General features: G+C 37.1%; 11 protein-coding genes across 15 annotated transcripts; 4 read left to right on the top strand and 7 right to left on the bottom strand.

The window, feature by feature from the left end:
- Nucleotides 1-279: 279 nt before the first annotated feature.
- Nucleotides 280-10,136, bottom strand: plk4 (polo-like kinase 4). Its single transcript, XM_084393816.1, has 16 exons — nucleotides 9,926-10,136; nucleotides 8,232-8,327; nucleotides 8,032-8,127; nucleotides 6,962-7,076; nucleotides 5,852-6,836; nucleotides 5,678-5,763; nucleotides 4,823-5,178; nucleotides 4,488-4,592; nucleotides 3,564-3,666; nucleotides 3,328-3,477; nucleotides 3,115-3,248; nucleotides 2,883-2,977; nucleotides 1,925-2,051; nucleotides 1,664-1,807; nucleotides 837-943; nucleotides 280-646 (listed from the first exon to the last, which is right to left on the bottom strand). Exons 1-16 carry the CDS (start codon nucleotides 9,953-9,955, stop codon nucleotides 547-549), a joined length of 2,829 nt encoding a protein of 942 aa, XP_084249942.1. The 5' UTR covers nucleotides 9,956-10,136; the 3' UTR covers nucleotides 280-546.
- Nucleotides 10,137-11,435: 1,299 nt separating this feature from the next.
- On the bottom strand, nucleotides 11,436-33,377 carry hspa4l (heat shock protein 4 like). The gene is made up of 19 exons (XM_084393817.1): nucleotides 33,041-33,377; nucleotides 29,642-29,699; nucleotides 29,386-29,526; nucleotides 29,063-29,185; nucleotides 28,874-28,973; nucleotides 26,014-26,147; nucleotides 25,679-25,923; nucleotides 25,294-25,370; nucleotides 25,044-25,195; nucleotides 24,282-24,388; nucleotides 23,689-23,822; nucleotides 21,337-21,533; nucleotides 19,717-19,794; nucleotides 17,630-17,764; nucleotides 15,957-16,082; nucleotides 15,635-15,742; nucleotides 15,317-15,436; nucleotides 13,077-13,238; nucleotides 11,436-11,925 (listed from the first exon to the last, which is right to left on the bottom strand). Exons 1-19 carry the CDS (start codon nucleotides 33,145-33,147, stop codon nucleotides 11,749-11,751), a joined length of 2,481 nt encoding a protein of 826 aa, XP_084249943.1. The 5' UTR covers nucleotides 33,148-33,377; the 3' UTR covers nucleotides 11,436-11,748.
- A 1,573-nt stretch (nucleotides 33,378-34,950) lies between these two features.
- Nucleotides 34,951-39,559, top strand: chmp3 (charged multivesicular body protein 3). The gene is made up of 6 exons (XM_084393830.1): nucleotides 34,951-35,108; nucleotides 35,397-35,457; nucleotides 35,603-35,782; nucleotides 36,852-36,973; nucleotides 37,055-37,169; nucleotides 38,006-39,559. The coding sequence occupies exons 1-6, from the start codon at nucleotides 35,064-35,066 to the stop codon at nucleotides 38,152-38,154; spliced, it is 672 nt and encodes a 223-aa protein (XP_084249956.1). The 5' UTR covers nucleotides 34,951-35,063; the 3' UTR covers nucleotides 38,155-39,559.
- A 1,311-nt stretch (nucleotides 39,560-40,870) lies between these two features.
- On the top strand, nucleotides 40,871-53,785 carry reep1 (receptor accessory protein 1). 2 transcript variants are annotated; one of them, XM_084393827.1, is made up of 8 exons: nucleotides 40,871-40,966; nucleotides 44,251-44,323; nucleotides 44,438-44,514; nucleotides 44,671-44,791; nucleotides 45,296-45,409; nucleotides 46,752-46,923; nucleotides 48,698-48,951; nucleotides 52,072-53,785. In XM_084393827.1, the coding sequence occupies exons 1-8, from the start codon at nucleotides 40,935-40,937 to the stop codon at nucleotides 52,147-52,149; spliced, it is 921 nt and encodes a 306-aa protein (XP_084249953.1). In that variant the 5' UTR covers nucleotides 40,871-40,934; the 3' UTR covers nucleotides 52,150-53,785. The 2 variants fall into 2 exon arrangements, with proteins under 2 accessions (XP_084249953.1, XP_084249954.1); XM_084393828.1 differs by lacking the exon at nucleotides 48,698-48,951 and having other exon boundaries at nucleotides 52,072-53,782.
- Nucleotides 53,786-57,645: 3,860 nt separating this feature from the next.
- On the bottom strand, nucleotides 57,646-60,288 carry mrpl35 (mitochondrial ribosomal protein L35). 2 transcript variants are annotated; one of them, XM_084393832.1, is made up of 4 exons: nucleotides 60,155-60,288; nucleotides 59,365-59,524; nucleotides 58,033-58,177; nucleotides 57,646-57,893 (listed from the first exon to the last, which is right to left on the bottom strand). In XM_084393832.1, the coding sequence occupies exons 1-4, from the start codon at nucleotides 60,183-60,185 to the stop codon at nucleotides 57,705-57,707; spliced, it is 525 nt and encodes a 174-aa protein (XP_084249958.1). In that variant the 5' UTR covers nucleotides 60,186-60,288; the 3' UTR covers nucleotides 57,646-57,704. The 2 variants fall into 2 exon arrangements, with proteins under 2 accessions (XP_084249958.1, XP_084249959.1); XM_084393833.1 differs by having other exon boundaries at nucleotides 60,164-60,242.
- Nucleotides 60,289-60,989: 701 nt separating this feature from the next.
- Nucleotides 60,990-69,495, bottom strand: LOC311281118 (uncharacterized protein). The gene is made up of 9 exons (XM_084393826.1): nucleotides 69,067-69,495; nucleotides 66,445-66,588; nucleotides 66,223-66,361; nucleotides 66,056-66,144; nucleotides 64,619-64,682; nucleotides 63,465-63,553; nucleotides 63,148-63,260; nucleotides 62,790-62,946; nucleotides 60,990-61,653 (listed from the first exon to the last, which is right to left on the bottom strand). The coding sequence occupies exons 1-9, from the start codon at nucleotides 69,113-69,115 to the stop codon at nucleotides 61,496-61,498; spliced, it is 1,002 nt and encodes a 333-aa protein (XP_084249952.1). The 5' UTR covers nucleotides 69,116-69,495; the 3' UTR covers nucleotides 60,990-61,495.
- A 296-nt stretch (nucleotides 69,496-69,791) lies between these two features.
- On the bottom strand, nucleotides 69,792-76,402 carry nt5c1ab (5'-nucleotidase, cytosolic IAb). 2 transcript variants are annotated; one of them, XM_084393823.1, is made up of 7 exons: nucleotides 76,301-76,402; nucleotides 76,075-76,197; nucleotides 74,587-74,754; nucleotides 74,319-74,448; nucleotides 73,004-73,126; nucleotides 72,729-72,913; nucleotides 69,792-71,248 (listed from the first exon to the last, which is right to left on the bottom strand). In XM_084393823.1, the coding sequence occupies exons 2-7, from the start codon at nucleotides 76,156-76,158 to the stop codon at nucleotides 70,868-70,870; spliced, it is 1,071 nt and encodes a 356-aa protein (XP_084249949.1). In that variant the 5' UTR covers nucleotides 76,159-76,197; nucleotides 76,301-76,402; the 3' UTR covers nucleotides 69,792-70,867. The 2 variants fall into 2 exon arrangements, with proteins under 2 accessions (XP_084249949.1, XP_084249950.1); XM_084393824.1 differs by lacking the exons at nucleotides 76,075-76,197; nucleotides 76,301-76,402 and adding an exon at nucleotides 75,757-75,940.
- Nucleotides 76,403-80,455: 4,053 nt separating this feature from the next.
- On the bottom strand, nucleotides 80,456-96,917 carry zfyve28 (zinc finger, FYVE domain containing 28). 2 transcript variants are annotated; one of them, XM_084393814.1, is made up of 14 exons: nucleotides 96,567-96,917; nucleotides 93,267-93,407; nucleotides 91,616-91,753; nucleotides 91,225-91,427; nucleotides 90,877-90,966; nucleotides 90,589-90,678; nucleotides 90,321-90,422; nucleotides 86,841-88,280; nucleotides 86,574-86,669; nucleotides 85,010-85,173; nucleotides 84,778-84,894; nucleotides 84,570-84,671; nucleotides 82,301-82,404; nucleotides 80,456-81,264 (listed from the first exon to the last, which is right to left on the bottom strand). In XM_084393814.1, the coding sequence occupies exons 1-14, from the start codon at nucleotides 96,603-96,605 to the stop codon at nucleotides 81,133-81,135; spliced, it is 2,958 nt and encodes a 985-aa protein (XP_084249940.1). In that variant the 5' UTR covers nucleotides 96,606-96,917; the 3' UTR covers nucleotides 80,456-81,132. The 2 variants fall into 2 exon arrangements, with proteins under 2 accessions (XP_084249940.1, XP_084249941.1); XM_084393815.1 differs by having other exon boundaries at nucleotides 86,574-86,666.
- Nucleotides 96,918-97,256: 339 nt separating this feature from the next.
- On the top strand, nucleotides 97,257-104,188 carry cfap99 (cilia and flagella associated protein 99). The gene is made up of 17 exons (XM_084393818.1): nucleotides 97,257-97,277; nucleotides 97,366-97,543; nucleotides 97,652-97,796; nucleotides 97,984-98,078; nucleotides 98,252-98,364; nucleotides 98,767-98,944; nucleotides 99,503-99,583; nucleotides 99,690-99,758; nucleotides 99,865-99,951; nucleotides 100,055-100,143; nucleotides 101,194-101,398; nucleotides 101,487-101,628; nucleotides 101,714-101,865; nucleotides 102,012-102,217; nucleotides 103,388-103,571; nucleotides 103,657-103,766; nucleotides 104,097-104,188. The coding sequence occupies exons 2-17, from the start codon at nucleotides 97,433-97,435 to the stop codon at nucleotides 104,107-104,109; spliced, it is 1,980 nt and encodes a 659-aa protein (XP_084249944.1). The 5' UTR covers nucleotides 97,257-97,277; nucleotides 97,366-97,432; the 3' UTR covers nucleotides 104,110-104,188.
- Nucleotides 104,189-105,602: 1,414 nt separating this feature from the next.
- rtkn2 (rhotekin 2) lies at nucleotides 105,603-112,531 on the bottom strand. The gene is made up of 12 exons (XM_084393819.1): nucleotides 112,328-112,531; nucleotides 110,782-110,969; nucleotides 110,624-110,676; nucleotides 110,464-110,517; nucleotides 109,105-109,222; nucleotides 108,776-108,976; nucleotides 108,568-108,662; nucleotides 108,383-108,489; nucleotides 108,155-108,286; nucleotides 107,172-107,334; nucleotides 106,974-107,081; nucleotides 105,603-106,827 (listed from the first exon to the last, which is right to left on the bottom strand). Exons 1-12 carry the CDS (start codon nucleotides 112,457-112,459, stop codon nucleotides 106,244-106,246), a joined length of 1,935 nt encoding a protein of 644 aa, XP_084249945.1. The 5' UTR covers nucleotides 112,460-112,531; the 3' UTR covers nucleotides 105,603-106,243.
- Nucleotides 112,532-112,785: 254 nt separating this feature from the next.
- Nucleotides 112,786-119,071, top strand: znf365 (zinc finger protein 365). Its single transcript, XM_084393825.1, has 5 exons — nucleotides 112,786-113,148; nucleotides 114,425-115,146; nucleotides 116,231-116,402; nucleotides 116,872-116,918; nucleotides 118,763-119,071. The coding sequence occupies exons 2-5, from the start codon at nucleotides 114,437-114,439 to the stop codon at nucleotides 118,902-118,904; spliced, it is 1,071 nt and encodes a 356-aa protein (XP_084249951.1). The 5' UTR covers nucleotides 112,786-113,148; nucleotides 114,425-114,436; the 3' UTR covers nucleotides 118,905-119,071.
- Nucleotides 119,072-121,896: the final 2,825 nt, after the last annotated feature.

Raw genomic sequence — 121,896 nt, 5'->3', positions numbered from 1 at the left:
TAAAGGTAAATGGTGTATAAAAGACATGTATGTTTGTGTAAGTAATGTAAACGTTAAAAAAAAAGTAACATTTTAGCTTTGGATTTTTTGCATTGCACCAAGCAACTGATTCTGTATGAAAATATTATGGAGTGAAATATGACTGAATTGACAGTTTTTGTGGGATTCATCCATTTATACTTTAATTTGCATTTTGTCATTATCAGTAACCCGCTGAATAGTTCAGTAAATCCTGCTCACACGTGCTTTAAATAAACAGAAGAGAGAAAAGAGCAATAATACACCAGGCAGCAGATGTTTAATGCTTGTATGTTTGTACAGCTAACATTTCATTGAAGCACTGAGTTGAACTGGTAGACAAAAATAAAGGCACCACAAGACAAACACAGAAAAACCCATTATGTACAACATAAAAAATATATAACTTCCATAATCTTTGGGACTATATGTACAAAGGTTTAAAAATATATATTTACAAACACAAAGCATATTCATGAGAATTTGAGAATAAAAAAACAGAAGTGCACAGGTCACATGAACACAGGTTCAGCGTCTGACGGCAGGGCTGGCGAGGAGACCCAGGATGGTGGACAGACAGTGGAGTTTCTCTTTGACCAGCTCTGGTAACTTCTCATTCTCTTTATACCTGAGAGGACACACAGACAGCGTGACAATTCAGAACATGAGCACTACCTAACATGCAAACAACAACAGACCTCATTTCATGGTTTTAAGAAATGTCCCTGGCCTTACTATGCAATTATGAAAGTTATTTACATTGCAAATATAGTCATTGTTCTTAAATTTCTTTTGATTTGTGCCATGACAAGCTTTACCTGGTGATTCGTCCATCAGGGGAAGTGAAAGTGATGCAAGAGACGCCAACTTGGACCATCAGCTGGGATCCGTCATTAAACTGAACCCATACCTCACCACTTGTAAGCTAAAAAACAAAAATACATTCATAAATAAACTGAGTTCAATGCTAATACTATAAATATAGAAGCAATATTTATAGTTTATGTTTGTAGATATATCATTTCTAAATATGTCGTTTATATAGTATTATTTATATGCATAGTGATAGATTTATAATACGTATAATACAGGGTTATTATCGTTAAACTCAAACCATAAAAAAAACATTTTCATTACTTAAATAAAATAAATATTAACTGAGATCAAATAAAATATAAAAAATTGTTTCTAAGTATTAAAATAACTAAAATGGAATAAGCTAAAACTTAATCAAAACTACATAGACATAATATAGACCAAAAAAATGAAAATGGCAAAAACTTTAATGTTAAAATGAAAACAGAAAATATAAAAAAATAAATCTAATTCAAAATATTAACAAAAACTATAGCAGTATATCAATGATAATAAATTACACTATAATGACAAGGATAATAAATAAATAAAAAGTAAATAAATAAATAATTATTAATAATAATGATGCATGGAACAAATAAATAAATACAGTACAAAATATATATAAATACACTCAAAAGGTTGCAGACAGTATGAAAATTGATACTTTTTGAAAGCAAAGAACTGTGTATGCATATGTATATATATTCATTTAACAATAATAATAATAAAAAAGTCAAAGTTTTAAATGGATCTTTATATCGCTAAATTATCCAGTCAAACACTTTACCTGAGAGGCCCAGCCAATGTTCGGCACAAAAATGGACTTGAGCACCTTCCCTGTGTTAATGGTGCGCTCATCTTTGCCTGACTGAGGTGAGCTGCCTTTAGCCACACTTGCTGTGGTGAAGTCTGATCCCGTGTAGGAGATCATCTAGGCATGAAGAAGACAAATGAGTGACTGTTAGTGGAAAATTTCATTTCAGAGGGGGGATTTCAGTACTCTGAAATAAATAGATGTGCTTGGAGATGATATGCATGCGTGACTTACTGACGGTGTGATGTGTGGTGGCTGTGGCGGACTCACACACACCTGAGCCACCTCTGCAGGAGCCGCTGTGCCGGAGCCAGAGGAACACTGAGGCTGAGGGGCTGGGGAAGCTGGATTGGTGGGTCTCCTGGTGGAGCATAAGACAACCAGTGTGAGACATCTCATGTATGACATTTAGGGTGTTTTCAGACCTGTATATTGTCTGCTTTGTACTAAAACAAGGACTTCACTGCATTTGCCTGGTTCAGTTCACTTTCACAAGGCAGCATTTCAAAGTGTACCAATCAATGCAAGTCACATGTGAGTAAAGCTGGCCTCTTATTGGTCAGAGTTGTGTCATCCATGAAGATGGATTGAAAAGTTCACTCTGTGAGTGTATTGTGTGGTTTTTGTGGTTATCTGGCCAATCAGAGCAAAGAGGGATTTAGAGAGACTGCATCTTCGGACGAGTCGTTTGAATGAATGGATCAATAAGGAACCTTCAGAATAGCATAATATGGGCACTTTAAAATGTATATAAATGCAGTTAAAGAGGGAATCAAGGCAATTACACAACATTTTAAGATGAAGAGGCACTTTTCAACTGTGATAACTAATGTGCTCATTCACAGAATCAGACACTGCTGCTTTTTATAGAACACATTTCCTGTTATGAATTATGATACCGCTTGATTCGTTGGTCTGTTGGGTCGGATTGCTTTCCGAACTCAACCGAACCGCCCCAGAGTTAGGTATCAATCGATCAGGCGCTCTTGTAGCGATTGTTTTGGTGCGGATCCGAGCGCGACTGCCGTGTTCATATATGCCTAAACGAACCGAACTAAGGGAGAAAACGCGTTAGGTTCCGAGGCAAATGCTCCAAACGAGCCAGTTGTGAAAACGCCCATAATCTCAACCAATAGCATGGGTTTAGCTTTAGTTAGCTGGTGAAGGTTGACGGTATAAACACAAGCCTCACCTGCCGATAGTGATGGGAAAGAATTGAGTGTTTTTAGCGCTGCGCTGCTCCTCAGCAATAATCGCCGCTTCCAAAGACAGACACATTCGATGCCCCTAAGAAAAACACAAACCATCTTGGTCAGCATATAACTGTAGCAAGCAGCACGACCAGACATCTGAGAGTCCTAACATAAATATGAAAGCTGAATTTCACACTTAAACATGCAACCGCAGATGAAGTAATGCATTACCTCCTCAGAGAGCTCCATGTAGACTCTGCACTCAGGACTCAGTCCACTCAGCCCAACATCACCCTTCATTGTATACGATTTCCCGCTCTTCTCCACCAAACGCACCTGTTCACTTGTCTTGTGGGTTTTTGCACCTAATGGCGGAAAAAAAGAATGCTTAAGCCTAAAATCGGACACACCGTTCACTCCGCTGAGATGATCTGTGCCGCTCACCATCGTAGAAGCACACCTCCAGGTCTGCATTAGGAGTGTTCTCCATCAACATGCACTTGGCAAACTTTGTGTACAATGTGACTTTGGGGGTCTTCGATTTCACCAACAGCACAAACTTTGTGGCATACTGATACTTCTTCCAGTATTTTTCTGCAGGGAAGAGTCAAATAACTATGAATATTACAAACACATCTTGCTTTCAAAAGCTGTCTCAAGTCTTGAATAAGTCATTGTACCTGGTAAATCGTCATAGCTGCAGATGAGAATGTCTTCAGGTGGTGAGGGCGGGTGGTCCCGCACAGGGAAACCTTTACCTTCATTGGGCTGGTACACTGTAACCTAAAAACACAGCAAAAAATACATGGGCATGGAGATTAGAGAGATTGACAGATGTTGATAATGGACCCTTTTCACACTTCCGGGCTTCTCAGAAGCAGTTGTTATAGTTGGGTAAACTTAGTGGTGAACAGGAGATAATAACAGCAAGTATAATTTTTGTATTTCTATTTGCCTCAATAGCAAAAGGAAAAAATGTGATAGTTTCCAAAAGAGGGAAAAAATATAGAGCGTTTAATTACGTTGGTCAGAAGAGAGAGAGAGATGTCAAATTTGCAGTCACTCCCTCAGCCTTTGTATTAGAAACACCCTCGCAGCAACATTAGTTTTTGTCATTTACTGACACAATATATAGCGTTATAAATCTGTATTACATTTAAAAAAAAAATATATATATGAAATATGAAAAACTTTACTAGATGTTTTCTTGCAATTTTGATAACTGTGGAAACACGTCATCAGTCTGTAAAATGGGCCATTGTTTCCCAATCAATAGAGGTAAACTAAATCACACTACTGACACTAAATAATCGTTTGATTAAAAAAAGAAAACGTGCATTAGAGCTGCACGATTCTGGATAAATTGAGAATTATGTGGTTTTTTTTGGAATAGAAATCATGATTCTCCCACGATTCTCAACACATAATTTGCTGGAGGTTCTGACAAAACTGGAATTCCTGCAGTTAATTTTAAATGTTTTAAACAAGATCAGTCCATCTCTAATGTTAATCTCCTTTCTGAAAATGTTTGATACATCCTGTAACTTCCACATATTAATTAATTACACTATATTACATTAATTAATGATTTTCTAGTCCCTCACCATGGATCCGTCACAGGATATCCTAAGTACTTCTTTGACTCTCTCCTGAGATCCTTGTCCTTTCAGCAGCTCCATACACACCTCTCCAGACTCCAGGACACTAACCTAAAGAAATACACATTGTTGTCACATTATGTTGTTTTAAATGACCAATTCTAACTTATAAGGTCTCTCCAGTGCTCCAACTCAAAGTAAACTGGACACACACACACACACATGTATGTACATAAACACAAACAAAAGCTGCTTTGAAACTGTGTGTATTGTGAAATGAGCTATACTGATAAATTTGACTTGAGCTGTACCCATTATAGGAGAGAAATGGCTTAGCTCACCACAGCATTTTTGGTCTTTTGTCTGATGGGTTTGAGTCTGGCAGCACAGAGCGGAGGGAAGCTCTTCGTAGGACACAACTTCTCTTTCTTCTCTGTGTTTGCTTTGCCTTTGGAAAGGGGTGGACCCAGAAACTGCAGATCTGAGTAGCCCTGAGGTTCTGACACGTGTCCTGATCCAAACCCATCTTCCCTGCAGGGCCCTGGATTGTTGTGGGAGAAAACGTTGGGTTGCTGCTGGGAATGAAGGCCGCTGGGTTTGTCGCTGCAGGAGGTTTGTGTCCCGATGGGCCCTCGTCCAGAGTGAAAACTCCCACTGCTGCTGTGACTGCTTAGGTCTGCTGGCCTCTTGAACAGTCCTAAAAGTGAAAATGTTTCAAACGTCTCAATATGCAAAGCTATTAAAATAAGTCATATTAAAGTGATAATTCACACAATATGAAAAAATTATAGCATTATTTACTTTTTTCGCTGCTTTTTTCCCCATACAATCATTAAAGCAATCCACATGTCTTATGCATTACATTCAAGTCTTGAAGCTAAATTATAGCTTTGATTGAATGCACCTCAAACTACTAATTTCTCATTAAAAATCTATTATATGGCTTTAGAAAACTTGGAATAGTTGCATAGACTACTTTAATAGTGCTTTTATCCTTTCTGAAAAATGTGGCAGTGTAAATAACCATACATTCTCATTGTGGTAAATGAGAAGCTTGGACATACTACAGAATATTTCAAAACCTTTTTTTTTTTTTCATATATGTCGTGTGTAGGGTAAACGATTACAGAATTGTAACTTTTTGCTGAAATATTTCTTCCAAAAATATAAATACAGAATTCAGCTGGGAATGATACCATCATTGCTGAACCAGGCCTGTGTTTGAGAATCAGGCATCTGTGGTCTCACTGAATGGGTGGATGTAGAAAAAGATGATCCCGAACTGAGGAAAGAGGGGAACAAAAAGCAGTAATTATAAAATAGATAGTGCAATAATGCTGAAATGCAAACATGCTTTGCACGCCTCTTACTTTGCAGGCTGTTTTACGGGTGGAGAGGGAAGGCGCCCATGCTCAGAGTAGCCATGGTGAACGTTTCTGTAACCGGAGGTTGGTGGAAATGACCGTCCGGACCCTGGAAGCATCTCTTCTGAGTGGCATCTCTCTAGCTCCGCCTCCTGTGGAGTGTGGCTAAACCCAGCACCGGATCGATCTGATGAATGAGCCCGTCTCAAGTAGCGAGAATGAGGCCTTCTGCTGTCAGCACCCAGGGGAACTCTCTCAATACCCATCCTGGATAAATCATCTTGAAAATCTGGCTGCCAATCTTGTCCACTCTTAAAACTGGAGCTGGTGGAGTGATGGGAGTGGCTGGGGATCGGCGCCATGCGATTGGGTAAGGGCTGTCCAATCATCTTCCTTGTTCTCCTCTGTAGCCGGCTACTGCTGCCGCTGCTATTAGTGGCGTTGGAGGCTGTGGAAATAGTGGCTATACCACTGTCTATGGACCCTCCGTCACTGCTCCCAGAGTCTTTGCTTGCGGTGGGCCCGGTTTGAGTCATAAAAGGGTGATCCAGCACCGCGGAGAGACTGGGCCTGATTGCGGGGTTCTTCTGCAACAGCTGCTGAATCAGGTCCTGCGCTTCTGCTGATATGTGAGAGGGCATCTGATATTCTCCCAGAACCACCTTATTGAGGGTGTGTTTCACAGTGTCCGTGTCAAAGGGAGGTCTGCCCGTGAGAAAGGCGTAGAACATGCAGCCCAGAGACCAAACGTCGGACTCCAGGCCGTGAGCGCTGCGTGTAGCCACCTCAGGAGAAATGTAGTTCGGTGTGCCACACATGGTGAAGTGCTTCTCGCTGGGAAGTTTGAGTTGCGTTGCCAAACCAAAGTCTGCGATTTTAATGTTCATGCTGGTGGTGAGCAGGAGATTAGATAAGGTCAGATCCCTGTGCATGATCCCATGAGTGTGGAGGTACAGCATTCCTTTTACGGTCTGATGCATGAAGTGCCTCGCTGTTGATAACACAAACAAAAACCCACATAAAGACTGAAAACACAGTGTTGATTTTAAAACGGAATTACACGCAGAAAAGATTTTTAACATTAAACCCTGTAGTGCATTAATGTGAAGAACTAACCCTCCTCCTCTGTAAACGGTTGTTTCCTCTCCTTCAGGTAGCGGCTCATCTCCCCATTGTGACACATCTCCAGAACCAGGTACACATAATTACTGTCCTCAAAGTAATTGTACAGCTTGGGAGAGGGAAATAAAAGGACTGATCAATACATACTTTTTGAATACAAGCCACTCAGGATAACAGTTTCCTTCAAGTAACATTGCAAATGCACAATAATATCATTTTACACAAATTAAGCTCCATCATTCATGCACTTGCTGAGTATAGTTCTTTCCTCAGTATCAATACATCACATTGCTGCTAGAAACAAACTTAAATGTAAATATCTGTATTATACTCATTACTCCATAATCTTCCATTATCAACTATTCAGTTTGTCTTCTCGTGTCTATTAATGCAGACTGACTTGTCCATGACCTTCACAATTATTTTTATTAACTAGGTGAGAAAATGTTATTATCAGTGTGCAAATGTCTCCAATAAGACCCTGACAAAAACATCTCTCTCTTTAACCTACACTTGTTCTCAATGCATTAATAAGGTATCAGGTATTTCTTTTTATTCAACCCCTTTTTTTGTTCCCAAACGTCTTGAAAAACCTACATGAGTTTTGAAAGTGTGATTTCTAGACCTGGAAAAATAATGTAAATTAATAAAATCGTATAACTGCATTGTCATTTTTTATTATGAATATAAATTGTTCTAGTCATGCCTAGAGCTCTAAAATATTTTATTGGCAAAAAATCTTCAGTGAAACACAAATGACTGCAATATAAATTTATGGTTAAAACGAGTGGGAACCTTGAAGAACATTCAGCTCTTAAAACTTCAGCAATCCTGAAATTGAAATACCATTCAAACCCTTCGAATAATATTGTGGCCAATGAAACACCCTAAGCAAAACAAAACCTTTATTTCCACTATTATTCAGTGGCATTTTAGGATTTTAATGACCAGTATAAAGTATGCAAATCTTTTTCTCCATTTGAAAGTACAATATTAATTCTAATCGAACATGAGCATCAGTTGATCTGCATCAGTGAGGTCTGTGATGAGGGTTTGGGACTCACCTCAAGCACTGACGGATGCTTTAACCGACACTGAATCTCCACCTCATTAATGACTCTCTGCACCATGCCAGCTTTGTGCATGGCTTTCTTGTCAATCTGCAAGTGCACATGGGAGACAGTGAACGGTTTTGAACAGATGCTGCACAACCAACTCCCCTGGGTGCCACTATGAGCAATTAAACAGAAAAGCATGTTCTTACCATTTTGATTGCCACTTCCAAACCTGTGTTTACAGATTTTGCTCTGTAGACACATGCAAAAGAGCCTTTACCCAACAAGGTGAGAACCTTGAAGTCCTGAAGCATAAAACAAGGAATTGTTTGAGTTAGATGGGAGAATAACACAAATATAGAATGAGATCATTTCAAGAGGCCGTCCCATGAGATCGATCTCGTCCCTTTGAGACTTTCTGTGTCCCTAAAACTCCGAATGACATCCCTATGAAAGCTTGGTTCCAGCACAGAATAAAAAATATATAATAATTGTTTGCTTTTTATCAGACAATTTTGACTTTTTTATCAAAACTGCAAAAATATCTCTCAGTTTGGACTTTTTACAAGTTTACATCTCGTACTTTTTCCGGAATTTTGAGTGCCCATCACACAATTCTTTTTTCTTTTTTTTTACCACAGAATATCAAAATAAAAATATATAATTTGCATATAACAATTCAGACTTATTTTCTCAAGTTTACGTCTCACAATTAAGATTTGGGGGGGGGGGGGGGGGGGGGGGGATTTTGCTTATACAGTATCTAGCAATGTTTAGTTTTTTTTCTCAGAATTTTAAGTTTACATCTCTCTTTTTCTAAGAATTTTGAGTTTACATCTCACAATTCAGTTTTTTTTTTTTTACAACAGAATAGCAAAATAAAATAGGAAATTTTTATCTCACAATTCAGGCTTTTTCTTCACAACTGTGAGAAAAATTGCGAGTTTACATCTCATAATTCTGACTTTTTTCCTCAGAATTCTGAATTCACATCAAGCAATTATGAATTTTGGGGAATTTTGAGTGCACATCTCACAATTTTGACTTTTTTTTTCTCAGAATTTTAAGGTTTAACGTTACATCTCTTATTTTGAGTTTACATCTCACAAATCTGTTTTTTTCCCACCACAGAATAGCAAAATAAATAAATAAAAACTTAATTTTGAGTGTAAGTTACATCTCACAATTCAGACTTTATTGCAAGTTAACATCTATTATGACTTTTTCTCAGAATCGTGAGTTTATATCTCCCAATTCTGAAGCTTCCATAAAAATCTCCTAACGTTACCTCGATTCCAAGATCCACAGATGATGCCAAAATTCTGTCCTCATGTGGATCTTTTCCTTTAGTAGTCAAATTAAACAGGAATGAATGAATCACTTCCAACATGTTTCATAAAGTGTTTCGACCACGGATCAAGCTGAAGACACGAAAGCAGCCCGTTGCGCTGTGTGTGTGTGATTATCGTTGACGCGTCACTAGTTACCTGCATCTGACAGTGACATCTGTTCATCACTCTCGCGCTCTCCTCCCGCGACTCTACCTGACACTGACGCCACCGCACGTCGCCTAGCAACAGTCTCCATGCTCATAATTCCCAAAACACCTTTGTTGCACTAAAAATGAACCGCAGATAGATGAACAGAAGGCGCGATCCAGACGGTAGTATAACCGTTTCAGGATAAATCAGAATGTTTGACCGCAAATGTTATGAATTGAAGTTTTACCACTGTTTATTTAACATAGCGCTTTGCCAAATTAGAAAGAACAAAAGCGCGAGAAAAAAACAAACAAGGTAAAAACAAACAAAGGGATAATTTTAGCTGGTTTTGGGAGCTTAAAATGTACACACAACCTCAGTGGTCTGTCGGGATGAATGGCTCTCGCGACCGCGCTACTTACCTCAATTTTATCTCCGATTGAGACACTCATTTTCAGTTCATAATCTCTTCAAACCGACGATTCGGTGATCGTATCCAAAATATCCTTATTTTCCCGTGAATATGATGTGTTTTGACTTGAGCATGACGTATAAAAATGCATTTAATCGATATATTTGTATTCCCCTCCAAAATGTTTGCCTTTCCTCCATTTTGAAAAGTCCGCCCGTTAGAGCGCGTAATGACGTGTCCACGTCGCTGTGCAAATTGACCAATAGGTGATCAGGTTACAAGCACAACACAGAACTACCATATAGACTGTCAAAATAAAAGTCCTACATTACTACGTTGACGATTTAAAGTTTTTAGTACCTGGACATATTTAAGGATTTCATAGAATAATTCCATTTAATGGTAGTTTGGTATTGTTTGTGATCGAAACACTTGCTTTTCTATACTTAATAACATAAATATAACATTGACTCTTTTTGGATAGGTCGTGTTTAGTCAGGGATTCTCAAACTTTTTTGTCAGTTGAAACCCCCTTTGACCTAAAATATTTACAATAAGATAAGTTAAAACATTTCAATAATTTAATAATGCATTTCCAGTTAAACAAATATATTAAAATCGTTTTACTGTATTTTGTTTATATTTTTATTTTAAAATTATGTATTTAATTATTACCTTTTCATTAACTCAAGAACCCCAGTTTATGTTAAGTTATTGTGCATCCAATAAATATATTTTGTGACTCATTAATTACTCCAATGAGTAATACAAATTGAGCAAACATCTCTTGGGTAAAAAAAAAAAAATTCTCCAGTTTAAATAAGACTGAACGTTTGTAAATGAGGAAAACAATTTGTATATCTTTTGATACTTATTTAAATTAAAATTAAACTTATTTAAATTTAAATGAATACAATGCATTTTTTGCCTGTATGTTTTGCAAAAAATAAAACTTCTATACGTGCTTCTAACACTTACAAACCCTCCTGTTCTTGTCCAGATTTTATGACTATAGAATTACATTTTAAATTTCTCATATAAACTGGCACAATAATTTAGATGGCAACAAACACATTCAGTCATAAAGGCATGTTTTATTATTTGTGATCATCAAACCTCAAGACTTGATATGGGACTGCATGAAAACTGGGAAAGAAGGTAATGACCGGCTCAGTACATTCTACTTTCATATGACACTACGGAGCTGAAAGCTATGCAATGTCAACAACAGGAGTGTGCCTCTATCTAAGCACCCATAAATTCAAATTACTAAAATAATATTTACAGGCTCTAAACAACACATCCTTTGGAAATTTATATTTTAAATACAAATATAAACCATATATTTATATGTATTGCATACATATTTGCTTGTTTTACCTCAATCTTAACGATTGATTGAACAGTATTTTGATTCATGTTCCCATAACAAGTTACCGTGTGATATGATTCAGCTCAAAAAATGCCTTTGGCTCTCCCAAAATGCAAGTATCACATTGTTTTAGGGATAACTTTTTGTTAAGAGTGGCAGCATCGTTTCAGCTATTGAACTACATCTATTCTATATGCTCCCTATCATGGATGTCCAATCCCGGATTGAGTTTCGAATACAGCTGCAACATTCAAAGGACAGCCTGACCCGATCCCTTAATAGATACAAGAGAAAAAACCAACAGAGGAGCAGACTTCAACAAACAAATGCACAAATACAGCCAACTGAGTGGTGGACACAAAGAGAATGGTTCCAGCTATTGGTTCAGTGTGAGTTGAAAAGGTTTAATAGTAGCTTAAGTGAGAATGGCAGCAGAATCGGATGGTTGAGTGTGGAAGAGCTCAGTCCACCTCCATCTCTCCAGACGGAGGCTTCGTCTGCTGATTGCCTTTGCTGTCAGCACCTTGTTGCGCCGCGGGGCCGTTATGGGCCCCGTTGTTTCTGTCTCCCTCCTCTACGGGCTCCTCGGCCTTGGGTTTGGGTCGGTTGACGACAGGATTGCAAACGTCCTCTAGCTCCTGCAATTCAACACAGAGCAGATAGATTCAATTTATTGAATTATGCATTAGGTTAGACTATTGTCAGCCAGTGCCAGAATATAAGGATTCTTTATGGGGGAACTGGACACAACCTGCCAATAACAAGTTGAGGCAATATTTTGTCTCATTATTTAAAAAGAATATAAAAAATTAAAATTTATCAGACTATTTTAATTATCAATTTTGCATTTCAACAAATTTTCATTACCGAACTATAAAACAATCTAATTCTCTTTATTCTAATGAAAAAAAAAAAAAAATACAATATTTCATTATAGTAGAACAGAGAACTAGACAGTCTGTCAAAATAAAAGTCCTATATTACTACATCGATACCATTTGTATATTTTTCAGGATACTACAAAATTTTATTCAATTGTTAAAGTATTTATACATCATGGTAGTATTTGTTTAGATGTCATTCATTTATGCAAATTAAAAGTAAAAAAATAAAAATCCCCACAAACATTTTTCATTACTACGTGAAAAATCTCATTATTATTACTTAAATGCAAAATATATACAGTAAATATTTAAATTAATTAAATGTTTTAAGTATTTATACACTACTGTAGTATTTGTTCTACTGCCTTAAATTTGTGCAAATTTAAAGTACATTTACATTTACATTTACATTTAGTCATTTAGCAGACGCTTTTATCCAAAGCGACTTACAAATCAGGACTAAATTAAGCGAGTCATCATGAAGAGGCAAAAGACAACAACAACGCAAGAAGTGTTCAGAATACGAAGTTCATGCATTATTCAGAGTAGCATAAGCATAAGTGGGATTTTAAGGGAAAGGTTTTTTATTTTTTTTTTATTTTTTTTTATGAGTTTAGGTAAACTCATAAAAAAGTAAAATTAAATTAATACATTTTTAACTTACACAGTTTTTATCATAATGTAGAATAACAGCAATTAGGAAAAATGCATTATCAAACGTCATTGCCGTAAAGGATTTTTTTGCATGCAATTGTATCATGAAATAATATCCCAATGAAATTGCTTTCAAACATGCTTCATTTTCTTTATGTCACATGGCAATGATTTCATGAGATATACTCTCACTGATGTGACCATTCTAATGACAGTGAATTTTTTTTTACTGGAAAAGTGCACAAACAAACCTGAATCTTCTGAATGATCTCTGCTACTTTGACTGCTGGGTCTTGAGCAATGGTGAGTTTGCTTTGGGCGTTCATCTTCGCATTTATCCAGCCTAAAGCTTCATTCACACTCTTCTCAACAACACCCATCTCCTCAGCGCTCAAGTGCTGGTAGCGCTCGTCCTGTTGGTCAAATAGCAGACATGTCCACAGCATTTATGGAAATGTAAAAGACATTAATGTTAAATGATTTTAAGAATAATTGATCCAATCTGAACAATGCAAAAGATTATGATGCAGTCATAAGTCTGACAAATATATCACTATGTAATGATATACATGACTAAAACAACTGATATAAAGACAGTCACTGAGACATACAGAGACTTCTGTAAGATTAAAGAAGTAGAAGAATTAGAAAGTGAATATGTTTCCTAGAGCTTAGGCATTTAACATCCTTCTGCGTACCTCCTCTCTTCCACTTAGACTGCAGTCACACCTTTTCCATTATTTGCCCCCTTAAACTGATTTTTTACCTTTAAAGACAACGTTTTTCTAACCCTATTAAATGTATGTGTCCTGTTTTATGTCAAATTCCAAAAATTCCATTAATTTAATTATTACTATAATAATTAAAGCGATAAAGTAAACTAAATCAATCATTTCAGTCAAATGAAATCAGTATCAACAAAGTGGCACAAGCTGCTTCTAGATGTATTTACATTGTTTAACGCAACTGGCTTGAATGCAAATACAAAAGCACAAATAATCTTATTATGAGATGTTTTAAACAAAAAAAAAGTTCAACAGAGGAATATGAAATGATGGTAAAAACAAAGTGATACTATAAAATATTAACCTAAATTCACAAGTAGGGGGCGGCAAGTGTTTCTTAATGAGTGAGTCATCGAGTCATTCATTCATTCGGTAATGAAGCAAGTGGCTGTATTTATGAACGGGTCATTGAATCATCGACTCTCCCGATTCATTCGAAGCCGCAGATTCGTTCACTAATGAAACACCGCTGTGTGTGTTGCTTGGAGACTCAGAACAGTTCTGCTGTGGCTTTTGTTGGGACTATTATTTTGTTGCAAAATAGAGTGAACATTACTGACAATACTGTGTTCGAACTTTATGTCACTTAATATTCCTGTTATTCCTGTTATGTCATTGTCACATTTGCAATAGTGTGGATATTCGGGAAAATTGCATTCTTGCTTCTATAGCTTGTGTCTATATTTGTTCTTCATGCTAGTAAGTGCTAAAACCCCACTTTTATTTTTACTTTTACCCGCACGATGGCAGCAGACTCTGCAAGCAGCCTGTCATGTGCTTGTGTGGATGCAATCAGTTGCGGACGCAAAAGATGAGGCCTTTTACAGCACTACTATTGTCCTGTTTTTACACTAGATTTTAAGTTTTAAAGGTTCAAAGTTCACCCAAAAATTAAAATTATCCCAAAATGTACTCACTCAAGCCATCCTAGGTGTATATGACTTTCTTCTTTCAGCCAGACTCAATCAGAGTTATATTTAAAAATATCCTGGCTCTTCCAAGCTTTATAATGGTGTTGAATGGTACCTTAGATTTTGAAGCCCAAAAAAGCGCATCCATCCATCATAAAAGTGCTCCACAGGGGGTTAATAAAGACCTTCTGAAGAGAAGCGATGTGTTTTTGTGAGATTAAAATATTCATATTAATAACTTTATAAACTATAATCACTGGCTTCCGGTAACGGCTGTTCGCGAGTCGAGATCCGGCGACTGGTACCAATGGGAAGAGCCATGATATTTTTGAATAATACTCCGATTGTGTTTGGCTGAAAGAAGAAAGTCACCTGGCTTGAGGGTGAGTAAATTATGGGATAATTCTTGGGTGAACTATCCCTTTAAAGGTGGGATACAATTAAATGAACTGCAAAACTCAGCATTTTGTTCGCCTCCCCCCTCTGTCACCTCACGTACCCCCAGGATACCCCAGTTTGGGAACCACTGCCCTATAGAATAGTGGGAGACATGGCAAGGTACATTATATAGCTTGTAGATGATGAAAAAATGTAAGCTACGGGAGTAATTAGGCCAGTAGATATCCCAAATAAAACCCATTAATGCCTGTAAAAAAAAAAAAAAAAGGTTTGACATCACCCTAATGCTGCTAAAAACACAACAGGCACGAACTGCTTTATAGATACAAAAACTTTTCTAAATCATTTTCTATCAACATAACTACACTGATGGAAACTGATGGAATTACAGCTTACCTTCTGTCTATACACGTCCACCGCCTTCATAAAAAGCTGAATTTTCTTGCCCAGCTCATCAAACGCTCTGGGTCGCCCCTCATGCTCCCTGTACCGCTCTTCAATGGGCTCACCAAACCTCTGCAAAACACAAAGACACTTTTAACAAACATTTTCACTTCAGGTTTTTCTTTGAAAGAACTGACCCTTGTGAAAAAGACGTACACTTAGGAATTAAGAGGTAAATCATGCTAGAAGAAGGAAAAATATACACGTATAAACAGTTAGAAATAATGCTAAATGTTATAACGTGCATGATCTGAACACTAAAACACCTACTTTGAGTTCAGACAGTTTGTCCTGATAGATTTCTTTCTCCTGGTCCTCTCCTTCTTCATACAGCCAGTTCTCTGTGTCTTCAAGCATTATGGTGAGCTGGTTACTTTCCTGCAAAATATAACGTCAACACGCATACATGATAAGTCTGACATGTGATTCGTTTTGGTAGCTACGTATTTGTAATGCTCTGTTCGATTTACAAAATGATGAGAGATTCTCTGAATTGCAGAAGTGAGGTAGATTATACTGAAAATAAAACATAAGCTCCCTAGTCTGTTGTCTGAGAACAACAGCTCCAGATATACAGAGATCATGTGCTCACATTCTGAGTGACATATTTCTCATAGATGCCACATAGTTTGTCCCGCAGGTCGTAAACATATTCCTCCACACCATTTTTAGCATCATTCCTCTCCTTTTCCAGCTTGTCCTGGATGATCATTTTTTTCTGGAAGACAGAATGCAATGAATACATTTACAAACATTGTAACTTTTCACCCTGTTCAGTCACACAAAGATTCTCAAACACTGTAATTATCCACATGGGACAGTAAACATAGCCTTGTGAAAAAGAAGTGTGCTTAATTGTATTGAATGTGCATTTGTAGTGTACTTAAAATCTTAAAAGTATATATATATATATATATTTTAATTACTTGCAGATAATATAATAATTAAATAAAAGGCCACTTATGTGCACTAAAAGAGACATACTTCAAGGGTTAGTTCAGCCAAAAATGAAAACACTTTTACACTTTTAAAAAGAGCACTTTGTAATAATGTCAAACTACAAGTAATTTTAAATCATTATGTTGTAGTTATCATTTTATGTGTTTTAAAGAAGTGCACTTATTTTGCTATCTCATGTACTTATTTTTCACAAGGTTATATTTAGACAAAATAAATATTATTGTAATAATGTCAAACTACAAGTAATTTGAAATCATTATGTTGTAGTTATCATTTGCTGTGTTTTAAAGAAGTGCATCTCATGTACTTATTTTTCACAAGGTTATATTTAGACAAAATAAATATTATTGTAATATTATTGAATTGAAACAAAAAAGTACAGCCAGACATGTAATATTTTCTAATTTAAAGGGATATTTTAAAGACATCATGGTAAGTGATTGATGACGAAATTGTATTTTTAGGTCAACTATATCTTTTAAGTAACAACACAAAACAACATTCAGCACTTACATTCATCAACTGAAACCGAATACTCAAGAGAAAAAAGAGGCTTGATTTCATCCACTCATCCATCTGCCGTTTCCTACATTAACAATTGCTTTTGTCAAGTTGATCAAAATATATTATACTGTTTCTCTGTCGAACAGTCTTACCACCAATACATCTACCAATGTGGAAAATTTTAATAATATTGAAAAAGACAAAAACAAACTGCTCAAAATGAATTGAAAACCAGGAACTTGCATTAAGAAATATTGTCGATTCATGCTTTTTTTGTTGACTAACAAAAATACAATTGCATAAAGCTATGATGCCAATGTTCAGCCTTGATTAGAGCTATATAGTGTGAGATTACACACTACATAAAAGACTAATTGAGTATTTGTTTTTTAATGATAAACGATGAAACAGTAAGTGTAGGACATAAGTCAAATGCCTAGAGCTATGCTTTCGCTTCACTGACGTAATGATCTATAAATATCTTTTCCCTGTGGTGTGAATCGAGCTCTGTCATGGATATTTAAATCAAGCAATTTTAGCAACATGCAGAGTACAAGATGCAGTCAGTTCTGCTGGCAGGTGTTATGAGCAGGAGCTACTTAGAGACAAATATAATGAGTACATATAATAAAACTGAATGCTGCCTAAAAGTGCAGAAAATGGAGCTCTGAATCAAAAATGCACAGGGCGAATGTTTCTAAAGACGACTGCTTTGAACTGAGATGATTTAAATTAATCGCAGCACTCCACATGTTCTCCAGGGAAATGAGGCTGACTGAAAGTGAATGGAAAAGCACTTGCCTCGTATTCAACAAAGTTGTTGAGCACATCTCGATCCAGCTGTCGGGTGGTGTTGGCCAAAATGGGCAGATCAACACTCTTCACCTTTGACTTGGCTTTGCTACTGCTTGCACCTTGATCTTGTTTATCACCATCCTTTGAGAAAATAAGAAAATTGAAAAGATATAAGCGAAATTTTTTATTTTATTAATACACAATTATCAGGAAGCACACTGCCTTTAACGGGGTCATATCAGTATCAGAGAAATCAAATTGTTTTACCATTACTTTCAGAAACCACAACTTCTAAGCTACCCAAACGGACAGACAGACAGACAGACGGATAGATAGATAGACAGACGGTAGAACGATAGATAGATAGATAGATAGATAGATAGATAGATAGATAGATAGATAGATAGATAGATAGATAGATGGTAGAACGATAGAACAATAGATAGACAGACAGACAGACGGTAGAACGATAGATGATAGATAGATAGATGGTAGAACGATAGAACAATAGATAGACAGACAGACAGACGATAGAATAATAGATAGATAGATAGATAGATAGACAAACAGACGGACAGACAGACGGTAGAACGATAGAACGATAGAACGATAGAACGATAGATAGATAGATAGATAGATAGATAGATAGATAGATAGATAGATAGATAGATGGTAGAACGATAGACAGACAGACAGACAGACAGACGGTAGAACAATAGATAGTAGAGTGATTGACAGATTGATAGATAGACAGACGGTAGAACGATAGATAGATAGATAGATAGATAGATAGATAGATAGATAGATAGATAGATAGATAGATAGATAGATAGATAGATAGATAGATAGATAGATAGATAGATGGTAGAACGATAGAACAATAGATAGACAGACAGACAGACGGTAGAACGATAGATGATAGATAGATAGACAGACAGACAGACAGACGATAGAATAATAGATAGATAGATAGATAGATAGACAAACAGACAGACAGACAGACGGTAGAACGATAGAACGATAGAACGATAGATAGATAGACAGACAGACAGACGGTAGAATAATAGATAGATAGATAGATAGATAGATAGACAGATAGATAGATAGATAGATAGATAGATAGATAGACGGACAGACGGACAGACAGATGGTAGAATGATAGATAGATAGATAGATAGATAGATAGATAGATAGATAGATAGATAGATAGATAGATAGATAGATAGATAGATAGATAGATAGATAGATAGATAGATAGATAGATAGATAGATAGATAGATAGACGGTAGAATAATAGATAGATAGATAGACAGACAGACAGACGGTAGAATAATAGATAGATAGATAGATAGATAGACAGACAGACGGACAGACAGATGGTAGAACGATAGATAGATAGATAGATAGACAGACAGACGGACAGACAGATGGTAGAACGATAGATAGATAGATAGATAGACAGACAGACAGACGGTAGAATAATAGATAGATAGATAGATAGATAGATAGATAGATAGATAGATAGATAGATAGATAGATAGATAGATAGATAGATGGTAGAACGATAGAATAGATAGACAGACAGACAGACGGTAGAACGATAGATAGATTGATAGATAGACAGACAGACGGACAGACAGACGGTAGAACGATAGATAGATAGACAGACAGACAGACGGACAGACAAACGGTAGAACGACAGACAGACAGACAGACAGACAGACAGATAGACGGTAGAATAATAGATAGATAGATAGATAGACAGACAGACAGACGGTAGAACGATAGATAGATAGATAGATAGATAGATAGATAGATAGATAGATAGATAGATAGATAGATAGATAGATAGATAGATAGATAGATAGATAGATAGATAGATAGATAGATAGATGGTAGAACGATAGAACAATAGATAGACAGACAGACAGACGGTAGAACGATAGATAGATAGAATGTTGCAAAAAAGCTAAAATCTTAAACTAAAATGATAAGAGGAACACAGGGGAAAAGTTAAATTATGCATGATATGACCACTTTATTAAAGTAACAATAAACAGCATGCGGGATCTATTCTTCAAGATAAACTGTACCTTGCTGCCAGAGTTATTCAGTCTTTCCTCTTCAGTGGGCTGTTCTCCTTGGCCTTCCTGGTCCACCTGCATTTTATTCTTTTAACAAACGTGTAGACACAGCATCAGTGATCTGACCCTGCAGCTTTACTGTCCACTAATTCATTTAAAAAAGCTCACAGCGCTTGAAATATTTGCTTGCTTTGAATATTCTTCATAAACGGAGGACCATTGAATAGCTGAGGCTGAGAGCCATAGAAATCAGTACAATACAGACTTCCTCCTCTCACACTCACAAGACAAATGAAACAAAAGCAATGCCATTAATGAAAAAAAATAAACGAAAAGCCATGTAACTGACATAAACTGAACTGAGCAATTCTACTTCAAAATATTTTTCTTTTGGCTATTGATGCTGAAAATTTAGCTTTGCCATCATAAATGATGTACTTTATTTAAAACACTATTTAAAATTGTAAGAATATTTTACAGTATTACTGTTTTTGCTGTATTTTGGATTTAAAAAAAATGCATCCTTGATGAGCATAATAGACTTCTTTCAAAAACATAAAGTAATCTTACCGACCCCAAACAATGGTAGTGTATTTGATTTTTTATAAATACATACAGAAACTTTTGGACTAACTAATTTTACATTTCTCATCATGTAAAAAAGACTTTTGCTCAAAATACTTGATACTATTTTTCAGACAAATATAAGTACAGTGCATAGTATATGTACTGATTGATTGAATGAGGTCATAATTATGCCCCCCGCCAACTTTTGCCCTAGTTTAAAGCAACACCAAAGCACTTTTCCTCTGCAGTCCCCCTACAGGTTGGAAGCGGAATTGTCCATTACCGCTGTCGTAAATCATTTAGCCTACCGCAGCCTACCGTCGCACGCACGCTATTTGTTTATCCAGCACCGGCTTTGGAGATAACGATGTCCACAGACAAGGTAGAGTATGTTGCATGATTTTACGAAAGTATGATGTATTGCGACATCAGAAACGGCTATTTTTTATATAGGCTCCACCTATCGGCTATAGTAACGCTTGCCGTAAAGCAAGTCAAATTTGTAGTTTCTTATGTCTCATTCGAACTACAGATCCGCTACCCGATCTGGCAAACTTGCATAGTGCGGTTATAGCCGATAGAGGGTCGCAAAGCGAATGCAGAAGTGCCGAAGTTCACCCTGTTATGACTTGATGAACCACTGAAAGGATTTTGGAAACATTATTTTAAGGTACAAAATCATCTTTGGTGTTGCTTTAAAAAAAAAACGTTGTGCCAAATTACAGCTGTTGATAGGATGTCAGAACCGTGGTAAGCTAATTAAAGTAATACCCAACACAAGACCGACAATCCTCCTCCTCCAGGACAGAGGTGTCACTTTCAGTGCTGAGTGCAAAATTAGTGACAAAGAGCAGAAAGAATGCTAATGTTGTGCCTGTGTGTGTATATAATCCTTTTCCACAGAAGAAAGAAAGTCATACTGGATTGGAACAACATGAAGATGACAGAATTAGCATTTAGATATTTCTCTCTAGAAATTGTCAACAGTCACAAAACTAGAATTAGGTTCATTTGTTTTCACATTAATTTACCTAAAGACTGAATGTGGTCAGTGTCTCCTACCTGTTCCTCCGGCCTGCCCTCATTCTGTACAGTCGGCTCGGTGTCCATGTGCACATCCTCTGACTCTCCTTTCTGCTTCTCTATCAGAGAGGCACTGGACACGCTGAAGATCCCGTGCACATTCACACGCACTTTCACCTTGACCTTTGAACTGTCCCCATCAGGCTGCGGCACAACATTCTGGACGGTGAAGCGGCCTGACCACAACAGAACAACATGGTAATCAGAACTAGAATTAGACAATAATAGTATTAGTATGGCAGGGTCAGAAACTAACGGTGCTTTGGGGCTAAAAAGAAAGTCACTAAAATGAAAAATATGGCTAAATTCAAAATAAGGGGGTAAAAAAATGCATAATTAAACTAAATCTATTACGGCTGTCACGGTAAAATATGAAAATGGATGAAAAGTGTTGATTGAGGAATTACATTTACATGTGATCGGATCGCGTCAGATTCCTTTTTACATGTTTTTTGCAGGGTTGAGCATTTTAACCAATCACACACTTTTTTGTTGAGCTTATGAATGCAAGGAGCAATCAGAGGCGTTTAGATCAGTCACCGCTGAATATGCCGGAGTGACGTTCAGTGCATGCATTCGCTCAAAATAAAACAAAGTGCAGATACGATGCAAGTAAGAGATTCATTTTGCAGCATCGAGAGCTTCGGTGATTATAACGGTTGTTTTTGCAAGAGTGCAAAACTCTCGCTAGACTGACGTCACGGACAGCTTCAGCGAAAGGGAACGTTATAAATTCTTTGCTCACTTTCTGTATATAGTTTTAATAACTAAAATAACCAATAACACTTTACAATGAGGTCTCATTTGTTAACATTAGTTTATGCATTAACTGTCATTGTTTGATGTGTCTTGGTTTCGTTTTCAAGGACTTTTAGTTTGTTTATCTTTGCTTCCTGTTTCCTCGTTCCGTTTATTATCAGTTTCCTTGGTTTTTTCCATTATCATTAATTAGCACACACCTGTCAGTACTTTAGCTTGTTATCCTGTGTATGTATGCCATCTGTTTCAGTTCCTCTTTGTCTGGTGTTGCGTGTGTATCATGCACATTCTATTTTGAACTACAGCTTCGCTCATCTTCCTCCTCTTTGACTATCCGTGACACTAACAGTGAACAATGTATTTTTAAAGCATTTATTAGCCTTTGTTAAAGTTAGTTGATGAAAATATTTATTTTCATGTTAGTTCACAGTGCATTAACTAATGTTAACAGATACAACTTTTGATTAAATGTATTAGTAAATGTTGAGATTAACATTAGCTATGATTAATAAATGCTGTAGAAAGGTTGTTCATTGTTAGCAATATTAAGTAATGTAGTTAATTAATGACCAATGTGAAATCATGATTTTCTAATGTGTAAAAAGCAATAAACTAATTAATAAAGAATATGACATGGCTTTTCCCCAAACACAAAACATTTATATGTATTCTATTAATTCCACTATTAATAATTTTTACAATATCAAGATCAATAATGGACAATAATGACTTTTATCATAATATTGCAGCCCTACCGAGAAATTTTTATTTTATTTTATAATTTATATGCTCATGTAGGCTATTTACATCACGCAATTGTTGTGTAAATACGTCTATACCACCCTTGAGCAGCATTAAACAGTTTGTGTAAATACTAGGCATGTGACGGTATCAAATTTTCACATCACAATAATTTTAATCACGTTTTACAGTATTATCACGGTATTGAATCAAAAGTATTGTCTTCCTAACATGTGTAATACTTTTTTTCTAATACTTTTTTTTTTTTAAATACAATAAAATGCTAAACAAATACAAAAACAATACATACATCGTATTAGCGTACGTGGAAATCAATCCCAGCGCGCAAATAAAAGTTATTTTCTGACCCTGCCATTTGGGAAGTGCATTAGGCCCACACACACTCAACAGACATACACTCAGTACTGAGAGAGTTCACAGTGCATATGATGTGATGGGAGTTAGAGCTTAAGGGACGTCATGTCTCAGTCCTAATTACCTGGCATGTAAGTGTATTTTGACACATCTGTGACCCTAACCCACTTCAGTTAATGTGTTGAAGATATAACAGGTGCTCGGACACAATGAATCACAATGCTGAGGGCAATCTTAATCAAATGAGGACATGAACGACTATTTAAGGGTCCCGTGGGCTTCACACCAGAGTAATTGGTCTCATTTTGGTCGTAAATTAGGCTAGAGAAATCTGACTAAAACTCAAAGTGAATCATTTCATACTGATTGCTATAGATGTTTAAGTAAAGTCTGGTTTAAGAATTCCATTACAGAATGTAATCATGAGGATGAAACACAACACACAGTAATACACACCTATTCTGCTATCTGGATAGGGCAGCTCATGTGGAGAACTATAGAATGCTTCCAGGTCAAACGGTTCCTTCTTGTGAAAGGTGATGACCTTGGAGAAAGGTGCTGCATGGTTTTTATTGTACACCTCACATTCCCTGAAGACGGAAAAACAACAGTTAGAAAACAGGTCGTCGTCGCTATTGCATGTTGCTGCTACAGTGATTTATAACACATTATTGTGCATTTGCTAGGATGATATGGAGGGTTAAGCTTGTGTTCGTTGGTGTGTATTACATTCTCACGCCTAGATGGCTTGGGTCCCTTCTGCCATGTAGGTCTTTTTTATGGCCCACCAGGTGCAAATGAAAGTGTGATTGCCGAGAAATGTAATATCACGCCTCTCTCCAATAAGCCGCATGATTTGAGGTATCATTCATTGGAACCAGTTATATGTTGATGTTTAATTCTTGGGGCTGGTGGTTTGTTCATATGAGCAGAAGCAATAGTGATGCTTGCCTTAGTGAGCATTACAAATAAATAATGACATGTAAAACTAGGACACAATGTGCTTAATTCAGATATGTGCACTTGATTCAAACAGAGAAGGCTCTTACCCAACACTTTCATCTGTCTGAGACTTCCAGCGAAGAGTAATCGGGAAGGGAACTGCGTCTGTAATGGAGAACTCTCGGACTTTGAAGGCTGGAGACAGGATTGCACACTTACCACACACACACACACACACAGAGAAAACAAACATTTATGTATATACAAGCAAATGCAGTTACATAAGCTGTCTAAATAGGGTGTTAGTGTAAGGAATCAGAGACAGCGTTGCATGGTAATCCATGCATGCATCACACAGATTTCATCTGGTTTCTACACCTCTCCCACAGACTCCACAGACTCCCCAGGGAACTGGCACAAGTATTGTTCAACTGTTCTGTATCACAGCCTCACACTGCTCACACATTTTCTGTGTCTGTGCTGACATGCCTGTTATCAAGGCCATTTTAAGTGCTATCGACAGATCTGGGTAACACTTTATTTTGATGGTCCCTTTCTGTTGATTATAAGTAACTTTGCAACTACATGTCACCTAACTCTCATTAGAGTATTAGTAGACTGTCTGCTTAATATCTGCTAACTCTTTATTGTGATGCTCCTCAACAGACATTCAACTGACTATAAGTAACTTTGCAACTACATTTGCAACTTATTCTAACCCTAACCCTACCAGTCTACTAATACTCTACTAACACTCTTATGAGAGTTAGTAGACATGTAGGTGCAACACACTTATAGTCAACAGAATGTGTTTTTTAACCTTTTATGGCTTTAAGAATCATGGCACACAACAGAGAGGTGTTTTTTACCTGTAATGCACATCCGCGAGCTACAGCCTCGTCTGCGTTCAGTGTGGTGCTGATATCTTTACAGAAGAACTTTGAGATTCTCTCCTTTATGGCTGGGGTTCTGGTAGCTCCTCCCACCACCTCAATGGCATAGATCTCGTCTCTGCTGAGCTCTGTACCAGAACAAATACATACATATTAGGAATGGGTTTAAATTTCACATCTGTGGTGATTGATTCTTTGGTGAACTGGGTCGTCTGCTGCTGCTTACTTGATTGTTCCATGACTGATTTCAATGGCGCCTCCACTCTCATCAAGAGCTGAGTGCACATCTCTTCAAACTGAGCCCTGTGTCCAATCACAATAACATGTTTTTGCTCAAACCATCAATCCAACTCCAAAAGAACAATTACCATTTTGCATTAAGCCTGAGATGCTTCATTTGCATATTTCATTTAACAACACTTTGCATCTACTTGCAACAGTCAATAACAACTCTGTTATTTACAAGCAGCAATGCGATGTAAAAGTACATTGTTCCAAAAAAATACATTATTTTGACGTAAATACATAGTAGTTAAAGAAACCTAATATAAAGTGGGACCATAATAATAATAAAAGATGATATATTTAGTGTACATGTGAACAGGAATTACCTGTTCATTTTCCCATGGACATCGATGTCATTCATGAAGCACTCGATGTTGAGAGGGAGATCGGAAGAGTTTGCACTCATGAGTTTCTTCAGTTTCTCACACTCCTGGTTGAGCCTCAGAAGGGCTCTCGGGTTGTCTTTAACATTTAGTTTGAATCGGTTTTTGAAGTCTTCGCAGAAATACTCCACCAGTATTTCATCAAAGTTGCGTCCGCCCAAATATGGGTCAAATGCTGTAGCCAACACCTGAAACAGATTAGATCATATCTTTGAGGCTTTGTGAAGGATTAAACATAATATTTTGAAGCAAACATAAATGATATGAATAACATAGACCTTCAATTTCCCCTTGTTAAAGGAAGTGATGGAGACTTGATAAGATGAGTGCCCAATGTCAACAAACACAACATTACGGGGTTTCTCCTCTGGGTTTGGCAAGTCCTGCTTATAGATGCCGTAAGCCAAGGCCACTGCAACAAGAATCAAATGACATTTTGTGAAAAGGTCTTGTGGACTGTAAAACTAGACAGAGGTGAGAATAATTCTTCTAAATGTGGTTCATCCAAACATCCAATTAACATTATAACCAACTATTTTGTCTAATATATTACACAATTATCTATTTTACCATTAATATACATGGAATCCAAATTAATAATTTCACACATAATAGTGTTTTTATGAAAGTAATATTAGTTTTTCTGGCCATTTTTAAGCAAAGATACAGTAAGTAGTATACTGTGCGTCCATCCAAATGTCATACAGACACAAGATATGTAGCTTAAGCCAAGAAATATTTCATTATGATCGGTCAATTGTAGCATTCTGTGGGCATTCAGTATATTGTGGTATAATGAGGTTTAAACTGTATAATGCATGTACTACTAAGCTGTCCCAGTTTCATGCGTCTCTCATATCATTTATTTGGTAAAGAGCAGTGTATAAAGTGGGATATTACATAGTCAGATGTGCCACAAATTAAGAATCTGCTATCACAACTTACTAATTCTTCCTTATGTTCTATATTTATGTGCTATACCGGTAGCACGTTATTTTACAGTCCTGTTCTCCATGTACATACTATGTACTTATTAAAGTAATTGCAATAACTGGGTATTAACAAGGTATTAACTCTGAACCTCCCCTAAACCTAACCTTAACCCATGTAGTTACCTTACATTACCAGTACTTTTTTAGGTAGGTACACTGTAAGTACAAGTGCACCTACTGTAAAATAAAGTGCAACCACTATACCTTATGTAATTATGTACTATAGACATGATTTAAAGGTGCAGTAAGCGATTCCTGAGAAACACTGTTGATATCTGAAATCAACCCAAACAAACACACCCCTGCCGTCATTGCCCTGCCCCTCAAATGCACAAACACGTGCCTCTTTATCATAGCTGAAGAACAAAAAATTAACATACAGTACATAAGAGTAAATACAAGCAAGAGTTAGTCACCAGCAGCTCCAGACAAACAATGACACTTAAAACTGTGCTGTTACTAGAGCTAACATTACAACAACAGTATATCTCGGTTCTGTGAAACAGCAAAACCAATGTTACTCACGTATGGAGCAGAAACAACACAACCTCACATCCGTTTTCAGGCCTTCCCGCTTAGGTCTCTCCAGCACTGTAAAGCTTTTCTAATATTAACGCGGGTCCTAAAGCTCTTGCCTGATCATAACCCTTCTTTTTCCAGTGAAATTCCTCTGAGCTTTTCTCTTTTGTAATGTCTCTCAGCCATCTCTCTTTCTACAGTCTTTCTTCAAATCTCACTCTCTCTTTCCTCCCCCTTCATGAGAGGACACACCCCCTACTTCTGATTGGCTACAAGTGTGTTGTGCTGCTCGGTCCGATCCACTTTCAGCAGCTTTTCTCAGAAATAGTGTACTGCACCTTTAACTAAATTGACATGAGGTAACAAATTAGTGCAATGTGGCCACAATTTGACTGCAACAAGGGAAAGAATTAGTATAACGTAGTCACAATTTAACTAAATTAAAATGAGGGAACAAGTTAGTACAACGTAGCCACAATTTAACTAAAATATGTAACGAATTAGAACAACTTAAGATTCTTAATTTGTAATTTTGTGATAATAACCTGCTGACTGACTGTACAATATGCCTTGCTTACTTAATTGTCATTGGTGTCTGAGTTACGATTTATGTTGGCAAACCTAATGTCCTTGACATAGATAAAACCTTGCTATGAAGGAGAACTTCTCCACAGTCAATCAAACCACTTGTGCATAACACAAACAACTGTTTAGCTGCCCAACAGGAGCAGTGGCCAGCATCAGTATTCCTGCAAACAGTTACTCTGTCCAAGATGTTGAAAATAAATGACTAAGGAAACATCATTACACAAGGGAAGGAAACAGTAATCACTTGTTTCATGAATCATGTACGTGTCAATCATCCCACATTAAATATGCTTCCGCAACAACCTCACACATTCAGCTAGAGCAGGGGATCTGCAACCTTACGAGGGTTTAATCATTGTCGTGAGAGTAATAGTGAAAATAGAGAAAAATAATATGTATTCATTTTAAAGGTGCTCTAAGCGATGTTGGGTGACGTCACTTCTTGTTGACGTTCAAAGTATTGTCAAACAAAACGGAGGCTGGCTCGACCCTCCCTCCTCCTCATCCCGTCCCCCAAATATGTTTTGGCCTAAAATCGCTTAGAGCACCTTTAATTAGTCCTTTAGAAATGCTGAAGTCCCTCACGCATGTACAGTATGCCAATCTACCCTTACAGTAAATCTACATAATAGTCATGCAGCCTCTTTTAGGGTGTTCACACTTGTCGTTCGGTTCCCTTGGTTCTTTTGGTTCGGTCCAAAAGAGAAAATAAAAAATTTAGCCCTGGTTCGCTTAGAATTCACACAGAATTCACACATTCATTTTTTAACACAGAACTCACAAAGAGTTTAGAAAATGTTTACACTGTACACTGGTAACGTGCAATTGTTCCCTTTAAGTGCTATTTGTACCTTATTTAATGCATTACAAATATGTTTTGTTGGTATAAATCAATGTGTTTAGGTTGACTTAAATAATATTTTTGACTTGAATAAAACAATTTAGATGTTACCATTGTTAGGTTACTATTTTATTTTTTAGTGCAGTTAGTTAGATAACCAACATAAAAATAAAACATTTTTAGCTTAATTTTACAGACCTGCTGTTGTGTCATTAATCAGCCTCAAGCAGTTCAGCCCAGCAATCTGAGTTGCGTCCATCAGGGATCTCCTTTCTACATCCGTGAAGAAGCTGGGGACCTGGAGAGAACCCAAACATGTCAAAGAGATGACAAGCATGACAAATCACTACGGAAATATGCTAGGTTCAATTATTCAGAAGCACTCACAGATATCACACAGTCCACCACAGGCTTCTTCAAGGCATGCTCAGAAGTTTCCTTCAGCTTGGTGAGCAACATGGATGTCATCTGCTCAATGGTAAACACCTTGTCCTCATTCAGATAACGTACCTGTGACATGGGCAAATGCATGTAATCTCTAGCATATTTAACATTCTAGAAGTTGCTTTTTAAAGGGGCTATACTGTATGTAAGAATTTGTCAATTTTTTTGCTTTAAGTCCAAAACAGCCTAGCTTTTTGGGACGGTGGTCTACAATAGCAAAATAAAGTGTTTCAGAGTGATGGCAGAACACAGATACAATATTTTACCTTTATTCCAGCGTTGCCATTGTCCAGTTTGTGAAGGCTGTAAGGCAACTTGGATTTTTCCCCTTGAACAAATGGGTCATCGAACGCTCGACCGTGAAACTTCTTAAAGCCATGAACCGTGTTCTTAAAGTTAGTTATGATCTGCAGAGGGCATGTTTATTGGTTAATAGCACACTTAATCTGAGTACTTCTACAAGTAGCAAATATTTCAAAGGTTCAATAAAGTGGAAAGCATGAAATGACCAGCATTCCGTACCTGACTTTTAGCAGCATTTCCAATGGTCCGGTTTTTAGGGGCCAGAGAAATGCATGCTCTGTTGGGAAAGATGACACGTTCATAAATGTATCATGCATTTTGGTAACACCCTCCATATTTTATTTCCAAACTGATGCATTATAGAAGCTGGATGAGTAGGGTGTGGATCAGCACCTTGGACAGCGACTTAACCAGTGTTTATCACAAGCCTTTTCTGAGTCTCGACTACGTTATGATGTGGAATAAGCTTTTGAGGTTTGAAAAGGCATGCCAAGGTATATCAAGACTGCTAGTAGCTGGAGGTCCTCAAAATATTTGACTTCTGCATTTCATAGCAACCAGATTTTATGATAGTGGAACTTATGAGTGGAATTAAACGAGCTACAAACTGAAGGAAAAAAACAAACACTGTGTATTAATTAGATTCATAATCTGGTCAACATGTTCAAAACTATGTTTGGGTTTAAGTCAACAAATTTGGGTGCAACCTGCTTTCTTTTTTTTCTTTTTTTTTTCTTTTTTTTGCTAAATGTGTTTTACATGCTATCAATCAATACAATAATGTGTGAAATGTTAATTCACTTAAAGAATGAATGAAATGACACTATAAAGGATGTGTGACAAAAAAAATCACACATGTGTAAAGGTCAGTAGGCAGTTATTTATAATTACTAATATGACCTATGTAATATGAGGGAAATTTTCAAAAAATCCCTTGTGTCTTTACAAAACTGTATGACTTTCGTTTTTCTGTGGAACATAAAATATATTTGAAGAAATATTTTTGTCCATACAATGGAAGTCAATGGTTATCAAAACCATTTGGTTACCAACATTCTGTGTTCCTTTGAATAAAAGGCAGGTTTGGAATGACATGAGGGTGAGTAAATTATGACATGTATATACAAACTATCCCTTTAAGATTGAAAATAACATTGATGCTGCCTGATTTTTGTTGCTGTAAATCTCTGATATTGTTGACAAAAATCAGGAACACAGCTGTAAAACGTCATCCAATTTCCTTCTGTCAGGGCATAGTAGCAATGTTTCTTTATAATATTTCCATTTTCATAACTTCAATAGATATTAACCTGCATGAGGTATTGAGTTATGGTGTTAAGGCAGATGGTTTTTGAGATCATATTATGGCATAATAGCTTTAAAATGAAATTAAAGCTTCAAATGTGTAATGAACATCCTAGTCATCTCTGATTAACTTCAGTGCAAAAAAAAAAAAAAAAAAAACTATTGGCATGTACAGTTGTGGTATGTGTCATTGTGTCAGGGTGGCACAACTGCAAACAAGGCTATTTTATTATGAATTGACAAGGTATTAACAGTAAAGATGATAAAGCTTCATCCAGAGGAGCCCAACTGATCCTTATGGCAGAGTGAAAAGGATAGTAAATCTCTCTCAAATACTGGTGAAAAAAAAGCTAATTTCAAGTATGGTTGGTACACTTTCCATGTCAGGTGGTACAACTGCAGTATATACATAAAACTATATTTTGTACCGCCTGACGACAACAGTCAAAAAAATTATTTAAACACTTTGAAATGTCATTTAACAACTGAAACTTGTTTATTAACTGTCACCGTCCCACAGGTGGGACGTTTGCCCATATATATTTAGAACAATAATATCTTAGTAAAAACCTAAAGTAATATTGACAAACTATATATCATTTGAAAGCTTACAATCTCTAGTTTTCATATTTGGTGGCTGTTTTTTAAAATAAATTACAGAGGAGCAGTAATTTATCAATTTGCAACAAGAATATTTCATATTCATTAGGCGTGTTTAGGCCTTTATTTTGAAATAGAAATAAACATGAAAAATCATGAAAGATTGGTAGAAACCTCAGTTTGTTTTCATGCCAAGAGTTCAAAAGATTAAATGTTATGAGAAAAAAAGGTCTGAAAATGTTTAGAATATAAAGAAAAATATTATGGATTCTCGATTTGTGATGCGGCACGTAGCGGCAGCGAGCTATAATGCACATATGTGCTCTTTTTATTAGAGGTTGAAATCAAATAAAATACTGCCAAAACACCCATACTATTTCTGAATAGGATGTATACTTCATAAATTGTATGAAATTATGGAAATAAATGGTTCAGATCACTCAAAACATATATGAAAATGGAGACGCCCTTATATGGTCAGTAAGGAAGCTGGCTGTCCATCCAGTGAAAAAGTTTGGTACTGCGCCCAAATAAAATCTTACTGAAAGCTCATTTTTTGAGATATCAACCTAAAATTTGGAACACAACTTGTTTAGATTTTTGGCTTTAATTTTCTAGCAGTTTTAGAGTAAAATATATTTTGTAATATATATATTTTATATAAAATATTAATAATTATATTTTTACATTCTATATTTTCATAAACTCAAACTTATATAACTTTTTTTCTGTTTCACTTTCATAATTTATTTCACTTCTACAATAATCTGGCAAATGTCTTCTTAAAAACAAGACCAACCATATGTCTATATTCCAAAGCATTCTTGAACTACAACCATTTAAGTTTGTATAGTGATTTTTTTGTCTATGCGAAAAAAGGGGGGGTGACAGTTAAGGGGTTAAACACATTGTTCATGCCTCAAAAAGATGCATTACATCAGTTTTGAAAATACTTTATTCAACAATGACCCATAAAAAGAACCTACAGAGAACGTTTCTAGAACGTTCTTATTTGGTTCCAAAAAATAACCAAATGGGAACCATATAGGAACGTTAGGGGAACGAGTAAGCACTGCAGTGACCTCCTAACTTTGATGGATTTCCTTCATTTGTCCAAAAGCCCGTGTATGAAAATACAACAAAATATTGAGTTTTAATTTAGATTGTGTGTGCTGCCGCACCCAAACGAGTGTCGACAGACAGAACAGCCTACACGGCCTCGGTCACAGTCTCGTGGATTCACCCCATGCAGGGTGAGGTGTCAGATTATACCGTTCCCGTGAGGTGCTCGTGCACGACATGCAGGTTGAATTCGTGTGTGAAAAGCCACAAAACCGCTACTCCAATTAATTTCACTAGCGACTGAATGTGTATATGGCATGTGGGAATTGCACGCCGTGCGTGTCTTATTCACAATATCAAATAACGACAATAAGCCTTGTGATAATAAGCTAACTGGATAAATAAAAGCACAAAACAGCATACTTAAGCACTGCTCTCAGGTATAATTAAGAGGGCGTAGCAATCATTGATAAGACTCATACGGAGGTCAAACTGATCTTTTCGTGCAAAATGGAGGTTTAGCATCCTTCGGACAAAACTGACAGTCGCAGGAGCAACATACACTGGATCGGGAACATTGCCAGCTAGACAACAGCAAACGTTGCGTAACAACACAGCATCATTTTACAGAGATGGCAATGCTATACTTACGGAGTGCATCTGTCACTGTATTCATTTGCAATGGTTTCAATACCGCCGCTCCTGGCAACAGCGATGTAACAGTTCTGGAAACCCACATCAATTCCCACCACAGACATGTTCAGTCCTTATTTCTTTATTCTCAACACCTCCGGTCCAGTTTTGACAGTGCAGCTGGGTGAGAACACAACACCCCTATTCTACAGTATGTGTCTGAGTGCGCTAGAAGAATTATACGCTATTATGTAAGTCAGGCTTTTTATAGATAATTCTTCCTCTCTAATCCTATAGCAGAGAACGCTTCTACTGCATTCTTGCAGCCTCCACTGATATTGTCAACCGGCAATATGGGTAAACCTGCGCATTTGTCAAGAGCCTGGAATTCAGTTGAGCCCCGCCCACCCGCGGTTCTGATTGGCTACTGGACTCCAACCATCCGTTCGATTGGTGCAGCATCCCAGATAAGGACGAAAAATCTAGAACCTGGAGAGAGAAGCTCGCATCTTTACGTCACTGGGAATGACCGAGCAATTAAACGACCTATGGAGAATGTCAAGGGTCAATCGCTGGATGTGGTGATGGAGAGAAATAAATAATTAAAGAAAGAAAGAACACCACCATCTCTATAATCGAAAATAGGCAATATTTCAATATAACTGGAGGCAGATATTATTGAAAGGCGTTGCTGAATGGGTTTATTCATTTTTTTCTTGTCATGTAATCTACTGTTGTTCATATTCCCGGTGAAATTAATTCTGTCTGTCCTCCCAGACCTGAAAACACCCCAGCTGGATCGATTTGCTTTTCTATGTTAAAATCTAACAATTATAAAATTAGATCCCTATTTATTTTTTTAAAAGAGAATATCTCCTTTTCTTTTCTTTTTTCTTTTTTTAAAGAGAATATCTCTACCTCTGTCCTTTTCTATTGAAACATTATCTTTAATCATGTAACTTGGTCTCAAGTTTGGTCGTTGTCCCAAAAAGCATAGTCTATCTTACTAAGCAGTTTTTACAAAAATAAAAAATATTGAAACTTTCTGTGAAAGTTCGACTGAAACCATTTCTCATATGTTTTGGTCCTGCCAAGATACAAAGTGTTTCTGGAAAGATGTTAAGAGATTCATTGCTGATAGTATTTTAAATTATTTTCTCTTATCCTATAAGTATGTTGTATAAGGTTATTGTATTAAGGACCATTGCTCAAAGGATGCTGGTTTCATTATATATATATAAAAAAAATGTAAATAATTAAAAAATCTAAACAAAGAAAATCAATTAAAACAACTGCAATGTTCTTCATTTAATATTTTCATATACAAAACAAAGTATCTACTTTTATTCAACAATAAATATATATGTACTCTGTTTTCTTTCATTTTTGTCATTTCTATTGTATTGTAAAGCATTTGATATGTTCTTCTGATGTAATATGGAAGATACTCTTGTGCATGCTATTTGTTGATAATAAAGCGTTTAAAAAAGAGCCTCATTACAATTTGGGGATCATTTCAAATATGCCTGAAAGTGTTTCACTTCATATTTGCATTCGAGGTTTAAATCACTGTCCTAAAAAAAAAAAAAAAATAAATAAATAAATAGTCCTGTATGTTTGTCAGGCCCTTAACTGTTTAAAAGTGTGTTTATTTATTATTTATTATTTATTTAAATTGTCTAATTTTGTGATGCTTTAGAATTGGTTTCGTCATGTTTGTTTATGATCTAAACTTTAGATCATAAACAAACATGACGAAACCATTGATATTAATTAATAAATGTTTAATATCATCATCATAATTTTGAATCAGAAATGTATGAATCAGAAAATAAAATTGAATCATGCGGTGTGATACTGTCAGGGGGGAAAAAATGACAGCTCGAGTCGTACTTTTATTATGAAATGTAAACTGTCCTCACCATAACCGGAAATGACCTATGTTGTCATATGTCGAGAGGCTGGAATCAGGAAGTGGACTTGTAATGTACTATTTTGATTGTGCCCGTCTCTGTTCAACTATTTAATTTACAAGTTTAAAATGGGGCTTTTTGGAAAAACACAAGAGAAACCACCGAAGGACCTTGTAAGTGAAACATCGATCGTGATGGGCGACGGGAATGAACGGTTTTTAATAAATGTTCCATTGTAAATAATAGCAGGCCTATAAATAGCTCGCTTGTCACATTTGTTAGTTACATGCTGTGTTACGTCATGTCTTTATTCGTTTTTTAAACGACGCTCTTGAAAGTTACGTTTAATTGTGTGGTCCCTACGGGGATAAATTCAGTAAATCGGCTTCACACGCTTGTTGGTTAAATCCAATCACAACAGGTAGTTGATCTCAAACTGTGTCTTCATCTCTTTTCCACAGATCAATGAATGGTCTCTCAAAATCAGGAAAGAAATGAGGGTTATTGACAGACAGATCCGAGGTGAGGTCAAAATACACCGTTTATTATTATTATTTTTATTATTTTTTTATCAGTTGCAGTTTATTCTAATCATGTAAGTTAATTAAATTGTTCAATTTAGTAGCTGTACTTAACAGAAGTTGCAATTGTATATATTTTTCCGAAGATATTCAAAGAGAGGAGGAGAAGGTAAAGAGATCCATCAAAGATGCTGCAAAGAAGGGACAGAAAGATGTCTGCATCATCCTCGCCAAAGAGATGATTCACTCAAAGAAAGCCGTCAACAAACTGTACGCCTCTAAAGCCCAGATGAACTCTGTGCTGCTCAGTATGAAGAATCAGTTGTGTGAGTGTAGTTTTTATTTTGCAGACCCAACAATATGCGCTGTAAGTTGATAGAAAGAAAAAAAAAAAAACGTGCAAAGTGACCCACATTTGTTTTTTGACCAGTGAAAATGTGTACTGTTTACCAATTTACTCATGGAGCCACATCGAAGTCCTTATATCTCTGGGAAAAAAAGGCATATAGGGCCTTAAAAATATGGTTATAAAAGAAAAGTTTGTTGAAACCCAAAATATAAAAGGATATTTAAGGGTTAGTTCACCCAGATTTTTTTATTTTTTTGTAATTTGGCTCTTCAAATAACAATTATCAATGACATAATTTCACCAGTAGGTGGCGACAAGTGACTGTTAAAACATATATTTGTCATTGAATCATTCGTTCAAAAACGCTTATTCATCCAGTAATGAAACAAGCAAGTCATTGAATCATACATTCAAACCGTATTAAAAAATAATAATAATTCAAATTAATTAAATATTTTTGAAAAGTCTACAGCAATTTACATTTTGTTAAAACCTCTAGTAAATTAAATGTGATTGGGTTTAGTTGTCCCAGAATCATGGGAGAATCGTGATCTCTTTTTTTAACCAAAAAATTGTGATCCTCAATTGATCCAGAATCATGCAGCTCTAATACAAGCATGCACTGAACTGATGAAAGTAACAATGAAGACGTTTATGATGTTACACATGAATGGATTGCATTTAAAATAAATTAAAATATGTTTTTATACTTTTATATAAAAGAAAAAGAGGCCACCTGAGAATACTTCCAAATTAGACAATAGAAAAGTGAACCCTAAAGCAAAGCAAAAATTAAAAGACTTCATGTTATTTTATAAATATACTATTTTTCCATTGATAATGTACATTCGTAATGCATTATTGTTAATTTATACAGCTTGACATGTTAGAAATGTACTAATATATGCAGAAATGAATAGTAACCTAGATCAATGAATGCTGAACTAGTATTTTTTAAGTATTGTTGTTTCATGAACTAATATAACCATAAAGAACCTTATCGTAAAGTGTTGCTCAGACGTTTGTCCATTGGTTTCCCATTACAGCTTTATTAAGAGTGGCGGGTGCCTTGCAGAAGAGCACAGAGGTCATGAAGGCCATGCAAAGCCTGGTTAAAATCCCAGAGATTCAAGCCACCATGAGAGAACTCTCAAAAGAGATGATGAAGGTACTTACACAAACACTTCCTCAAAGAAACGTCTTGTGAGCACATGTAACACGTCTAACGTGGAGCACTCTTACCACACAGGCTGGCATCATAGAGGAGATGATGGAGGATACACTGGGAGGGATGGAGGATGAGGAGGAGATGGAGGAAGAAGCAGAGGCTGAGGTTGACAGGATCCTCTTTGAGGTTACGGCTGGTAAGGAACCACATGACCATCACCCAATCTCGCCTCCCCTGCCTTTTCTTATTATGAAAAATGCTTTAGCACAAAACATTTTGTCATCATTAGGGCTGGGTTGAAAATATTCATTTATCGATTTTAATCAACTCTCATTTTGATGAACCAGTATCGATTCTTAAATAGTTAGTTCACCTAAAAAAGAAAATCCTAGGTGTATATGACTTTCTTCTCTCAGCCAATCACAATCAGAGTTAGATCCTGGCTCTTCCAAGCTTTATAATGGGAGTGAATGGTACCTTAGATTTTGAAGCCCAAAAAAGTGCATCCATCCATAATATGCATCCAAGTAATCCATACGGCTCCAGGGGGGTAATAAAGGCCTTCTGAAAATATCCATATTTATAACTTATTAAAACTATAATCACTGGCTTCCGGTAATGGCCGTACGCAAGTCGAGTTCTGGCGGAAGAGTGACCTCTGACCTGAAGCATGACATAGGATGTAGGAGTAGCGTAAGCTAGACTAAACTGTTTTTGTGTGTGTGTGTGTGTGTGTGTGTGGGTGTGGGTGTGGGTGTCGGTGTCATTCACTGAAACGTCCCACCTCTTCCCACTCTGCGACCCACAGTTTGAAAACCCCTGGTTTACAGCATTAGTTGAGAGATTTTTTTTTTTTTTTTTTTTGAGAAAAATGTACATGATATATATATATGATATTGAATCGCAAGCTTGGGAATCTGAATCGAATAATGAAATTTGTGTAAATTCCCAGCCTTAGTCATTATGCACTCACATGTTATTAATGGAGGAGAACCAAAGCTGAAGGTATTGCTTCTTTTTTTTCAATAACAGGTGCACTTGGAAAAGCTCCCAGCAAAGTCACAGACGCCCTGCCTGATCCAGTGCAGACTGGGGCCATGGCAGCCTCAGAAGAGGAAGAGGAGGAGGAAGAGGAAGATATCGAGGCGATGCAGTCCAGGCTAGCGGCACTGAGGAGCTAAAAGACCCGCGTTCCTCACCTTCGAGCTCTATAGGCATAGACAACATATCTAACTTCCTCTGTAGCTTTTCTACCCATAAAGGCACTTTGGCATGGTAAATATAGGACTAAATTCGGACTTCACATAAAATAAAATAAAGGGTATATCGTAGTGGATATAGAATAGAAATAAAATGTCTATATTTCTATCAATTTCTATCTAAGAATAATGAGCAGTGAAGTCAGGTATTCAGGTCTTCTACTCATATGGTAGCAGGTGGATGGCTATTTCAAATCATTTAATTTTTACTTCAAGTCCATTTTATTGATGGATATTTGGGCTCCACTCATTTGGATCTATGCCTATAGCTAAGCAGCTTGTCCAAGGATCTGTCGTGCGGTGTCGTCATATCGGTGTTGGTCTTAGTTGTTTTGTCTCTGTTGTTGAATTTGCAGTTTTATCTCAAGCCTTACTTGGGCTAAGTGCACAGTTCTTTCATATATCTGGCCGTTTTGTTTTACTGAGTAGGACAAATTCATGGAAGCCATTACTTGTAAATCTTGTACAAATGCTGAATATAAAAATAAATCCGTTTGCATTGTTATTTTGTAAGGAAAGTAATAAGACGGGCTTTGAGAATAAAGGAACGGCTGTGCTCGATAACTGACTGGCTTACCAGGTGAACTTGAATGAGCTGATCTTATTTCTGTCTTTGTTTTTGTCGATTTCTGCTGTTTTGGGACTTTTGTTATGGTTTAAATCCATTTCTGTCTTTGTATGTTTTGTATGTTTGAGTATTTTTATTATGCCTTTGCTTTTAGATGACTGAAATGCCTGATTAACATGTAAACGGCTGACAATTTATCTTATGGTTTCATCCAGTATTTTCAGTCGAATGGTCCGCTGAATAGTCTGTTTGCTATTATTCTTACATGTCTGCATATGAAACAGTTACTCTTTGTGCATTATGGCATTATAATTAGTTTTTTAGCATGGCGTGATCTGCTTATTTGACAAGCTGAGCACTCTGGAGTTACAAGTGTGGATTTGATACAGATCCAGTCTCAATATGTTGGCTAATGAACCAAATTGATTATTTTTGCTTCATTTCATACCTTTGCTGTTGTGGAAAAACATTCACATCTGCACTAAAAATTTGTTTTGTAAATGGGAAAAATATGTTGGTAACACTAATAAAATTTTATAGGCAAAAAAAGAGTACATTTCACATCATTGATAAAACAGTGTTGAATTGTAATCTGTTAAGATCTTTTATAAGTTATAGTGCTTTACAGTAATACAATAGCCCTTGTTGACTGTTATTACGTGCTGTTTTATTCGGGATTCTCAGAGGGTTATTTTACTTACCTCAGTCTCTCTCCCTTTGACTCCCTCCCTGTCTACTCATCCAAAGCTTTGTGAAGGAAACCAGATCTTTTGAGTCTTTTCACTTTGAATCTGGGTTACTCCTCTATAGAAGGTCTGTTTATTGCACAAAGATGGACATCTAAGCTTCAACGAGGGAGTTTAGAGTATTCAAATAGCATTTTAAACCCACCCAAATACTCAGTAGTAATCAACTAAGTAGTATTACTTAATTCATATATATATATATATATATATAGTGTGTCAAAATGACATTATATGATCACGCTCTTATTCATGCGAATGCTCTAAACCATTCAAGCATGAAAAGACACAAAAGAGAAGGCGGTGCGATACTGTGGATCTCCTGTCTGTGTGTGAGACACACACGACTCAGTGCTTGAATGCCAAAATGCCAGTTTAGTCAGATCTGCGTCATGTGCGACAGGTCTTATGACAGCAGCCTAATAAACCCGCCGCTGTCATTAATGATAATCAAAGTGTTTAAGAGAAAGACTGAATAACTTTTGTTTCTTTAATAAGGATTTAATTTATAATTTATGCAGTGAAGACTGTGAAGTGTTTGATAACTTCATTCAATTTCAGTATATATCCTACCTGAAAATCTTAAAACACTGTATACAAGATTAAATGGGTCAAAACAACGAAAACAATCACTTTTTGTGCATTTTGACAGGGCAAGTAAAAATCTGAACTGGTCTGACTGGGCCAATAGAAGAAAAAATGAGCCCTGATATATTGAAGCCGCAGGCACAGCTAAATTTATTATAATGGGTTTATGTGAAGATTGTTTATTTAAGTTCGCCTAATAAATGTTAAAATGTATAACTTTCAATTATACTGTATATTCAATTATACTGTATAGCCTACTCAATTATACAGCTGAATGGCTATAATTATTAATTGCTAAAATTGAGAGAAACATCAATTTCATAAAGACATCAGCAGCAGTATTGGTATTGGTGATGCCTTCTTTCATAAAAAGATGCCATTAACAAATATTTAAAATATAGGTTACTGTCTTTGTTGTTTATTTTAATTTGGAGATTAAATGTGAAATTATTTAAAAAAATATATTAAAACTTTAATTTTAGATGCGATTATTTACAGAAAAATTACGATTAATTATTGTTTTAATCGATTGACAGCACTAATATAGCCTATATACATTATACATATATAGGCTATATATATTATACATATAAAAGCATAATTATAATAACCTTTTTCACTAATGTTACTTAATATATACCTATTTTGGGTCATATAAGTTGTTGTTATTTTTGCCCATTATCTAGAAGCCACATGTTGAGATCAGTGCGCATGCGCTGTCGCGTCTGTCTGTCAAGCGCTCAATGCCGACATCAGTCTGAAGGAAACTCCTCCCTGCTGACAGCACGCCGCTTCGCAGCGCAATGGTCTCCTGGATTATTTCTAGGCTTGTGGTGTAAGTCTTCATTCTGCTCTTTTACAGCATTTTCACTGGGATGCGTGAGAATGCTTAATCCTCATATAAATATGTTGTTTTTCAGATTTTTTGATGCGATAATGCAAGGGTTTCTAGAGCACCTCTTAATTCTAGGCAGAACTGAATCACATGTTTATGTATCAGGCCAGATTCGTCCTTATTATTAGTATTTTGATTATTTTGTTTACATGTTGGTATAGGTTATTACGAAAGGCTAACTAGCCTACTGTACACTTGCAAGCTAAGGGAAATGGATGATTCTCCTAAATGAGAATCTGACACCAGTGACACGGTGAATTATGCAGGATATAAAAACAGTTTCAGCTCAGCTATTGAAGCAATACATTGTGTTCAACACTTGATTCGATTGCATAATTCAGTGAAAATGCAAAAATGAATGTTGAATCTGTTGTTTGGAATCGAGCAGGTCTTTGATGTGTCAGTATAATGGGAAGACAATGGGATGGTCAACCAGCTGGTGGCCACTAATGTGTGGGTTTTTCACCATTTATTTTATTTTTAATCATCGCTATTATTGACTTCACATTTGAAGTGCGCGTTTCCATTTATTCCACATAAATATCTTTGTTATCGCGCTTCAGTCAACCCTCTTGCTGTGTGTGCTATCTCTAAATAGCTGTTCAATTAATTTTAGATCACAATATCCGATGACTCTGCACATATGCCAACACTTGTGTAGTAAACTAGCTGTGTGAAGAGTCTAAAAATAGACGACAAATGCAACAAACCTGTGTTTGTGCCCTAGATAGTCTACACTATTTAGTCGGGAATGTTTTGTTTTGTGGGTCAGGACAGGAGTGACTCTGGATTCGGGTTGTGGGTCGGTCATTTGATCGGGTCAGAGGCGCAGCTGTTGCTGGCCTGGTTGGTTGGGAGAAAGAGAGGACACTGGGATATTGCTAAACTCAAATGCTTAAACACAGGTGCAGGGCACTTCTTTTGGCTATCTAGCACTTTCCAAAAACCCATTTAACCTATACAGCAGTGCAAATGCTATTCGTTCCGTCCCATTGGCTTCTGATGTTTTCTTTGCGCCCTTGACGAGCATTTACTTGTCAAGTCTATTTTTATCAAGCTTGCAGAATGTAAACCTGGAATATAAACGGGGTCGAACAGATCTGTCGCCTGTTTACGCGCTTACAATGGCGCTGCAATGGGCAAGAATTGAAAGAAATGTATTCTTGGCTGATTAAAGGAGACTCCAGGCCTACCAAAGGGAGGTTATCTCAAATATCAATAATGGAAAGGGAGTGGAGCGGTTTCCTTTCAGGGAAGTGGACCTAGATGGACTTGGTCTATTGTTATGTAATTTTTAATATTGAAAATCATGCAATCGTCTTTAAATTCTCTTACAAATAAACCCTACATAAATGTAAAACCATGTTATTTCTGAAGAGATCTTAGTACATGCGCAAATGAGGTAATACAAGCAATGATGTCATTTTGACGAATTTTCTGCTAGGGGAGACTGTGGGGATAGTTGGGTAACACTTTATTTTACAGTGTCATTGCTACATATGTTACATGCAAATACTATAGTAATAACTAACAATTATGCATAATTACATGAAACTAACCCTAAACCAAACCAAATCCTAATCCTAACCCTATTTAAAGTTGCACTTAATTTAAAGCACATACACTATGGGGTAATGCTTATTGACAATAAAGCAATTTTTTTTAATTTTTGACATTTTAATCTACAATAAAATATATATATAAAAAAAATGAAAAATGTGAAAAAACAACTTAAATTGTAAATAAGATATTTAATGGCTTTGAGCAAAAAAAAATATTTTGAAACAATTGATAAAACAGGATAGAAAAGATACTATTATACATAGGCTACTATATACATTTTAAAATGTATAGAAAAATAGCAGGATCTATGCACAGCAGGCTTTATTCAATAACAAACTCAAAATAACAAAATACTTATCAGAAATCTCAAAATATGAATGGAACGACCATCAAACATAGATGAGAACGGAACAAAGAATGACTGAAAACAAGCTATCCACCTTTTTCCTGACGACCTTAATGCGTTTTGAATAATGGGTGGCACTTCCGGTTTGGGGAACTTCCATTCAAAAAGGCTGAAACAAATCATTTCAAATCATAAGGTTGCCCTACAAATAAAGCTGATCCGTCAGTTTGACTGGATGAGCTGTCAGTTTTCAATTTTCCATCATGAGTATAACGTTATACTTGGTATTTTAACGTGATATGTTATAACAACAAGAATATCTATGGCAAGAGCTCTTTTAAGGCAACATAAGTTAGCCTACATAATACAGATATACAGTGATATTTAACCAAATACTCGCACTTTTGGGGTTATTTGATCTGTTGAAAGTACCTTGTTGATGCTTTTACAATTTTAAATTAATGTTCGTTGGATGAAGGGGAGTAGATTAATGTCATCTCATTGTGACACTTTTTTAACATATTGCGATCATAGAGCGAGCGTTTCACTGATTGTTTACAGCTTAACGGAAGTTACACCCATAATTCGCGCAAAGCGTCATTGGGTGTAGGAATAAGGTGGATATCAAGGTTAACAAGGGGAGGAAACAAGAAACAGGTGAGGAGGATTAATCAAACAATGAAGAACCATAATAACTAATTCAAACAAAGGAAACAGAAAACAATGATCTTAGGGGTTTCAACACAGTTTTCAACTAAAAATGAAAAAACTTTTTATGCACTTTGGCTGTTCGTTTATCAGACAACAGCATTTTGGGGGCCTAAAAACACAGACTTTTGAAAACGGTTTCAAAGTGCGAGTTTTTGAAACCGACACCGTGTCTCCATGTAAACTACAAAAATGTAAATTTGTGAAAACTGTGACTTCATGCGCATGCGTTTTACATGTTCAGTCGTCAGTCCATAGGTTCAGTCTATAGGCGCGTAGTTTTTCTTTACAAAGTGACATCGCCATCTACTGGCCTGACAGTATAATACAGCGTTTTTAATTGTTTACGCGGATCCATGTGAACGGGGATCGTTTTGACAGTGTTGTCATCTGTAAGGGAAAAACGTTTCCGTTTTTAGCACAGTTGTTGAGTAAACCTACCCTAAAAGTCCAACTCAAACAGACATAAGACCTAATGTGACAAATGACAACTTGTCCCGTACAAATATGATGTCTTGCCTGATTAGTGAAAAATACCCATGTCCTTTTCTGTCTGTTTTCCACTTGTCTCTGTTTATCTTAAGCATGTTTGTTGCATTTTTCACAGGCTCATATTTGGTACCCTTTACCCGGCATACTCCTCATATAAAGCTGTTAAATCAAAAGATGTGAGAGAATATGTAAGTACAGCTCAGATATGTTTCCATCAGTTGAGCTTATTATTAACCTTAATTTTTTTTTTTTTTTTTTTTTTTTTTTGCCTGCTGATTCCTAAACTGCTTTATTTCAAACAGGTGAAATGGATGATGTACTGGATAATATTTGCACTTTTTACTACAGTTGAAGTGATTACTGACATCTTTCTGTGCTGGTAAGGACATGCATCATTGCTTTGATCATTTCCTATTGTTAAGACTTACTCATATTTTTATTTCTGCTGATGCAAATGGCGGTTTGATGTGGACGTTAAACACCATGACACATGAACGTATGATTGTATTTTATTGTCTTTTATTGTGTTTTGAAGGCTCCCATTCTACTATGAGCTCAAAATTGCCTTTGTCGTGTGGTTACTTTCCCCGTACACAAAGGGATCCAGTGTGCTGTATAGAAAATTTGTCCACCCTACACTGTCCTCTAAGGAGAAGGTAATGTATTTTTTTTTTGTGATGATCTATTTATTTTTACCCTGTCTAGGCTGAAAAAATATCAATAGAGCTTTCACTAATACATTACATTTTTAATACAAAAATCACTTTTTAAAGCATTTCTATTCTAAATGTTAAACAAACTAACAAGCATCATCCTTAACAGCTGTGGAGAATCTTTCTGTTTTAATGCTAAGAAAGTGAATTGTTAGAGTCGAGGAGGATGTGCACATTTGACTCTTTTTCCTGTAACCTGGTTGACTGAGGATGAGCAGTGGTACGGAAATGGTACTGTGATTTTCCACAGTCTTTCCTCTTCTCTTGAGGCAGGAAATTCGTCAGAAGGACAAACTTAAGTCCAAATAAATTTGACAAACACTAATAACAAAGATAAAGTGAAAACTGTTCTTTTGCTCATCGAAAGTTAAACATGATGCTGATCTGAATGAAACGGATCAGTTGCACACTGTCAGATGTGAAATATTCTTTATGTCTCTTTCTCAGGACATCGATGAATACCTTTGCCAAGCAAAAGATAAAAGCTATGACACCCTGGTGCATTTTGGAAGGAGAGGCCTGAATGTGGCAGCAACAGCTGCAGTAATGGCTGCCAGCAAGGTAATCTAATACTCTTATCTTGTTGTTAAAGGAAATGGCACTTCCATGAAAAGAGTACAAAGGCTTCAAGCTCTTGAAGTTTGATGTCACGAGTTCCAAATTCTGAACATAGGTTTGTGTGGTTTCATTATTGTCTAGTAATAAACAGTAAATAAACATGAATGCGTACATAAAAAATAAACAAACAAATAAATCAAATTTAGGTTACACTTTATTTGAAGGAATTACACTGTAATTATACATTTAAGTACTGAGTAATATTAAGTAACTACATGTAGTTACTATAGGGTTAGGATTAGGGTTTAGTTTGGTTTGGTTTAGTAATTATGCATAATTTATAGTTATAACTATAGTAACTGCATGTAACAATGACACTGTAAAATAAAGTTATATTTATAATTTATAACAAAGTTAAAATTGGTTGCAAATTTAGCCTAAATAAAGCTATGACTTATAGGCTAGCTTCTTTGAGACAAAATGGCTTTCAGATAATACTGTAGATATTGATAAAAAATATATATTTTTGAATAAAAATCTAATAAAAATGTTTATTTTTAACGCTGGTAGCAGGGTTGAATAAGTTGATCATGACAAATGCAGTCAACACTACAATTCTTGTAAAAGCCTGTCCAAATGATGTTATTTATTAGATGTCACAATTTTATTGAATGTTCCATTTTTTATTTCTTCATGTGAGTTTCACATCTATAATGAATTGAATATCAGTTTAAAAGATGTCAAACACTGGTTTTTGGGTTTAATACAGTTCGATACAATCGAGAGGGTCGAGACCATTTAGGTGGGACAGGTCACGTTATGTTACATAATAGTTTACCCAATAGTTCTAAGGCCAGAGAACATGGTATTTATTGCTTAAAAGTATCATCACTCTTGGGTACATTTTAACCTATAAAGATTCAACACAAAGTGTGCACATCTAACGGGCAAAAAAGCTCAATGAGGGTGTTCAACCAAAATTTTTTTTTTAAAAAGGAAGGAAAAGTTGGCACACAAAAAAAATATATATATATATTTCATGTTCTCACCACAGGTGACGTTTCGAGCCTAGTGGCTCTTCATCAGACAATACATTTTAACGTATACATCAACTGGGTGTTAGTTTAATTTTACATAATATACATTTCTTTTGAAGTGAATATTTACTATATTTATACCTTATCGTAATTTAAACAAGCTAGATAAACAAAACTTAAATACTTCAACATCATCATGCTCCTTTTCTACAAACAAAACAGATTGTTGATGACAGTCTAGTTCACAGCATGACAGTATTTAGACGTTCTTAAGGAGTTCCATCTGACTCTCCGTGTTCTCGATCCAGGGTCAGGGCGTTCTCTCCGAGCGACTCCGCAGTTTCAGCATGCAGGACCTGTCATCTTTCCAGGCAGAAGGCCAGGCTAAGAATGCGAGTTCTGTAACCACTCAACCTGCAGACACGCAGCACAGGACACGCACCATGATGCGCAGCAAATCAGAGGCCGGTTACACCAAGGGTAAGCAATGCCGAGCCAAGTGATCAGTGCTGTATTCCTCTTAACCCTTTGAAGAAGATCCTGTAGCCAATCAGATTTCTGCTAATCCTGTTTGGTCTAGCTGCTTCTCTCAATCATCCCTTACATGTAATTAATCCTTAACCCGAGTGTTGTGGCGCTGCCAGTGTCCTGGGTAAATGTTTGAAATCGAAAATTGTTTATTGTTCTCTAATCTTCATTTACTTCTATGACACATTACTGTGATTCAGTGAAAGGATCGTAAAAAAAAAAAAAAAAAGCTCTTAAAGGGATAGTTCACCCAAAAATCATTATTCAACGTCATGTTGTTTCAGACCCAAAAAGAGATACTTGACAGAATATTCCTGCTCTTTTTCATACAATTAAAGTGCATGATTAAGGTCAGTCTTTGCTCCAGATATATAAAAAAGGACCAGAAATGTACCTATACAACTTGTCTGCCACATTCCAGGTGTTGTGTAGTCATTCGATGGCTTTGTGTGAGGAACAGACTGAAATCTTCACTTCCACTGTAGCTCTTAAATCTCATCTATGCACATGTTCAGCAAATGACAAATCGGAGGCAAATTGTGGCGTCATTGATGTTAAACCACATGTTTTCTCATGTGATCTGAGAGCTAAGTTGAAAATCTCAGCAAAGAAAATGTTTGATTTCTGCCTGTTTCTCATTCAAAACCATTTCTTCAAGAAGACTTGACTGTGCTTTTTTTCATTCACTTGAGCTGAATACAAAAGAGCTGCCAGGACATTCTGCTAAAGATCTCCTTTTTCAATGAAAATATACATTGTTACATATATTTATCCATTCCACCATACTGTATCTCTCTGCCAAACCTTCATCAGCCCATAACCAAATGACACGACTTACGGCCTGTTCACAACAAGGACGATAACTTTACTGTTTTAATAATCATTTTATTTCTATGAGAATACCGTAGTCACAACTATAAGGGGCCGTGTGTTTTTTCATTCCACTGTTTTTCCATTGTTTTTCTATGTAAACATGCACTATAGACAAGCATTTATTACCATTGCACTTGCATCTTTTTCAGTGGCTCACGCAAAAAGTTCAACATTTTTAAAAAAAACGCGTCTCTTGACTTTACGTTTTTTCCATTCCAGTCTCACGTTTTTAAACACAAAAACACATCCTTTGTTAATGACCCCTAACGATAATGACAGAGATAAAAAAAAACATCATGGGAATGACTTTTTAGAACGTTTTTTTCCTGCTGATGAACGATATAAACATTGACAGCCAATCGGAATCCAGCTGGCTATAAAAGGCTTGACATGACATCATTACAGTGCACTCTTATAACAAACAGAATGTTATCGTCTGAATGGTATGTTACTAATATAATTATTGTTATAGTTATCGTGCTCTGTGTGAACGTGCCTTTAGTGTTATTTAATACGAGTGTCTAGATTTCATTTTATTCATCAGTTCTCCAAGTACAGAAAGTGATTAGCTAGTGATAAACCAGTTTCCCATTCCAGTTATAGATTGGAGATTCTTATTTCAGGAAGAGCACAATGTATAGAAATGGCTTTCGCAAGTATATTGTCAACTGCACACAGTGCCAAAACTAACTATGGTGACTCAGCAGATTGTCATTCAGCTTTACACGATTTTCGAGTCTTCCATATTGAAATGTATAATGGATTTAAAAACACTTTGACACCCCATTAACATATATATTCAGAGTTTAAATGCAGTGGTGTCACAGTCTTTGTTTTGATTGTCATGGTACAGGCCATGATTTTGACTTGACCGAATATGAGATGTTGAACGTGGAGCCTCCTGGCCCGCTGACTCCCACACCCACCCCGACCCAATCGCAGCCCGCTTTACCTCAACCTGATCCCACGACTCCACAGCTTTCCCCCCCTGAGTCCTTCGAGGATAAATCCGCACCCCCACCTGAATCCTCAGAGGAGCCCCAGGAGAAGGAGGAGTTTGCCTCATCTGCTTCACTCCAGTTCAGATTTAAGAGGCGTGCCCCTGAGGTACCCCTGCTTTCGGACTTGTGACTAACCTTCTCAATCACTCACCAAGCCTGCTGTTCACCAGCAAGAGTCTTTGAGTGAGTCTAAAGGTGATGATACACAGGGCAACTTTTTGAGCAATGCAATCTTGCCGAGCGATTGTTGCTTGGGACATTTCTATCTGGATAATTTAGATCGGTCGTGGGCCCTGTGTCTCATCTGGTTGCCCGTTGACGGCATCATTTCTCAAACAGTTGCCCTGTGTATCATCACCTTAACACTCTTAACTCAGGTCACGGTTAGCATTCGTTTGCAGTGAGTCATGAGGAAAAGACATGGCTGCTAGCTGTGTTGTGTCTAACCTGCTCAATCACTAACCAACGCTGCTGTGTTCACCACCAGCAAGAGTCAACCGATCCACGCCTTGAACAAATGACTTCTCAGTACACATACGATTAAGAACTGTTGACTTACATTGGAAGAGTTACAAAGGCATCTCTAAAATCCTTGATGTTCATCCGTTCACTGTTGCTACTCTAAGAGTGGACGTCCTGTGATAATGACTGTAAGAGCACCATAATGTCATACTGTGATTAATATCAGTATAGTTAAGATCATGCTGCTGCCTTTTACATGTGTGGAAGGACAAGAGTGGCATCTAAACAATATTGTAGTGTGCGTAAACATACACACACTACTACAATAATAAAGTGTGTAGAAGCCCTTAAAGGACTTAAAACCTGACAGTTGTGACTATTTCCTGTAGTTGTGACCGTATGATTTTATATCTCGCAATTACGACTTAATTCTTGTATTTGTGGATTTATTTCCTGTTACTGTGACTTTCCTACTATGGTGACTTTTTTTTAACATAATTTTGACTTTAATTCTTGTAATTTTGACTTGTATCCCAGACTATTTCTTGTAATTGCAATTTTATATCCCACATCTGGGACTTTATTTATTGTAATTGTGACTATTTCTTGTAATTGCGATTTTGTTTCACAGTTGCAACCTTCTTGTAATTTCGAGAATGAGAATACTTTAATTGAAGAATTTTTCCTTGTAATTGTGAATGTCTAATAACTAAAAAATTTTGTAATCTCGTAATCACACTTTTCTGAACTTTATAACTCACAACGTGACTTTGTTTGTTTTAAACTTCACAATGACCTTTTTAACTCTGACACCATGTCTACACCAGGCAGATCCATTGTCGCATGGCATCGCAGCTTGAGGCTGTCTACACTGAACATGCCAAAGATCCAAATCCATTTGTCCTGTAGTCGGAAGTAGTGCAAGCATGTGGAGTATGTCAGAAATAGATCGGAGTATCAGCTTGCTGCTGGTGTCTCGACATGTAACGCCAGGCACTGATTATAATAGATTTTAGTTGATTTTGTCGCATTACGTTCTTTGCGTTCGGTGTAGACACGGTGTGAGGCAGATATAGGCTTCCAAAGATGGATGCATTTTTTGTTTGTTTTGTTTTTGGTGCACGCGTACACTTCTATCTTTTAATCTTTAGCGTACCTTCACTTTTTCTTGCATACCACCACTTCTCACATGTTGCCGGTACTTTTCCACTCCGAGTCATAGCTTCCTGTGTCTGGGTGATTAGTGATGACATCACACTGCCCAGGGGTAGTGATAGACGCTTTAAAACACGCTTTTCATGAAGCTTCCAAACCTTTGCGAATCATTTGTTTCGAACCAGTGAATCGGAGCGCGTATCAAACTGCTAAGGTCATGTGATTTCAGTAAACGAGGCTTCGTTAAACGTCATAACAGTTTCGAAATTATTAGAAATGTATATGGTTTGCCGCTGAACCCATAAACCAGTGTCAATATATGATTTTTTACCTGATCTCGGATCAATATGATACATGTTGACAAATTTAATGAAAATAATAAGTTGTATTTAAACTCCCCCTGTGATGAAAATCAGGCTTTTAATGTTGTTTATATGTCTATGTGGTGTAATGCTAATATGCTTTAAGTCAAAGCATGTGCAAATTCATAAGTCCACACCAATGCTGAGTATTTTCTCCTTAAAACTGCAGTGAACCAAAGACAGTCTCAAAAACACAGTTTGAAATCGCTGGTGTTTCTGACGTCACAAACGACCTTGTAACCAATCAGATCAACGAGTGGATCTCTGAGCTGGTGAGAGTGAGTGGAGGCGGGGCTAATTTGCATATTCATAGAACCGTGTATACTAAAAAAGGCAAGAGTGTAGAGTTACATTCAAGCTATTTTAAGGCATGACACTTTTTTTATCTATTTTTTAAATATGCTATTTTGGTGATCAAAGATGAGTTTTAGGGGTTAAAATGATTGACTACAGGGGGACTTTAAAAGTCTCTTATCGGTCTGATGAACCAAGCCCTTCATAAAATGAACAAAACAGATGCTACAATTTAATGAAATATCACATATTACAAAGATATTTAATGGTATTAGATTATTTATTAATAGCATTTAATTGATTACACCTTCAATAAAGCATTTGCAATTGGTTTGTAAAAGGCGTTTTTATGCATGTTTGGCCTGAGTTTTTGCTGCATTTCCACTGTTCTGATCAGCAGGGATCGTCAGCATGTGGCGTTTCGAGCGCTTCGAAACGGTTAATCATTTTGTGAAGCAAGTTTCGAAAAGCTTCGCTTCTCCCATCATCACTACCCAGGGGCACTGCATGAGTTATATATCTCTCATCTCGACAAATCACATGAAAGCAAGCAGAGTCGATCTACCCTATCGGAAGTTCTTTTTTATGATGCTGATTTGCATATCCCAGCCGGTGCACAAGAGAATGCCAGCATCAAGCACTGTGTACACTTACTAAATAGTGCCAAAATGTGTGTACCAATCATTTTGTGCTTTTATGAACCAAAGCTGGTGGACCAGTCTAACTCCTGACTAAAAACCTTTGCACACAAAGCATGTTCAGTCATGCGTGCCCAAAAGATGTAGGACAGGTGTTTGTCTTTCCTTGGATTGACGCGTCACAGATGTCCTCACTCGTGTTGACCTGATCTTGTGATCATGTTTATTTTGTGAACGGCAAACATGAAGTGTGCATTGCTCTCTGAATGACTCAGTTCGCTTGACATATTCTCACAGATCTCTTCTCTCTCTCAGCCTCCTCCTAGATCCCTAAGACCTTTCACCCGATCCAGATCAAAGAACGCCCTTTCTTCAGACCCTGAAGCCATGTGACTGTGCAAATGCTCCGAGAGCGCTTTAGCTGTCTAACCTGCAACACGAGGAGACGCAACAGGAGAAGGCAGAGGAAGGGAAAAGGGAATGCAGCCAAAATGTTCAAATATTGAAAAGCAGCCTTGCTCTGTAATGAGGTAACCAAAGCGATGTGCAACCTTTCGCTTCTGATCTTTGACACTCATCCATTTAGGCAACACACCTGTGTACATACTGCTGCTCTGAGACTCTTTTAGGGTTATTGAACTTGTTTTGTACATATTTATGAAATGTTTGAGTGTAGATTATTTGTTTGATTTCTTTTGGTATGATTTTGGGAGAAACAAACACATACATGCATGTCCCACTGGTCTTATGTCTGGAGTCACCCAATCATAATTACTTATTGTTTATGAGCATACTTTATTTTTATGGGGGCTGCACTCATTTCCGCCCCAACTCAACAACTACTGGGTAGCAAAGTGTTTCCAAGCCAATCTTTCTTAGAACAAGAGTTCTTAGCAGAAATGCACTGCACTGAGATGGTTGGTGTGTTTGGCAAACATAACATTTGTTTCATGATATATGTAGCCTATAAACAAATGCATGTTCTTCTGTCGAGAGGGACTTTTTAAAACTAGCTTGTAATTGAACCAAATCAAGGTATTGACTACAATGCCTGACATGATATATGATTTAAAATAGATGGACAAAGTGCAATCGATGTGACAGGTCTGCTAAACTTTCAATAGTTAAGTTCAGCCATAAACTTTTTGTGCTATAACTATATATATATATTCAATTCAATAACCATCTTGTTAAAAATACACTCACAAAAGAAAAGCTTTTCTAGACCGAAAGAGGCAATTAAGTTGATAGTCATTTATGTACATTCTTGTTTTACGTCATTACTTTAATTATTAGGCATGTACAGTGTTTTTTTTTATCATTTAGAAACCTTTCAAAACATGGCATTTTTTAAGCCTTTAAACTGAATCTTTGTTTCTCTCTTAGTTGGCTTCTTAAACCTCTTCAGTTGCTTGATGTTGCATGTATTAACAATGACAATTTGAATGTGTCTCACATTTTTTGGCCTCCACTTTCTGAGCGTGTTCAGTATTAAAGTACCTTATCAGAGTTGAGCAGGCGTTAGTGGTGATTTGGTACAACACAAAGCGGGTCCTTCACTCCATGTAGTGGTTTTACTTTTGTAGCATTTAGGAATTTAGTCATACGTGGGAGAAACGTTTAAATGTTTAGAAACACTGTGCAATTACACTAGCATAGCTTGCATCACAGAGAAACTCACAGTTTGTCGTATCATTCCGGATCACGGTCGAGTGTACTGGAGTCACTTAGAGCTGTAAATCTCTGTATCACGGAGGGGGCAGCAGTGAATCAACTCTAAAAGAAAAGCATAGCAAACACCATTGGATCTTAGAACATGATATGTTTAGAAAGGCGTTTTATACTGTGAAAATGATGACAATCCTAATCTCTTAAACATGCTTTATCAAATTCAAGGTTTTATGTATTTGAGATCTTGTAGCTGTTCAAATGGTTATATCAAACTTCACTGAAAAAAAAAAAAAATCTGCCTCAGGAACAGTCTGTCGTTTTGTCACAATTTTAATTGTGAAGTTATCTACAGTGCAAAAAAACAAAAAAACAAAAAAAAAAAATCATTGGGGTAGTGATAATCTGGTTGGCGTTCTTTTTGTTGGCTTTGTGTTTCCAGGTTTTACAGCAAGATTTAAATGCAGCATTTGTTCCTCAATGAGATGGGTATGATTTTAAAGTGCTCTGAACCATATTTGGCCTTTTACAGCAGATTAAAACAGCTGACTGTTGCTTCTTTAAATATTCAGGTCATTAAAGGCACAAACTTTGAAATTTCATACCATGTGAAGAGCAGTGTAGTTGTTGACTTTGGGCTTCTATCATTCAGTAGGAAAACACACAGTATAGCTATTTATGAAGCATTGTTAAAGGGACAGTTCACCCAAAAAATTTTATTCTGTCATCATTTACTCTCCCTCAAGTTGTTCCAAACCTGTATGAATTTATTTTTTCTGCTGAACACAAATGAAGATATTTTGAAGAGAATGTTTGTAACAGTTGATGGGGCCCATTGACTTACTATACTATGGAAGTCAATGGGGTCCAATAACTGTTTGGTTACCCATATTCTTCAAAATGTATTTTGTGTTCAGCAGAAGAAAGAAACTCGTACAGGTTTGGAACAACTTGAGGTTGAGTAAATTATGACATAATTTTCTTTTTTGGGTGAACTATCCCTTTAATTTTGTCAACGACATTTTGTTCACTGACGAAACCGAGACGATACCTAAATAAAAACCACTTTTGAATGACAAAAACTGAGACATTTTCATCAACAAATGAAAACGAGACGAAAGTGTTGTTAGGGAGGGACGATTTGTGAAGAGATCCAGTCATACATTGTGCTGATCTACCCGGCTGGACATAAGTTGGCAAACATTTGCTGCATGTCTCATAAAACGTTAAAAAATGTAAACGTCTAGGATAAAGAGCAAAACAGACATATGGATAAATCAGCAAACGCGTGACAATGCGAAAGAGATCTCACGACTGAATTGAGTTCTCTTTCGCGCTTGTACGGACAAATACACACAAAATGATGGTTAAATTGTCGTTTTATAGCCATAAACATAGTCGGTTATGTCTTAAGTGAACGTAATATGATAATATGAACATAATATGATAATATAAAGTATGAACTTAAACCCATTTTTGTATTATGGAGCCCTTAAAGGGACATGGTAGGCCTATTGGAAAATATAAATGAGATGGGAGAAAAGAATTATATCAATGCTTTCACGCGTTCTGCCGATAATCTTTGCGTTCGCTATTCATTTTTTTTCCTCCCATCTCGTATATATTTCCATAACCATGTCCCTTTCAGGGCTCCGTACTATGTCAACAATATGGTGTTAATTAAATATGAATCTCGTCGACTACTCTCTGCATCTGCAATTTCTAATATGAAATTGAGACATTACACACGCGTGCTTAATCGTGTCAAATGAAGATATGTTTTTAAATTCAGGGACTTAAGTAGAGGCTGTGCCTTTAAAGACTATTGAAGTCCTGGCTATCTGTTAAAACCCATTTGAAGCTGAAATAATATCATGTATTTTTGAGTTGAGCGTGCCAGGTTTTTCAGAGTAGGAGTCAAAATGTAACGGCTTGCAGCAGCAGCATCTCCATATTCCACAGCTGTCATGTCTGGCAGGCCAGAATATACTGTATGTCATTGTTCAAGTCCTTTATTGAATAAATCTTGAGTGAAAAAGACAGAAGGTGATGTAAAAGAGTGAAATCTCTGTTTTAAAAACCTCAATATGTATCAGCATTCAGAAATTAAAAGGTGAATGTGAAACCCTGTGTCCTGGTTCTTATTTAATCTGCAAAATACAAGATTTACTTTTGTTTCCTTCCCTGATCCGGTGTAAATAATAACAAATAAAATATGAATCCAAAAACATTAAATATATAATCTATATGATTACGTATATAAATATGACTAATGAAACTAAATCAGCCACTCGTTCACTAGCTAAATTTTTTTGACTGAACAGACACATAAGACAACAGAACCATTTAAATCACAAAAAATAAAAATGTTAAAATATGTTAATTCTTATTAATTACGTTTCTACAGAGCCCCTAAAGGGACGTAGCAGTGGAAAAATATGATACAGGAGGAAAAAATATATTTCAATGTTTTTGCGTTCCCTCACAAACATTTTGCGTTCCCCCGACAAACTTTGCATTTGCTCTTGTGTTCTTTGCAAGTGAACCCAAAGTTTCTCAGGGGAACGCAAAATGTTTGTGAGGGAACGCAAAAGCATTGAAATATTTTTTTTCCTTCCATCTCTTTTTTTTATTTTTATCAGCTAATCAACTAACAGACCAGTTAAAAAAAAAGAAAAAAAAAATGATTGATATATATATATATATACAGACCCTTTCCAAAAAATTTGAATATCATGGAAAAGTTTATTTATTTCCATAATTCCATTCAAAACGTTAAACTTCCATAGATTATAGATTCAGGGCCCACAACTTAAACGATTTCAAGTATTTAGTTGTTTATTTGTACATAATTTGGGCTTCCAGCTCATAAAACCCACGAAAACAGGATTTAAAAAAATTAGAATATTACATGAAATCACACAGTAATTACACAGTAATACCATGGTCACTGAACCAGGTTTTGGTTCTTTTGGCAGTGTGGGCAGGCAGGTGCAAATCCTGCTGGAAAATGAAGTCAGCATCTCCATAAAGCTTGTCTGCTGAAGGAAGCATGAAGTGCTCTGAACATGTCCTGGTAGACGGCTGCGTTGAGTGGACAGCACAGTGGACCAACACCAGCCGATGACCAACACGGACTGTGGAAACTTCACACTGGACTTCAAGCATCTTGGATTGTGTGCCTCTCCATTCTTCCTCCAGACTCTGGGACCTTGGTTTCCAAATGAGATGCAAAATTTGCTCTCATCAGAAAAGAGGACTTTGGTCCACTGTGCTTTATTAAATCCAGAGTCAACGCAGCCGTCTACCAGGACATTTTCAGAGCACTTCATGCTTCCTTCATTTTCCAGCAGGATTTGCACCTGCCCACACTGCCAAAAGAACCAAAACCTGCTTCAATGACCATGGTATTACTGTGTAATACTGTGTGATTTCATGTAATATTCAAATTTTTTGAAATCCTGTTTTCGTGGGTTTTATGAGCTGGAAGCCCAAATTATGTACAAATAAACAACTAAATACTTGAAATCGTTTAAGTTGTGGGCCCTGAATCTATAATCTATGGAAGTTTAACGTTTTGAATGGAATTATGGAAATAAACTTTTCCATGATATTCTAATTTTTTGGAAAGGGTCTGTATATATATATATATTAGGGCTGTCAAAAGATTAATCGCATCCAAAATAAAAGTTTGTGTTTACATAATATATGTGTGTGTACTGTGTATAATTATTTTGTATATATCAATACCCACACATGCTTGTATATATTTAAGAAAAATGTGTAATTTATATATATAAAAAAATTATATTTATATATAATATAAATTATATATAAATATATACAGTATATGTATGCAAATATTTCTTAAATATATACATGCATGTGTGTGTATTGATATATACAAAATAATTATACACAGTACACACACATATATTATGTAAACACAAACTTTTATTTTGGATGCGATTAATCTTTTGACAGCCCTAATATATATATATATATATATATATATATATATATATATATATATATATATATATATATACAAAAACGTATCCACCCATTATACAGGATGCACATTTTTCAAATAAATAATTTTGGAAATTTACACAATAGAAATAATTTATTTAGATGCATTTACACATGATGAATCCTCAAATATTTTTCAACCGTGAATTCATACACGCGTATCAATAGAACACAACAGAAATACAGATACACGTATCATACATGTCTTTATTGGCTTGAAGATTGAAAAGAATAACGTTAGGAGGGTTTTACACCTTCAGGTTCACTCTATCATGGTACTTCTGGTACGGGTCGTTGAGGTACCAGTTTCTTCTTTTCCAAAAGGATGTTGTCATTTTGTCCAGCAATTTACTTTGAGTTTTATTACAGAACACATGTTCTCTCAGCCGCTTCTTCCGGGCTGCTGACTTTTTCCACAGCTTTTTCTTATATCCAGCCTAAAAAAAAACAACAGCATGATTTAACACAAAGAACAAGTTTCAGTTTAGATCATTTACATAACAGCCCGGGTTTCCAACACGATGCCAAAGAATTGTGTGACAGGAGAGCTCTGAACAATATGTGAGCATGCTTTACCTTTCTCCTCACCCACAGGCCACAGTGGAGCCTGAGAAACCTCTGAACCACCGACTTCACAGACTTCCTCTTGCCTTTCTTCAGACTGTAGTAAGTTAAGTTCCTGACTGGCTGGAGCATCAATGAAGGGATGAGGGGAGTTACGCTGCAGAAAACAAAACCTCATCATTACACAAACAGCAGATCTTCAGTCAAAACAGGCAGATAAAGCTTTGGTTGAACATATAGTCAAACCTTGGGGAAAATAGCTTTCACTAAATCTCTGAAGCTTGTGTGAAGTTGGTTTTATCCACCTTGTTTTTTAACGCAAGTAAGCCAATTTCATGAGAATATGAGAGACCTCCGATTCATTTGATGCTATTGGTACATAACTGGAAGTATAAATGGTGAATAGTTTCAAAATAAATGATGAAACTATTTGAGCTATATAAATATAAAAGTATAACAAATACCAGTCTGCAACATCAAGCTGCATAAAGGACTGCAATATTCCATTAAAAAATATGAATTGTCCATTTTGATTTCATGTTGACTTTAAGTAACTTACATTTTAAACAATATTGCCAATTCATTTTGTTTTGTCTTTTGCTTCAACAAAAATGGTTCCTAACGAAGTAAAAGCAGAATCAAATGTTGCGTATCCCAGAACAGAGTTGTAGAACGAATCGGTGCAGTGAACGATTCAATATGGACAGTCACTTGTCCACGTCGGAGATTCATATTTTGTAAATAAAGTGGTAAATTGTGTTTTTTGAGTCACATGGATTACTTTAATGATGTCCTTACTACCTTTCTGGGGCTTGAAAGTGGTAGTTGCGTAGCTGTCAATGGAGGGACAGAAAGCTCTCAGATTTCATCAAAAATATCTTCTTTTGTGTTCTGAAGATGAACGGAAGTCTTACGGGTTTAGGATGACATGACGGTGAGTAATTTTCACTTTAGGGTGAACTATCCCATAAACTCTAGATCAAACTCTGAGTTGACAAGGAACGTTTATACTGAGCGTCGTGAGCCCGCTGAACCTGATCTAAACCAGGTTGGTTTTGTCAACTGTAAACTTACCCTGAAACTCAGAGTTTGTTCAACTAGCTTCATGCAACAGGCCTCTGGGGGGAAATCATTCTAAAGGCCCATTCACGACAAAGGATGATAACTTTAACAATAAAGTTTTAATAATCATTTTTATTCTATGAGAATAGGACACAGCTATAACGACGACGACAGTTGAAATCACTTTTAGAAGGATTTGTTTTTCCAGCTGATAAATGATAAAAACATTGACAGCCAACAGACAGACTGACAAATGTGTAAGTTCATCAGGTAATGTCTTACCGACTCAGCAGGCCAGTGTGTTGAACGGGAGCAGTGTGAAGCCGAAGCGGTGGTCTACAGACATGTCTCTGCACTACGGCTGAGAAGCGAGCGGTCTGAGAGAGTCTGACAGCGGGGGTGAGACAGTCTCTGCCTAAAACTGACAAGGGTCTCAGCAAACCTGATCATCAGAGGAGAAACAACTGTAGTTAACAGATTACAGACACATCAATACTGGCAAAAATACCCCTTATGAAAATGACCACCACTTAAACCAAAAAAACACATAGTTAAACCACAAATTAACAATCGTTTTACTACAAAAATGTACTACAAATAAAACCAAAAAAACGTGGTTACTATAGTTATACCACGGTAACCACAAATTAACCATGGTTTTGCTACACTTACCATAGTTTAGCCATGGTATTTGTAGTAAAACTGTAGTTGTAATCAATCCGCCAAAAAACATTATATTACTGTTACTTTTACTACAATAAAAACATGGTTAGTTTTCGTAAGGGTGGGGGTTTAGTGTTGTCTAATTAAAGATTTTAAAGCAGTATGACATTCTTCACATGCTACCACAATAATATAACGACAATGAAACCAAAAATATAGCATTCACGTTGAATAATATAAAATAAGCTTTAAAAAATCAGTCCAGTGTACAAACGGTCTCTCCACACATTGTAACAGACATAGAAACCGTTAGTCCCGTATTCCGATACACAACAACTTTAAGAGTCCATAGAAACTCGTTTTCACTTTAGCAATGTATTTGTGACATTCTAATATGCACATTTCATACCCGACAGACCTCTCGTCAAGGTGGCCGCCATCTTGAACGCCGTCACTGACGCATCAACTACAGTGGACGGTTTGGACAAAAAGAACGCGCTGCGAGAATACAGTAGAAAGGTCCGACCAAAACCAACTAAAATTGATTCCTAGAATGCAAATATAACAAAAAATAAATAAATAATCGAGTTTATCACCTCTTTTAATTACGCTAAACACTAGATATGGATATAGAAAACTATGAAGCAAAGGATGCTGGCTTTGTTTAAACAAATAATTAATAATAACACTGATATTTAAAATCTAAAAATAACAAAGCAATTAAAACAACTGCAATATGCTCTTCATTTAACATTTCCATATGACAAGTATCTATTTATGCTTATTCAACAATATATAGATATGTACCCTCTCTGTTCTTTTTTTTTATCCCTTTTCTTTCTTTTTCTGTAATTTATTTTGTATTGCTAAGCATGTGATGTGTTCTTCTGACGTAATATAAAAGTTACCCTTGTATGCCATTTGTTTGAAATAAAGCATAAAAAAATAATAAAAAATAATTAAAAAAAATAATAAAAAAAAAGAGATAACTGATATTTTCAGGAAAGAAACGCCACTGAGAACAGTTAGTGTTATTAAGGTACAAGATATAGGCTACATATGATTTTCGGGAAGTAAAAAGTTGGTTAATCTAATCTATCTTTCTGAAGAGGATTTGATAATGTTTCTTTATTTTTGTCATATGACTGGTCAGATGATGAAAGTACCGGTTGGGGATGTCTGAAGGGAAGTTTCAAAAATCAACCATCAAACTTGCATAGAGACACTACACTTTTATATCAAAGTTGTGCAAAGCTGTTTATTCCAGTATACAACATTGGAAATTGCCCAAATTTTGTTTTTAAAAAGTAATCACATGTTAAATACATGAAATATAAATGTACCTCGAGGACCCCAGGTAGTCAAATGTAGTGGTACCAACAACACCAAAACAACACATGTGAACAAAACAAGCTTAATCCAACAACATAGTCCAAAATTCTTTCAGTGCCATGGCTTAACTTAATATCTGGTGCAAAATTAAACAAAAGAAAACACCCCCCCCCCCCCAAAAAAATACTGAATGGTTTACTCTTCAGACTCGAAAAGCAGTCAGAATCAAATCTATAAAGATGTACCTTCATAACATGGTCAGTAGTCAACAGGTTTAAAAATGGAATTCAGAAAAGTGCATCTCCATTCATAAATATTTAATAGTATCTTACCATTTTTAAGCTTAGACCAGTTCAATAAAAGTTCTAATAGAAATATTCAGACAAAATATGTGCAGCTGGAAAAGTACGAGCTAATGTCACCAGCCTGCATAAACAGGCTCCGCATCACAGGGGACTCCGTAGAAGCGACCGGGTGGCCTGTCTTTTCGCAAGAGGGGCGCACGGGCGAGGGACAGCTCACTGTCATTATCTCTTCTCCTCCGCAGAACCAAAACGATGATAAAGAGAAGAGCCACTGTAGAGGAGAAGAAGAATTAGAAGAGGGTGACAACAGACCTTTCTGTTAAGCACTAGAGCTGCACGATACTGGATAAATTGAGAATCACGATTTTTTTGCTTCAAATAGAGATCATGATTCTCCCATGATTCTGATCAGACAACTAAACAAAATAGCATGTCATTTACTAGAGGTTCTGACAAAATGTTAATTGCTGCAGTCTATTTAAATTGTTTAGTTAATCTGCATGAATTATTTAAAAAAAAGAGTTTGAATGATTCAATGACTCAATGCATAAATAATTCACTTGTTTCTTTACTGGATTAATCAGCGTTTTTGAACGAATCTCTTGAATGAATGATTCAATGACTAATACATGTTTTAACAGTCACTTGTCGCCACCTACTGGTGTAATGATGTAATTGACACAGTCTCTATTTGAAGCGTCAAGTTACTTTCAAAAGGTGATTGTCTGTTTTGAACGATACCAAAGTGTTTATCCAAACTATAACCTTTTATTCCAGTACTTCTGAGATCATTTGAATATTTGTAACAGACACAACCAAACTGTGATGTTCAAACGACGTTTCATATCCATACATGACAACTGCTCTCAGTCTCAGCGGCAGCGCCAACGCAGATTTGAATGTTCACTGTGATCATACTTTCATAGACAGGCGAATCATTGTCATTTAGGAATTAATCGTGCAGCTCTACGAAGCATCGTCATAAAAATGTTACGGACCAATCCTATTCCTGACCGATTCATAAATATAATAATAATGTTAGCAGCTTTAATTTGTATGACCTAGTAAAGATGCAGTCACATTTACTGTTGGTCTGTACATTTTTCATGGGCAAAACCCAGTCATTTCAACGGGAATCCACACAGTAGGGAATTTTGCGTGTGAGTGAAACATTTCCCTAGGCAGATTTCCTGTTTTTAATGGATTTTCTGCATTGACCAACAGAAAATTGACCAACTTCTGTGTGAACTGTGCTTCATAAATCACTACACTATTGACAATAGACTTTTTTTTTTACTCAAACAAGGGGGCAGAACTTAGCAGAAAAACTTGAAATAGACATTTTTCACATTTTGGTTGTGGAACAAAAAGTTCAATTGAGAGACGATGTGGTGTGAATGTTCATACCTCCTCCTCCAATAACAAGCAGTGCAATGGTAACAGGAGCAAGTTCACACGTCTCCCCAACCTTTCTGAAGAAGGTCTCCATGCAGTAACCAGGGGCCGTGCTGCCCTCGGGACAGAACGCGTCGGTGGGACATTCGATCGGATTTACATCAGGACTCTGGAGCATATAGACACAAGCACATGTATTACATGACATATAATAATGACAAATATTTTATGTTGGTCATTTTCTTAGATAAACAAGTAAAAATCTACAGTCTCTACAGTAAAAATCTTTTGTGTTCAAGCAAGAGGAACAAGTCCATTGGTAACAGTAAAGAGTGTATGTGTGTGTTTGTTTAAGGAAGTGATCACTCACAGGGCAGTAATGGTTTTCAGGACACAGGTCACAGTTCTCCTGGCCCCTGCGAACCTGATAGAAACCACTGCTGCAAATCTGACACATGGTTTGATGGGAAGGCTTGTGCATTCCTGTCAAAAAACATATTGACATCATTCGAGTTTCATAAGCGTACTTGTTCAACAAAGACCTGTATTCATGTACTGATCTACGCCAAAACTAATTTCATCATGTTTTCCCGAGTAGCTTTTGTCATGCGGATGACCTATCTCCAAATTTAATATCATTAAAGCTTTCATATAATTTGAGTAAGCGACATGGCTAAAAGAAGAGACCTGGACGACAGGGCGTACAGTCTTTGGCAGCGATCTGAAGAGCCTCTGAGCCTGCGGGACAGATCCGGCATTGGGTACAACTGGAGGAACTATCAATAAAGGGAGAAGGGGAGAACTGTAACAATGAAAAACACTCTTTACAACACATTATAGCACAACATTTATTTCCATCAAAAGGAGCATCCATTTTTTGGTCCAGATCTTGTATTGATAATGCAAGAGTCCAGCGCTCTGTAAAGTCTCCTCCAGCACATCCCAAAGACTTTCAATGAATTTAAGGTCTGGACTCAGAGGAGACAATTCATGTGTGAAAACGATTCTTCATGCTCCTCACAACCATTCTCTCACAGTTTGAGCCTGGTGCATCTTGACATTGTCATCCTGGAAAATGGCCATGATGTCTTCCTACATGGTTGTTTAAAGGGATACCTTAAGCTTTGTATCAGTAGAAACCCGGTAGTATTTTCGAATGACCGTGCTTCCCTCCCTCATGTCCCCCTGAGACGAGAGATTTCTGTATTGTGTGTCTGGAGAAAAACCGATGACGCAAAAATCGTAATTTTGCGTCATCGGAGGCTTTTTTGTCCAGAGGCGAGAGACTACAGCCAGTAGTAGGAGCTCGTTCTGCATGTCTTCAACCCGCCCATAGGGGGATCTCACGATAAAACGGCGTCTTTTCAGTTTCGAGTCGACTAGTAGCCTAGTTGTATAATTTCTTCCGATACTGCCCTCTGTAACCGGCTTGGGAGTGGCCTCATAGGGCAGCGAAGCAAGTGCATTCTGGGAGTTGTTGTCTTTCATCCACATGAGCCAAAAATACACTTTCTGGCTTTTCTCAGTCTAGAAAGCACCAACTTCTAAAATAATTTCACATTACTAAATGACGCAATTTAAATACACATTCATCTTTCCAGCGGTGGAATATCCCTTTAAGAAAAGAAAAGCTACACACTCCATCAATTACGGTTAGAAGAACTGTTGCCAAGCATATAACATGAGAGAAAAATAACAATCACTGCAATAATGATCTAATCATAGACTCTTAAGTGTTTGCCTATTTAAATCCACATTTTTTTTTGGATGGGCAGTTTAGATATATTACTTAAAACCTGAGTCATACATTTTATGGTGCAATCTTCAGAAAGGGAACTTACTTGCAGTACGTGCCTTGTGGACATGGGTTACACAATGTTGAATTTTGCAAAGATGTGTAGAAGCCTAAAGCAATAAATAAATAAATAAAAACTTTAGACTTTTCCATTTGTATCAAATGCTTAATAAATGTTTGAAATTTCAGATTACATTTAAACGTACAGTATGGAATTTTTCGCCGCTAGGGGTCGCTAACCTCTTACAATAACAAAGGCGTAGTTTCATGACGCAACATTTGCTAAGAATTATGGATCTTGTCGTCAACGTCAAGCCGACCGATCTAATAATGTTTATGGATGAGTAAATACATCGATGTTTTTATCATGACTGTGATATGAAGCAGGTCGGGATTGCTAAGAGACAGCTATCAGCTCCACACGCGACGCGAGTCCCCCGGATATAAAAGGAATAAGGACATTTCATTCTACCGAACTACACGCAAGTGCAGCACTGTTTCACTTGGTCTAACATTACACTAGCACACTAAACTGCATTTGAATGTGTTGAAATGTACTGTATGTGTTAGTTTGTCTGTATGAGACTAGCAGTAAGCTAGATCAACATTAGAATAACATACAGATCATATTCTAACATTTTATCATTGTTGAACTATATAACATTGATTAGTTTTATGTAAATGTGCTCACCTGTTTAATAAAGTACATGTAGGAGCGGTCGAAGTCTCGGACGTGGAGCTCTCGTTTCTATACTGTCTATGGGAGCTCTAGGCATCTCGAAAACACCGCGCTGATATTGATTCTCATTTTAGTTCTCCTTTTTTTATCCAAAGTCTGCTTGCCATGGTCCCTAATGTTTGAACGAAACAACAACAGCGTGCAAATAGACATTGCGAACTACACAGTTGTCCACGTCAGTCGCCTTGGTTACTATCAGAGGGCTCTGGTTGCTATGGCAGTATGAGCGGAACACAGGGACAACGCGGATATGACGCCATTGACGGCGACAAAACGGAAATAAAGAAACGGGACGTGTCTTCGAATTAAAGTACAAATTTCTCCTTGTTTGAAAGTTGTTGGAAACAGTCGGGATAATGTAAGTACACAACGAAAAAAATATATATAACATAGATATAGTGATTTTTGCTATTTTTAAAGCAAAAAAGTTACATATTGTGCCTTTAATGTCTCACACATGTATTATAAGCAGAAAAATACATTATCTGCCCATATCTTATTTAAGACACTCAGGTATTTTAGAATTTGTATTAAATAATAAATATATATTTTATATAATAACAAAAACAAAATAATTTTGAATGATATTCTATAAAATATAATGATATGAAATATAGATAACATGCATTCCCTTTATATTTCGATATGTAGTATCTGTAGTAGTTGTATGTAGTACCAGTTTTTTCTATATGTCAATTGATTTATATAGAAAAGCAAAAAGTAAATGAACGCATCACTTGTTACCTGGTGCGCAGGCCCTGCAGGAGACGGAGCCTGTGTTATTGCTGTAGGAACCAGTAGGACATGCCTGGCAGACGGGGCTTCCTGTGGAACTAATGGAGGAAAGAAATTATTAGAGCCTTGGCATGGAAAGAATGCTTATGTTTTGAATAAACATAAACTCCTCTCACTTGCTGTAAAACCCAGATGAACAAGGCTGACAACCCTGCTGTCCTGCGAGAGGCTGATAGAAGCCCTGCACACAGAGAAGACAGGCTCCAGGTGACACACACAGGCCCACATCAGGACAGCAAGAACACAGCAGAGTTTCTGAGAACACACACAGAGAAAGTGTTGTCAGCTTCAACATGTGTGGAGCACTTTAAACCAGCACTGAATGCACGTGAGCCCACCGTTGTCGTAATAGGAGCCCGGAGCGCAGGCCGTGCAGGTGGAGGTGTTGAGCGAGGAGCAGCTGGGAGACGCCGTGGTCACGTTAGCACTGACTGTGGTGATCGTCACAGCAGGACTGAGTGTTGTCTGACTCATCACCACTCCTACAACGACAGATCAAAAACTGCCTTCAAATAAATCATATGACAGAATGGTCTTATAAGCACAATTAAATGCTTTAAAAGGCAAGGTAGGCGATTTGTTCCAGAATTTTTTTTTTGTGATGCTGGTTGAAAGTTTCTTGATCACTAAGTTAAGAGGTATAAATGTGTTTTTATGTATATACATCGTCTGTGGAAGGCGTAGGACCATAAAATGATATGATGTCCTATCTGCCTATCAGCGTATGTATTTCCATACCTCCGCGCACCTGCTCGCGTAGACATCACATCAAGATATTTTTGCTGTCTGTCATGCTAATCAAAAATGTTGCAGTCTCTCGTGTTAATCAAAGAACAAAAAACAAAGAAAAATAATTCTCTAACTGTAATTGTAAGCATTAATCTGCAATTTTTACAATGAAGTCTATCCAGTGTTATTTAACATTTGATTACCTGAATATACTAACCCATCCAAAAAACGTAAAGCCGTGTTTATTTTATAATAATAATAATAATAATAATAATTCGTTACATTTATATAGCGCTTTTTCTGAGACCTCAAAGCGCTTTACATAGAAGGGGGGGAATCTCCTCAACCACCACCAATGTGCAGCATCCACCTGGATGATGCGACGGCAGCCATATTGTGCCAGAACGCCCACCACACACCAGCTTATTGGTGGAGAGGAGACAGTGATGAAGCCAATCAGTATATGGGGATGATTAGGAGGCCATGATGGACAGAGGCCAAGGGGCAAATTTGGCCAGGATGCCAGGGTTACACCCCTACCTATCTCTCTTTATTCTATTGCATTTATTTGTGCTGTTGTTTGCAATTTGTTTATTTGTTCTTATTTTATTACTGACTTTTTACTTGAGTTTATTTATGAAAATAAAATTTTGCATTGAAGAAAAGTAGAATTTTGTTTGTATATGCTGTCAATTACAGTTCTTTGAAAGAAAATAGTAATCTGGAAAAATCTGTATTGGCTGGTCACAATTACAAAATAATCAAAATCGGCCAAGAAAATTGCAATCGTGCAACTCTACTTTCTGGGGCTTGAGAGTGGGAGTTACGTCGACTGTGAATGGAGGGACAGAAATCTCTCAGATTTCATCAATAATATCTTCATTTGTGTTCCGAAGATGAACGAAGTCTTATGGGTTTGGGACGACATGAGGGTGAGTAAATAATTTTTGGATGAACTTACCCTTTAAGTACACTATACATATCTTATGAAGCACAATAAAAGTCACAAATAATACATTATTTCTGGATTATTTTGGCTTAATACTGCTCAACCTTTTGACAATGTTGGTTTAAAGGTTTATTGTAACGGCATCACATGAATCACGCTCACATTCCTTCGACTGTGTGTGTGTGTGTGTTTTTTTAATTGTCTGTTGGAGTATACTGTAAATGACACAACATGCTTGTTAACCAACAGCAAAAAGGCAAACAGAGTCCTTATTGTAATCGTAATCATATTAGCCATGAGGCCGGTCACCCTCAGCGACACAAGCTCCCACTGAAGAAACACAATTATTTGGAGGAAACGCTGGTCATATGACTTGATTTCACTCCAGAAATACTAAGAGAGGGACCCAGGAACCATTTCTCTGTTCTTTTCCAAGCCTTTAGAACTAAGAGACTCTGAAAAACATGTTTTACTTGACTCTTACCGACATGTTATGATACTTTTCAGCTCATTTTAACACATTCTTTAAAATACACAAATGAAGAGGTTGACAAATCACAAAGACAAAGACATCGACAAATGAACGATTCAGGGGTCATAAAAACATAAAAATGTCACACTACAGAAAACTGATGTCACTGCATGCCATAACACCAATAAATCAAGTACAGTCTTTGTTTACTATACAGCAGAGTTATAGATTTTGGCACAAAGATTTGGACATATTGTTAGGTTAAGGCCTGTTAGATTTCACAAAGAATGTTGTTGGTAAAACCCCTCAAACTAAAGTTGTCTCTGTATTGAAGAACTGATGGTCCACCACACCACAGTTAAAAATGGTGGAAACCTCTGGTTAATTTGTTGCAATAGATAAAAATTGTGTAAAATTATTTTAAAAGGTCAAGACCCAAACACAATTCCCCTTTACGCACGAATATCTATTTTTCCGGATATAAATATTAAACATTAGGTTAATAAAATACAGATAGATAGATAGATAGATAGATAGATAGATAGATAGATAGATAGATAGATAGATAGATAGATAGATAGATAGATAGATTTAATATTGGGTGGGGACATGTTGTCAACTAGTAACGTTAGATGCAGAGAGAATATCTGACATTCAATAATAATCAATAAACAATAATCAACCATTCACAAAGCGAAATGTTGCTGGAGTTCAACAAGAGAAACAATTCAAATATTATATTGTATGTTTTAAAATATTACCAAAATAATAAGCACTTTAAAAGTCTCAGATGTTCTGTTGGAAACTCACCCAAAACACAAGCGGTGACGAGAACAGACAAAACCCCCAAACGCTCCATAATCCAGAGATTTACTTCAAGAGTCCTCACATCTGTTTATCCATCTGCATTCATCACGGTGGACGACAGCATTAGTAAAAGAGTGTAATATTGGGAACTAATGAAGATTTCTTCTCTCGCTCTCATTCCCTCTCTCATCAAAGTCATATGACACTAATCATGTGATCACATTCCTAAACACAGTCTGCGTAAGTTACTTGCTATTATTATTACCTTACTATTTTATATATACAAACCTCCTATATACATGAATTAAACACGACCCAGAAGTTAGTCGTAATATTTAAAGTAGGTGAAACATTAACCAGCTGGACGCGAGTTAAAAGTCCAACAGAGTTTCTCATAATTGAGAGATTGTGCTGAAGTCCCGCCCTTAAAACAGAACCTTAAAGTTACCATGGTAACTGTACGGCAAAATACCATATACCCTGAGAGATTTTTAATCATATATATATATATATATATATATATATATATATATATATATATATATACATTATACATACATACTGTAAACATGCTTACATTTTTGTTTATTATCTACCATTGTGTTCCAAAATTGAAGTTGATATCGCCAAAAATTGAAGTTCATATGAAATTTTGTTTCGGCGCTATACTAAAAATAGCCATCGAGTGACACACATTTTCCATTGAATTTCTTTTTATTTATTTTTTTGACGTGTTCTCCACTGATGAATTAATTTCTGTCACAATATCACTTCTATCACAAAAACAGTCGCCAAATATACAACATTGAGTCTCAGACCTTTCCAACTATATGCGTTTTGTCAAGATTAGAAACATTTTGGATTGTAAAATAGTTCAAATAAATGTAGTAGCCTGTGTAACATGACACCGCCCTCTAGGGGGAGGAGCCCGCTAAGGTTTTAAAGTACCGTTTACATGGTTTACATGGTAATGCAATGTCCGACTTTTTTCACCTGAGGAATTTTTAAGCTTTCGAATGATACCTAATTTATGATAACTAAAATATGTGATAAAAAAAGACAATAAATAAAAGAGAGCCAAGAATCCCGCTGGCAAGACGGTGGCAGTTAAGGGGTTAATATTCTGAACCGAGAGAAATAAACATCGTCTATTTTTCAACATATACATTTCCTCTTCACTGTTTATTATAGGATTCAGTGCAAACATTGACTTGAGCATGCCCTGAGTAACACATTTGTTATCACCATGATAACAATAAAAAGCAAAAACTAAGCCAAATTTGTACATGATAAGTGATAACACTGATGAATCAAAACACTGCATAACTGAAATGCACGGATAGAGGCTAAATACGGAGTAAAACAGCCCTTTATGGTGAACAATCACAGAGATGGTCATTCAAAACTGCAATATAACAGCCAAAAATATGTATGGCTATGAAGTGTTAAAGGTGATATTTATGATATCCAACACAGCATTTAGTGCATTTTAGCTTCAGATAAGTTACACTGTGGCAAAATAAATTAAATAACATGTACTTTTACATTAGAACAGAAAACCGTAAAATACCATTTATATCCCATCACAGTTTCTTTCTCTGTTTCTTTATGGCTTGCTACAAGCAAGTGAACAACCTCAGAACTATGATGTTCAGTGCGGATGGTCTGTCATGGACAAACTGCTCCATTTTTAGATGATGGAAAAGCAAAACTCACATAGCCCATAGCAATTTGACCAGTTACAAAGAAAACTGTAAAAAATATTAAAGGCTTTGCTTAAATGAATCACTCGATAGACCAGTATTCACACTAGCTGCTTGGCCGAGAAGTCTTTTTTTACTTCCTTCCCTGTCTTTGATGGAAACCTCTGGGCAATTCCATAGGGAACATGAGCCGCCACAGTTCCCAGTTCTGCCGCTCCCTCCACGTGGAACATCTGATCATCGAAGAAGATGTGAGGTCTGATCTTTTCCAGCATGGGGCCTTTAGGGGCTCCTGCTAGGAAGAGAGCCTCGTCTGTCTCCAGGCCCCATGAACGCAGCGTCTTGAGGGCCCGGGTGCCTGAACTGGCTGCACTGCGAGCTGTAACCAAATAGGTGCGGATGGGACAGTCCAAGCGCTGGCCTTTGGCATAGAATTTCTGTTGCAGTCTCCCCAGAGCTTCCAGGAACCCTTTAAGTGGTCCCTATAGGGGGAAAAAAGATACTTTCTGTCAGAAGTAGGGTCGTCACGGTACCAAAATTTCACTAGTCGGTGCCAATACCAGTAAAATTACACGGTTCTTGGTACCAATTTTGGTACCAGAGCATAAACTGTTGACTGGTACTCGTCTGTTGGTTATCAGTGTCAATTATCGCAGTTTCCGATTCAATCGCGCGTTCAAATTGTCAATCCAGAAACTTTGCAGTGGAGCTACTATGAAAAACTAAACTTATATTCAGATTGTGAATGGGTCATAAACAGAAAGCAAGAGCCCTCCCTTTATAACCAATTAGGGGCAGTTTACACGACACCATTTTCAACTAAAAACTGAACTTTGAAACCGGGTTACAAAGTGCAAGTTTTTGAAAACAATACCGTTATCGTCTCCGTGTAAACTACAAAAACACAAATTTGTGAAAGCAGTGACATCATGCACATAGGTTTTACATGTTCAGTCTATCGCGTGTAGTGTTTCTTTACAAAGTGACATCGCCAACTACTGGCCTGGCAGGAGAATACAGCGTTTTTAATCGTTTTTTGCAGAGCCGTGTGAATGGGGAATCGTTTTGATAACGTTGTTGTCTATATGCGAAAAACGCCAAGGAAAACCGTTTCCGTTTTTAGTACATCATTGTTCTGTTAATGTACCATAAGACTGTCAATCTCTAAAGCGCAAACTCACTGAATTCTGCACTCTCACGAAAACCCCCGTTATGATAAAATTCTGTATTAATTGTACAGTGAATCTCTCATTTACATCATGTTTACACTTTGTTGGTTATAATTAAAGGATAGGCAACCGTGCAGCTCACGTTAGACAAAACAAAACCTTGTGCGTTTTCAGCAGCGTTAAGCGGATTCTGGCTAACTTGCTGACTAGCACCTCTGACAGGCCATTGAGTTCACACGCTCAACAGATAGGATTGTGATTTGGCTACAATGCTTAACGCTTGTAAAACATGTTTAGAAACTGTTCCAACAAAAACGAACGACAGCATTTGAAAGCAGCCTATCAGCGGGTACCAAATAGGCCTAGGCCAAGGTTTCTCAAACTCGGTCCTGGAGGGCCGCTGTCCTGCACAGTTTAGCTCCAACCCTGATTAGCAAGCTAATCAATGTCTTCAGGATCACTAGAAACTCACAGCTAGGTGTGTTTGATCAGGGTTGGAGCTAAACTGTGCAGGACAGCGGCCTTCCAGGACCGAGTTTGAGGAACCCTGACCTATAGGCTATACCTGGTACTGCGGAAATGCTGGTCCCGTCAGCTTGTTTTTAGTACCGACTGGTACCGATTGTACTGGTGTTCAACAGGTGTTCGTTGGACAACCCTAGTCACAAGTGTAATATCCTTGTTTTCTTAATACTTGAAATGTTGAGAACTCAACATGTGAATGACGTTTGCTGCAATTTAAGAATTGACGCCATGTTATATTGCACTGCTATTACATTTAAATTGAACATACGTGATCAAGAGGTTTATTTTCATGGGCCTTCTCGTGTTCAAAGAACTTGTCCAGTCCGTGGGCTTTGTAAATTCTCTCCGACTCATCCGAGAAGAGAACGGCATCTCCATCAAAGGCCACTCGCAGCTGAGTCTCCGACACCTCTGTGATTTTCCCTTGTGAGAATACTGTAGCTGCTGCAATTCCTAACAAAAGGAATTTCACATTAAAACAATATTAGTATATTTATGATTCTACCGTTCTAAGATAATGAAATCCCCAAACACTCCACTCACCTTCTTCAATGGCTTCTCTAACTTTCAGTGAATCCGCTGACAGATAAAGGTTGGTGTGGTACGCTTTCAGATAACCAATAGGGCTGTTGCCTCCAGTCATGCAAAAGCGCTCTATGAACAGCTCTGGAAATAACAGACAACACAAGACATTATTTACACCTTTACATAATTATAGAGAGGACTACCTCCAAACTGAAGAAGAAACCTCAACACAATCTTTTGATCACTGCGATGAGCTCAGTTAGGCATGGATTTAGCATCTGTAAGGAAACATACTGTAGTTGCACTAAAAAGCTTTTTAAAGGACGTCAAATGCAATATGTGCACTTGGATGGTTAATCCAAAATTGAAAATTCTGTCACGGTTTTTCACCGCCATGTCATTCCAAACCTGCATGACTTTATAAGACAATATGTTGAAGAATGCAGGGAACAACGCAATTTCGGTCGCCACGGATTTATTTTTCTTCCACATAATGGAAGTCAATGCGAATCAAAAATGTTTGGTTACCAACATTCTTCAAAATATCTTCTTTTATGTTCCACAATTCATACACGAGAGAAAATTATCCCTTAATACATTTAATGTACTAATTTTAACATATTTACTCATTTTCATAATAGTAGTTTCATTCTGCTTTCTAAAGACTCTATAAAATCAGTCATTAATTAGATTAATTGCAGTTATTTTATTGTATATAGCTTTAAATAAATAAATAAATAAATCTGCATTATTTTATTTTTAAAAAGTACATATACGCTATCAAAAATATTATACAAATTTAATAATTGGCTTTTATATTGTCATTAAGTAATACAAATTATTAAAATATACAATAAGGTGTCATTTGTTTACATGATTTAATAATGCATTAGTTAACACAAACTATCTAGCTTTGTTATTACAGCATATATTAATGTTAACAGATAGAGCATTTGCTGTTGAAAATGTATTAGTAAATGTTGAAGTTAACTTAGATTAATAAATGCTGTAGAAGTATTGTTCATCTTATCTGTACATAAATTAAATCTTATTGTAAAGTGTTTCCAAATATTTTAATAATTGATGATATAAAAGCCAGTTGTTTAATTCAGGAAGAATCTGTGTTAATATTTTCTCACAGTACAAATGGGCCATTATGTATGAAAATGTATAGCTGCTTTTATACATCAGGAATGGAGTCTCGCATGGGTGTGTCCTTATGTTTCAGGGGCCATGGCATTAAAACATATTAGAGATTGCCATGTTTCAAAGGGACATGAATTCCTGATGTTTATCCAGTGAAAAGCAGTCAGTCAAAGATCTTTTGACCTACGGTGATGATTAATTGAATTTATGAGCCGAAGTCCCACATGAGCATGATTGCTGGTCATCAGAACCACATCAAAGAGCTCTTCACTGTCTGGATACAGATCTCTGAGTCGAGCATTCACTGCCTCCACTGCCTACACAGGACAGAGAAAGCATTTCACTCATTCCTTCTATATCCATGAATTCAGTAATTATCTTCCTTAAGTTGAGATCATAGTTTTTCTCATTACTGATATCATAGCTGTGTGTAAGTACATTCGAACAGGTTTGACCTTTACGAAGGGGAAAGCAGGTCCGGGTGTGAATGGCTCGTTCTCATGTTGGATCTGATAGTTCAGGTAATCCTCCATTCCCTGTTGCTCATAAATGTCCTGCTCCTGATCCATATTGAAGAGGGCGCGGGAGGACACCGCAATAGTGATGGCATTCTGAGGCTTTGGCTGAATAAACATAATGTTGCGTTATTGAAAGAAGGACAAATATTTTTGATTACTATTTGAGTTATTTCAAATAGATTTCAAATTTTCTAACAAATAAATAAATTAGCCGATCCATTTACAGCTGATGATGTAAAGACAACATTGTCAACAACCAATTTAAAATAAATAGATAAATAAGTGAAACATTGGTCAGGAACCAATGGATAGATAGATGATGTGCAATACGACCATAAATTGTTCATGTACTAAATAAATAAATAATATGCAGACAAAAAAAAAAAAATAATAATAATAATAATTTCGATGTTTTTAGACAAAGGTGTATAAAAAATAAACAAAGACCAAACAGTTATCATTAACAACATCAAATGTTAAGTAAATAAAGACTGCAATAAGACCAAAAACTGCCATTAACAACATCAAACGTTATTTACATACATCAATTAATAAATAGCAGTGCAATAAGACGAAAAATGTCAATAACTAGTTTCGATATAAGTACTGAATAGTTCAATGCTTAAACTTAATAAACTGAATAATCAGTTTTTAGACAGATAGATGTTTAAATGTTATTTACACAAACAAACAAAAATATTTAAATAAATAAATAACAGTGCAATAAAACCAAAAATGTCTTGTTTTTAGACAGGCAGATAGATATTAAAATGTTATTTACACAAATAAACTAATAAATTAAGTCCCAAAAATTGCCGTCAACATCAAATGTTATTGAAGTAAATAAATAAAGACCATAACATTGCCAGTAACAACATAACATGTTAAATAAATTAACTTTCCACACGACTCTGTGGAAATAAATAAACAAATACATTTTTGTTCATTGCAATAAAACCAACAAGTGACTGGACTTAAAAACGTCTTCAAAATAAACTTTTCTCGTCGTCAGTCGCCGCGTAATCTGCGTTGTTGCGTAATCAAATCACGTCCAGTATAAAAGCACCTGGTCATAAGCGTTTGTTCATATTTTTCAATGGCTCCTACCAAACTCTGCGTTACGATTTCGTCTCGGATCATAGTCCCCTTCTGTTAGCTGCCTTGCTATTTTGTTTGTTGATACAGGCTGTGTTTTACTCCCACTGATTTCATTGTTTTCCCTCAATGGCATCACTGCACCAAACGCGCTCGCGCCATCGTGTCCGCGCGCGCGTCTGTTTAATGTCTCGCTGCAGGCGCGCGTGTATTTTTAGAGGCATTATCAAATGCAGATTACTCTGGTGAGCTCAAGAAAAAAAAAATTTTCCATCACGACAAGTAGGTGCTACGTTGGTATATTATAAGGAACTTTAAATACAGACTCACCGGTTTAGGTTTCTTGCTAGGGCTCGATTGGTTCTCCTTCCTCTCCCAAAAAGTCTGCATCTCTCTCATCAGTGGTTTATTCATGATAAACAGATGAGAGACTGATGGTCAGAAGAGCCCTGCCTTGTATGACCCACACACACTGAGCAGTCACATCCCCACCTGACAGGAATCAAATGAGCACACACACTGATATAGATGTGGGAGACGCTGCCTCCATCCTCACCATCACATCTCCATCGTCTTCCAGTTCCTTCCAGGGATCAATGATGGAGGATCTCCCTGTGGCATCGACTCAGCCGTGGACGTGGGTGTGCAACAGTGCTACAGTTTGTGTGTTTACATCATCTGTGCAAATGGAGGACATGTATTTCGGATTCTGGGGATGTTTCCATTAACTGCTGGTGTTATTGAGGCACCTAAAAGACATGCTTGAACAGGGGAAAACTGCATGATTAGCACTAATGCATAAGAGCACTTCATAATGACTCCAAAGACATACTGTACTGTGTGCATTGTATTAATCATAAGGCTCAAAATAAGGAAAAGGTTTACTCAGGAAAATGTCTACAAATGTTTTGAAAGAAGATTCTTATATGCTCATCAAGGCTGAATATTTGTAATCAAATACAGTAAAAATGGTAATACTGGGAAATATTAGGCTACCATTTTAAAGGGCAACTAAACCCTAAACCAACTTTTTTTAGATAATGATCTGTAAGAATGGGGCTTTATTAGTGCTTTTCATTGATTCAAATAATTTTTTTGACATTTGTGTTAAGTATTTTAATTTTACTAAATATGGTGTAAAAACGTCTGAGTGCTGCCCTCTTCAGGTTGAACAGTGGCTACTGCAGTTGAATTTTCCTATTGGAAGTTGTGGTACACTCTGATGTCAGAGTGTACCAGCTAACCACGCCCCTGCCTGCAGAGAGATACGTCTCAGATGCACGCCCCCTCTCCACTGGGCTCTGCCTACTTTTCCAGCATTTTTTAAATATTGCCAGTGGGTGGAGTCAGGCTCTGACCAGGGGTTTAGTTACCCTTTAAATAACTGCTTTCTATTTTAATATACATGTTAAAATGTAATTTATTCCTGATGGAAAAGCTACATTTCCAGCAGCCATAAGTTGATTTGGTGCTCAAGAAACATTTATTATTATCAATGTTGATTTTTTTTAATTATTATTATTATTATTATTTAGTGAATAGAAAGTTCAGAAGAACAGCATTTATTTGAAATCTAAATATTTTGTAACATTATACATGTCTTAACTGTAATTTGAGCCATCCTTGAATAAAAGTGACAGATACACAGATAAGAAAAAATAGCAGAGACCTCCAGTTATGTAAAGAAAACTTCATTTATTACTTTCATTGCATGACATAAATACTTAGTAGACTTTGAAAAGTTCTTCTTTACATCTTATTAGACTGAACCTGCCATTACAAAATAAGAACAAGCTTTGAATAAATAGAGCAAATTCTCTCATTGTGATTCTCTTTATACAGAAAAAAGTAATTTTGTACATATATAATTTCATTATTTTTGTTCTCTGTAAAATAAAACATCTGTATAATTTTAAAGACTCATATCTTATTTTCAATACAAAAAAACAACAAAGCAAAAAAAAAAAAAATAAAAAAAAACATAGAATGAGAATCAGAAGAGGGCACAAATCAGAAACCGAGCTCATCACATGACAGGCTGGAAGTCGAGTCTGCAGACGGGAAGTATTCAACCTTTGGCTGATTCACAATCTCATTTCAAATCATAAAAACATTCCATAAGTAGCTGTAAAAATCAATCCTTCAGTATCATGCCGATGTACAATCAAGACATTCCTGAGGAAAAGTCATGATATCAAAACAGGAAGCAACGAGGAAAATGACAATTGTTCCACTCAAATGTCAACTTGATCGTACCGCTCAATAAAGATGAAAATCTGTATTCAAGACTATATCGTATTTACCCAGAAGTGATCCTAAAGCTATATCCGGCTTGGTGTGCAACTGCAAATCGATACCAGTGTCAGGTGAAGCGGTCCATCCCAATACTGACGGAACTATAATCTATGGAAGCTTCTTTCTGCCAATCAATAAAAATAAACAAAAAGGATTTTTATCTCACAATCCTGACTTTATAAACACACAATTGCAAGTTATGAAGTATGAATTGTGAGATAACCTCGCAATTATCTTTTAAATTGTTTTATTCTGTGGCGGAAACAAGCTTCCATAGCAATCTCTTCAGTGGACTATAAGAGAGTAATATATGGAAGCTTGTTTCAGCCACTGAATGAAAAAAATACCTTTTTTTTGCTCAGAATCACATAATATAAATTTGCTTTTGTGAGTTATAAAGTCTGAATTGCGAGAAATTATGAATTGTGAGATAAAAAGTCACGATTATCTTTTAAATGGTTTATTCCGTGGCGGAAACGAGCTTCCATAGCAATATAAAAGGCAAAACAATCAAGAGGTGCTTATTATACCAGCCAACTCCACTAGTGGTAAATCTGGAGAGAAATCAAAGTAACTTACTTTTAAGAAAAAGAGGAATTGCAAAGTCTGGCCAAAACATATATTTATCAATATAAACCTCTGAATATGTATAAGTGAAAATATCTTGGAACACAAGATTTTTAGTTTTGCAGAATTACAGTACGTTGTAAAGCTGTATGTCTGTAGACGTTGATGGGAACATCCAGTAAATGCGGATATGAGGACAGGTTTGAATACGGGAATGATTAGCTTTAACACTCGGTGGTCAAAGGTAATGAGGCAGAAAGAGGTAAAGTATTAACCATCAACCAGCAGAATCAATCTGCCTCAAGTGTGATGTAGCTTATAATATTGCTAGAACTGGTCATACTCAACTCAATAAATGCAACTTAAGATGCATGCAAACATATTAGACCTTAACCTTTACGAGACACCTTTCTCCTATGTGGCTGCTTGGGACTTCGCACAACTTTGGCAAAAATGTGTTCTGAACTGATTAATGTGGCAAAATATTAAATATATGACATGATAAATTATGTAATTCATATTAGTGTTGGAAAACAGTATCTATAAAGTAGCATGTTTAACACTTGTCTAATTAACATCTGAAATCAGGTGTATGGTTTAAGATAATCGTTCATATAAAAATGACTTGAGATCATAGCTGTAGCCGACTTCAAATGCTCATCTATTTGCCATACAAAGTGCATAATATGTTAGCCAGTAGTGTTTGTCATATCACGCAATTTCAGATTTAGGTCAGAACGGTTTTGCAGCACAATATCGACATGCTCAATTATCAGACCAGCTCTGGTGCGGTTTCACACGGCTCCTGCGTAAACTGATAGCAATTACAGATATTGCCTGTTTATAAGAAAATAACCCTCAGTTTGATTTCTGGAGGGAGATAAAGTTATTAAAAGCAGATGTTTTACAGGTAATATTGAGGCGAAGATTGAGGTTTCAAAAGCAGTGAGGAAAACTAAAGCTTTTTTTTTTTCCTGATCGTATTGAGATCTTAAACCAACACAGCATCTTGATAACCAAAGCTACAGTAGTTCTTTCATTGTTGAACGTCAAAAGGAGGTCAGATTTCCAGGTCATATTTCACCCCAATTTAAAAAAAAAAAAAAAAAAAAGGAACCATTTTTGCATAAAGAAAGAAATAAGCATATTTTAGGCCGATTAAAAATGTGATTTTTTTTCTAAATTAAAATCAGAAAAATTTATGAATATTTATTTAACAAATAACAATAATGGGAATTGGACAGGGGGTGCTAAATTATCCTAAAATTAATGCAGACATATTTATGTCAATATTACTAATCCGCTTCATTTTCTTCAAGTGACATTAATTACATTTTGCGGTAAAATATAACCCAGACGTCATATTCTTGATAGGTTTCACGAGTTTTGAATATGATTAACTTTCTACAATTGTAAACAAAAAGTAGTGGTTGGTCACTATATATAAATATCTCCCGTAAAATGAGTTCCTAAAAAAAAAAAAAAAAAAAAATTGTGCAAAGACAAAAGAAAGGCATTTGCATCTGTGTAAGACAGTCATGGTTGACTGATTCGGTAGCGTAGGCATACTGTAACGGGATGGGACCGTGTGAGAGGGGTCAACAGGGATGAGGTAGGGGGTGTAACGTGTTCTCTTGTACCAGAGGGAAAAGCAGAAAGCTCCTAAACTGCTGGAAAAGGCAATAACTTTACAGTTACAGAAAAGAAAAAGAAAAGAACATCCAAATGTTGCACATTCATTTGCATGAGGAATATGAGAGAATCTTCTCTTTTGAAAGATGCATTAAATCCATCTCAAACTTTCAAGCATATATACACACACACACACATCTTTTTTCTTTTCTTTTTTGGCCCAAATATCACTTCTGTTTTACAGAAAGCAGCATTATTTTCAAAACAAAAAACAGGGGGGAAAAAAAACATCTGTGCTATATTGTTCCACAAGAGGTGTCACTGATGGTGCAGTTAGTGTTAGTATTATTGTCTTCATAAGTCACAGTTTGTTATTCTCATATTTATAATGTGCTCACAGTTTACATTCATTCTAGAAACTGAGCCCATAGAACCTCTGGCGCTAATAAAGCCACAATTACTGCCAGACAAAATCCTTGTGTGTGTGTGTGTGTGTTGTTCAGGTGCACTTCTGTTTCACAGAATAGCCTGTTTGTTCCATGCTTGATTAAAGCAAATTTGTAATTAAGCTCATTAATCAAAAGCAAAGCCCTAAATAAATACTTTGGCTCCCATAGCAATGGGGTACTTCCTTTATGTGCTTGAGTCCTTCGCAACCGTCCATTTGAGTCCTTCTCGCTTTGTTCCCTGGTCAAGGCTTTTTCTTGCGCTTTGAAGGTGATTGCATTTAGTGTTCATATATTTACAATTTAAATTTTTTTTGGGATGATGATGTGCATGTCTGTTCTTGCTGAAGTATCAAACCTCAGTAAAACTTCTTGTAGTGTGCTTATGTCTCTGTGTGTGTATGTGTGTGTGTGTGTGTGAGAGAGAGAGAGAGAGTGTACGGTGTGGTCAGATACCAGTTCTGTCGCTGTAGAAAGGCGTCACGTGGAACATGTAGCAGTGAGTGCAAACTCTCACTGGCTTCATCTGACCGTATCTAGGCAACGGGGCTGAGTGTGAAGAGCAGCGCGAACAGAAGATCTGCAATAAATATAAATCATCTTATTAGAGTTTGAATCAGGTGAAATTATTGTTACAAACAATGTTCTTTCAGCTTAAAACTATAGAGAGCAAGAGTGAGTGTGTGTTTAAATTCACAATCTTACAAAGATAAACTTAATAACCTGATAGTTATTAAACTGCTCATACAGTTTATGGCTCATGGCTGATCTGCATATGTAGAGTTTTTTCCATTATTTCTCTCTGCATGTAGCCAAATCTAGTGAGTTTTGAGATTAAAACTTACAGGGATCCTAAACTCAAAATTCCATACTTTTCCAGACCTCTCAGTAGATTTTTCAGACCATATTTATGGTTCATACAGGCATTATACATGGTATATAGTACAATCATCTGTAAATATTTTCTTTGTGGTTTTCTCAGTTATAACATGCGCTTACGAGAAGACACATAAAGCGCTTACATATAATGTATGTATAACCTATGTATAACCAGGGCTTGACATAAACACCTGCCAAATGCAGGTGTTTATTTCAGCAGTGGCGTGTAATGCAGTCACTCCTACTAGCCACCTTTGCGGGTTGATATACACACATTTATTTTTGTCAAAATTGGTCAAAAATATAAATGTTTCAATACAAGTCGAATCGATACTGTAATATCTGAAACTCTTCCAATACTCATTTCCCGCAGAATAGATACAGGATATCATCTGCTCTTTCTCGCTCTCTCATCTCTCCGACCACACAAACCCGCCTCCCCTCACTCACTGAATTATTCTCATTCTGAGTAGTATTTTTCCATTTATTTTCTACATAGAGAGTAAGAAAAACTTTTTTATGCTTGCTTATTTTGCCAGTTTATACATTTAGATTACTTTTGGTAAAATGTAATGCTCAATTAATAGTAGCTAGTAGTTTGAGAGTTTAGGGAGACAATTTGTAAGTTTATAAGTTAATAAGTTCAAAAGATTTTTTATTTTTTTATTTTATTTTTCCATCTGGAGCAGTCTATTGCACTCTATTCTGGCAAGGGTTTGAAGATTGGACTGCTGTACCTTTCCACAGCTCCTGCAGTGATGTTTTCTTCTGATGACTGTAAATGGCGCTTCACAGGCAATGCAGGAATTGCAGGCCTCATCTGGCACCCATTCAGGAGGGTCTGATGTTGAAAGAAGAACAGAGAAAGGGTTGCAAAAACTGATAAAGGTCTGCAGGTGTTGTAATCAGTGGCCGTTTATCTTCATTACATATTATCATAAAATAAAACATTTCTCCTTTTCATTTAGTTTAACTTGATGTACAAAAATAGCTTAAAAAAAAATGAAGAAATGTACTAATTAAAAAGGTACCAATTACTAAACTCAACAAATTTACTAAATTTAAGTAATATTTAAATAATATTAGTATCTCAATGATACTACAATAACAGTCTCAACTTCAACATCAGGCCCTGTTTACACCTGGTATTAAGATGCGTTTTGGTCGATCGGATCACAAGTGAAGGCGTCTACGCTAATTTGAGCTTGACCAATTTCAACCACTTCTAGAGGTGGAACAGAAGTGGTTGAAAGTGGACCAAAAAAAAAAAAAGACACCAAGTGTAAACGGGTACATGCCTCCCTCATCTACTTGCGATCTAATTTACTAAAACGCATCTTAAGACCAGGTGTAAACAGGGCCTCAGAGCCTGATTTCGATGATGCTCTTAGGATTTGTCCTCACAGAAATGACTGGAATAGTCAAACATGTTAACCTGAAGTCCACATACTTTGGCCAAATAGCATATCTTAAAACCTTCTGATAAAAATCTTTGTATATGGAGCAAGCCTATGATGTTTTACAATGTTGCTCACTGGGGCTGAATCACAAATATGCCAACTTCCCTACAAAATCAAGTAGGCCAAAAAAGTATGTGAAAAGAGTAATATGTCCAAATTCACGGCTTCATAAAACAGAAGGCAGAAAGCAGATGACCTACTACTTCCGGCGAGAATCTGAAACGTGCATACAAAAGATTCTTTACCATCCCGTAAAGGAGTGACGCAACTCTCGTATTAGGTCACATGGCAGTGCCAACATGGTGGATGTAGTACGTCCACATTGCATTGAAACTTCACATATTCATATTAACAGAACATACTTTTTTAACAGTCACAAAGTACGTACTTCAGTAGTTCAAAAGAAGTACCTACTCAAAGTATGCGATTTCAGATGCATCCTAGGTTTTGAATCCTGAACATCAAAATAAAACTCTTCATATTGGCCCTCATTTATCAAAAGTGCGTACACCAAATTTCCAGCGTACACCTGGCGTACACCCAAAACCACGGTGACTTTGAGATTTATCAATATGGACGTTGGCGTACGGCACGCTCAAATCCTACGCCAGCTCAGGAGGTGGTGTGCGCACGTTTTGAGTGCGGGAATGCGCAGAAAAAAAATTCCTAACACCACAAAACGCACTGACAAACTAAAAGATATGATATATTATGACCCACTGTAAAAAAAAAACAACATAGTAATTATAAACCTCAGTGTTTATTTTTGTGCAACATGGACTTCAATGTTTAATTTGTGTGACTTTACCAAAGCATTTGAATTGTAGGCATATGTATTCCTTAAGTTGCGAGCCTGTGCGCTTTACCTGACGTTTCAAGCCTTGTTTATACTTTCGCCTGGCTCCGCAGTGCGCGCACCTCCCCAAACGGACGAGGCGTTTATACTCGACACGCTCACCGTTGTACTATTCTTTGAAACGATGGTTAGGCCAGGGTTAGGCCCGGCAGGTGTGCACGGACTGGGTTTAGTAATGCAAGGCTTTCAATGACCAAAAAAATAATTCAGACTGACAAAATAATAAAAATGACATTCTTCTTTTAAATAATAATAATAATAATAATAATAATAATACAAATAATAATAATAATAATAATAATAATAATAATAACGACATTCTTCTTCTAAATAACAATAAACGTCATTAATAATAAAAATCTAGAAATCAAGAAATCATCGCTTTCTCTTTCTCAAAGAAGTTTCTCTTCTTTGCCGTCTTCCGTGTGTCCATGGCGTAAAATGAGGGCGTGGGGGGAGCGGAGACTTGAATATATAGGGGCGTGTTATTCTAATGACGCTCGTTTTCAGCCGCGGCATTTATCAAGCGCAGGTATTGCGTACACCTGGATTTCAAAGGTACGCACAGCTTCATAAATCAGGCGGTGAGAAGAGTGTAAGCATTATCTTACGCCAACATATACGCCCGTTTCTACACAAGAATGATAAATGAGGGCCATTGTGAGCATATAGGTGTTGTACTGAACTAACCTTCAAACTGTCCCTCTCGGGCTTTGGCAGCGAGCTCTGATGAAGAGATCGTCTCTTGACAGAGAGCACAATCTTCCAGAACTGCACTGCCCAGACACGGACCTGAGGTGCATATCAAACAGCACATTAAACTAATGATGTCGGGCATCCAATGATGAAAACATGCTGTTATAGTTTCCAACATCTTTCAGAAGCGTGCCTCACTCACCTTTCTTGGGATTCTCATTGTCCCCTTGGTCAGCTTTTGTAGCCATGACCTCAAACAGAGTCTTTAAGATGCTTCGCAGGTCACTTGCATAATTAGTTTGCAACTGATCGGCCACACCTTCAGATATTTGAAAACAAGACATCGAATATTCTTTACCATTCAAACATGGCTTTACCAGTTCACGTCACAGGCTTCAAATCCATGTTAAGTCCAATGTTATTAGGTAACCCACCTGATATGCAGACAAAAAGACGATGGATGAGGTCACTACTGCTATGGAAACGTGAGCGAATTTTGTTGTGAGCAGCGAGTTTGGCAGCTTGCAAAGCCACTTGAATCTCCTGGTGATCCAGATCCTCAGACATGTCCGAGCTGGTTGTCAGGCTAGTGACAGGGCTGAAAGAGAAGAATATTAGATTTAAAATGAATAATCATCATCATAATAATAATTATAAAACATAATACAAATAAAACTCTTCTAAAATATAGTTTAGAACAGTGATTTAAAATAAAAAGTGTCAATGAAGTATGACTAATGGGTCGAGATTGCTGACCTTCCTCAAGGGAGAAATTCACATAATCAAGTTAATCCAGAAAGTGTGACCCTATGGCTGAGGGAACACTGTGGGTTTTGTGTAATACCTTGCTGGAATCACAGAGCAAGTTTTAGGACTTAATTTTCACATAGGCATTAAAATAAATAAAAAAGTAAACATTTTCCACTGCAAAAGTGGTGCTTGTCAAGGTGTTAAGGTGGTAGCCAGGGCATTGCTATATGCAACAACATATTCTGAGAGGTTGTTCAAAGCATTGTCACGTCATTACAAAGGGTGGTTGACAAAAATATAGTCACAAGAACACACTGCTAGAGTCCTCAATGTCTCCAAAGCAACTTACACTGCATTCATTACATTTAATCAGTTCTAGCATTTCCTGAGAAATGAACCCAGCACATTGGCACTGCTAACATCATACTCTATGCCCAGGGTTAATGGCAGTGATGTGAGCTATTAAAACTTTACTGTGTTTGTTTGAACACCTCAGCCAGCACCACTGACTTAACCATTGGCTTTTGGGAGGGAGTACCAATGACGAAAGTGGTGAGTGTTTAAAAACCTGTTTGACAAAACCAAAATTACAAACTTATTTTCCTTAGCTAGTACCACTACAAAAACTAAACATAAACTACAGAGTGCTTCAGGAATGAGTCCTAAAACCCAGAATTAAGTTGGCATTTTTGCACTTCCGTTCCATCGTCCCAAGTCAATTTTTTTTTTTTTTTATGGGTTTTGGGTTAAATGCCACTGTTGAAACAAGCCTCCTTCCCTACAAAACACAAGCTCAAGATTGCATTTAATTTTGATACATTCAAAAATGACGTCTTGATAGGTAGTTGCTCACAAGTGGCTAGAAAGATTGTCGTGGGCATTAAACATCATCACACCAAACAGGAAAATTAATCTACTAACTAGTCCGCTTTTACAGCCTTTTGCTCTTTGAACATGAACTTCCATGAACTTCCCAACTTGTTGATTTTAAATAAAAGTGTGTGTGTTTTTTTTGGAGTTGTTAGAAGCTTAGTGTTGGTGAAGTTGAAGTCTTGCAACCTAACTTTCGCTTTTTACTTCTAGTGACTGAAATGTTTACTTTAAGACCTTAAGATTCACGAACCCTGTTTTCAGACGTGAAGGTTATTGCTAACTTCCAGGTCGGCCTATGAAAATTCATCATCCCTGCAGCACTCTATAGCAACAGTGCTGACATATTCCACCATTGCCCATCAGATAAAAGTTTACCTGGGTGTGTATGAACTTGACAAACTGCATGTAGTGACAGAAACACCGTCAATGTCACTGCTGGGGACAGAACTGAGGGGGGACTCCAGAGAACTGCTGCGGACCATTTTGAAAAACATGTGGGGAAGATGTGGGGAAGATGAAAATGAAATATGAGAACTGAAAAGAATGGCAACCTTCATAATGAAATCAACTCATGTAACAAAACAAGGTAACAAACAAAACATTTTCAAAATAGGCAAATCAAATAAACACAAATAAACAAACCTAGACATCATTCTGTTATCTTCTTTGGACTGTTTTCCAAAACCTTCCAATTTCCCTTTTACTGTAGTGTTAGTCTGTGTCCGGCATCCGGTGTCCTGATGGGTGCAACTAGGTCCTCCCTCCCCTTGTCCCGAGCCTCTATCCTGAGCAAGAAGAACCCCTGAGGTGCATTTCTCACAGCAGGAATAGTGGGTACAGTCCTGACTGCCCTCCTCATCTCTCGCTTGGTTCTGCAAGGAACAGTGTGGTACAGAAGGGGTTAGGTGGCCCTGTGAAGGGGGCAGGGTGAGCGGTAAATGTCCATTTCCCTTCCCTGGGCTGGCAGCAGCTACTGCCGATTTGATGACAGAGCTTGTGATGGTGAGCTTGTGCTTATCAAATCCCAGCGCCATGCCCCGGCCAGCAGGATCCATGGCGTCCTCGTGGTTGTCGACGCATCCGCCAGCACAGCACACACAGGAATTAAGCAGGCACTGAGTGGCAACTAAAGCCCCACCCTCACCGGGTTCAGAAGCATCGGCTGAATGTGGCAAGACAACGGCCAAGTCGGTCAAGCTTGGGGAATGAGGGTTAAAAATAACAGTGGCGGAAAGCTTCATTCCACCGGTACGATTGGCGATTTCCTCCGCAGTCTGTACACTATCTTCCTCCTGTAACCCTTCCCAGCCATTCACCATGGGCGACCTGTCGGGGTTCCCCAAGGACTCATCCGATTGGCTCAGTTTGCGCTGACATTCCAGATTGGTGGTGTTGCTTGATTGGCAGATTGTCAACCAACCGTTACATGATGAGTCGGTCAACGGGGTGGGTCTACTGTGGTCAGGGGATCTGAGGCATATGGTAGGAAGGGGAAGTTGTCCGGGACACAGTTCGCTAGTTATACCAGCCTCCAGGTCGTCCATAAAGAAAACTCTATCGTCATCATGGTAGGAACCCGGGACTCTCCGCGGAGATGCCTGCTGGCTGGAGGTGGCACTGGAACCGTCGAGGCTACTTCCTCTGTAGGGTCGAGGCTGGCGGGCTGGGGACTGATTCTGACTTGGAGGGGAAAGAAGCGTAGACATTTCATCCCCCACTTGATGCACCATCATATTAAGTTGCTCTATCTCTTCTTCATCATACTGCATGGAGCAAGCCAGGTCTACATCTGTGGCCTCCTCTTCCTCACTCTCGCTGGAGGTCTCGGGCCGCCCCATCTTCTCCTCATCCTCCTTCCATACGGAATCTTCTTCCTGGGCTACACAAAGTGTGAGATCCACCACCTCCTCAATTCTGTCGTCCTTTTCCAGTGTCTCTAGATGGCTCTCAGGACCGGTGGAAGCGGCTGGGTCACTGGTCGGTGGCATGCTGGAACCTACAGGGAAATCTCCATCCTGGGAGATGCAGAGGCTACGCTCCAGCGTCATGAGCTCTTCTTCTGTTAGAGTCTGCAGCAGATCCCTGATGTGAAGAACAATTATATGATTCAGTCATGTTCTTCAGTTGCTACATAAAAAGTTAATATGGTTTAAATCTTAAAATCTCATTGCTGCAATTAAAAAAGTTATGAATGCCAGTTCTACTCAACTACCATAAAGACTGCAGGCAAGGCAATTCGTTTTTTTTTCTGTGAGATTCAATCGTTTTCCACACGAGTAAGCATATTCAAAGCTATTCCAGGGCATGACCGTGTGAGTGTTTCACTCGCTTTTGTGACCAAAAATAGATGTGGATGTGTGCGAATTGTAAAATGCATTTAGATGTGTGCAAATAAAAAAGCCCCCTTAGGTCCTTAAAGCAACTAAAAAAAATCAGTTTCATGAAATGTATAAATCCTTAAATATCTTAAATTGTATAATAAAACATCTTAATGATCTTAACCCTTTAAAACCGGATGTGTTGTTGACGACACAGCCAACCAAGCTGTATTCATGTCACTGTAACTCTTCAACCGTTTGCACTATCAAAATAGTTCCTGAAAGTAGACATCGTGCGCTTTTCGCCAATATACGGCTTATTACGGTAATGTCATGCTTTTCGTCTACAAATGACAGCAGCGCGGGATGGAAGGATTTGAACAGAGAGATACGACGTGCGGCATGTTTTGGATTGCATAAAATAATAAAAGAAACAAACAAAAACATGGCGAAAGAAGTGTTAGACAGCAGAAGAGGGGATTGGGATGATTTTAATGAAATTTGGGAGGCGGATGGCCGTTACTCTTTCACGTATCTAAGCATGTAGTGCGTGCATGTGTATGTGTGCGTGCCTATGAATGACATGTCATGTATGTTATGACATACATAATTTGTATGTGTGCGTGTATGACAAAAAGGGTCCTAAATGAAAACTGTGCAGCCCAATGTCACAAAAAAGACTTGTATATATGTATTATAGTTCATTTTTCAACTTTAAATTGTTCGTTTCTTTCGGTCATCATTTTTTTCATGTTTTTTCTAAATAAAAATCAGTAAATTTACTCTCTCTTTTTTTTCTATTTAAATTCAATTTACAAACTCACCACACACAATAATGGTCAATAACTGTAATTTGTTGAAAGCTTATCTTTTTCTGAAAAAGATGACACCTTGCACATGAAGATAGCACATTGTTTTAGAATTTTACAGTCAAAAAATCTAATTATGTGAAAAATACCTATTTTAGCTTCAGGTTCTAAAGGGTTAAGAAGTCTTAAGTTTAGGAAAGAAAAAAATCATTACATTAGATTGTTAGATACGGCCTGTGGTGCGATTAAACTTCAAAAAGATATGATTTCATTACACAAATGTAAGCGCTGCATGTTCAAAGTCAAAACGTGGCGCTTCTTTCTTGCTCGTTCAACAGGCTTGTGGTTCCAGAGATTTATTTCCAACGATTGCTTATGATCTACTGCTGATGAATTATGACAGTGTTTACTTTATGAGGCTTATAATGTAATATGCGTTGTAGATTGTTGTAAGTGTGCAAATTTGATCTCCATCATCTTTTTGAATAAGCAGGCAGCAATAGTAAAGCACCTAAATTTCATTATAGTTATAAAGACACATTTAATTCTCACAGAAATAAATTCAATTGTATTCATGTTATGGCTGACAACCAATACAAAGGCAGATTTTATAAATCTATAGTAGACTCTTGCATGTTTGAATTGAAAAATAAAAAATCTACATACTCCACGCACTTACACTACTTCAGACAACAGCACAAATGGAGCGTTTGGTGTTAACAGCCTCAAGATGTTGCGGTGTGGTGTAGACATTGAGTACAAATATCAACTAATCAAATAAAAATAAATAAAAAACGAACAAAAATAAAACAAATAAAAAAACTGAAGAAAAATGTCAAACAAAAAAGTAATCCAGCAAAATCAATGCAATGTCGAATGCAAATGTATACAGCCTTACCATAAAAGCATTGAAAAACCTGAAAAACAAGCTATATCTGCATCAGATGACCAAATCAGAGGCGTCAATGACTAACTATTGTGAACACAAACTGTACCTTATTTTTCTCAGCAAAGTACGGAAGGGCCGGAAGAGTTCAGACATGTCCTCTGGTTTGCGGTCGAGGTTAAGAGGCCCTTCAGAGTAGATAACAAGGCCACTAATAAGAGATAACATGACACACGATACCATTACCAGGTGAGTAAACGTGTATATGAAAGAAAAGAGGATGACCCATACAGTGTGAGGAAAAATGTATACTTAAAGAGGGATTTGGAGGTGGTTGACATGAAGAAAACAGATAATTACAATGACATATCACTTACCAGACAATGGCAAGTCTAGGAATTGTAAACATAAGAGCTGGTTCGTAGTCGTCAATCATGTCTTGTGTAAGATAATCAAGCTTCAGGGCCCTTGAGATTGGAAAACATTAATACTGTATATATGAATATAATTACTATTAATAATAACATATATAATATACACATTTAATTAACGTGTCACTTTAAAATGATATTAATCACGTTTCTTCTCCTTTCTTTTAAACTGATAATGCAATGCATCATGATGAGTATTATATTGCGAGGTAGTTGCAAGACCTGAATATTCACCTCTCAACGGTCTCACAGAAGAGCACAATCACCTCCTGCTGGATGTAATACTCTTTCGGGGACTTCACAGGCACCATGGCTGACACGTAGCTACAACAGGAAACAGACAGATCCAAGATAACATTACATTACTTTCACCTTTTGTATTAATACTTTTAATTGGCTGCTGAAGTGACATGCTTGCAAAGCTAACCTGCTTGTAAGTATGATAACATTAGTACCAATAAAGATACCTAGTAATGATTTATGAACTGTCCAAAAGCATAAATGCAGTCTAGTCATCCTCATAAATATATATTATCATAAGTGGATGCAAAAAACAAAACAGCTGTGCATATTTTAAGGTACCTGAGCTCAAACTCAGCGAAGAGGCCGTCAAACTGACGTAACGCTTCCTTCATGCGGTCTGTGTAGTTGTTGAGATCTCGTAGCGCTTGGTCTCGGGTGATGTTGCGTACTTCCTCCAGGCTACGGGTGAGGTCTTTAGCCAGAGGTCTCATGGCCATGCTCTCGATTTCACGATTCATGATGATCGATCCTGCTGCCAGGCACTGGAGAGAAGAGTGATAATAAAGTCTCTGCTTCTAATGGGTTACGCCGCCCTGATTCATGGCCACAAGTGACAGCTATGATACACTGATGTTCTGAAGGTCTTTATATTCATGTTCTTTTGAAAGTTAATAAGAAAGATCTCTAGGGAAGATCTCGTTCTGAAGGAAAAGCAGTTAGCGTGCACTACCTCTGCCCCAAACCACAGCTGCCCGGCAAGGTTGTCATGACGGATCTCTTCTGGGAACTTCACACAGAAGTCTCTGTTGGCTCGGTCTTCAGGTATGCATTCATCCATAATTTGATTTATGATGTTTAACACATTGTCCTACACATTTATTGAGAAGACACACAACATGCAGGGTTAGAACATTCACTTAAAGGGTTTAAGGGAGATTATAATGTCAATGTTTTTCACTTTTCCAACACGATTCCACTCATGGGATTACCGGATAAGGATTTTTAAGAACATCATTAGAGACTGCACTCACAAACTGAGAATAACTAAAACATTTTTTTTATATAGATTCACTATAAAAATTCCCATGATTTGTTTTCAATTTTCATACTTTACCAGGAAATAATGATTTTAACATTCCCTGATAATCCTGGGGTTTCTATGACTGTGGAAATCCTGCAAACTGTTTCAAGGTATTTTGTGTATTTATTGGAAAATTAATTCCAATATCCACCACAATTCAAAAGTTTGGGGCCAGTAAGATTTTATTAAAATTATAAATAATACAAAAAACTAAAGGAATGAATCATTTTTTTCAGCAAGGATGCATTAAATTGATTAAAAGTGACAGTGAAGACTTCCATTTCCTATTCGTCAAAGAATCCTGAAATAAATGTCACAGTTTCCACAAAAATATTAAGCAGCAACACAACCGTTCTTAATATTGATAAGAAATGTTCAAATCAGCATATTAGAATGGTTTCTGAAGGATCATGTCAAGTCAAGTCAAGTCTTGTATAGCGCTTTTCACAATACAGATTGTATCAAAGCAGCTTCACAGTATTAAATTAAAATAATACAACAAGGTTTGTTTCTAGTGGAATTTATTGATTGATAAAATCAAATTAAATATCCCCATAATATCCCCAACTGAGCAAGCCAAAGGCAACAGTGGCAAGGAACCGAAACACTCCATCAGGTGACCTAATGGAGAAAAAAAAACCTTGGGAGAACCCAGGCTCAGTCGGGGGCCAGTTCTCCTCTGGCGTTTATTAACTAGAGACCGGATTGTAATTTGAACTGTAAGATTAAAAATATTATATGAATGCCTGGCTGAAGAGATGCGACTTTAATCTAGTTGTAAACTGGGAGAGCGAGTCTGAGCAACGAACACTATCAGGAAGGCTATTCCAGAGTTTTGGAGCTAAATGTGAAAATGCTCTCCCTCCTTTGGTGGATCTGGATATCCTAGGTATGACCAAAAGCCTTGAATTTAGTGATCTTAAAGAGCGCGATGGATTATAGGGCGATAGAAGATCCGTTAAATAGACTGGAGCTAGGCCGTTTAGGGCTTTATAAGTCAGTAGCAATACCTTGTGACAGTGAAGACTGGAGTAATGATGCTGAAAATTCAGCTTTTCAACATTTTAATATATAATAAATAGAACATTTGTAATTGTAATATTTTTTCATAATATTACTGTTTTTTACTGTGTTTTTTTAAATCAAATAAAATGCAGCCTTGGTGAGCATAAGAGACTTCTTAGCTTCCTTGCAACTTGTCATTGCAAGAAAAGTGAGGAAAAAGACTGGACGGACTGGAAAACAAACATTTGATAAAACTGTCCAAACAAGACTGCGCTCTGCACTGTGAGTGATTAACCTGGCAGGAGCGGAACTGGTTGACCAGCAGGGTACACCTCTGAGGGTCCTTTCTGCCGTCCAGACTGTCCAGCTCAGTGGCCACCTGGTTCAGCTCTTCATCTGCATAGTAGAACTGGGCCAGCAGCTGCGGATCTGACCTCTGTATGAAGAAAGCAAGCAAATGTAAACAGATGGTCTGAATGATCTAATCAAGTACCAGATGATCAAACAAACTGGCGCTAAAGTAAGCAAGTATCAGAGTCCAGCAGTATGGTGTGTTTCTGGCACTGTGCGTAAAAACATTTTTTAAAGACGCATATCTTGCAACAACAGCCATTCCCACACACACACCAGAAGAGCATGTAATGTAACGATAGATGTCAGCGCTGGATTAAAGAGCACTGGTGAGGATTTAGACCTTTGGACCCCTTCTGCTCCATTGGGCACTCAACAGAAAACATTCTCTTGCATCATAGGACAGTGAAGGTGTATCTCAAAGATCTTGGGGTCTCACAAAGAATTGGAATTTGAAAACAATGAAGAGTTCAGATGCAAAAACCTCTAAATGCCATCTGAAATTTTCTTCTAGAATGATCATTTTTATGAAGCTCGTATATTTAATTTCAATAATTTCACTTAAATGGCAATTAATAGGTAATTTTCATTGCCATTTAAGTGAAATTACTGAACTTAAATATACGAGCTTCATAAAAATGATCATTCTAGGAGGAAATTTCAGATGGCATTTAGAGGTTTTTGCATCTGAACTCTTCATATATATATATATATATATATATATATATATATATATATATATTAGTGCTGTCAAATTGATTAAACGCATTTATACATATATATTAATTAATATTTAGCATTAACCAGAAAATAAAACTCTTGAGATTTAAAATCTCTTTTACAAGAGGGTCCTGGCCAAGACAGGCAGTGCACTTAATAAAATAAAATAAACACATTTAAAAATAAAACGCATATAATTAATTTAGTGTTGCTAGTCAAGAGTTGATATGATGTTCTGGTCCTTAAATATAGCTCGGTCTCTACTTCAATGCTGCTAGTCTTTGCTTTTTTGTTGTTGTTGTTGTATCATAGTATTTTGTATTGTAAAAGCCCACAATTCTCCAAGCTGCATACTTTATCATTCATATCCATATCGCACCTAGTTTTGTTCAATCCCTTAACCTTAAACAGAAAGATTAATAGCAGCAAAGTTTGCCTGAGCAAGCATAACTAACATGTAAAATGTAGCCTACGTAAAGTTGAGTGTTATCTGCACGTTGTGATTTGGAGTGTTTCCCAATTGGGACATCTATGCTTCCTGGACTGTGGCTGTTTGTAATCTGCACATGAATTTGCCTGGGATGTGGCACGTGGCTGGAACATGAACCAGAGCTGAGGATAAGCTGATTTGAACCGGTCAGCCGCCCTATGATGCCCACGCAGGTGCAATCAAACCACCAGAGAGAGACTCCCAAATTACCATAGAATAACTAAGCGCTGCATAGGGAACTAAAAGATGAGGAAGGCCTATACAAATATATAAGGAAACAATATTGTTTAACTTTGTGTGACAATTTTGGTTGTGCATTTAGTGATGAAAATGTCTGTACAATGCAGTTATAAAATTACAACAACACTAAAACAAAAATAAGGAACTGCATCATGTAATGCACTAACAGAAACATACTTTTCTAAGCATCATCCAAACATCTAGAATACTTGAAGAACAATCTTTTCTATTTGACTGATTCTGTACACGTACAATCCATTAATTTCAGAGCGTCTGATACCTTAGTTCACTCCCAATGACAACAACAGGCATGTTTGCGAAGAATGTCTCCAAGTGAGTCACAGTCAGAGGCAGAACTGCACCCATGGGCCAACGCTTCTTCGACAATGAGAGTTTGTGCATCTCGAGGGGTGGCCCGGGTTTAATTCCAACAAAACACTTTACCGCTCTAACATCCTGTTGTAAGATTAATACGATTTTTAAGACACATGTTCCCAAAAAAAATGTATTAGACTAAAAAGTGACCCTAATCTCTCATAGAATCTGGTTAAAAACCGGTTGACAACAAACCTGTAGCAATTAGTTGCCAAGGTGTGGATTGCAAGAGTGTTTCATAGCTAAAGCCATTGTGAGCTGTGGTGAAATGTGTTTTTTTGATGTGTAAAATACAAATTGGTGACAGCAACGAAGTTTGGGGCCACACAAAGGGCCATTAAACCTCAGCAAAGGCAATGACCTATAGACTTATAGACCTTACGCTCCAGAGAAACAAGCGTGCAGCAATCTTTCAAATTTTGACTTTGAACTTCTGTTTTTGCGGTAGCTCTGTATAATATATATCTATAGCATCTCTGTTCGAAGAGTTATTAGCTGGTGAAGTGGATTTACTTACTGTAGAGTTAATGAAAGTAGGCATGAGCATTGAAATGTTTGAAGCGGACGTCAGGAAGATTTTAAGATGAGCCGTTCATTCGTAAATCCGTACGATCTTACCTTCATGTTGTGGAAATACAAATCAGAAGATCGAATGGACAGGAATATATATTTTATCCAGTCTAATCGGATTGATATATGTTCTCAGGGTTATTGCTGTCAGCTAAAAAACATTTACATTAATTGAAAAAAGTTTAAATAAAATAGAAATATGAGATGAAATGCAAACTAAAATGAGAAATGTTGCTTTGTCAGAGTAGATAAATATATTTCATCCAATCTAATCGCATTAATATATGTTTTCCAGGTTATTTCTCGCTGTCAACTACAAAACATTTACATTAATTTAAATAAAGTTTGAATAAAATAAAAACATTCGATGAAAAACAAACTAAAATGAGTCAACCAACTGAAATAAGTTGAAGCACTAAAATTACTAACGGAAAATTAATAATAAAAAATAATAAAAAACTGAATATAAATATTATATTTTAAAGCAAATGCTAATAAACCAGCTGAGAACATGATGACTTTGTCCCTTCATTATGAATGGACAAAGTCATCTGAATGAATAATAAAGGGTTGTGATTCAAAACGACCAGAAAATCATACCTAGAAATATTGGCATATGATACCCCAAAAAGCGGTCTAGGTAGGCAGCTCACATCATGTGATGCTAACAAGATATTCATGTAGACAGCTTGCATTATACGACGCCCCAAAATGCTGTCTAGGTAGGCTGCCCACATCATATGATGCCCCAAATACTGCCTAAGTAGACTCGCTAGGTTTAAAAACACATTCACTTAATAATAAAGCTATTTGATGAGTATTTATTAACTGAACTGATGGCAAGCCTACCTTTGGCTTATAAAGCCACTTTCGGAACCGATTCATCATTGGTCACCTCGCCAGTTTAGCGACAGCTCCGTACCAAACCCGAACCGGACCTTTAAACCCGAACACAAACACACAGCTAGCGAGCTAAGCTAGCGCCTGCTCTTCAACAATGCCGTGCTGACAGTGTTGAGTAGAAGCCAAAAAGACAGACACGGACAGTGTACATCCACTATTAATTAATCGCGGGCACGGACTCTGCCCTTATTTCCAGCAGTCGAGCGGTTGTCTTTGTCCCCAAACACACAGGCTGCTCATGACTAAGCTTTTGAGCTCGAGCTCAATCTGACTACGGAAGTTGCGCTCGCGCTGCTTGACTGATTACACTCGGGTTGCCAAACAATCCGCTTTTTTATTCCTAAATGATTTAGTACAGTTGTTTTATCGCTCTTCCGTTTAGTTGACATAAATAAGCAAATAAAAGGGAAAATATAATTGTCAACATTCTTTTTATTTTGCACACATTTTGTTTAACTTTTTATAAAAAAATTTGTAAATCACTTTAAGGTGAAAACAAAATGCTATTATTTTGATCAATATAATATTTTTCACTATATGTTAATTTTTTTGGGGACAAAAGAGAACAAAGGGAATAGCGCTGGAGAATGACGTCCTCTCAGGAAAAGTCGGACCGCCTCGCTGTTTCCAGGCAACAAAAAACACTGTCGTTGCCAGGTAGATGTTTTTTCATAGGATATTATCATACACACACACGTAAACCTATTCATATGGTTCAATATAGATTTGTTGTTATTTTTTTAAGATGCTCCAATAATCTGAATCACATAAGTGAATAATTATATTTAGCTTGGCTGAGAAATCCAGCGAGGATGAAGAACTACAGGGAACTTGTCAACGAAGTAACAAGGCTCCTGGACGAGTTTCAAGAAGACAAACAATGCATTGACAGTTTTACACAGGATGCTGCCAAGGATCTTAAGGTACACAAAATATGTCTATTTTCCTCCATACATATCTCCATGTGTTTAACATAATGAGCAGTTTCATTACAGACAAACCATCATATTTTCATGTCTTATGTTTTTTAGAATCATTCCTCTGCTGACCAAAAGTTTATTATTGATACGTTGTATGGATGTATCATGCGTAAAAAGCTTTTGGATGCTGTGGTCAACATCTTTTACATGCACCATGGACAAATTCTATTCAGAGTGGACCGAAACCTGTTCATTGGTACGTGTATTTTGTTGATGTAACTTAGTACAAATATACTGTAATTTCCAAGCTCAAACTACTGTTAATCTTGCTATATTACGGTTAATTGCTATTTCTTTTTGCTACATGTATACTGTATCAACAGAGTTACTTATAAGGTACAGAAAGGTAACAGATATTCTTTGGTCTTGTTTGGTTTTATCAGTTGTCTGTTATCTTGCCATGTTCCATCTCGATGATCTTGGCCTGGAGCATTTCAGTAGAATTATCAAGTCTCTAGACATCTCAAAAATGCACAAAGTAAGCAAAGCACGTACATAATGAGATTTAAGAATAAGATTTTGAGCTATTGAACATTTGCATTACAGTGGAATTGAATCATAACTAAAGTATTTCAACATTGTATTATATATTTCCTCATCAATTTGCTTTCCGTCTCTGTTATGGTGCAAATGCCCTGTCCGGTCCCTCAGTTCCTGAGTTTTTTCTTTAACGTCAGCAACCTCACAACACATATCCAGAGGGAATGGAGTCACATCTATGATGCTGCCGTTGTAGATAATAACTGGATCACCCCACTACTGAGGTAAAATGATGATAATAATAATAATAATAATAACAGGAAAAGAGCTGTACATCACATTATGATGCATATGCACACTTGATACTGTTAGCTGATGGTGTTGCATTTAGGAATGCAAATGCTTTAAAAATTAAATCACTAAAGAAACATTACTGAATTGTGAAAAGTGTTTGTAAGTCATTAACTGAATTAGGTATCGTTATATTAATTAGGTGGATGTTGTTAGGAATCATTAAATTTTTAATGAGAGTATGAATTCTATCCACCATCGCTGGAGGGCTGAAGAGGTGTGGCACAGTAGTGATGCCAGAACATGTAACTAATATATCCTGCTCTAAACCAGACAGCGTTTGCACGTTTAGTTCTGTTATTTATTGATGGTTAATTCTTTATTCTTCTTCTTAGATGGTGCAGTGAGATCGAGGTGCTGCTGGATCAGCTTGCCAGAAAAATGGGCAGAGGAAATCTGCCGAAAAAGTCTCCCAGGAAAAACACAGAACCCAGGGAATTTGATCTGACCCGGCCCAAAGCTCGACCGCTCCCTGCTCCTGAAGTCATTCCACAGCAGGACAAGTCCAAACCGGCAAGTATCAAAATAAATACTTGAAATAATGGAGTATGTGTTTTATGAATCAGTCATTTAAAAAATATATCAACTCCTTTCATTCAATCATCATTTTATGATTGCATTGTTTTGTTTTTTTTACAATTTTGGGAGACTTTTTAATGCTACAAACCTTCAGAGACATATGGTGTCTTTTTATTTTCAGCAATGACACAGATATCAGACCAATCCAATATGGCCGGGGCCAACTAGGGGGCCTCAGAAAATTTCCAAGGGGGTCGCAGGATGACTTTGAGTATTTAAATTAAAAAGATTATTATTAATATATTATAATTACCTATAAATAATCTAAATTAAAATGCATACAGTTTCTGAAACTTCTTCAATCACAAGATGATTTGCAACTTTGTCATAATTACAGCAGAAATACCAGAAATATTTTAGCCTAAATAGGGGGAGGGGTGGCCTTTGAGTCAAAAAGGCTGAGAGCTACTGCGTAGTTCTACTACTACTACATACAGACATTGTGCACTTTAGATTGTAAAATAATGCTGATTGTGGCATTTCCTCCCCCAGGTACCAGTCACAACTCACAGATCTCCAAAGGAACCAGAGATTCTGGATGAGATGAGGCAGAGGAACCGACAAAAAGCTTTAGTAAGCCCAAACAGAGACATACTGGGAGACTGCTTTTAATTTTGTTTATCATTATTTACTTTGTGTTCTGACATTACCTCATGGTGTTCCTCATTTACTCCATTAGAAAGTCCTGAATGAAGCAAACTCTCAGCAATTCAGCTGTGCAAACCCACAGAAGTCTGAGAAAACTCAAGTTAGTGTCTTACAGCACAATTGAATTCATCAACTATGTTTTTTCTTTAACATCATCACAGAATTCGAAAGCTAATACATTTTTAAAAATATTTTCTGATGAATAGAACGTAATATCCCAGATTCTTCAAAGCAATGATGCAGAACTCAAATTTGACCAGCTTTATACTTCTGGCAGCCCTGCCACCCAAAAGGTAATACAAAAGTTTATTGACACATGCTTTTGATCTTATTTTCTACTACTGAGTATCTTTGTGCAGTTAAATAGTGAATGTATATTTATTTACAATGGCACAGACAATCAGCTTACCTGTCAGACTGAACGCAACAGCCATACTGCGAGAGGGAGCTTTATATAATCGTCAATTGGAAGAAGAGTTACAAAGGTAAAGTCACATAACTTCTCAATGGTAATCAGATTTAGTTATTTTTCTCTGTGCAATTACACAAATGAATTCTAAATTTATTTGGACTAATTATTAACCATTATTCCAAAGCATTGAAAAGCAACTAATAGCATATTAAAGGAATAATTCTCCAAAAAACAATTCTGTCATCATTTACTGTTTACTCACATATTTCCAAAACTTTTTTTCGCCCATGTAACACAGGAGATGTTCATGCTGCTCCATATAATGACAGTGAATGTCAATGGATGTTGTTTAATTTCAAAAATGACAAAAATCACCATAAACTGTCTATTTAACATAAAATTTATGAGAAATATTTAAAAAGTTGCACTATTTCTATGTCAATTATCAAATAGGTAAATTTGTGGCATTGACTCGTTTGTACAAAACAGCTTCTTTGCTGGTTCAAATCACCACTTCCCTTGGTTAAGGGAACAATGGTGTGCTGCAAGGCTCTGTATTAGGTCCTTTGACATTTTAAAATGATTTTGCACAAACTTATAGTTCATGCTAGCTTGAGTGCTGCTGTAATTAAAACAAATTACCTGTTATTTTTTTCAATTTACATTTTCACCATATAACTTTTAATGAAAATATTTGTAATGTCTGATCTCAAATATCTGGACCAAATTTGATGTATATATGAATGGGAGATAAATGTTCTGGTTGACGGGATAATAAATATAAATATAGTTTGACCCATGCCAAGTCTTCTGAGATTATCAATAGTTTTGAGCAAGGAACAAAGTGAAATTTGAAAATCTATCAAATCTCTTTGGCATATATTTAAATATGGTGCATGAAAACACATTGCACTAAGTCTAACATCAATAGGTGCAAACAGCATTGGTTCTTGAGTCATGTGGACTGCATTTTTGGCTCTTTTAGGGTGACTTCAATGAGAATCATGAGATAGATGTGAGATTTTGGGGTAAACTAACACTTCAAGCTCAGTCATTAGAGTCATTGAGATGTTTTCCACTGTGGTCTAAGAAAAGTCCTTGTGTGTTGTATTTGGGTGTTCAGATTCGAGCGATTGTCACAGGGTGCAAGCGTGCCATCTGCATACCTGCAGTGGCAGAAGGAGATGAAGGAGAAAGATCTACAGGAGGAACTTGCTGAACTGGAGCGCCGAAGACTGGAGGGACGGATCAGCCATGAAGAGGCCGTTCTTGCACGAGAACGGGTCTTGGAGCGTAACCACCATAAAGCTCAGCAGACTAAAGAGGAGGTGATCTCATAACAAACATCAGTGTTTGCAGCAATACATGACTCAGTCTGAATTATGTTTATGATGATGTAATGTGTGATTGGTTCAGACTGAACACCTCATGCGCAAGTATGCAGAGAAACGTCTGAAGGACGAAAAGGAAATGAGAGAGCTGGTGCAACAAGTGGCTGACGGTCACAAGAACTCCAAAGCCGCCAAAGCTAAGCTACAAGAAATCAAACAACGGATAGGTACTAAGATTGTGGATGATACGTATGGCATAATGTTTTCACAAGGCATGAAATGACGATAAAACACTGTTTTTCTCCGGAGCAGTTAAGGAAGTGTCGGAGCAGAGCCGGGAACTCCTCAGCCAGGCTCTGGAAGAAGCTCAGGCCGAGCTAAGCAGGAAGATGGAGCTCATCCGTCAGATTCGTGCTTTTGAGACCGTCTCTCTGGTTAGACAAAACTTTGTGGATAACACTGAGGTTAGTGTTTTCTCTTGTTACATTTAATCAAAAATAGAATTAAATGATATACACTACCAGTCAGAAGTTTTATATAGCTGCCTATGGGGATGAAAAAGAATGTATGCATCATTATGATCTAACCATTGTTTTGCTATGTTACTCAGACCGCAGGTCATGATTTGCTGTGTGAGATGTCTCTGGCGGAGCTGCGGGAGCGTTTGGCACGCCTGAGAGAGTCAGAACAGTGTGAGCTGGAGGACAGAAGACAGCGGATCTTTCAGGAGAAACAACTCAAAGAGCAGCTACTACTAGAACAGCTGGACAATATCGCTCTACGCAGAAGTCTGGCAGAACAGGCTGTTTCTCGCAGGTAACACACCTGTCCAATCACACCTGTCCCTGCATCAACCTACAGTCGGGTCTAAAAGAACATTTCAGACATTACATTTTTTTGCTTTTTCTATTTAAACCTGTAAAAATAATTAAAAGAAGACAGATGAGAGTGATAATAAACATTGAAGATTTTGCACTTTTTATAGGTCACTAATTAAATCAGTAAATTTATGACATTAGTGAACTCGTTTGTACAAAAGGTCAGACTGAACCTTTCATTGAAATTCATGGAGACTTATCATAGTACTTGTCAGATTTACAAATTACCTACTTATGTTATCTGACTGTGGTTGTATTTCTCCACTAAAACGGCTTGACTAAAAGTGCTGCCATTAACACTCATCATATTCCTCTGGAGGAATATCGGGTTCACATTTGTGGACAGGTACTAGTCTGGTTCAAATCCTCCCTCTTGGATTATTATGACTTTGTATGGGTAGTGGAACAGAAACCAGGGGTGCGTTTCCCGAAAGCATCGTTGGCCAACTATGGTCGCAAGTTCCGTCGTTACCAATAGAGTTCAATGGACATTGCGATGAACTTGCGACCATAGTTGGCCAACGATGCTTTCGGGAAACGCACCCCTGGTCAAGTTGCATAAACATAGCCATTATGTTAAGACATTATGTCTTAAGTACTAGTATGACCATCTTGCGGTTAGTCAAGTGGCAATCAGCCTTACTCTTCAGGATGAAATTAGCCCGATCTACCTTTTTATGTAACTGACTTGAAACAGTTAAGAACAGTCTTAAAGAAAAAAGTGTGATGACTAAGACTAGCCTTAGAAGTTTATGCAGTCGGTCTTACAATGGTAAACTATGGTGTGCCACAAGGCTCTGTATTAGGTCCTTTGCCCTTTCAGGTTTTGCACAAGAACACATACAGAGTTCATGCCAGCTTGAGTGTTGCTGTCATTAAAGCAAAAAGAGGGGGGGTCCAAATTCATGGTAATTTTTCAATCTAACTTTTCACTTGTTACGCTGCTAATATAACTTAGAATGAAAAAAAAAATCATTAAATGAGAAAAATGCAAATGTATTTTTCCTAGTGGTCTCAGACATTTGGACCCCACAGTAATTATACATATGAATATATTATGTTGAGTTAAATATGTGGAAAAGAGGGGCTGAAGGATTTCTGTTTTCAGTCAAGAAGAGAAAAGGATGAGAAGTGAACTGCGGGAGGCTGTCAGTAGAGATGAGAGAGTGCTGGCCCTACAGAAGACTCTGGAGCAAAAACAACAGGAAAGACAGAAGAGAAAGACTGAAAAAAACAGTATGAAGAAAAATGAACAGGTGCTTCCACTCACAGTGAAGACCTCCCTCAGAAAGGTGAGAAGAGACTAGAATACAATCCAGATGCCACACATTTTGCCACAATAACAGACCATTTTTCTCCATTTAATGATACAAGCAGCAGGTTCTTGAGGAACAGCACTGGCAGGAGTTGGAACGCAATTTGGAACAACACGTTCATGGGGCCTTGGAGCAATCATCTAAAAAAAATGGTGCTGGTCAGAACCACAGGCGAGTTTTCTGATGCCTCATGACTATTACAATATAAAATAAGTAGAAGCAATTGATATTGCAAAAATACATCTAGGCATAGTATAAAAATACATAGTAATACTTGGCATAAAGCACACGATCTATATTTTAAATAGCTTCTTTTTTTTTAGCTTTGGCTGGAGTTACTAAAGAACTTGGGATGATGTTATGAAAAGCATTTTTACGGTTAAGTGAACAATGTTTTGAGTGTGGAAATTTAACAGAATGATTGCATGATTTCTTTCCATACTGAAATATTTGTAATCAAAACACTACACAGTAACAAAGTGTCTTCTCTGTATTGCACAGGCACACATACTGAATAAGGACAACAGAATAAAATCAGTTTAGTACAACTTTTTAATGTTGTTCTATTTCATTTGAGCAGAATTACCGCAAATATCTTTTCCCATTTAGCCCAGAAAGAAAAAAAAAAAAGTAATGCCTGATGAAGAGTGAATTACTCTAAAACAACTGAAAAAGAACAGTTTCATTCAAAAGAAACAATGTATTGCACAAAAATACCATAACATGAATCATCTTGAAAAATCTACAACAACATTTAGTGGAATGCATTGTGAGCTACTTAAACATTTAGATGTGTAACAAAGATATTAAACAAAAATCACAAATTTACCTCAACAAGACATTTTCATACACACTATAACCTACTTAGTGTTCCATAGTGCTCAGACCGTATAAAACAAGTTTTAAACTATTTAAACTACTTGATTCAACAACAGTATGAAGATTAAACCCTTAGTGTCTAACATGAAAATGTAAAAATGTTAATTATTCAAAAGTATAAAATCATTAAGTACAAAAAATATATCCAGTTCCTGCTGCATCTTAAAGGAACACGCCGACTTTTTGGGACTTTAGCTTATTCACCGTATCCCCCAGAGTTAGATAAGTCCATACATACCCTTCTCATCTCCGTGCGTGCCGTAACTCTGTCTGACGCACCCACCGCTAGCCTAGCTTAGCACAAAGACTGGAGGTGAATGGCTCCAGCTAGCATACTGCTCCCAATAAGTGACAAAATAACACCAACATTTTCCTATTTACATGCTGTGATTTGTATAGTCACAGCGTGTACAAATAACAAGGTCACACGAGACACAGCCATCTTCTAACCATATACATACATACTGGGAACTATATTCTCGGAGTGATTTGCTCGCAGCACCTGAGAAGCCCCGTGGTGAGGAGCAGAGAGTTCGCTCAGAGTTGGAGTAATAGAGTCAGCAATTACTAGATAGTAAATGCATAGTTTACAATCCATGGGTGTTCGCTGTATTGTAAAGAGCTGCGACAATAAACAGGGGAGACCAGGTAATACCATGATGTTTCATAGAATTCCAACCAAAAACGCTGACCTGATGAATCTATGGCTACTTGCTCTGGATATAGATCCAAACACACCTGTAGCCATCATCAAGTTACATCACGTTTGCTCAGAACATTTCACTGAGGACGACTATTTTGAACAAATGGAATTTGCCACATGGACCATGAAACGTGTGCTGAAGGATACGGCCATCCCATCGATAGTACAGACAGGACAAAGTGGATCGGCTGTGGTAAGTGTTCCGTTATGTTTTTAGATGACTAAATGATATATGATTAGAAGATGGCTGTGTCTCATGTGACCTTGTTATTTGTACAGGCTGTGACTATACAAATCACAACATGTAAATAGGAAAATGTTGGCGTTATTTTGTCACTTATTGGGAGCAGTATGCTAGCTGGAGCCATTCACCTCCAGTCTTTGTGCTAAGCTAGGCTAGCGGTGGGTGCGTCAGACAGAGTTACGGCACGCACGGAGATGAAAAAGGTATGTACGGACTTATCTAACTCTGGGGGATACGGTGAATAAGCTAAAGTCCTAAAAAGTCGGCGTGTTCCTTTAACCTACTGATACTTAAAAAAATAAAATAAAAAAGAAGCAGAAAACATCCACCCGTTTTTATACCACAAACAAAATTTCCTATCGTACCATGACATTATTCTGTGATATGAAAGAAGAAAACTGTTAAACTGCAGCGGGCCAAAATCTTAAAGTGCTTAGTTGTAGTGGTTAAATCATGAGTGGTTATTATACAGACAACTAGTATTAAAAAAAACATGATACACAATCTACTTTTAACAGTAAATCAAGATTTGATTTGAAATGAATTGGGCCGTCATTTAGTCTTGAAAGGGAAAGTTTCAACTACAGGATCGTTATTTAAAATGCGATATTTAAAAAAACTTTTTTCAGATTATAGTTGTTTGTTCAAACTAGAACAAACAAGAGGCATAAGTATACATTGACATTCACTCCCAGCATTCTCCTGACCCTTGATATGGATCAAGAAAAGGGTGAGAGGGAGTTTATCTCCTTATGAGTCCAAGGGCGTTTCATCTTTCCATAACAGATCATTAATCAAAGAGATGTCTCATGCCTCATTAATTCACCAGGCCTTTGGGTTCCTCTTCTCTCTGAATGACATCCTCAGTTTGTTCCTGGGGGCCGGCACAGGTGGCTGAGGGACCTGACTGTACTCTTTCCCAGGATTCTCTGGTATATCTGACTCGTCATCTCTTTTTTGCTGGACACAAGGGTGCTGACAGGGCTCGATCTGTCCAAGAGGGGCGTTTTTGCGTGTTGATGCGTGACTCTTCTGCAACTGCTGAATGATGGCAGAGAATTTAGCATCCAGCGAGGGTCGCCCTGTCCGAGGCCTCGCCCCCTTACAGTTCTCTTTCTCTTGATTTGATAAGACGCTGGTAAAGGGTAATTTATCAGGAGGAGGTGGAGGAGCTCTCCTCTTCTTTTTGCTGCCCGTGACAGGACTCGTAAAAGACTGATTGCTTTCTTTACCTGGTGACAGAACCGTTTTTTGCACTACCATTGGCCGGGATCCTTCAAACAGCGCTGCCCAATGAGGCGGCTCTGTGTCCTCCTCCTGACCAATGAGAAAGCGCCCATCAGTTTCCTCAATCTTATTGTGAATTATGTCAGTCAAGCTCTCAAATTTCCCAGGGGAACCGATGCCTGAAAAGAATACAGTAACCAAATAATGAACACAGAAATAACAGGAAGTTGGACTAAACTCGTTCCTCATAAATTATTCTAACAAAAGCAGAACAAGTTACTCTTATATTATATTATAAATGATACATATGTCCTTGATTACTCACTCAGATCATTATAAACAGAGTCAGCTTGCTTCGTAAGAAAGAGTGGGGGTTTCCGTGGTGACAAAACCTCAATTTCCATGAGCTTGTCGCATGCATGTAGCCACTGACCTAAGAATAAGTTCATTATAATTGTTAACGCATACAAACTATAGTAAAATCATTTTGCTTTGAATTCTGACAGGCGCTAGTTGAACTGACCCTGGTCATAAATGTGCTGCCAGAGGGCATCCAGCCACTCCTGTAAGATGTCAGGAGTTTCAGTAATGAACACATGACTGATGGAGTCTCCATTTCCCGGGTTTATCAGGTTGAGTTTACAGCCAGTCCTCTGGTGGTCCTTTTCTACACGAATACGGGTCTCCTGCATAAACACACACAAACAAACACTATACTACATATTTTACGATGGTTCTTCAATGTATCCCAAGCTTTGTCAGTCATTTGCTATTATTGCTGTAACCTTTAACATTGACCGCAATTAAATTACTGTGTTAACGACAAGCTTATTAGATTAGAAAGGCTGCATATAGCAGTGTAGCCATATAGCCAATTATTATATAACCATTATCAGCTGATTTTAAAATGTATAATATCTCAAGCATTTACGCTTGACGTGCAAAAACCAATGAGGTTCATTCTCGTGTTAAGCAGCATGTTTGAGCTTCTGCAAGAATGAAAGAGGTTTGTTCTCATGCATCAAGCAAGTATGGATGAGCTTCTGTTTATGTTCGCTGATCAATGTTAACGTGAATAAAAGCATAAATTCAATCTGGTCAATCATCATATAAAGCGATCGAGTCTCTTCAGAAAATTTGGACTAAACTGCTCAATTGATGGATTATTTTTAAGTTCCCTTTATGAATTTTTTTTAAGCAACAAAATGGTAGTTGTGTTCCAAAGATGAACGAAAGTCTTACAGGTTTGGAACAACATGAGAGTGAGTAATTGATGTCAAGTTTTTCATTTTTGGGTGAACAAATCCTTATTTTTTTGCCTTTTTTTAAAAGCAACCTTTTTCTTTTGGAAATATATAAAATCATGCACAAGACCAGGAATTTGTATTTTGTGGTGACCTCAAACACAGAAGAACACTTTATCTTATACATTCCTTCCTAAAAACAAAAGTGTTGCATTCTCAGGTTTTAAGCGGGGGAAAAGGCCATTTTAGAAATGTTTCTTACCTGGTTTATGGGAATAATGAGGCTGGGCTCCACTTTTGCTTGAATCTCTTCAGGAGAGTAATAGCATGAAATCTGTCCAGCCTTCAGCATACAATATAACTTACAGCGGCGTTGCAAACCCTCAATGCTTAGCTAAATGGATAAACAAAATGATGATTTTACACATTTCATTCCATTTACAAATGTTGACATGAATCTTTACTAGAAAAACACCAGTTGATGTCTTACCTGTTGGCTCAGGTAACTGCTCATCATGTCTTGTGTCATGCAGTCAGGTTGTGCCACCAGCTGACAGCACAGGTTTCCATACAGCGGCAGCCATGATGAAGCCTCCACTGACAGACCAATGGCAGGAGGTCAATCAGAAACACTATGCTGGTCAATTATTCAAATGTGGGTTTGGATGTTCTTACCATTCTGCATGATTATAAGAGAATGAGACTGGAAAGATCCCTCTGCCTGCTCCAAGCCCAGTGTGGTGTACGCCAACAATGAGTACTGTGCACCTCTGACACACACACACACACAAAAAGTGTGTTTTTTTACATGCATTTCTCTAGTTCAACAATAGAAGTGATATTAATTGTTAAGGAAATGGACATTATATCCATGCTTGCATACAACGGTATTGGGTTGGACTGGAGGAAAGTGTCTGGGTCTCCTCCATCCAGGAGAGGGCAGAGTTTCCTGCCTGAAGATCTGCCAAAAGACAAGCGCAGCTTCCTAGCCAGTTTTTTAGGAGTGTTGACAAAGGTTGGTTCCTCCTCCAGTCCACAGCTATACAGCTCAAATGTAAGTTCAAAGTCCGGCTTTGCTTCAGAGCTGTTAAAATGATTGAAATTGAGCTCAGAACTCTACAGACTGCCGTTCTCTTTCTTTTAAACAAGAACATTATTTTCACATATTTCTCAAATGGCTGTAGAGTGCAATATGGAAAGGTGAGAACTTACAAATTTTTGACACCTTCAAAGCAAATATCGGTCATTGAGGGGTCTGCAATCACCATCTCAGTGTCAAAAATCTCTGAGCCAATCTTTATCAAGCAAAAGACTGCCACCCGCTGTGCATCTGTAGGGTTCAGATACGCATGGCATCAGGATAAATGACTATATGAAGAGATTTCTTAAAATATACATATATTATACACACTACTGTTCAAAAGTTTGGGGTTGTTAAGATTTTACGCGTTTTTGAAAGAACTCTCTTATGCTCTCCAAAGCGGCATTTACTTAAAGGAGTAGTTCACTTTAAAATGAAAATTACCCCAATGATTTAGTCACCCCCAAGCCATCTTAAAATAATTAGCTTCCAGCCAAACGAACATACGGATTGCACTTAAGTCTGAAGCGCAACTAATGCCAGTAATGCAACGCACTGCTGATATTTACGCTACGCCATGACGCACTACGCTACTTACGACATCACAAGTTGCGCTTTATACACAAGTACACTGGGCATGGCCGTTTGGCCAGAAGCTAGAATTTTACTTTGTTACGTGTTATATATAAATATTTTTCTTACACAAACTCATCGCTTTCCTTCAGAAGGCCTTTATTAACCCCCCCGGAGCCGTTTGGGGTTTATGATGGATGGAGGCACTTTTTTTGAGCTTCAAACTGATGGTTGCAATTCACTGCCATTATAAAGCTCGGAAGCGTCAGGGTGTTTATTAATGTAACTCCGATTGTATTCGTCTGAAAGAAGAAAGTCATATACACCCAGGATGGCTTGAGGGGGAGTAAATCATGGGGTAATTTTCATTTTAAAGTGAACTACTCCTTTAATTATAGTAAAAACAGCAATATTGTGAAATTTTACAATTACAAGCGGTTTTCCCTTTTATTATATTAAAAATTCCAAAGCTGCATTTTTTTTTCCATTACTTCAGTCTTCAGTCACATGATCCTTCAGAAATTGTTCTAGTTGGGGTGATTTGCTGCTCAAAAAACATTTCTTATTATCAATTTTGTAAACCGTTGTGCAGCTTAATATTTTTGTGGAGATTTTTCTGTGATATTTAAAAAAGAAAATTAATGAACAAAGTTCATTTGAAGTTGAAATCATTTGTAATATTATAAATGTCTTCACTGTCATTTGATCAATTTACTGTGTTGCTGCTGAATATATATTTTTTTTATTGACCCGAAACAAACTTTTGAACTGTAGTGTATGTGTGTGTAAGCTAAACCATTCAATTAATAAAAATCTAAACAGATAGCATATTTTTGCACTGCATTCATAACATTAGCAAAGACATGGATTTTTTTTTAATAATAAATCATTATAATAGTTTTTATACTGTCACTCACTCCCTTTGCTGTTAAAGTGTTCTGAATCTTTCCAAAACAATGGAATTCGCAGGCCTGGAGAAGTAAAAGAAAAATACATGAATGAAAGAAACAGACATTTTTACTACAAAATAACAAACGGGGTTATATGAAAAAAGAAAAGAAAAGTTGATTCCTTTACCAGATATGGCTACCTTTCCCTTACAAGGGATTTGATCCTGAGAGACTGAGGATCTAACAAAAAAAGAAAAAAAAAAAGTATTTTGTGTTTGATCATTTACATTAAAAATAAAACAAGTTTCCACTAACTACTCCCAGCATTACAGCTGCTGTTCTAACCTTCTGATGTCCTGGTGCTCTTTCCTCCTCTGGGCTTCCCTCATGTAGGCTTTAATTCTGGCATTACAGGTTAACAGACTCCTGGAAGCGTCCAACACCTGCTCTTTTTTAGTGCTGGCAACCAGAATCTTGTAAGCCCCGGCTCTCATTCGCATCTCAAACTCCAATTTCTCCTGAATATCGCGGTCCTATTGGAAGGGTAAAATTCATCAGGAGAAATTTAATGGACAAGTGCTCTCAAAAGAGTTCTGGGTAAAACAAATTCAGACAAGAGGAAGAATAAGGTGGGAAAGAAGAACTCTACCACTCAGTCTATTCTACAATAATTCCTGATGCATGTGCATGCTGATTTATGGAGAGATGAAATATGGGCATTGGGGATCAATGGTCTGGACGCCAATGAATGGGAATGAGCCAGTGAAGTAACATAAAAATAGCTGGAAGAGAAGAGGAGCTCATCCTACTTTAGGGGAAAGCAGGTCTTTTAGAACTGACAATGGTGCATGGATCAATGAAAGTGAGTGAAAGTAATGGAAGTCGGAGTCATTTTTGGTGAATCGGTTCTTTTAAAACTTAGATTCAACAATTATTTAGTCCAACCGTAATCACATTGACCATGGCATGATATTAATTGTGTTTCAATAAAGCATATGGAGGGGGACACTTGTTTTGAAGAGATAGTTCAATCAACACCCCAAAATGAAAATTCTGTCTTCACTTATTTAACCTCAAGTTGTTCCGAACCTGTACGAATTTATTTCTTCTGCTGAACACATAAGATATTTTGAAGAATATGGTTAACCAAACAGTTGTTGGACTACTTTGACTTCCATAATACATTTTTTTTCCCCAAACTATTAAGTCAATGGTGCCCCATCAACTGTTATCGATATTCTTCAAAATAATATTCTTTTGTGTTCAGCAGAAGAAAGAAATTCATACAGGTTTGGAGCAACATGATGGTGTATAAACTATCCCTTTAATTTTGGTTTGTTTATTAATAGTGATTTCATGATTTTACCATTAGCTCAATTATTGGTTCTCGGCTCATGGCTAATTGGACTTTCGAGTCAGAATAAAAAAAAACGCAAAACAAATTCACTAAAAAGAGTCGATTCACATGAAACGATTCGTCTACGAATCGGATATGGCAAGCAGGTGGTGAAGACTAATTACGTTAGTTGGACAAAAAGACGCAAAACAGTCAAAACATCGACTAATTTTAGAGTTGTGTGATGATGTTTTAGAGCATGTTTTCACTCATTTGGTCCATTGGAGGATTCCAACACATAACATGGTGTGTAAAGTTAGATAGAATATGAATGAAACATGACCACACTCTCCTCATACACAGACTACCTTTAGTTTCTTAGAAGTTATGAACAACAAATTCATGTCTTCTATTATCTGCTGCGTGTTATGCACATTTGTGCATCGCTTCATATGTCTGTCTTTGGCCTGAGAAAATTATTGAATGTACCGGTTAGTCTTGAATAAAAACAGACATGGAAAAACCACAACGTGAATTCCAGCATAACAGACTCACCTCATTTAGAAAAAACATGCTTTCTCTTATTTTCTTTCTCTTGATCTCCATGGCGAGAGAGGAACACGATGATACCGTGGATCGAGTGGCAATATTTCGTTTAAAATGTTGAATATCCCGCGGTGGATCCATACTGGCCTCTTCCTCGAGACAAGCCTCTCTCCACACAACAAACCAACGGATTACACAAGCGCGAATCGACCAATCAGCTTATTCCAAAGCTCGCCGTTGCCTATACAGCAGTTGGGCGATACCATTTTTAAACTGTGAAAGGTTGGGGTATCGAAAAAACTAAATAGGTGTGCTTAAACAAGTCGATTTTATTCTTACATTTTGCGAATTTCATACTAATATGTGAAGTATACTACATTTTAAACTAGTTTATGCAAATGATCAAATAATGTGGGTTTGTGTTAAAGCTGTGATTTTGAGCTCTTCTCCCCCGTCTGTCTTTAAATAGATTGACCTGACGGTCTGCCGCACTGCATTCTAATGAATCCTGAATGTTCTGACCGAAATCTTTTTCAGTCAGTGATCTTTTTACAGCGATTGTGATTTTACACCTAATGCGATGACATTTTGCACACGAAAACTGCATTCAGCATCATATGAAAAGAAATCAATGTCACCTCTGTCGCTGCTGTCACGCTCATTCTTGACCCAGATGACTTCATACACCTAGATATCGCTTTTACTGTATGTCAATCAGAGAGGGTTACCAGTGGGGTTCGGACTGAAATATCAAGCAACAGATAACCCGAAGGATCAACAGTTTGATCAAAGCTTACAATACACAATCCCACTGGAGCTCGTTCATCAAGGTATGATCGCATGCTTGTGGTGTTATAGAAAATGTCAGTCAGACTCTGCCCAGTAGATCTCCTCCTGCTTGCTTAAGAAGATTTTCACAAATATGTCTGTGGTAGTTTAATGTAAGTAGAGAAACAATTATGGCATGATCTTCGGTTGATTTAAGCATATAAGTAAAGCATTAAAACATTTGCAAATGCATCTCACCACCGATGTGCATGCATTTGATTTGCCAAAGCTTTGCATTAACCTATTTAAACCATGGATATGCTGAAATTAAGAACATAATTAAATAATAATAATGGATGGAAATTGTCATGTTATATTCTGAATGAATATCTAGCACACAGCTTAGATGTGACAAGTGGTTCAAGGGTTGATGTCAGTTTATTTTATTTTAGTATATGATACTGTCATATATTCTGTCTATGTTAGGCTTCGAGAAAAGCTTGATCTAATAAAAATGACCAGTTAGACAGCGAGGGATACACACCATAGTTGTCGACCGATATGGGGTTTTCAATAGTCCATGCCGATACCGGCCGATAAAATACCGATAATGCCGCCGGGGCAAGTTGTCACATGTTTCCAGCTTAGCTTAGAAAGTCACTTTCTGTATTCAGATTCATGCAGTTTGTATTATATACAAATAATGTGCATTGACAAATATACCAAATATAGACAGATTAATCCGCCTGCCTGATATATTTGTCTATTACTAAGGTAGTTAGCAAAATGGTTGTTCTTTCTGTCGGTTTTTCGATCCTCTAAGGCAGAAATGAACAAAAATTGTTAACACTTTATTTTACAGTGTCCTTGTTATAACAGTAAATTATGCATAATTACATGCAACTAACCCTCAACCAAATCCTAATCCTACCCTATCCCTAGTAAGTACATGTAGTTGATTAATATTACTCAGTACTTAAATATTTAATTACACTGTAACAATGACACCTTAAAATAAAGTGTAACCCAACATTTTTACTAAGAAGGACCAAAAATCATACAGGATTGCTGTGGGACAAACGTAAAAGTTGCGTTATATCAAACTATGTTATATTAAATTTGACATGATTAAAACTAAAAAGTTAAAAGATACATTAGAAATTAAGATATGCTTCAAAGACATGTAATTTCCCCCCCTGTTGTGATATGGTGGGTCAAAATCACAGGTTATCACAGGCCAACTTTGGCCTGCGGACCCTGGTTTGCCATTTCTGCTGTAAGGTATTTTTACATCGAAGAACTCGGGTGCACAAATTTGTAATGTTTTTTCATTGATAGGTTATCTGTGTCATGCAGCAGAAAGTGTGCACACGCAACACAGCGCTGTTTGTGAAGAACGGTCAGGCGTGTGGAGCCGGGGTCCCTCCTCAACTTCCTTTCCGCTGCCCGCGATGTGGAGAGCACCAACGTTTCCACAGTCTCTCTTCCCTCAGAGCTCACCTTGAATACAGCCACCCGTTCCACACTAAGCATGACATCAGCCTCCTATCCACAAGGGATTTATGTAACACAGACCGAATGGAAGGCTGCAAAATCTCCAATTCCGACATGCAGAAAGTACGCGATGCCGGCACCAATACTAACTCAACTACGAGAGGAGAGCGCAAACACATATTCGCTGCTGACCAAGCTCCATCCCAGCATCCCTCTGAGCAAAAGCTCACGCCCCCCGAGAGGAGCCTCAGCGTTGGGGACGCATCAGCCGGTGCCGGACCCCTCTCGGCTCCGGTGGCGTCCGTGGAGAAGAGGCTGGAGGGGATGATGAGGACAGCCAATAGCAGCATGGAGCGGCGTCTGCTACGGCTGAGCTCAGAGCTAGCGCAGACAGACACGGCTATCCTGTGTGAGCGCGCTCACTCGCATCACCTGGCCCAGGAGAAACAGGTAGTGCTGGAGCGAGAGCGAGCGCTCAGCCGACAGGTAGACGCCGCCGTGATGGTGATCGCCACACTGAAGCAGCAGCTCAGCATCTCGGAGCACGAGCTGGAGCGGAGAGAACAGTGAGTGAAAGATTTAAAGGCTTAGTTCGCTAACTCATTCACTCACCGTCATGTCGTTCCAAACCCATCAAATTCCGTTCATCTTCGGAACACAAATGAAGATATTTGTAATGAAACATGAGAGATTTCTGCCCCTCCATTGAAATTCTACTCACCCAAATCTCTTGACGCTTTAGAACTTTCATAAAGAGATTGTACAAGATGCATGTCGTAATTACCACAATTACGAGATGACAGTCGGCCTGTCCGGTGGTACAAGTTGGCTCTTTCAGAAAATTCTGAGTTTACAAGTTGTAATCATGAGAATGTCAAGGCTTTTTACTTGTCAGAATGGCGTGAACGCATCTAGAAATCCATATAAATGGTTAATCCAAGGCTGTGTCCAAAATCGCCCCCTATACCCTTAAAGGGATAGTTCACCCAAAAATGAAAATTATCCCATAATTTACTCTCCCTCAAGCCATCCTAGATGGTGTATATGATTTTCTTCTCTCAGCCAAACACAGTCGGCGTTATATTGAAAAATATCCTGGCTCTTCCAAGCTTTATAATGGGAGTGAATCGTACCTTAGATTTTTTAAGCCCAAAAAAAGTGCATCCATCCATCATAAAAGTAATCCATACGGCTCCTGGGGGGCAATAAAGCCCTTCTGAAGCAAAGCGATGCGTTTTTGTATGAAAAATATCCATATTTATAACTTTATAAACTATAATCACTGGCTTCTGGTAATGACCTTACGCAAGTCGAGTTATGGCGGAAGAGTGACCTCTGACCTCTAATAAAGAACACTCTTCTTTAGTGTTTCACAAATAAAATAAAGTTATATAGGGTTGGATTGACATGAGGGGGTGTAAATGATAATGAAATGGAGAAAGTGCACAACTCTGTGGCTTATTTTTACACGAAAACTTTTTTTTCTTAAAAGTGCAGCAGCAAGAAACAGAACGAAACAGTACTACGTTTATGCACTTTGAAGAAAATAATGAAATATGATTGGACGCCTTTGATCCTTTTACATTTTGTGATGAGAGCCTAATGTTTCATAAAGCTGTTCTTCAGTAACTACCTCTGACTGTATCGCAGGGAAGTTGTCACCATCCAGAAGTTTCTGGAAGCGGCGGCGCAGCACGAGATGTGTGGGAAGGTTCGTTTGCGACGGTTCATTGAAAGCCTCTTGCGGCGGATTTCCCTGGCCGAGAGACTACTGGAGTATTATCAGAGCGTCCCTCACAGGCATTACTGCACGGCTCACTCTGTATGTTACCAAAACATGCATCAACATAACACTGTATATCTCACGACTCAATTATTATTTTTAAAAAGGGTTTTACAAAGAAAAAAATCTGTTTTTATTATCATTGTGATTTGCCTCACAACATTTTAGATAATTGTATTTTAAAACAAAATTGCTCCATGGCTTTTGAAAAGAAATTGTAATAAAAGACAATGCCAGTATTACAAGATTTACAATGTTTTAATAATGAAATCATTTGTTTTGTTAACTTCTCCAGACCGTTACACCACTGTTTTTTACTTCTAAATGAATTTCATAGGTCATTTTAAATGCCAGACCATCAAGTCAGTTGACCCTGTACTGGTATACAAAAGATATTCCCATTGATAATGAATCACCTGACATGACCTACTTCAGGATTGCAGTAATGAACTTCTATTTCAGAAATATGTCAGCCCTGTTGTATTTCTCTAATTTCTCATTATTTCAGGTGCCTCTGCCATCAGAGTTCGGTCCACACAGAATAACACAAAGCAGGTATTTCATTATTGCTTTCACTTTTAGAAGAAAAGTCACATTAACCCAGTAATGAGTAATTCATGTAACCATTTAACTTTAACTTTTTAAGATTCACTGTAAAAAGTGGCAACTTGCAAGAGCTGTTTTTTTTTTTTAAACTTGATTTAACCCATTAAAATTAATTTTGTTGGTATAAATTAATGTATTAAGGTTGATTCAGTAATATTAAATAATGTTTTTGACTTGAATAAAACCAGTTAAAGGTGCAGTACACTATTTCTGAGATACGCTGTTGAAAGTGAATCAGACCGAGCAGCGCGACACACTTGTGGCCAATCAGCAGTAGGGGGCGTGTCCTCTCATGATGGGGGTGGAGAGTGACTTAAAAAGAAGGGTTATGATTAGGTAAGAGCTTTAGCACCCGCGTTAATATTAGAAAAGATGTCCAGTGGTAGAGAGGCGTTAGGGAGCAGGAAGGCCTGAAAATGGACGCTGAGGTTGTGTTGTTTCTGCTCCATACGTGAGTAACATTGGTTTTGATGTTTCACAGAACTAAGATATACTGTTGTTGTAATGTTAGCTCTAGTAACAGCACAGTTTTTAAAGTCGACATGAAATCAAAATTGACCCTATTTAGCGCATATTACTAGTCTTGTGATGAACAATTAATCCGTGCAAGTTAATACACAGAAAAAATTGTTTGCCGTGGTAGTCTTTAATCAAAATCTGGAAAGTTTCTTCCGGTCTGGAATGGCGTTCCTTTTCTGATGACGTGAGTTAGACGGCTTGGGTTGAAAACGCTTAACCACTCCCCTCAAACCGTTAGTCTGCTATGAGCAGAGATGGAGAGGAGGAGCGCTAAAGTAAAACCCCGCCCTCTGTTCAATATTTCGTTTCACTTGGAAATACGTCACAACACTGAACCGGAAGTTGCAAACGACTTTTCTCCACAGGGACTTTAATGTGTCATTGTTTGTCTGGAGCTGCTGGCGACTAACAACCAACTCTTGCTTGTGTATACTCTTGTGTGCTGTATGTTCATTTCTTGTTCTTCCTTGTCGTTCGTTCGCCATCTTCGCTTTATTTTTCATGAAGCTTTATTTTGCTTCGCTTCTGCTATGATGAAGAGACATCCAATTTGTGGGCGGAGCAATGAAGGGAGGAGTGTGTTTGTTTGGGTTGATTTCAAATATCAACAGTGTTTCTCAGAAATCGCTTACTGCACCTTTAATTTAGATGTTATCATTTTTTAGGTTACCATATAAATTTTTTTGGGGTGTTAACTTCCTATACTTAACTACCTGCGGAAAACAATTCAGAGCATTCAATATAAATCATGTCCTTATTTGACTCATTTGGCTTGTAGCAGACAGGTCGTCCCCTCTAACTAATTAATGTGATCCTATCAAGACAGTAGAAGATCATGTTGCCCCTTCCATAAATTACCCTTCTGTGTTCTTTTCCATTTAATTAGCCTTAAAGTGTGTACAAATTAAATAAAAGAAATAAAGCACACTGCTTTATCTGCTCCCATGAAACTTTAATAATTTGCTTTGTCAAGGTCTTCGTCAGGTGATGTCTCCCTTTTCAATAATTGTTTGACATCTTCTTTTTGCCTAATGGATAATTGGTTAGTTTTATCTGGTGTGTGTTTATTATATTTGTGAATATGAAAGCCTTTGATATTTGTTGTTCCTATTGCCTGACAAAGACCTTGATTGTTCAAAACGTTGCAATCTATATTGGTTTTATGGGAGCAGATAAAGCAGTCAGTGTGTTATTATATTTTCTTTTTTTCATTTCTTTCATTTTGACTTTTTTAACTGAGCACCTGTCCAACTTATTTTGCTGTTTGGCATCAGGTCTTCAGGAGAGCATCTTGAGCCGGATGAAGAGGAGCAGTTGCTTGGTCAGTCTGGATGGGAACTGTTGGAAGGTTCTGCTGGGAGACTGGGCTACGACAGCTGGTCCCAGCAGAGGAGGTCAGATGGGTATGAGGTTTAGGGACAGAGGCGGAGCTTAGCAATGAGTGTACATGTAAATAATATCGAAGTGAATATGTTGAATGTATTAACAATTATTCAGTGGGGTCCAAAGGTCTGAGACCACATTGAAAATCTGGGATTCAAAATCTTCTCTTTTTCTTGGTTTATTAAAATACACTACCAATCAAAAGTCTGGGGGAAGATTGTTTTTAAAGAAATTAATACTTTTATTTAGCAAGGATACATGAAATTGATCAAAAGTAACTGTTCTGAAGGATCATGTGACACTGATACTGAAGATTCAGGTTTTCATCACAGGAATAAAATACATTACAAATGGTAATAACATTTAACAATATTGTTTTATATAAATATATATATATATCAAATAAATGCTGCCTTGGTAAGGCCTCTTTAAAAAAAAAGAAAAAAACATACCAGCCCCAAACATTTGAATGTTAGTGTATCATTTATGACAAAAAACGTTGTTATAAACAACCAGTGAGTTGATTTCAGTTTTACATAAGATAGCTTTTTCAAGAGTTCAAGATGCACATTAGTGAAAGTAATGATAAGTGGCAGTCCAGTGGGTCACATGTTGATTTAGTAAAGCATACTGAACCTTAGGCTACGTTCACACTCCAAGCCTTTAGTGCTCAATTCTGATTTATTGCTCAGGTCCAATTTTTTTGACATTTGTCATGATCCTGAACTGACCCGCATGCGCAAAAGAACAATAACAAAGATGGCACGCAGCACGCTGTCATATTGAAGTAAACACAGAATTGCTGAAGTCAGTGTTCAAGCGTTCATTTATAAGGTGATGTGCCACTGAAGTCAGTGAATTAGTATGCAGGCGATAAGGAGGAGCAAGAGAGCAACGTTTTGCTTGTATAGAGCTGTCATTGTAATACTTATGAGTGTAACAGCTTCACTGCCGTCTTCCATATTCACTGAGTGACTAAAGAACTAGCGGTGTGTGAAATCTTTGTAGTGACTCCCATCAGCGCAGAATTGTGATGAATGATGAATTCTGATATGACTGTTCAGACTGAGGTCGCATTGCAAAAATTCAGACATGCATCTGATTTAGGACCACATATGGAAGCAAATCAGAATAAAAAAAGATCAGATTCCATGTGGTTCCTCAAAAAAATGGCCTGCAGTCTGAATGTAGCATCATTGACTGATTCATGACTCATTACGAGAACCGTCTCCGAGTCGGACTACACTGGTCTCCCTGTATGTTTGTTTTTGAATGCAGCCAGCAAGAATAACTCAAAAGAAAAACGTGTTTTCACTAGTGCCATTAAAAAAATGTTCCACTAGTGACTTTTGGACTGTTACACAAAACACCAATGAACATCAGCGATGTCCGACTACAGATGGGAGATTAGTTATTTGATACTTATTTGATTCTTAAATGTGATTATGGTCCATCTGTGAAATATTTTAATAAGATTGGCTCTAGAATGAACACATGGTGAAACTGCCCTTTAATTTAAATAGATAAAGCTGTTATTACAGGCTGCTTACATAAAGTGGAGCTATAACCTAGTTAGTGATGTTACATGCTTGTTTTCTAACTGAATCTACCGTTCAGGAAAATGAATGTAGTTATATTATCTAAATGGAGGATGATGCTAAAACAAAACCTGTCGCACAGGTCGGACGTTATGCCACTTTAAGCTTGTAGTTTGTTCACAAACTTTCTCTCATAGAAAATGCACTGTTTCAGCAAGAAGCGAATGTATGTAGCAAATATCTACATTTAATTGGGTCTTTTTTCGACGGTACCGTTGTGTATTTGAAATAGTGGTGCTACATTTCAGAGGGATGAATATGTTTCCCTGCTTGTTAGCCAGCCTCATTAGAAACTTAAAACAGGAGAGAAAAAGGAAACTTTAATAGAGAAAGTCAGCTGAAGTTCTCTTTTGTTTTAAAACATGCAGCTATTGAAATATGTATAGATGTTCTTAAGTGTTCTTAAATTCATTGCCAAGTAGTTTGATAAAATATCCTTTTTGCTATTCTGTACAATTGACCTATGGCTAAGCCACGCCCCCTCCACTCACTCGGACAAACAGTCAACATTCGGTCACAGTAGGAGACATTTCACAGTAGGCAATTGATGATTTTTGGAGACAGAAAGATTATATATCATCTCAAAGTCACCAAAGGGGCCTTAACTATGCATTGGAGGGTTATATTAATAATTTTATTATTGAGAAGGTCGATAAGCTTCAGCTCCAGACAAAGATTTACAGTTCACAGTGTAAACGTTATAGTTTGGTGCTATTTCGCTTCAAACGCTCGCTTTATACGCGTGTCCTATTCGCTTTGGACGCGCGAATGGATTCAAAATGTTCAAGCGTCGAACTAGACGCGATACGCGCGAATTTGATGCTCTATTCGCGTTTGGTGTGAACGCAGCATAATGAACAGGCTGTGATGTCAAGATTGCAATGCTGGAATGTGTGTGTGTGTCAGAGAGAGAGAGGCGCGGGCGCGATCGAACAGTGGAAACATAAAATACTCCATCATTTTGTTCATACAGGACATCATTAAAACTGCAAAGTGTTTAGCCTACTTATATTTGTGTAAAACACAACATTGTGCTTTTGTCAAACTGTAAACTCTTGTCAAACTGTAACCTACAACTGTCACCCAACCAAAATCACACACACACACACACACACACACACGCTGTTTAAAAGCAAAAATGACAAGAAAAAACATATAAAAACAAATGAAAACTGACTAACTGCAATGCATTTCAATGGACGTGGAAGCAGAGAATGTCCGAGTGTATTGGGTTAGCTATGCACACTGTGATTGGCTCATCGCGTTTGGGGGCGTGGCTTAGCCATAGGTCATATTATTATAGGTCTTTAAAGGAATAGTTCACCCAAAAGGAAAATTTGCTCTAATACCGTTCAAAGATATTTTGACCAATGTTTCAGTGTTTCTTTTTTTTTTGCCCATATATGTCAAAAGATCGAGGAAAATTC

Source organism: Rutilus rutilus (genome assembly GCF_951802725.1).
Source record: "Rutilus rutilus genome assembly, chromosome: 21".
In the NCBI taxonomy this organism is placed as follows: domain Eukaryota; kingdom Metazoa; phylum Chordata; class Actinopteri; order Cypriniformes; family Leuciscidae; genus Rutilus; species Rutilus rutilus.
This window is presented reverse-complemented; position numbering and strand designations above follow the sequence as displayed.

What these genes read in the sequence shown, in the direction of transcription:
- plk4 (XM_084393816.1), bottom strand. Translation starts at nt 9,955, where the DNA reads ATGAGTGTCTCAATCGGAGATAAAATTGAG. An exon ending in TGGAAGTGGCAATCAAAATG is followed by an intron (nt 8,128 to 8,231) that starts GTAAGAACATGC and finishes GTGCACTTGCAG; the next exon opens with ATTGACAAGAAAGCCATGCA. An exon ending in CCTGATGGACGAATCACCAG is followed by an intron (nt 647 to 836) that starts GTAAAGCTTGTC and finishes GTGTCCTCTCAG; the next exon opens with GTATAAAGAGAATGAGAAGT.
- hspa4l (XM_084393817.1), bottom strand. Translation starts at nt 33,147, where the DNA reads ATGTCTGTGGTGGGAATTGATGTGGGTTTCCAGAACTGTTACATCGCT. An exon ending in TGAATAACTCTGGCAGCAAG is followed by an intron (nt 17,765 to 19,716) that starts GTACAGTTTATC and finishes ATTTTCTCAAAG; the next exon opens with GATGGTGATAAACAAGATCA. An exon ending in AGATCATTCAGAAGATTCAG is followed by an intron (nt 11,926 to 13,076) that starts GTTTGTTTGTGC and finishes GTTGAATTGCAG; the next exon opens with GAGCTAGAGGACGTTTGCAA.
- chmp3 (XM_084393830.1), top strand. Translation starts at nt 35,064, where the DNA reads ATGGGGCTTTTTGGAAAAACACAAGAGAAACCACCGAAGGACCTT. An exon ending in TATTGACAGACAGATCCGAG is followed by an intron (nt 35,458 to 35,602) that starts GTGAGGTCAAAA and finishes ATTTTTCCGAAG; the next exon opens with ATATTCAAAGAGAGGAGGAG. An exon ending in TCTCAAAAGAGATGATGAAG is followed by an intron (nt 36,974 to 37,054) that starts GTACTTACACAA and finishes CTTACCACACAG; the next exon opens with GCTGGCATCATAGAGGAGAT.
- reep1 (XM_084393827.1), top strand. Translation starts at nt 40,935, where the DNA reads ATGGTCTCCTGGATTATTTCTAGGCTTGTGGT. An exon ending in ATTATTTCTAGGCTTGTGGT is followed by an intron (nt 40,967 to 44,250) that starts GTAAGTCTTCAT and finishes CATTTTTCACAG; the next exon opens with GCTCATATTTGGTACCCTTT. An exon ending in CACTGTCCTCTAAGGAGAAG is followed by an intron (nt 44,792 to 45,295) that starts GTAATGTATTTT and finishes TCTCTTTCTCAG; the next exon opens with GACATCGATGAATACCTTTG.
- mrpl35 (XM_084393832.1), bottom strand. Translation starts at nt 60,185, where the DNA reads ATGGCGGCCACCTTGACGAGAGGTCTGTCGG. An exon ending in CTTGACGAGAGGTCTGTCGG is followed by an intron (nt 59,525 to 60,154) that starts GTATGAAATGTG and finishes TCTGATGATCAG; the next exon opens with GTTTGCTGAGACCCTTGTCA. An exon ending in GCCTGTGGGTGAGGAGAAAG is followed by an intron (nt 57,894 to 58,032) that starts GTAAAGCATGCT and finishes GTTTTTTTTTAG; the next exon opens with GCTGGATATAAGAAAAAGCT.
- LOC311281118 (XM_084393826.1), bottom strand. Translation starts at nt 69,115, where the DNA reads ATGGAGCGTTTGGGGGTTTTGTCTGTTCTCGTCACCGCTTGTGTTTTG. An exon ending in CGTCACCGCTTGTGTTTTGG is followed by an intron (nt 66,589 to 69,066) that starts GTGAGTTTCCAA and finishes CTGTCGTTGTAG; the next exon opens with GAGTGGTGATGAGTCAGACA. An exon ending in TCATCTGGGTTTTACAGCAA is followed by an intron (nt 66,145 to 66,222) that starts GTGAGAGGAGTT and finishes TTCCTCCATTAG; the next exon opens with TTCCACAGGAAGCCCCGTCT.
- nt5c1ab (XM_084393823.1), bottom strand. Translation starts at nt 76,158, where the DNA reads ATGAATAAACCACTGATGAGAGAGATGCAGACTTTTTGGGAGAGGAAG. An exon ending in CTAGCAAGAAACCTAAACCG is followed by an intron (nt 74,755 to 76,074) that starts GTGAGTCTGTAT and finishes ATGTTTATTCAG; the next exon opens with CCAAAGCCTCAGAATGCCAT. An exon ending in AAATTCAATTAATCATCACC is followed by an intron (nt 73,127 to 74,318) that starts GTAGGTCAAAAG and finishes TGTTATTTCCAG; the next exon opens with AGCTGTTCATAGAGCGCTTT.
- zfyve28 (XM_084393814.1), bottom strand. Translation starts at nt 96,605, where the DNA reads ATGATGAATCGGTTCCGAAAGTGGCTTTATAAGCCAAAG. An exon ending in TTCGCTGAGTTTGAGCTCAG is followed by an intron (nt 90,967 to 91,224) that starts GTACCTTAAAAT and finishes TTCCTGTTGTAG; the next exon opens with CTACGTGTCAGCCATGGTGC. An exon ending in TCTTTTTGTCTGCATATCAG is followed by an intron (nt 84,895 to 85,009) that starts GTGGGTTACCTA and finishes AAATATCTGAAG; the next exon opens with GTGTGGCCGATCAGTTGCAA.
- cfap99 (XM_084393818.1), top strand. Translation starts at nt 97,433, where the DNA reads ATGAAGAACTACAGGGAACTTGTCAACGAAGTAACAAGGCTCCTGGAC. An exon ending in GCAGCCCTGCCACCCAAAAG is followed by an intron (nt 99,952 to 100,054) that starts GTAATACAAAAG and finishes ACAATGGCACAG; the next exon opens with ACAATCAGCTTACCTGTCAG. An exon ending in AGAAATCAAACAACGGATAG is followed by an intron (nt 101,629 to 101,713) that starts GTACTAAGATTG and finishes TCTCCGGAGCAG; the next exon opens with TTAAGGAAGTGTCGGAGCAG.
- rtkn2 (XM_084393819.1), bottom strand. Translation starts at nt 112,459, where the DNA reads ATGGATCCACCGCGGGATATTCAACATTTTAAACGAAATATTGCCACT. An exon ending in GAGCACCAGGACATCAGAAG is followed by an intron (nt 110,677 to 110,781) that starts GTTAGAACAGCA and finishes TTTTTTTGTTAG; the next exon opens with ATCCTCAGTCTCTCAGGATC. An exon ending in GCAGCACATTTATGACCAGG is followed by an intron (nt 107,082 to 107,171) that starts GTCAGTTCAACT and finishes ACTTATTCTTAG; the next exon opens with GTCAGTGGCTACATGCATGC.
- znf365 (XM_084393825.1), top strand. Translation starts at nt 114,437, where the DNA reads ATGCAGCAGAAAGTGTGCACACGCAACACAGCGCTGTTTGTGAAGAAC. An exon ending in ATTACTGCACGGCTCACTCT is followed by an intron (nt 116,403 to 116,871) that starts GTATGTTACCAA and finishes TCATTATTTCAG; the next exon opens with GTGCCTCTGCCATCAGAGTT. An exon ending in CACAGAATAACACAAAGCAG is followed by an intron (nt 116,919 to 118,762) that starts GTATTTCATTAT and finishes GTTTGGCATCAG; the next exon opens with GTCTTCAGGAGAGCATCTTG.